Below are 144179 nucleotides of genomic sequence, written 5' to 3'. Positions count from 1 at the left end.
CGTAAATCTGAGGCTCTCTGAGACGTGGCTGAGGAATTACCAGGTGATGTGCGGTTTCTAATAATGTATCGATCAATGTCGCTGTCACACAGGAAGGAATGGGAGCCAGCTGAGCAATGTTCGTAGAATGTAATTGTGTGTAATCACAGCAGCCTATACTTCTCCCAGCCCAGCACTTAGTGATGGAGATTGCAGGCTGACATGAATGACTAGAATGGGATATGGTCTATTCTGCTGAATTATCTGCAAGCACAGTATAGATATTCAGAGCACATTATGCGATTGTCAATGGTGAGTCTGGATAGAATTCAGGCATGCTATGTGTCATCTTCAGACTATGACGGCAGCATTTCCAAGGCAACTATCGTAAAGGCCGTAACTTGGATGGGTGCTGCCAGGAAGATAAGTCAGCCAAAAATGGTTCTGGAAATTTGGGCACACCAGGCGCCGCCATAGGGTGTAATGGGAATTATAGTTAAAGCGGCACTCGGGCAATAATTTGGGTGCCGTCAAAGAGACTGAGCCCAATTTATGATTAAACGGCGTAAGTCGTCCACTGGCAATAGCTGGCAGCCCATTTACGACTTACACAAGAGTCCATGCCAGCCTGGGGAATAGTAAATAACATCGCTGGGTGTAGGGTGAGACATTTTATGGCTTCTCTCTGCCCCCAAATTTCCTGCTGCCTTAATTATCTGTACGCAAAAAAAGATACCTATCCTTGTTAAAGTAGCATGATGTCTTAATAAACACATTCTATCCTCCAGCAAGGTGGTAAAGTAACTGACCTTAAAGTGTACCTGAGATGGGGCCACAGCATAAAAACATACATACCTGGGGCTTCCTCCAGCCCGATCGCTCCCCTGCTGTCCGCTTCTAGCTCCCCATTTGCACGCAACTGGCTCTGTAAAATCCGCCAGTCGGTGAAGGCGCAGTCCTGCTCGGTGCGCCTCCCGTCTTGCTCTTGTCTCTAGGAGCGTTCTGCACCTGCGCAGTAGCACGTGAGCACGTGGCCTGGCCACGCATGTGCAGTTGGCCCTGGATTGGAGGACTTTCCGTGGCCAATTGTGGTCAGACAGGGAGCCAGAAGAGCACGGCGTGGGAGTGATTGGGCTGGAGCAAGCTTGTGGTATGAATGTTTTTATGTTGTGGCCCCATCTCAGGTTCCCTTTAACCTCCCTGGCGTTATGATTATTTCCAGATTTAAGGTCTAAAAGCCGTAACATTTTTTCACAAGCTTTTAGAACCTAAAAACAAGAAGAAAACCTACTACAGAGTAGTCTGCATGAAACTCACTCAGGCACGGGATTACCACCCTGTTCTGTTGCTTTCCGCACTGAGCCTGACTCGGGACTACCGCTAAGGAGGTTAAGCATGCAAGTGACTTTTGTAGGCAGCTATTTGGGTGCCAGGTGTCATCAATTCAAATCACCAAATGGGAGGGCTTCAAAGTGGGCAGCATAGGGGATAGCGCTCTCCCCTTGCAATGCTAGGCCTTGGATTCAAATCTGCGCCAGCCCAGGATACTATCTTCATGGAGTTTGTTAGGTCCCCCTGCGTTGGTTTCCTTTGCACATCCCAAAAACATCCAGTATATTTAAGGGGGAACTTTAACCCATAATTGAACTTCATCCCGGTCAGTATCAAGACCCCCTTTCCCAGGAGAAAACTTTACCTTTTCTCAAATAAAGAATAAGTATGGCTGATATTGTGGTGAAACCCGTCCCACGGTGTGATGTCAGGACCATGGCTCTGACAGTTTGCTGTCTGTGAACTTCGCTGCATTGTGGGAAATAACAGCAGTTTCCAACTGCCAAGCAAGCATAGCACTCTCAGTAAATGAACATTCCGCAGAGATCACCTGGCAGAAGTAAAGATGTCGCCACCTGTGATAAATTTCCAAATGTAAATCAGGCAGAGGAATTGGGCAAAAGCTGACTAAATAATTTACTAATGAATATTGTGGGGGGGAATAAAAATTCATTATATTATTTTCACTACAGTTCCTCTTTAATTGATACCTACCCCCCAAATTGGCTTTAGACTTTGACAGGGATACTAGACTATGGCAGGAATTAGATGGTGAGCTCCTCTGAAGGACAATTGGTGACATTTCTACAGTCCAGTGAAGTCCTGTGGAAGATGTCAGCACCATATTGTTTAAATACACAGAAATAATACTAAAAGCTTTGCTTTGTGTAGGAGTTAGGACTGCAGAGCCACTCAAAGGTGTTCTTTTTTTAATTCAAAGGTTGCTATGTAGAAGGAAAAAAGTTAGGAATTCAAAAACGCACACATTTTTTACATTAACACGTTACTATTGTTCTTGTTTTGGGTATAACTGACACGCACATCTAAATGATGTCCATTTGACCTGTATAGTAACACATCGTAATCTGATGTGAAGTTTTGTTTTTTCTTGGTTTTTGTGTGTGTGTTTTTTCATTGTATTTTTGTTGTTTTTTGTTTTTACATGAACTCTCAAACTGTCCTAAGGTTGACATGTATGTCTCCTTACAGGTCTTGCCTAACAGAAGCCACCCCAAGCTGGTGATGAGCGGAGGCGGAGGATACTTACTCCATGGCATTACCGTACTTCGAGAAACTGCAAAACCCAACAGCAATGCTCCAGAAAGCACCGAGGAACCAGCACCAAAAAAACTGAAAGTCGCAGAACTGGAAAGCTGAATCTTTTCCTTGTTTAGATATATTTTTATTATTCATTTTTTTTATGTCATCACTCTCCATAACAGAGCTTCAGCTTGCGTATCTTGCTCAGCGGCTAAGAACCAGCATTGTGTTTCCATTTCTAGAGACCTTGTTTTGTACAGCAATGTTTGTATCTCTCACCCTTCCTGGTAAAATACCTACGGTACTTATGTTTCTGAGTTATTTTATTGGATTTTTGTCATCATAATATTTATTTTTGCATTATTATGTTTGACTCAATGTGACAAAATTAAACAAATTCTCCTAAACTTTTCATTCACTCTTCAGACTTTATTTGGCTCCCAATTAAATTGCTGAGGCAAGGAACACACTCGTCTTTCAGTTTTCTGCGTACATTTCTGCACACAAAGTGCTTGATTAACTAAACCGTGATAACTCAAATATCACACCTTGTCAGATATCACACCTTATCAAAGTTAACATGCCTTATCAGAGTAGCATAGCGAGTGCTACGAACTTATGCCTTTTAATTGGCAATGGCACTCGTCCTACCCTGAGCCCCTGCGGGTTCGTAACACTCGCTATGCTACTCTGTTAAGGCGTGTTAACTTTGATAAGGTGTGATATCTTTGATAAGGTGTGATATTTGAGTTATCACGGTTTAGTGAATCAAGCCCTACGTGTGTTTCTATGCAGGAAAATGCGTGTGTTTTTTCACAGCAGCTAATGTTATTGATACAGAAAACTGACAAAATGTACAGAATCATCATGCAGAATGTCCTTTTTTTTTCTGTGCGCTAAAAAGACATTAAGTGTGAACTAGCCCGTTCTCTGTGCAGGAAACGTGCACGAAAAAGTGTTCCCAGCCTCAAGGTTTGCAGAGATTTCCCGGGAAGAGGGTCACAAAATGATATTCTTATCGGTTCTGTCTGTGGGTTTTGGCTTTACTGTGGATGGGATCACATCTTCTACTACTTCAACAAAGCCTACCTGTTTAGTCATTCTAGTTTTTTCGTGCTTAATAAATAGCTAACTTGAGCCATGGTCGCTTATTTTTGAAATGTAAGCCAACTCTAACCTTTCTTTTAAAGCAATACTGAAGTATCCTGTGTTAAAAAAAAAAGTAAAATACCTATGGAAGAAGGGAAGATCTCATAGAGCTTTTCTGGTCCTCGTTCCAGCACTGTCTTCCGTTCAAAAAAGGGCTGTAGAGTCGGAGTTGGAGCAATTTTGGGTACCTGAAGTCAGATTTGGTGGTTTCATAAAACTGAGGAGTCAGGATTTGGATGATTTTTGTACCAGCTCCACAGCCCTGGTGAGTATTAGACCATGGAGTCGGAGCAATTTTGAGTACCTGGAGTTGTTGATTTCATAAACTGAGGAGATGGAGTCTGAGTTGGATGGTTTTTCTCTCAACTCCACAGCCTTGGTTCAAATTTGCCACCTCCGGTAGCCCCAAGTGCTCCTGAAGACTGGTGGCTCTGCACTGTGAGTGTGTCACTGAGTGCTTCCAAAGCCTTCCGAGGGTCCTCGAAGACGGTTTCTTCCAGTTGAATAACTTGGGGGGGGGGCGACAGTGCTAGAAGGAGGACACCAAGAGAGGACTGGGGAAGGCTCTATGAGAATCAGAGCCTTCCCTCTCCATAGATTAGTATCTGACTTAAAAAGTCTCTGGTCATTGTAAACTTCCATGGGAGCGTGTCCATCCTTCTCCAGATCCCTGGACTCTAGTAGGGGCGGGATTTGCCACATACTACACCATATCGTCTCCTGGTTCTCTTTCTGTTTTCTCTTGGAAGGCTCAAGGACTACTAGATTATATGATCTCAATGTCTTCTTAGAGCTTGTGTGCTTTCCATTTTACTCGTTTGGTTATAAGGAGTAATAACCTGCTGTTAAGGTGCATCACTGCAATTTGTTGTGAGTTCCGAAGTGTGCAGAAACCTCTTGTGTCTCCCAGAGTTGTCTGGAGCAGGAGGGTTTGTGACATCATAGCCTAGGCCAAGCATCACTGGGGGTTGGAGTTGCATACCAGTGTAAAACAATATATAGCTATATGCTGAACTGATGCTGAAACCAGGATAATTAAAGTGGTTTAAAATCCTGACAAAATATTCAATAAAAACATGTTTTCCTACTTTTTATATGCCATACGGTTATCATATTTGCATTTGTGCATAAGTATTATTATTCATTCAGAAATTACAAGTTCCCAAAAGTACAGTTTTTTGCTTTGAGAGCTGACTTTGCATTTTATTCATAACTGGTTTTATTCATTATGTATTGAAGGCAGAAACGCTTTGAGTGTCTCTCTGTGTCCAGGATCTTCTCCACAGTCAGAGAATGTGTCACATTCCTCACTTGATACATTTAAGTAAACACAAGATAACATAATCTACAAGTTCGGATGCGTCCAAGCTCTGTGTGTAACCCTTCCAATGCTGGTCTAGTAAAAAAAAATGCTGGTTGCATATAAAATGCTGTAAATAATGTTTTAGAGCAAAGAATAAATGCTGGGTTATATTCCGCTTTAACACAAGAGCTGGTATTCTGAATAATGTATGACATTCTTCTATATGTCGTTATAGTGCCTCTTTAACCACTCTGCGACCACCTAACGCCTTATAGCAGGGGCAGAGTGGTTCTGTTCCTCCGCGCCGCCAAATAGTCATCTCGCAAGGAGTGTGATTTGACAGGAGCTCACACGATTGCGAGCTCCCGTTAGTAAACACTGTGGGGAACAGTGGTCAGCCTGCCAGTGGCTGATGAGCGCTGGCAGGCTGGTTTTTCTACATGTACACCTAAATGTATTTATATAGCACTGACATCTTACGCAGCGCTGCACAGAGTATATGGAGGGGCTCACAATGTAATCCCTACCATAGTCCTATATCTACGTATGTATTGTGTAGTGTATGCAACGTAGTCTAGGGCCAATTTGGGGGGGGAGGAGGGATAAGAAAAAATATTTTTTTTAAATGTCTTTTTTTTTTATTAAAGAAATCACTGCAGCAATTAAATACCACCAAAGAAAGCTCTATTTGTGAGAAGAAAAGGGGGAAGAATAAATTTGGAAACTAAATTGTATGACCGAGCAATAGACCGGTGTAAAGTGCCAAATTGTAAAAAATGGCCACTGGTCCTCAAGTGGTTAAATACAAATCCACACCATCTATTTGCATTGCGCAGCTACATGTGCAGCAGCGGAGTCCATGCTATGAAAAGCATAAGCCACTGCCTACTTGCGTAGTGAAGAGGGGAGGGAGCATGCGCAGTGATCATGGGGGTGCGCGACTGTCATGCCCAAACCTGTGTGGTGGTCATGGGGGAGCATGGCGGATCTGCGTGGGGTGGGGGGGGGACTTGATTGATTCTTGAATAGAATCAAGGGATTTTTGGTTTATACATAAGACAATTTCCTGTATAACTGATAGTGGCCATGAATACAGTACATCGTTTTTCTGTCTCCTTCCTGGTGTCCTCTGCAAGAGGTTATAAGAAGCCACTGGTCTATCTCATAGCAGAGGTAACTTTTATTTACCCACTTCAAGACGGCTGGGTTTTTTTTTTGGGGGGGGGGGGGGGTTTGAAGATGTTGAGAAACGTTTAGCGGTTATGGTATGGTAATCAGTCAGGGCTCGTTTCCACTATAGCGAATCCGGATTCGCATAGGCAATACAAGTGGATGGGATTGTTTCCACTTGTGCGTCGTGCGGGTGCGTTTTGGTGTGCGGGGAAAATCTGCACAGCAGAGCCGGCAGATTTCGCGTGCTGCAGGAATGCGGGCGAATCGCTCGCAATGCTTTTAATAGGGAAATCGCATGCGGCTTTGTCATGCGGTTTTCCCTGCGATTTCGCGTACGATTTCGCATGTAAGGCTATGGAACTTTACACAGGCAGTGACATGGTTAAACTAGCCTGCTTCCTAGCCATGCGAAATCGCATGCGAAATTGCGGGGAAACCAGCATGCGGAAACGCATCCGCATGCGATTTCGTCTGCGGTGGAATCCAGGCGATTCCGCACCGCAACAGTGGAAACGAGCCCTCAGAGTTCCTGCTGTATTTCTTTTCTCCATCTAGTAAAAGAAGAAACCAGACTGATGACTTGATTGGCTGCTTTGGCAGCTTTCATCATTTAGTCTTGTTTTTTCTTTCTCTGCATCTTTATAAATAGATTACCATTGTTTGGTGCCAAAATCTATACAACCCCTGGATTTTCCTTCTCCACGACACTTTCCATTAAAAGAGGAGACATCAAATATTCCATCCTCTGCATCCGTTGAATGAAATAATGTAATTAAAAATTGTGATCATTTCAACATAATGTGTTTTTGTTGCAAGGCTAAAAGCAAACAATTGACTTTGAAGACCCAATGTACCTGGGATGTGGTTAGATCAATTCATCGTTTTCTCATAATTGCTCTCTGATCACGTTTTATAGAGTTTCTTCATTGCACTGTATTTCTGACACTCTGCTGAGCATTCAGCTACTTAGGAGCATCATTAGAGAGTTTTCCCTATAGTACGAAGCTGGTTTCTCCTCTGGATGGAGTTTACCCTCAGGCTCTGTGCATGGATTTATGGAGAGGAAGATGTAAGATTTAGGAGTGGGTGGATGGGTATTGTGGGTTTCCTTACTGCGGTGTAGAAAAGAGACATAAAGAAATTCTGTTGCATTCGGCAGTTATACTTAAAGTGCACCAGAGCTTGGGTTTAAAATCAGATACTTACCTAAAGAGAGGGAAGCCTCAGGATCCCATTGAGGCTTCCCTCGGTGGTTTGCTGTCCCTAGTCGCCGAGAGCCCCCCTCCCCCTGAAGATTAGTGCTAATCCTATCAGGCTGCGTAGGTTCTCTTCTGCATTCATGGCCGTGCAGTAGACACTTGAGTCCATCTGCACATGCACAGCACAGAGCCGCGTGCGCGGGAAGGCTTCAGCTTCGAATTCGCTTCCGTGAATACAAAAAAGGAGCTGCGTGGCCACGATGTGGAGGGCGGCCACGCTCAGCAACTGGGGCTTCCAACAACCGAGGGAAGCCTCAATAGGATCCTTAGACTTCCCTCTCTTCATGTTAAGTATCTAATTTTGAACCCGAACTTCGGCTCGGGTTCCCTTTGAAAGTAACTTTACCGTAGTAGTAAGTTTAAAAAATAAAAATCAAGGCATTGCAAAGTGAGAAGATAAAAAATAGAAGATCAATAAATTGTTAATACTCACTAGGTAATTTGTTCACGTTTATTTCACCATAATCCTCCAGGTCATTATCTTTAATGCTGGTAGACATTAAAAAAATAAGCAGCACAAACTGCCCTTATCTGAACTTAAGAAGATACTGCTTGCTTTGTAGTTGGCAACAGCCATTATGTCCCACAATGCAACAAGGTTCACAGGCAGGAAACTGCCCTGACATCACAGTGGGAGGAGTTTCACCACAGTATCAGCCACACAGAAGTCTTTGATGCACTATTAGAGAAAAGGTAAAGATTTCTTGTGGGAATGGGGGTATCCGCTACAGTTTGGGATGAAGTTTAATCCGGAGTTAAGAGAAACTCCGACCAAGAATTGAACTTTATCCCAATCAGTAGCTGATACCGGTGCTGGGAAAAAAGGGCGCAGGCAGCTAGTGGACAAAAAGGCCGCCGCCATTCACTCCCATAATAAATAGCGCTTAATGGGCGCGAACAGGAAAAAAGGGCGCCGGAGATAAATAACGTTTTACAAACGACGCCCGGAGATTTTTAATGTTTTATAACTGTGCTTGTGATGATTTACGTTTAGAAAATGCACCCATGACGAATAACGTTTATAAAAATACTAAACATATTTAACCTATTTAACTAAAACATTATTTAACATTTTATCCCTTACTGTTTGTAAAACATTATTATTCACAAAATAAAGCAATCAGTACGTAACTTTAAATTGCAATATATTTTTTACTGTTATTATTTGTAAAACATTATTAACCACATAATAAAGCGATCACTAAGGGGGGTGGTTAGGCTTAGGCACCACCAGGGGGGTCTTAGGTTTGGGCACCACCAGGGGGGGTCTTAGGTTTAGGCACCACCAGGGGGGTCTTAGGTTTAGGCACCACCAGGGGGTATAGGGGTTAGGGATAGGTACAGGGAGGGTTCTGTGTGAGAGTAGGGTTAGGTATAGTTTTAGTAAAATTTTAGTAATACTTATTAATGTTTTACAGCACTTATTACGAACGTAGTTATATTTATATCATCGTTCTAAACAATATTTTCAGATATTATAAGAAGAAATGATAAATGAAGGTTAATCACAGTAATATACAATTATAACGATTAAACATATATTATTGTTTTTTTTAACAAACGTAATTTTAAGTTTCACTTTTGAAACAGAAGATTAACTTTTTCACTATTGCCGATTTCATACACATTATTTAATGATTTATAGATTTTTAAAACATTATTTGTGCACTAAATACAAAACACTATTATCGTTTACACCCCGCGCCCTTATTTCCCGACGCCCTTTTTGTACGTACGCGCTGATACCCCCTTTTACATGAGAAATCTATTCCTTTTCACAAACAGACCATCAGGGGGTGCTGTATGGCTGATATTGTGGTGAAACCCTTCCCTCAAAGAAATTCTGGGTACATACTCTTGGCAGTTTCCTGTCTGTGAACCTTGTTGCATTGTGGTAAATGGCTGTTTACAGCTGTTTCCAACTGCCAAAACAGCAAGCAGCAGCTACATCACTTGCCAGCAGTAAAAATGTCACCATATGATAAATGTCAGAATATAAATCAGGGATTTAAAATATTTTACAATGGGCAAACACTGACTAAATCATTTATACATAATTATTGTAAAAATGAAGCACTTTTTTTATTACATTATTTTCACTGGAGTTCCTCTTATGCAGATGTGTGCAGATTCACTGCCACACTTCAAGCAGTTTGTTTGTGAATGTCAGATCCTTCCGGACTCACAGCAACATGTGCGACATCAAAAGCAGAAGCCAGGCAAAGCAACATAAGCATATAGACAGGCAGCATATATCATATTTGGAACACCTCACCAGTTCCCAAGATGAAAGTCCATGTGCAGCATGCACTTGTTAAACATACTCCACTGTTATACGGTTGGTATGCAGCTCAGTGTAGACCAAGCAGTGGCCGGGAGTGTGACCGAGGATCGGCACTGGCAGCCTGAAGCACTACAGGCAGTCATGCCAGCTGGGTGGTGTGGCCTAGGATCCTCGTTACCATCTACAGGGTGGCGTGGTGTCCCATGGAGCGAGCAAGTGAGCTATACAAAGCGCTTTTTCAAGCATTTTGCGATTTCCCTATACCTTCCATTGAGGCAAATCGCCCCAAAAATGGTACAGGCATCACTTTGGTGAGCGGATCGGAATCAAGCCACTCAGATGTGAACACTCTCATAGGTAATCATTGCACAAACGCTTTTAGGGCGATTTTGAAAATCGCTGGCGCTTACAAAAAGGCGAATACGCCCTTAGTGTGACAAGCCCTAAGTATATATTTGCTTTCTACACTAGTTTTCGTGGTCCATTTGTTCTTGCTTTGAGAAAAACCCAAATAGCTAGGCGCCATACAATCACTAATATAGTACATTGAGGCCCCATTCACATATGAAATCGCAAAACGCTAGCTTGCACTAGTGATTTTACCCCGATTAGCGCGGTAAAAATCACTGGACACTTCCGCGATTCAGAGCGATTGCGATCATCGCTTTACTAAGCACTGTTCCCACTGGCAAATATGCTGCAGGTAACATGTTTTATGATTGGCGCTAATTGCAATACGCCCGGGATCGGCGCAAATCGTGGCAGTGAGAACACTGCCATAGGTTAGAATAACACTAGCGCTTTACAAAGCGCTAGCACTTTGGTGATTAGCACTAGTAATCGCCCTAGTGTAAATGGGCCCTCATTATCATGCCTGGACGCGATCCTGCTAGAGTCAGTCTGGATTTGCGTCATGTATAATTCAGCACTAGAGCCGCTGGTAAGTTTACAGAGGTGGCGATCCATTTGTACAGATGTAAACGGTCACATTTATTTTCTACATTTTGTTTTTACCGGTTTAAGCGCTGCATATTTTGTTCGGGAATAAAAACCTCTCATTCATTTTTCATAACTTCAGCAGGAATAAGAACCATCAATAAAACAGAGCGCAGCAATTATTATTTTCCTGAAGGCAGCAAAGCAATAGCTAATGTGTTTCAACGTTCATTTATATATAGACATATATTCAGTGCTTGCTCTGTAAAATTACCACGTCCGGCAGAAAAATGGGAAAACCTTAAAGAGAATCTGTATTGTTAAAATCGCTCAAAAGTAAACATACCAGTGCGTTAGGGGACATCTCCTATTACCCTCTGTCACAATTTCGCCGCTCCTCGCCGCATTAAAAGTGGTTAAAAACAGTTTTAAAAAGTTTGTTTGTAAACAAACAAAATGGCCACCAAAACAGGAAGTAGGTTGATGTACAGTATGTCCACACATAGAAAATACATCCATACACAAGCAGGCTGTATACAGCATTCTTTTTGAATCTCAAGAGATCATTTGTGTGTTTCTTTCCCCCATGCACTGAAGTTTCAGGCTGCTCTTTTCTTCCTGCAAACAGCTTTGCCCTTGTTTGTAATTCCTCAGTATGTGAAAGCCCAGCCAGCTCAGAGGACGATTTATCCAGCTTGTAAAAGATAAGAGAGAAGAGAGAAGCTGCTCTAATCCTAAATAACACACAGGCAGTCTGCATAAAGGGGAGTTCATAGCAGAACCACAACACTGAAGAACTTGGCAGCCTTCCAGACACAGGCTGACAAGTCTGACAAGGGAAAGATACATTGATTTATTACAGAGACTGTGTTAGTAGAAAGTGCTGCAGTTAGCCAGAACACATTAGAATAGCTTTTGGAACTTGTAGGATGATAAAAAACAGGATGCAATTTTTGTTACGGAGTCTCTTTAAGAGATGCTAAAATTCAGTTTGGAAATAACATATGGTTTTTTACACTGGGCAAAGTTTTGCTTTAGAATTCAAAATACACTTCTACTTTATATAAAACAAAACATTTAAAATAAGACCACAGACCGCAAGTGCAGTAGGCCAGATGAACATTCTGTGCAGTTTTGTGCAGAAGCTAATTAGTACATCCTGCCACTCACTGTTTATCCAATTAGCAGCTTGAATAACGTTATCTTGTTTGAGATAATTTCACTGCTTTTGACCTCAGTCGACAGAACTCCTTGTGCTGTAAATTCTTGGAATGCTTTGATGTTTCTCTGTTAGCAGAGAATGTGGAAACTGAAAGCAGAGTCCTCTGTTATTGTCTCACACTGCCCTCTAGTGACAAGTGGCTATAAATACACATTACAGCAGTACTAATTAGAAGCAGGGAAATGTAAGAAGAAATTAAAACATGTGCTAAAATAATTTGGCCTGGAGCACTTGCAAGCCTCTAAATAAATTGGCTACTAAGGTGTTACAGTAAACCTGAGACAATGAAATTAAAAGGATTTTACTTACCTGGATCTTCCAATGTCCCATGTAGTCCATTAGCTCCCTCTGTGTTGGTCCGGGCCCCACCATTGTGCTGCTGTGAAATTTGTGATCCAGCTGCACGCAGCCGCAATCACGCTTTTGTGGCTGGGATCTTTCTGCACAAGTGCAGTTACAGTCTACATGAATTGCACATGTGCAGAACATTCCTGGCAATGGGCGTGCGATCAGGGTGCGTGCATGGCCAATGCCACGCTTGCACAGTCATTTTTACTGGTGCTAACAGCGGTGCAATGGAGGGGATAGGGAGGACAAGAAGGGAGCAGACTGACTACAGGGGGCTTGAGGAAGCCCCAGGTACTGCAAGTATAAATCTTTTTACTTTCTCTCAGGTACACTTTAAAGCTCTACTGAATTTAAAATAAAAAATTCCTGCACTGTGCAAGAGCCTAACTTTGCTGAACAGAGTTAATCAGTTGTTGCCAGTTCCAGCAGGTCCTCGCTCCCCAGACCAACATGCCACAACTGACAGCAGCTGATGCAGTCATTGTCCTATTTTGTGATGCTGTTCGTATAGCAGGTTAGGCCTCCTGTGCAGTGGCATAGCAATAGGATGCAGGGGTTGTGGCCGCATCTGGTTCTCTGGACCAAAGTGGGATACAGGGGGCCCTCCTTTAGTTGCTGTGTTAGCTGTTCAGTGTTGCTATGCTACAGTTCCTGTGTGCCTCCTTTTGTCCTCTTGTGCTACTATCTATCCCCGTCCGCCTGCCGAACTCCTCCAGCCCAGTGTGTAAATAAAGCAGCAGAAGATGTGCTCTCACCTCCCCGCCAGAGTCCAGTGATATGCCTAGGCCACCATCCTGTCTGTCTCCTGCTGCCTTTAGTACTGGCCCTTCACTCTTCTTATGTTGTGTATAATTGTGTGTTGCTGGGCACTAGGGCGAGTGGTATGTGGACAGGCGGAAGCACAGCACTGGACTCCAGCGGACAGGTGAGAGCACAGCTTCTGCTGCGCTATACTCTGCATTTACACACTAAGGGCCTGGCTGTTTCCACTACACGCAGATTGGATGCAGAAAAACTGACTCCAATGAATGCCTATCAAAATCTGCATCAGAAAAATCGTGTTAAGTGGAAACAGGCCCATAGGCTTTCATTGAAGTCAGTTTTTCTGCATCCATTCTGCATGCAATCTGTGTGTATTGGAAACAGGCCCTAAGCTGGGGGAGTGCAGGAAGGGTGTGTGTAACAAAATTTGACAGGATTTCCGGGCATGTTGTATCTCAGGGACTCATGATGTATTATGCACCCACATTACACGGCACATGGTTTATATTCTCATTGTGTGTGTGTGTGTGGGGGGGGGGTTGGCACAGGGTGAAAAAAAGGCTAGAAATGGCACTGTGGGTGTCCTTGGCAGGTTTTAGTGCCTCACAGCAGTTATACATAGGATACTGTACTTGTGGTGCCCAATGTATAACTTGCACTGGGGCCCATGGTGCCTTAGCTACACCACTGCTTCTATGCCACTATTATGATGGTCATGGAGATGCTAACATGCATGCAAACCATGTTCAGTTTGGGGTTAAGTCAGTTTTATGTACTTCCGGATACATCAAAGTTCCAGCACAATGTAAATGGGTAATCACCACTATAGTATGTCCACCATTACAAAAAGTGTACACATGACCTGTCTACCACTAGAGGAGGATGTTGGTTTCCATTAACAGCTTGCATGCAACCTATTAAGTACTCGTCCCTCCCACTGCGAAGAAGTCAATCCTCCATGGGAGGGGCCTAACACTAACTAAATCCTAACCTATGTATATGCATAGCCTGGGTGCGGCTAATCAAATAAAGTTTGTAGTTCCTGGGGGGGCTCAGCGCATCTCTGATGGAGGCCATTCGGAGGCGGCCTGGTGTTGCGCTGATCCACCTTTTGCGCAATTTTCAATTTTCGATTTTATTTGATTAGCCGCACCCAGGCTATGCATATACATAGGTTAGGATTTAGTTAGTGTTAGGCCCCTCCCATGGAGGATTGACTTCTTCACAGTGGGAGGGACGAGTACTTAATAGGTTGCATGCAAGCTGTTAATGGAAACCAACATCCTCCTCTAGTGGTAGACAGGTCATGTGTATGCTCGGTGTGTATTCGACCTCACGAGTGGGGCTTGCACTCTTTTGCAGGTAGGCACTAGTCTGTTTTTAAGTAGCGCTGCTCATTTCCTTGCTATGTACTAATGTAATTCGTTTTTGGTCAGCTGCTCCCACTTAACAGCCATGCTTTTGGTGTATATGCAGAGCTTCTGTTTGGGTTCAAGGTGCGTTTGTAGTTCCTGGGGGGGCTCAGCGCATCTCTGATGGAGGCCATTCGGAGGCGGCCTGGTGTTGCGCTGATCCACCTTTTGCGCAATTACAAAATGTGTGATTCCCCACATATAATCACTTCAAGGAAACCTGAAGTGAGAGCGATATGGAGGCTGCCAAAAGAAGAAAAGTTGTAATGCAAAATGTCCAGAATAGAAGAAAGCCAGAGGGCTGGATAATTTGTTATACAGCTTATAAATAGTGCTGGTCATGTCTAGGAGAACTCACGGAGAAGCATGTGATCAGTTTGGTCAGGTGATAGATATGTGAGTGTCTGATTTGCTGCCAGATTTATACTTCTTTTGCCCCTAGGCCAACTTTCTTGCAGCTCCCCTTCCATGTGCAGCACCCCCATCTATTCCTTGTGCAGCCCCCCTTTTCCATGTCTAACGTTCATGTACAGCAGCCTCCTTCAGTTCTATACAGATCCCTTGGGTAGTAGCTGCCTATATCCATGTGTTGCTCCTTATTTGCAGCCTCTGTATTCCATCTGCAGCCTCTTCTTCCATATGCAGCAATCCCTCTTCCATGTCCTGCCGCCCAAGGCCTGGGCCTTGATAGCTTTTCCAGAAATTCGTCCCTCATGATCATGTGCTAAAGCAAGAGATATGATCACAGCAAATCAGAGCTTTGCAAATCTATCAGCTGATCAAACAAATCACAAACTACAGAGGAAGAGAAGCCTACATCAGTTTATTGTGTGTTTCAGGCAAGAGGCCAAAGGAGGTTATGCACCTCTGTATGTTTTCACTTGCTTGCAGTAAACACAGTGGAACCTTGGTTTGCGAGCACAATTTGCTCCAGAAACGTGCTTGCAATCCAAAGCACTCTTATATCAAAGCGAATTTCCCCATAAGAATTAATGGCAACCCAGTTGATTCATCCCACAATCCAAACACAGTTATAGTATAAAATAAAAATGTGAACAAGACTTTCACTATAACTAACAGAATCCAGAAGTGTGTGTGTGTGTGTGTGTGTGTGTGTGTGTGTGTGTGTGTGTGTGTGTGTGTGTGTGTGTGTGTGTGTGTGTGTGTGTGTGTGTGTGTGTGTGTGTGTGTGTGTGTGTGTGTGTGTGTGTGTGTGTGTGTGTGTGTGTGTGTGTGTGTGTGTGTGTGTGTGTGTGTGTGTGTGTGTGTGTGTGTGTGTGTGTGTGTGTGTGTGTGTGTGTGTGTGTGTGTGTGTGTGTGTGTGTGTGTGTGTGTGTGTGTGTGTGTGTGTGTGTGTGTGTGTGTGTGTGTGTGTGTGTGTGTGTGTGTGTGTGTGTGTGTGTGTGTGTGTGTGTGTGTGTGTGTGTGTGTGTGTGTGTGTGTGTGTGTGTGTGTGTGTGTGTGTGTGTGTGTGTGTGTGTGTGTGTGTGTGTGTGTGTGTGTGTGTGTGTGTGTGTGTGTGTGTGTGTGTGTGTGTGTGTGTGTGTGTGTGTGTGTGTGTGTGTGTGTGTGTGTGTGTGTGTGTGTGTGTGTGTGTGTGTGTGTGTGTGTGTGTGTGTGTGTGTGTGTGTGTGTGTGTGTGTGTGTGTGTGTGTGTGTGTGTGTGTGTGTGTGTGTGTGTGTGTGTGTGTGTGTGTGTGTGTGTGTGTGTGTGTGTGTGTGTGTGTGTGTGTGTGTGTGTGTGTGTGTGTGTGTGTGTGTGTGTGTGTGTGTGTGTGTGTGTGTGTGTGTGTGTGTGTGTGTGTGTGTGTGTGTGTGTGTGTGTGTGTGTGTGTGTGTGTGTGTGTGTGTGTGTGTGTGTGTGTGTGTGTGTGTGTGTGTGTGTGTGTGTGTGTGTGTGTGTGTGTGTAACAAGGAACTTCTCCAAAGACAGTTACTGTTGAGGATTTCATGGAAATGTGACTTTGCACAGTCTCTACACTCAGATTGAGTACAATCCTGCACTGCCAAAGGGAGAAGAACTATTGGCTCCAGAGGCGTAGCTAGAGAAGTGCAGGCATGGCTCGCACCATGGGTGCCACGCATGCCCTCATGCCTCCCCATCACTCAGACCTCAGATCAGATCAATTCTGTTATCTGAGGAATATGGCTACTTAATGTACAGTGGTTTGCAATCGGACCCCTTGAAGTTTTCCACATTTTGTCACATTACTGCCACAAACATACATCAATTGTATTGGAATTCCACATGAAAGACCAATACAAAGTGGTGTACATGTGAGAAGTGGAACAAAAATCATACACGATACCAAAATTTTTTTTACAAATAAATAACTGCAAAGTGGGGTGTGCGTAATTATTCAGCCCCCTGAGTCAATACTTTGTAGAACCACCTTTTGCTGCAATTACAGCTGCCAGTCTTTTAGGGTATGTCTCTACCAGCTTTGCACATCTAGAGACTGAAATTCTTGCCCATTCTTCTTTGCAAAACAGCTCCAGCTCAGTCAGATTAGATGGACAGCGTTTGTGAACAGCAGTTTTCAGATCTTGTGGAAAACTTCAAGGGGGCCGAATACTTATGCAAACCACTGTATGTATGTAGGGCTCACTTGGCTTAGTTTAGTTTTCAAAAGAGGACAGAGAGCGAGTAATATTCCTAAAATTCCAAAAAAGAACCTTTAGTAATATCCTGGGCAATAAGAACACATATACGCGAGAAATGATGCTGTTTTTTGAGGGGAAGGGGCCTCTGATAGGGGGAGGGGGCACAAATTTCAGTGTTTGCCATAGGCTCTATATTACCCAGATACGTCAATATTTCACAAAAATGTTTGCTTGTATTGCAAAGCACTTTTAAACCAAGTTACTCTCAATCCAAGGTTTCATTGTACATGACAGCTCCTACAGTAGCTTCTTTGATCTGGACTTTCTCCAAGTTTGTGCCTGTACGGAGGTAACCCCGTTCCACTTCTGATTTGTGGAAGCTGAAGCCAAACAGAACACTACAGTGACATCATCTGTGCTAAGCAGTGTTCTGTCCTTTTTGGGCTCTCTTTGTTCTGTTCGCATTTTAGCACTACCTAGTTCAGCTGTTGTATCGCTGCTCGTTGTCAGCACAGTCCACTTGTCCTTGAGAAAGCCACTGTTTCTTTTTACTTTTCATTTATAGTTTGGCATCTTTCTGAAGGTTAAAGCATAACTGTCTTTTAGCTTTGTGAAGCATGCTTGAATAGCTGAGCTTTAGTGAAAGCCTTGACGTGACGTAGTTGCTTATTGTAGCATTACTTTCATTGTCCTCTCTTGTATTGCTTTATAGTCTCTTTTTAGGATGTGTTGTGGGGATAAAACATTATAAAAAAAAGTTTGTTTTTTGCTAGTTTACAGGATACCAGAGCTGAACTCAGTTGGAAAAACGGGGGGAGCAGGCATGTATGGGGAGCTGTGCTGATGCCCACCGCTTCCCCCGATCTCCTCCGTCCCCCTCCTTTGCCACCTAAATTCGCCCCGCTAGCCTCTTCCGGGTCGGCCACATTGGGCATTAGTGCACAGTCGTGACGTCATGTGCAATTGCGCTCCCGGCTGTTAGGATGTGCGCAGCTGGGCTAGCACCTGCGCACTAATGCCCAACCCGGATGGGAACGGGGGGAGCAGTGGGCATCATGACAGCTTCCCACACATGTCTGCTTCTCCTGATTATCTGACTGAGTTCATATCTGGTATCCTTTAAGTCCTAGCGCACAGTGTAGTATATGGGAGTGCCTATGGTAGATTACAGGATAAAAAACACTAAAAGAACTTAAAAACCCATCTTGGTAATAGAGGAGGCAGTGGTGGACTTCACAGAGGCGCTCATTGTTGATGATACTGGCAGATGCTGTTTACTCCTATCTGTTATTGCCTGATGAAGCGGGTTTGTATCCCTTGAAACGCGTTGCACTTTATTTGGAGTATCCAATAAAATTGTTTTGACTGAAAATCCACAGTCGTGTGTTCTGCTAGGAGGGGGTGAGTCCACCACTGCCTCCTCTATTACCAAGATGGGTTTTTTAAGTTCTTTTAGTGTTTTTTATCCTATTGGCGCCTCTGTTATCCTATTATCTACATCAAGTCCACCCTTGGTGGAGGGTTGTACCCTTCCTTCTTCAACTACAGAGAGCGACTTTTTAATCCTGAGTGGGGTCAGGACAATCTCCCCACCTGCTTTGACAGTGGTTGCCTAGTTGGTAACCCTGGTTTGTGAGTATTAAATTAACCACCTTAGCGGTATGGACGAGCTCAGCTCGTCCATTACCGCCAGAGGGTGCCGCTCAGGCCCTGCTGGGCCGATTTTAATGAAATAAAGTGCAGCACACGCAGCCGGCACTTTGCCAGCCGCGTGTGCTGCCTGATCGCCGCTGCTCTGCGGCGATCCGCCGCGAGCAGCGGCGAAAGAGGGTCCCCCCAGCCGCCTGAGCCCTGCGCAGCTGGAACAAATAGTCCCGGCCAGCGCTAAGGGCTGGATCGGAGGCGGCTGACGTCCATGACGTCACTCCGCTCGTCGCCATGGTGACGAAGTAAGCAAAACACGGAAGGCCGCACATTGCGGCCTTCCGTGTCACTTTTGGCCGCCGGAGGCGATCAGAAGAACGCCTCCGGAGCGCCCTCTGGTGGGCTTTCATGCAGCGACCTTTCAGTTGGCTGCATGAAATAGTTTTTTTTTTATGTAAAAAAAACCCTCCCGCAGCCACCCTGGCGATCTTAATAGAACGCCAGGGTGGGTTAATATTATTACTCTATCAATTATACCTTACCAGTACATACTACACTATATTGGGCTCTTGGTGTTCTCTCTTTTTCCTATGGTAGATTACATTACGGTACAGTATAAAGGTACACAAGATTTAGGGCTGTTATCTATATTCTTGGTTTGCTACATAATGGCTCTGATTTGCCAAAGTTGTGATGAGCAGAAATCTTTGGTGTAAAAATTAAACTCATACCGCTGTATTTAAAGTGGACCCAAACTAAACATTTTTTTTTATTCAAAATATTTAGTTGCACCACTCTGACACATACAAAGATAAATAAACACTCCTTCACGCCTATGTGCATTTCAGTGCATGCTTTTCACCCTTCTCTTTTCATAACTAGGGACTTGTACTGAAGCAACTGGCATGTGATGTTCTGCAGCCACCAGATATATCTAACATCTTTATGCCAGGTCGAGTCACTCATATTAATGTCTAATTCCATTTCCCACTTAATTTTGGTTCTGCAAGTTGTAACTGGCTCTCTGGCCAGCTGTAGTTTATAAAGTTTAGACAAAGCCGATGAGGGACTTTCTTTGTTCAAACACAGCTGTTCGAAATCAGTAAGACTTTGCCTGATTGTGCCAGATTATTTTTTCAAATGGAAAATGAAGCTAGACAGTTGGTGGAGGCACAAAGAAGATGAAGAAGAGCTTAGTTGGTGGGTCTGAGTAGCTGAGGTGAAATTGATCATTTTAATGCTGTCAAACAGTCTGCTGTCTCTACTCAACCCTGTATTGGTAAACCAGACCTCCGTACAGCCTGGGGGAAAATTAGGATTATTGGCAAGAGCTAGCAAAGGGGAAGGACTATGTAGTGCTCTACTGTAATCTATCAGTACCATAAAACTTGGTCTTATTAATGAATGGGTACAATACTTGACCAGGCCCTTCATCAAAGTCAAATTCCATGATAGTGGTTGGGCACATTCATCTTGTTGTAATTCAATTTCTACCCATAGCCCGCTTATTGTCTCCAGCAGCGGACCCTCTCCATGTGAACGGCCTGGAAGTATTTTCTTAGGTCCAGTACACCTAAACCTCCATCTTCCTTTTTCTGGATCAAGACTTTGTGTGAGATTCTAGCCCCTTTCCCTTGCCATATAAACTTACGGAGAACTGTCTGGCATGTTTTGAACCAGGAGGTAGGGATGTTAATTGGCAAGTTCTGAAAAAGAAAGAGCATTTTAGGCAGTATGGTATGTGTGTGTTATGACCTCACTTGCACCTGGTGCCACGGGGTACAGGAGTTTGCAGTGATGGCGGGGAAGTGAGACATTTAAACACATGGCTACAGCAGGGACACTAGCAACCATTAGCAACCACCGTTACAGCCGCACGTCCCAACTGGTTTCAACCCAAAATCAATCGAAATATAGATCGGGTGGATATGTTGTGGCACTGATTTTCCTCCGATTCAATAAAATTATAGAATCAGAAGGTTGATTGGCACGCAAAATTGCCTGATGAGTGGCCATCTTTAATGGAATGTAGTGGTGCTTATTTGAGTAAATCTAATATGGCTGATAACCACGGCCTGTTCTCTCAGGAAGCAGGTGAAACATTTGCATCATTCGCAGAGATTACAGGGGCAGCATTTTCTTCTGTTACAACATGCAGTCAGAGTAGGAGGAGAAGCGAGAGGAGAGTGAGCGAGGAGAAGAGATTGTCACTGGGGAAAAGCAGCTTGTTGTGCTGTGTGAGGGGTCTGACAGCAGTGTTACATTTGACTTGCACAGCAGAAAGGAGGAGGTGGCATTGCTGTCCTGACTAAGGGGGAATGGAGTGGCTCAGGGCGATTAGTTTGTCACAGACTCACAGCCAGCCAGTGTGCTATTGTGTTGAGCTGCAGCATGTCATGTGAGAACATTAAATGAAGCAGATTAAATCGTCGGGTGCAGTGCCTTCATTCCAAATCGGGGGAGGGGGGGTTGCATCCTCACAAGTTTGCCTCAGGCAGCAAAAAGTCTAGAACCGGCCCTGCTAATAACTTACAGCCTCCGGCTCCCCTTGAACAAACAGGCCAGCCGGTTATGTCGGCTGTATTATACCATACTATCTTACTATATTTAATATCATAATCATCTAATATCTGTTCTTGTGAAGATTACATTTTTAAAGACATTCTTACAAAGTGTTTGGGGTGTGTGTGTGGGGGGGGGGGGGGGGGGGGCAGGAACTTTTTCTCTTATAGGCATATACTGTGTATATAAAAATTTGATTGTAGAGGAAAGCTTTATAAAACTAGAATAATAGTCCACTGGAACTGTAATGTGTTGAATGGGCTGTTAGGCGCTCCGCTGTCTGATTAATGAGCTGTTTTTATTAGCTGGCAGAACCTTGTATTTTCCATAATGAAGTTGAATGAAAAGCTAACACAGATTATTAAACAGTCATACAGTTATGGCTTTATGTCTTTAATAGAATGGCAAGCTTCAGTGATTCTGTAACTTGTGCGCTAATGACCTTACTGCTGTTTCTACAGTATTTCAGCATCGTTATTCTTCTGCAGCCTTTGGCTTGGTGGCTACTAACCCCCTTAGCGTAATGATTATTTCTGGCTTTTAGGGTCTAAAAGCGGTGCAATTTTTTTGCATGCTTTTAGAACCTAAAACCTGGAAAAAATCCTGCTGCTAGGGAGATCTGCAGCAGCTTAGCATTCACTCACCTACCTGGGATCTAGCTCTGCTGTTTTCCCTCTGTCCTCCAAGTGGTGCTGTAACCTTATAGTAAGATTGCCGGCTGTCGTCATGGCGACAGACGGCGATCTCACCAGGGGGAAGCAGAGCCTCAGAGGAGAGGAAGAAGAATGACGGCCGACGACGGGATCCCCCTGGGAGTTGAGTTAAAACGCCCGCTGCATGCTATACTCTACAGTAACCTCCTGCCGGCTACCACGAGTTCAGCTCGGAGATACCACTCCTGGAATGTTTTTACCACCCCGAGCTGAACTCGTGATAACCGCTAAGGAGGTTAAACAATAACCCATAAATGAAAGTAAACCAGGAGGTTTAACCACTCGAGGACGCAGTGTCTCTGGCCCCTTAAGGACCAGAGATTTGTTAGATCAAGCTGTGATCACTGTGATTGGCTCACAATGATCACTGGATCAGGAGCCAATGAAAATGGCTTGGCGTAAGGCAGTGCGAGAAGGCTTCTGCGATGACAGAGCGGTGCGAGTGTTGGGAGCTACAAGACCATGAGGCGTGACTGTCTGAAATCTACACCCAGACACCAGCTCCCAAATGGTGTAAATTTCAGCTAGCAAGGTCCAGAACCGGTTCAAAAAAAGTTTCATACTTACATACAGTAAGTAGGGGAAACCTCTGGAATTTCCTCGATGTCCAAGACCCCTCCACTGCCGGCTGTGACCCTCTTCCTCTTCGCAAGGGATGATCCTTCAGATGCTGCGGAATTTAAATTTCCGTATTTCCAATCGGAATTTGGAAATCAGAATTCTGCAGAAATCTGATTTACTGCAACTCGGTAATTTTAGCCCAATCACAGAACTCAAAGCATTGGAGCAATCAGAAAATGCAGAATTTTTATGCAACATTTTATTTTAAGACCAATCACAAGTCTAATTTTCTGTTTCCGATTTCCTTTTTTGCATTTTTTGCATTCTCTGATGCAAAACAAATGACTAACGATATACTCCTCGGAAATTGGAAATCGGAAAATCAGAAACACTTAAAATCGGAAATTAGCATTTCCGTGGAATCGGAAATAGGCATTTTCGACCATCCCTACTCTTCATGTCCTCGCTTCCCTCCACGTGCGAACATGGTTGCACTGTGCTGGTTTATGGATGGCCGCACCTGCAGGTGCAGGTGCACAAGCGCTTCCATGCCACATTAATGTTGAATATTGCAAAAGGAGTCCCAGCGCAGGAACTGAGGGGCTTTGAAGACCGGGAAAGCTTCCGAGCCATCCAGAGGATTTCAGACCCTCTACTGAGCTTTTTACCTTCAGGTACCCTTCAAGGAAAATCATACAAAAAACTACTAATGTTGTCAAGGAACTATTACTGTGAACACCCCAAGTCACAATGTCCACCGACTTTACATTCAATGTTTTTAAAATTATCAGATGCAATGAGGATTCACAATACTTCTAGGCAGACTGCAGGCAGGGCCAGATTTCTAGAAAAGGCTACAAAGGCCTGGGTCTTGGTGGCCTTTTTGGACCAAGGGGGCACCTGGACATGAAATAGGGGTTGCTACATATGAAAGAGAAGGCTGCAAATGGGAAGCAACACATGACAACAGAAGCTGGTAACCAAGGGAGAGTACATGTGAGAAAGGGGCTGCAGTACATGGATGTTATGCTTGGAAGTGGTGGCTGCACATGGAATGGGATGGGGGCTGTTGCACACGTAAGGGGAGACCCAACAAACTTGGCCAAGGGGTGGAAAAATTTAAATCTGGCCTTGTCTACAGGTTCTTACCATCAGGAGGCTCCTTCACAGTGATTTTCCAGTTACAGTCCATTGGGGTTGATTCATTAAACTTAACTCGTAAATTATCTCACCACTTCAGCTATAAAGCCTTATAGACAATTTAGATGGTTCTCTGCTGAAGACAAATTTGGTGTTTGTATATCAGGCCCGACCTAACTTTGTACCTTAAACTGAAAAAGGCCACAGCACTAGGTGATCCACAGCATAGGCACAATATAGGTCTATTTCACCTCCAGAGATTGCTATTTGTCCCTTGGCCAGCGATTAGCCTGGTGGATCATCTCGACCAAGGGCTGGGCGATGGTATGGTTCTCCCGTGTCACATTTCCCACTCTGTACCACCCCATTGTGCACTGCTGTTTTATTCAGCTCTGTCTGCCCTCCCCCCTCTCCAAAGCAACAGAAAGCAGCACTAGCCTACAGGCTAGCAATGCATCTGTACAGCCTCAGCCCCAAGAGATAGACACCCAATCTCTGCTGATCAACAGTCCTAGTATTTGTGCATGAGGCTTTAAGAGCCATAATTCAGGGAATAAACCAAGAAGGAGAGATAAATCAGAAAGTGCAACAGATAAGGGACTTTATTTAATTAAGTTTTCTTACAAGAGATATTTTACAAAAAATACAATTTAAGACCCCAGCAAGCAAGAAAGTGCTCAAAATTAGTTTATTTTTGTAACCTATTTTTTAGTACTTTTTAAAATAGCATGCATTACATATGCAACACCTATGTTGCCTGTTACATTTTATGCAACATAGACTTTGCATGCATAACTTGAGTTACGCAAATTAAGTAACACGTTATGTAATTTGCATGAAACCTGGCACACCTTACATGCGTTGCCTGAGGCTGAACACGGAGAATTTACCAGCAGTTATTCCCCAATGAAATAACACAGATAAGGGCCTACATGGAAGGTGTCTTTTGAAGGAGTGACTAGAGGTGTGGTGGAGGCCCTATTCTGTTTGTGCTAAGGTGTCCATCTGTCTTGTCCCAGCGTATTGGTAGATGTTTACTGTGTCTCTGTGTCATAGTTATGGTCATGTTTAGGAGAACTCATGGAGAAGCATGTGGTCAGTTTGGTTATGTGATAGATATGTAAGTCTCTGATTTGCTAGTCAAGATCACGTGCTAATGCAGAATGAGATCATAGCAAATCAGGCATACATAAAAAAGGCACATGGAAAAAAAGGGTGCAGGGGATTGCCGCTATTAAAATATCAATTAGCGATAGTCTACTGCTGGATTCCGATAATAAAATATCAGTAATGTTTAATGATATTTTACTAGGGCTAAACCTAACCCTACTCTCACACCGAACCCTCCCTCTACCGATGCCTAAGCCTAGGACCCCCCTGATGGTGTCTAACCATAAGACCCCCCTCCTGGTGGTGCCTAAACCTAAGAACCCACTGGTGGTGCATAAATCTAAGGCCCGCCCTCCTGGTGCCTAACCTAACTTTCCCCCGTGGCACCTGGCACTTAACCCTATGTCCCCTTCTAAACCTTAAACCCCCCCCCCCCCCCCTTCCCGCTACTGCAAAGCCGCAATATGCAGCTAGGAAGGAGGTAATTCCGGCTCCGGAAGGTGCCTAATTAGTGGCAGATAAAGTAAATTTCCAGCGCCAAAAGTTACCTTACTTGCTGCATATTACGGCCATTATAAAAGCCAGATAGCAGGCGCCACCTGCCTTTGTTCTGTCCTTTGTCGCAAATCGCGGCTTTTATAAAAGGCGCCTATGGCCAGTTTGTCTGTAAGCGCTCCTGCGCCCTTATTTCCCATTTCAGCAAATCAGAGCTTTGCAAATCTATCAGCTGATCAAACAAATCACATGCTTCTCCATAAGTTCTCCTAGACATGATCATCACTATTATACTGTTTGGCTGAGAGTGACCCTTTCTCTCTCTCTCTCTTGGTTTCCAGGCACCCCATATCTACACTGGCCACAAAGTTTGACAGACTTTAAGAACAACCAATATGTAATAAACAGCAAGGTCTCCAATGCAAGATTCTGTTTGCTTTTATTATTTCAAATCTCAGAACATAGATGTATTAAAGTACAATTACACATAAAACATATCCACAAGCATAGTAAAATGTCTCTTCTATGTATATGAATATATGTAATTTATCTTTGTATCAACAGCAAAATTCGTATTAGACATTTTTAAACTCTAACCGTGAAAAATTCCTATTTGTGAACTAGGAGTTACATTTTTTTTTTTTTTTGTTTTGGCTAAACAACATTTTTTTTAAATTCAGTTTTGAAGAGGCAGTGGCAGGAGGAAATGTAGGAATGTTTGAGCTAAATATAGTATAGCTTTTATCTACAGGTATTGCAGTTCCTGTTGTCTCAGCCTTGTCTGTTATTGCTTAACTTCTCTGCAATCTTCTGTAGCTCCAGGTCCATAATTGCCAGGTTCTCCAACTCTTTCTCCTAGAAAATAAGAATACACATACATAGTTATTAACTCAGATGATAAAAACAGTGATTTACAAAGATTGCAATGGTTATTTAATAAAGCCAAACAGCTTAAAGCGTACCAGAGCTGAGATAAACTAAAAGTTGTATACATACCTGGGGCTTCCTCCAGCCCCATGCGCATAGATTGGTCTCGTAACTTTAGCCAGTTGCGGCCAGTCTACGCAAAAGAAGTGAGCCCTCTACGTATCTCTCCAACAGCTGCCAGAGAGATACGTAGAGGGCGCACTTCTTTTGTGCAGACTGGCTGCGATTGGCTGAAGTTACGGGAGCCGGCACAGAAGAGGGAGAAGACTGAGGAAAGCGGCATGGCAGCGATCCGTGAGCATGGGGCTGGAGGATGCTCCAGGTATGTATAAAACGTTTAGTTTATCTCAGCTCTGGTTTCCTTTAAGTAATGGGAAACATATTTCAGTTTTAGGTCATGTCGTAGTTGCCTCTGGCATGTCATCTGCACCTGGTAAGGTAATAAATATCAAGATTATAACGTGCAATGTGTTGCCTCCAATCACAAAAAAATTCAAACGTCAATTACTATTGAATGGATTTTTGTTATATCCTAAAATTCTGATGCATAAGTTGCTGTAGGTAAATGTTAGGCTGTGCTCAATTCATTTCAAGCACCCTACGTTTTACGATCTGTTAGCAATTGGAATCGGATTGCAAAATGCAGGTTAGTGGAAAAGAGTCCTCAACCTACATAACAAATCCCTCTTAGGGTACGTTTCCACTTGTGCAGCGCGATTTGCTCGTAGAAAACGCGTCAACGAATCCGCATATGGTTGCGGATTCGTTGACGTTTTCATGCGGATTTTCACGCGATTTTAACAACGTGATTTTAACCATGTCAATGCCGGCAAGAATTGACATGGGTTTTTTAACAAAATTGCGCGCGGAAACGCCGGGAAAACCGCAAGACTCAAGTGCTTGCGGTTTTCCTATTTAGTTACATGACCGACGATTCGCGTGCGGGTGTGCGGCGTGCGAATTCTGACGGCTCTGCTGTGCAGATTTTTTCTGCAGAGCGAGCCGCACAGAATTCCTGACAAGTGGAAACGGCACCATCCACTAGTATTGTTTGAGCGAATCTGCATGCAGGAAACGCATGCAGATTCGCTCTAGTGGAAACGAGCCCTTATAAATGTTAAGAGAGGTGTGTAGCCATTGTTTGTGCAAAGCTTGGATTATTATCCTGGAAAGAGTTGTGACAATTAAAATAGACCAAATCAAAACAATTACAGCTTAATTAGCTCGTAAAAAGTACTGGCCATTCATTGTTCTTCTATTTAGGCAACTTTTGTTATGTTAATAAGTAGTGCCCATTTAGGTGTTACAATTACCCTTCATACATGTCTTAATGGAAATAGCAGTTGTGTATAAGAATTGCATAAAGCACAGTTTGCTAAAAATAGCTTCTTAGTGCACCACCTAAGCAGCTGGCACTCCAGGCATCTGCCTGGTTTGTCTATGCCTAAAAACGACCCTGGTTGGAGGGGTTAGAATAGTAATTGAATTACAAAGACAAATCAGCTACAAGGAAGCACGTTGACAGCTCAGCGGTCAGACCCAGAATTACCTGTGGATAATGTATATGGATGCGCTTGTGTCAATAGTTAATGATGCTAATTTCATGCACCTTGAAAACAAACCAATCAAATGTTGCTGCAGTAGCGGCATTTGCTTGGTCTATATTCAAGCTCCATTAATCTGCATCAACTTTTTATTTGGTACATTTCTTGCTTTCTTGATTTAAAGGGAAACTGCAACAAAACAAACCAGCCTATGGAGGTACTTACCTCGGGAGGGAGAAGCCTCTGGATCCCAATGAGGCTTCACCTGTCCTCCTAAGCCTCCAGGATGCAGCACAGGCAGTCCCCAACAAGCATGTAGGCTGTAGCGCCTGCAATATTTCCATATCCTGGTTCCAGCCAAGGGGCAGTAGTGGCTTTCCAATGGCCTCCAGGCGGAGATAGTCAAGCCCTATCAGGTAACAGGTTCACTCTACTGCTCAGGCCGTAGCCTACATAGTAGAGCGGAACTGATCGGGTTTGGCTATTTTACCTTCCCGACTCCAACGACTGCACTTCAGTCAGGATGGTAATTATTTACATCGCTGCTGTTTGGGGGCTGCCAAGCACTGGATCCCAGAGGCTTAGGAGGACAGGGGAAGCCTCAATAGAATCCAGAGGCTTTCCCCAGACAGGGCTGGTTTAAGCAACAATGGGGCCCCAGGGCAAAATAAACCTGGGGGGCCCCCCAACAGATACCCCGGAACAAAAATCGGCATTAAGGGACCTTTTTTGCAGCTGGTATAGTCAGGGTGTGAAGCCCCAATCGATCGGAGCTCCACATTCTGGCTACCCCAGCCTGCATGGGGGACAAGGGGTTAAAAGGTTTCAGGAGGGGGTACCCCACATCATTTAAAAAAAAATTCCCACACTCTAAATTCCCACACTCTAAAATTGGGAAAATAGGAAAAAATGCCAGGGATCTTCATGCAGCCATATTGCGGCTGTATAGCGATCCCTGGCCAAAGCGCTGCGGCTGCGTATGGACCCCATGGAAACCCCGTCAGGAAATGTTTTGCCCTTTCTTTTGATACATGTAAAATTACACTACCGTTAGGTTTGCTACTAAAAGTTACATTTACCGCATTTAAAAGTATACTTTTTCCTTCAAAACTCTAAAATCGATTTTCTCAAAAACTATAAGGTCTTTTTGAAAATTTGTTTTTTCCTCTTATTCCCAATGATCTCCTTAATCTATCCTGAACATTTAGGGTTTCTAGAATTTAAGGTGGATTTGCTATTAACCATTAAAGTCGGCTGGTTTTTAAATGTTTTTTTTTTTCTTTGAAACTTTAAAATCAATTTTCTCAAAAACTATAAGGTCTTTTTGAAATTGTTTTTTTTCCTCTTGTAGCCACTGGGGGCCCCTACAGGCTCTGGGGCCCTCTGGCAAATGCCTCCTTTGCCTCTATGGTAGCACCGGCCCTGCCCCCAGAGGTTTTTTGTTTTTTTTACAGATTCACTTTAAAAGAAAAAAGTATTTTAAAATGTTTTATTTTTTGTAATCTTGTACTTAATGCTAAACCTAATAAATAAAACAAAAATGAAAAAAATAAGGTTAATGAAAGAGATATGAGAGCTGCCACTGAAGACTTTTTTTCCTTGGCTGTTATGTTTCTACTACGGTTTCACCAATTAGACAAGTCACTGTGCCAGGCATGGGCAAACTCGGCCCTCCAGCTGTTACGGAACTACAAGTCCCACAATGCATTTGCCTTTATGAGTCATGACTGCGGCTGTCAGACTCCTGCAAAGCATTGTGGCACTTGTAGTTCCTTAACAGCTGGAGGGCCAAGTTTGCCCATGCCTGCCATGCTTGTTTCCATTCTGAGAACCTCTTTTTATTTGTGATTCCCCTTATGTGCACGTGATAACATCAGAAAACATTATGCCACTACAATGACTGGGACCGCTGGGCTATTGGGTCTAGTGATGGCCGTGTCTAGGAGAACTCATGGAGAAGTATGTGATCAGTTTGGTCAGGTGGTAAATATGAAAGTCTCTGATTTGGTAGTCATGATCATGTGCTAAAGTAGGATGTGAGCACAGCCATCAGCCAATCAGAGCTTTGTAAATATATCAATTCATCAAACAAACCACATGGTTCTCCATGAGTTCTCCTAAACATTGCCAACACTAATTGGAAACCTCTTTTCTTACTGCATCTCTGCATCTATGTTGGAGGGAAGGAAGCAATAACATGGGAGTTGTGGGATTGGGCTGTTAGCAGGATACGTGGATGGCGATAAGTGGACCTAAAATGCAGACCTAAACAATGAACCTCCTCAATAGGTAAATGAGCATAAAAAATGCAAAATATATATGAGTTATCTCTGCCTCACTCCAACAATGTCAATAGTCAATGTCAATAGCTCATATATTTTAGCACTCTGAGACACAGACAGACTATTGAGTTGAAACAAGAACTCTGCTTTTTTAAGTTATTAAACATAACATAAGACTGTGGGATAATTAAAAGTCGTTTTTAGAAGTAGGAGGATAGATACAATTGTTTATCTCATCAGTTTATCTTCACTTAAAGAGAATCTGAGGTGGGCAACTTTATAAAAAAAAAGATGCTACCTGATCCTGATCCTGGGGATCACCTTCAGTGACCCCTGGGGTTACGACGCTGCAAGCTCTGCTCTGTGTGTCTCATCACAGAGCAGCTTGCAGGGAGGCGGGGGAGCAATGTGGAAGAGCTGAGGAAGGGGCATTAGGAACACCCCCAGTGGGCATTTTGCAGGAGTGCCAATCCTGCAAGGGACAAGCTGCATGCTGTAAAATTCTAAGGGGGGGGGGTCACATTGCGGCACGGGGGCAAAGAGCAGCACTTGGGGACAGAGAGGCATGTCATGTACCAGGTAATATACCTCAGTGTCCAGAGCCACCTCCACCTCGGGTACACTTTAAGTTACACTCAATTCCTCACATGGGGAGATTTCATTGAGAGACGTCATTGTGCAAAAGAGAACCTGTAGAAAGACTGCATTGCTGAAAGTAAAGGCTCTGGATCTCATGGAGCCTTCCCAGTACTCTCTCTAGGCCCTTAGTCTACTGCACCATCGGTCTATCCCTCCCCCTACATGCACAGTACAGAGCTTTCCATTTTCAGAAGCATGCTTCCGAAACCCTTCAGAGGATTCCTGAAGACACATCATTTCAAGGGGGACATTGGTGGACCCAGGGCACGGAGAGAACACCAGGGAGACTCAATGGGATCCAGAGCCTTCCCTGTACGTCGTAAGTGAGTATCTAAGTAGTTTTTTTTGCTATTCAGGTCGCTTCACATTTGCTTTAACAATGAAGGAGAAGGTTTGCACAAACATTACATGGTCATTACCAAGCCTGATTATTTATGGCTGGGACGGGCAATCATTGCACGTCTCTTGAGTCGCTTAGTGCTGATACTTGTGGTGGGTTTGTCAGGAGATGGATTTCCACTGCAGGATGTATTTTGCCCCTCCCTTCCCTCTCCTAAGCTTATACACAGCAGTCATTGGTCAGAGAGAGAAATTCTTCTTACAGCTGACAGCCATCTTACGCCTGTCCTGTTATGAATCTTTTATGAATGTTTTAGAAAGCACCAGCCTGATGCTGAAATCCATAAAAAGATGACACATTCAGTTATGCAGTGTAATTGCATTATTGATCAGCTCTGTGTTTGGAACCTTTTTAGCCAGTTACTACAAAGGTGCAGTTACCCTTAAAGTGTACAATTCTTACTGAAACTTCATATTGATTTTAACAAAAGTAATTTTCAAAATAATGAGTTCAGGACCTAACAAGAGTGGAAAACAACATTGCAAGATTCCAAGTAGATGACCTCTGTCTGACAGACCCCATTACTGTCAAAGGTGCCTCCTGGCTTATAAGAACTGTAATAGGTCCCTCCTGGGGACAGGTTGTTTTACTCCCCATCTAGGCAGAAATGGAGCAGATTATTGCATCATGTCCATGGCAAAACAAAGTATAGGAGTGAAACTAAATGAGAAAGGAAGGACTTAAAGTGTACCTGAGATGGGGCAGTAGGAAAAAATTATACATATCTAGGGCTTCCTCCAGTCCCCTCCAGGTAGATCACTCCCTCGCCGTCCTCTGCCACTTCCTGGATCTTCTGCAATCGGCCCCGGTAAGTCATCCAGTCGGGACCAGGTGCCTTCTGGCCCCACGTGCTCACCTGTTGCACTCCTGCGCCTGCGCATGTGCAGTACTGTGCAGGCACAGAACACTCCTGGGAAAGGTAGCGCGGAGCCGCGCATGAGCAGTTTGACACGAGCCAGAAGGCTTTCCGGGGCTAATTGCAGAAGAACCAGGATGCATAGGAGAATGAAGAGGAAGCAATAAGCCTGGAGGGGGCTGTAGGAAGCCCCAGGTATGTATCTCACCCCCCCCCCCTCCACTTCCCCTTGTCTCAGGTTTAATTTAAAGGTAATCTGAAATTAGAGAAATACAGAAGCTGCCATTATAATTCTCTTAGTTGCCTGGCTTTCATGCTGAGCTTTAGATGTGTTTGAATAACACACCTGCAACAAGCATGCAGCCGGTGGAGTCAGACCAAAAATCAAAATCTGATCTGCATTCTTATTCTAGGCCAGTGACAAAGTATTAGAGGCAGAGCATCAGCACAGGAGTCGGGAAACTTGAATTGTTAGGGTGCCCCTGAGAAGGATATAAGTTGGCAGAACTGTTGGGAGCTCACCACTCACATGTGATGCAACGCTGCTCTGCTCTCAAAACATGGTACAGGAAAGAAAGAAGGCAACTCCAACAGCCCAGCATGCCGTCCAATGGTCTCACCCAGGCCGCCACTGCATTTTCCCGTGTTCCCTGCTCAATGCCTCATGCAGGGCCACCGTCACTTTGAGTGAATGCCTTGCCTGGATTGCCCACACAGGACTCAGCATGATATCACCAAACATGATGCAGGACTAGTATGCCTCCTCTGGGATGCCACACTGACTGTCTAACCATGCCGGGGACTGGTGAGATTACCATTGCTGAACTGCTGCTCAGCTTTGCCTAGCTTTGCATGGCTGCCAAATTACTTTGCTGCAATTTGACATTGAAGTGCTAGTGAACGGTCACTGTTATGGTCTAGCAGCTCTAGCAGACCTGATGTCTATTTTTTCTAGTCTAGTTTGTCCAGATCACCTGCTTGGTTGCAATAACTTTCTACCTGATCCCCAAGTTCATCAAGTCCACACATCTGCTGGCGTATGATTCCATCGGCTTATATCAATTGACTAGGGGCCTTGTTTGTTGTGGGGCACCTGAGTATGTGTAGCTTGGCGGGGTGGCCATCTCATATATATTTATGTATTTTATGTAGTATTGACATAGAGTTGTTTGATATTTGTTCCAATAAATTATATTTTGTGTTTTGAACATTGAATATCGTAACAAGTCCAATTTGTGCACATTAGACACATATGCCAACCACATTAGCGCCACTTCTTGCTGTCGGTAGTATTGTTTATTAGAGAATGAAGATGGCAGTCTCCGTATTCCTCTCACTTCAGGTTCCCTTAAGGCTACTTTCCCACCAGGACGTTGCGTTTAGGGGACGTTATAGGGCGCATAACGTGCCCCTAACGCAACGCCTGGTGGTGTTGGAGCAGGACGCTACCAAGAGCGGCGTTAAAAGCAGCTCTTGGTGTGCCTGCTATGTCAGATGCGCTGTGGAGACCACGTGAGCGGAGCTCTCTGCATCACGTGGTCCCGCCAGCCAATCAGCGGCCGCTCCTGGAAGTAAACACTGCAAGTGCAGTGAATATAAAGTAGCCATGTGCCTGGCTACGTAGCGGCCTCTCCCTGCCTCCTCTCCGGCCACAAAATAAAAAAAAACACCCATACTGAGCATGTGCAAACAGTCTAACGCGGCTTAAGCCGCTAGAACGCACAGTGTGCTGCACTTCAAACGAACGTGCAGCGTTACTGTGTAACGCAACGTGGGCACTGTGAACAGCCCATTGATTTTTCTTTGCTGTGCGGTGGGGGTGCATTACAGGCTGCACTATCGTGCGCCTGTAACGTCTCACTGTGAAAGCAGCCTTAACCTAAACTGAATCCTGATATGTTACACAGTCAGGACATCAATGAATGTAACCCATTATGAAGCTATGCACTTGTGCTAACATGAAAGACGTGTCAAACAAGACAGCATTCATGTCTTCAGCTTCCTGAAAATTCAGGTAGGTATTATTATATATGGACCAGCCTGCACCATATACAGTAGAGTCTCGGTTTTCCGGCACCGACATGGATCGGCTGATATACCAGATAAGTGTGCTTTCGATTGCTTGAGGCTCAGTATTAAAAATAGGCCTAGCTCATTGTTAAACAATGCATCCTATACTACTTTTTAAAATAAAATATTTGCTAAGACCTCACTAACAGAGAAAGGTGAACAAATATGCTGTATTGTCAATGCTCTTCTGCACTAACTGGTTTATATCTACATAACCTGCTGTTTTACAGTAAAATATTATGCAACACTGGTATTGCGCTAAGAAGTAGTAAAGATATGGAAAAAAATCCTGTGGTATAGGATAAACATATTCCATATTAGCTCAAGATATATCCCCTTGCCTGTAAAGTGTGATTTAAAGTGCCTGGCTGTTTATTGTTGTTATACCAATGATGTCCTCGTAATTACATGGGTCTAGGATGGAGCTGTTGCACTGCATGTCACATGTATGTATATTTTGTTGTTAAAACAATGACAATATTTGTTAAAAAAAAAAAAAAAGTAGGTCTAGCTAATATAGTTCTATACCCCACTCTACAGACATACCATGAACTTTGCACTAAAGAGAGTCTAAAGCCATTATAAAATCTTCTTTTTACCTTCCATTTATCTTAAGCAGTATGAGTAGAGCTGAAACGCCGCATTCCTGCGACAGAGCGAGGGCTTTATACTCCCCAAATCCTGGGGCAAACATCCATGATGTTCAAAGTGGGGGGTTTTGCTGCCTGGGGAGGCAGAGCTTAGCGCGGTAGCTCTGCCTCTACTGAAGTCAATCTGCGCACGGATCTCCGCCTCTCCCCGCCCTTCTCAGTGAAGGAAGACTGAGAGGGGCAGGGAGAGGCGGCGAACGGCGGAGATTGACTCCAGTAGAGGCAGAGCTACAGCGCAAAGCTCTGCCTCTTACAGGAAACGTTCCCCGATTTTTGCCCTGGGGATTTAGAGGGTAAAAAAAATCTTGTTCTGCCATGAGAATGCAGCGTTTTAGCTCTACTCATATTGCCTAAGATAAATAGCCTGTAAAAAGAAGAATTTATTTTGGCTTCAGACTCTCTTTACATGTTAAAATACAGTAATTGAAATTATATTTCCTTGACGGAGCCATAAAATCCAGTCTTTAAGCACAACAGAACCCAGAAACAGGTAAGAAGTTGGCCTTCACCACTGTGAGTACTGACAGCGATTTGTGCTGGTTGGTTGAGTTCTGCATAACCGAAATTCTAGTGTACCGAAAATCTGCAGAGTGCCATTTCCTTAGTTATTTTGACTGGCAAATCTACTATTTGGTCATTGTTTCATTTACATTTGTCTTCTTAAAGGACTACTGTAGGAGGGTAGGGGGAAAAAAAGAGTTACTCGGGGCTGCTAGTGGTCCTCCGCAGACGTCCTGTGCCTGCGCAGTCACTCACCGATGCTCCGGTCCCTGCCTCTGGTTCACTTCTGGAATTTCCAACTTCGGAAAATCACTGCGCCTGCGTGGCCGAGTCCTCGCTCCCGCTCTCGTCCTGGAGTGTACTGCGCAGGCACAGACTGTACTGGGCCTGCGCTATACACTCCTGGTGACGTCAGCGAGAGCGAGGACATGGCTGCGTAGGCACGGTGGTTTTCCGACTTTAAAGTCGGAAATTCCAGAAGTGAATTGGAGGCGGGGACCGGAGCATCGGTGAGTGGCTGCGCAGGCAAAGGACATCTGCGGGAGACCATTAGAAGCCCCGGGTAAGTTCAACTCTTTTTCTCCCACCCCCCTACAGTATTCCTTTAAAACAGAAGGCATTTGCAATTATTACATTTTATTTGAACAAGAAAGATCTCCCATGATGCATCAATGCTGAATATGCATATCATCATCTGTTTATGTCAGCTGTATACATATTGTATTAGTATGCTTATGTAGAATTATTAGGCTGGATGCACACTTTGCACTCCAGTGGTCCTGGATTTGTGTCCTACATTCCGGGACATAAAGGGATGATTTGCATATTCAGCAGTGATGCATCATGGGAGATCCTTGATACTCAATAATTGCTGTCCCCGCTACAACAAGACAAGGCCCTTGGTGTAAGGTGAAGCAGGTGTGGGTGGTACAGCCGTGGATGTATCAAAGGATTCTGATCACATTACAAATGGAACCTATTGTGTTATTCATTTGAATTTCCTATGCTTGCATTGTCTTTTACTTTTTTTCTCATGAACAATCACAAAGTTTTAACGTGAACCTTAACTAAGTGTTTTCCAATTAGCTGCTCTCCTGTGGCAGAGGAGATCCCTGAGCTGACACAGCTGAAAGATCAAATTACAGTGGTCATTAGACACAGATGAGGGGGAATTAGACAGGCTAAACTCTCTAAATATATACAGGGTGCATTTATCTCTGTCCTGTGCAAGAGTTCGGGTCCACTTTAATACTTATCAGTGACTCAGAGCTTAGTTGTGCAAACATAAGTTTTGCTTACCTCGTCTTCAGTTAAAGGCCTCTGGTTGTACCTCCCCCTCTCATCATAGTGACGTTTTTTGATCTCTTCTGAATCATAGAAATCAGGGAACTCGACAGATTTTTTCTTGTAATTTAGCAGCTGAGCCAGTTCATCCATTCTATCATACTGTCTTTTTTCTTCCAATTTTTGATTTTTGGAGGGTCTTATCTTCTCCCCATATTCACGGTTCATGTCATCCAGAAACTGCCTTTTCCCCCATAAGTCATAGTCCCCATAGTCTGGGAAGATGTTTTTGACCTGCACGCTCCTCTTCCTGTCCTCCTCAATGTTGTCAACATTCTCGAAATATCTGCTCCTCCACCTCAATGGATCACTGGGATGTCTATGTTTATTGAAGTATGCTCTTTTTTCTTCAGAATGGATTGGTTGGTACAGCTCATATGGAAATTTTGCCTCCTCACTGTTTCTGTGGAATTTATCTTCGTCGTATTGCCTCAAGTCTTTCTCAGGAGGAAATTCTGGATAGTACCTTTTCATTTCATCCACCATTTCTTCGCCTATGTAATGTCGCTTTTCTTCTTGTTTCTTTTCTGGTTTAAATGGCTCATCTTCATCACTGCCCTGTAGATGATGTTTCAGTTTTCTGAAGAAATCTTCTTTTTCCAGATTTTCATGCTCATGACGCTTGTCAATATCTTCCTCATTCTCTTCACTATCTTCTTTGCTTTGTACATAATTTATTCTGGAATTTTTCGGACCGGGCCATTTCTTTATCAGCTCGTGTTGTCTTTTGTCTTCATAGTGAGCGTTCATCTCCTTCTCGTTGCTTTCTTCGCTGCTGTCATGGTGTTCTGTCCACTCCTCACTGCCTTGGTGGTGGTGTCTCTTTTCTCTTGATTCTTCTGAACTCTCTTTTTCATGATGGAATCTCTTATCAAAGTCATTCTTCTGTAGGTGGTTCTCTAAGGAATAGCGTGGTTTCTGTCCCCTAGAGTGTAAAGTATTTTCATCTGAGGCAATATGATTTCTTAATTCATCAAGGTGATTTCTCTTTTCATCATTTCCAAAGAGTCTTTGTCTAAGTTCTTCATGATTCGGCTTATAGCTTCTCTTCTCCTCTTGCTGTTCTTCTTCCTCTTCATTTTCTCCTGGCTTTTCATGGGAATGGTGTTTGTCTGGGCGGTAAAGCAGTTCTTTCCAGTCCTTGCTGAGTGGGTGTCTCTTTATGATTTCTTCTAAATTCCTGGTTTCCTCTTCGTCATCTTTACCATGGAAATCTTCGGCATTTTTCTCTGTGTGATAAGCCTTTTTGTCAATAATGTCATGTTTAGCCTCATGTGAGTCACTGTGGTGGTATTTATTTCTCTTTTCTATACCTTCTTTCTCAGTGTGGTCTTTGTGAGGGCCTCTTTCTTCATCGTCTTCATTTTTTTCATCCTCTGCAAAGCTTCGTTCTTTAGAATGCCCTGTGCTTTCTTCGTTGTCATCTGGATGCTCAGTTTCTTTTACCTTGTCCTCTTCTTCCTCTTCCTCTCTGCTTTCACTTTCTGCATGGTGCCGTTTTTCTTCATTTTCTTCATTGTCCAGACTCTGTTCAGTTTCCTCCTTGCTATTGTGCTGGTGCTTATCTAGATTTGGCAAGTCCTTTATGGTTCTCGTTTCATAATGTTTTACTTCATCGTCTCTGTCGTCCTGGGTATGTCTGCTGCCTAAAAGACAATTTGAAATCATGAAAGGCAGGTAATTGTACTCTTCCTTAATATATTAATATGCATAAAAAAAGTTTAAGACTCTGGTACAAGCTGATCAATAAACCAATATATAATTAACAACTGAGAGCAAATAATAAAGAAATGCATGCTGTGCCGTGGGATTTGTAATAGAAATTGCGCAATGAATAAATACTTACATAAAACCTTAAAGAGAAACTCCAACCAAGAATTGAACTTTATCCCAATCAGTAGCTGACACCCCTTTTTACATGAGAAATATAATGCTTTTCACAAACAGACCATCAGGGGGCACTGTATGATTGATTTTGTGCTGAAACCCCTCCCACAAGAAGCTCTGAGTACCGCAGTACTTTTGGCAGTTTGTTACAATGTAACAAGGTTCACAGACAGGAAAGCTGTCTCTAACAGCCAAAACAGCTAGCAGCAGCTACATACCTGCCCACAGTGAAAATGTCACCATGTAATAAAATGTCAGAATGTAAATTGGGGAGAAGAAAGATTTTACAATGAGCAAACACTGACTAAATCATTTATACATAATTATTGTAAAAATGAAGCACTTTTTTTATTACATTATTTTCACTTGAGTTCCTCCTTAAGTTTGTAAGGGGAAAGACTTCCCCCTATTGTTTCTTGTCTCTGCTTTTGAGGTAAAGATGCCCGTCCATATTACCACTAATGCTTTAGTGGGAAAGTCCCCTCCCCCCGTGCCCCATGCAGATATACTTTGCCTACGACCGTCCACCCTGCTGCTGTCCTCATACTTCCGCATTTGTGCCCCCACAAGCTTGCCATCGTTATATCACATGGGGTGCGTGTGTCATGTCACGCTCCCTACATGCTACGTGCCGGTGATCATATGGGGCCAGAATGTGTGTACGGTAGACACAGCGTCAGACACTAGCGGGCGCTGTGACAGGTAAAGTATAACTGCATGGGGCACATAAAACAGGGGGACAGCGGCTGGGGGTTTCTGTCACATTCGTTGTTAGTGATTAACGCACAACGTTACCACACTCCATTGAGCATGTTGGCTCAAGATTTTCCAGCATGTTCGATGGATTTATGTAACCAAATTGGGCCCGAAATTGGTTGTATTACTAGTGGGAGATGAGTTAAAAAAACACAATTGCTTTTCCCTTAACATTTTAGGGAGCCTACATGACCACCTCATGCATTTTTAGGGATTCGAATGTAATTTTTTTATTTCTGTTAAGTTCATTTTTTGGATCTATTGCATTAAAGGGAATCTGAAGTGAAAATAAACTTGTGAGATAATGATTTGTATGTGTGGAGCAGCTAAGAAATAGAACATTAGTAGCACAGATATGAGTCTCATATTGTTTAAAGTAAAGGAGGAGTTAAGAAACTTCAGTTGTTATCTATGCAAAAGAGCTTCTCTGAGCTCTCCGACCCAACTTAGGTGGGCTACAGTGCTGTTTTCTAAGCACTAATTTTAACCTGTCTCTCGCTGTTTCTTGTTTGTTTAAGGTTTTTCTGCCAGGAAATTCAACGAGTCATTAGCTCTGCTCTGTTTCATCATTTAAAATACAGCATCATTTGTAAACTGTAAATATGACAGAATTATGCAATATTATATAAAAAAAAAACTATATAACTGAAAATAAAAAATGTGACTCTTTTCTTTGCTACTAATGTTCTATTCATTATCCGTACTACACATACGATTCATTACGTCATACGTTGTTGTTTTTTTTGCTTCAGTGTCACTTCAAGTATTGAATTTTATTACAAATGCATGTATTATTTAATTTAACCCCATAGTGTGGCTGAGCCCTTAGAGTAAGCATGTTTTTTAACTAAAACACTTAAAGGTCAACTGAAGAGAGAAGTATATGGAGGCTGCCATGTTTATTTCCTTTTAAGCAATACCAGTTGCCTGGCAGCCCTGCTGATCCTCTGCCTCTAATATTATTAGCCATAGCCCCTGAACAAGCATGCAGCAGATCAGGTGTTTCAGACTTTAAAGTCAGATCTGACAAGACTAGCTGCATGCTTGTTTCTGGTGTTATTCAGATACTACTGCAGAGAAATAGACCAGCAGGGCTGCCAGGCAACTGGTATTGCTTAAAAGGAAATAAATATTGCAGCCTCCGTATACCTCTTACTTCAGTTCCCCTTTAATCAATATGGCTTTTTAATGAAACTATACTATAGTCTTCTTTTCAACAAGATTAAAACATGGCCCTTTGCAACTGATGAAACTTTTCAATCAACCAGCAGGTGGAGCTTAAAAAATGAGTTGCTTTGTACTATTTCTTACATTATTAACAAAAAATTAACATAACACTGAAAATATATATATAGCCCTGGCCCCCTAATATAATAAAATATAGCACAAAAACACAAAATATTCCTATAAAATATTATTTTTCTCTTTGCAGCCTGAAACTAGCCTTACAGTTCAGGATTTTGAAACCGTCAGTATTTTTTTCAACCATAGAACTGGGAAAAAAACTTGTAAGTCTGAACCATTCTTGGATGTGAACCACACGGGATTTTCTGCATTTTTTGTTCGTACCACATCACACAGCGATGGTGAGCTGCAAAGGATTATGGGAAGTTAATAAACCATTCTGTCAATAAAATTTAATAGAACAGTGACTCAGCCTTGTTCTGCACATCTGCGATCTTCACGCTTTCTGAAAAATATATATCTCTCTATCCATCTACTAGGCAAAAGCAGTGTTGACTGTAATGAAAAAAATATCAAATACATCTTTCACTTCTATTCATGCCTGAAAAAGTCTGTTAACCATATAGATTCTGAACACAAACAGGTTCTTTTGTGCTGTAATAGTTTTTTTTACAGTGAACACTCATTAAGAGTTGGAATCATGGACGTCTGCACGTCGGGCAAATTGGGGCAGCTGCCTCCCCCTGGCCGCCCGCTGCAGCCCCCCCGGCCACCCCCCGGCCGAATCAGTTGCGCCCACCTTACCCCCACCCGACTCAGCGCAGTGAAGGGGGAGCAGCAGGCACAGCAGCAGAGAAGGGCTCCACCTTACTCAATCCCCTCCCTCCATAATTTAGGGCGCAGCGGAGCAGAACACTTCCTCTATTCCCTGCACGCGAGGAAGGCTCTGTGCGCAGCTGGTCTGGTCTAGTCAGTGACGTCAGACCAGCGACGCAGATCTCCCTCTCGCGCAGGCAATAGAAGAAGTGTTCTGCTCCGCTGCCAGCCGCCTCATTATGGAGGGGAAGACAGAGGAAGGGTGAGCCCCAAGGTGAGGGAAGAGGTGGGGGATGTCCCCCCTTCCCCACCACTGTCACAACTGGGGGATCCCTGTCACTACCTAAACTGGATGGTTCCTGTCACTACCTGAACTGGGGGGCTCCTGTAACTACCTAAACTGGGGGATCCCTGTCACTACCTGAACTGGGGGGCTTCTGTCACTATCTAAACTGGGGGGTCCCTGTCACTACCTGAACTGGTGGGTCCTTGTCACTACCTTAACTGGGGGGGCTCCTGTCACTACCTAAACTGGGGGGTCCCTGTCACTACCTAAACTGGGGGGTCCCTGTCACTACCTGAAGTGGGGGGGTCCCCATCACTGCCTGAACAGGGGGGGGCTCCTGTCACTACCTGAACTTGGGGGCTCCTGTCACTAACTAAACTAGGAGGCACCTGTCACTACCTAAACCGGGGGGGCCCTGTCACTACCTAAACTGGGGGGCCCTGTCACTACCTAAACTGTGGAATCCCTGTCACTACCTGAACTCGGGTGCTCCTGTCACTAACTAAACTAGGAGGCATCTGTCACTACCTAAACTAGGAAGCACCTGTCACTACCTAAACTGGGGGGCCCTGTCACTACCTAAACTGGGGGGGCCCTGTCACTACCTAAACTGGAGGGCACCTGTCACTACCTAAACTATCCAGGCCAGCCAGCCTAGCATCACCACCAGCCAGGCCAGCCCAGCATTACCTCCAACCAGGCCACAGCATCACTGCCAGGCCTTTCGGCCCACACATCATCCCCAAGCCAGCCAAAAACAGTATTGCCAGGCCAGCCAAGCACAGCAGCCAGTAGAGGAGAATTCAGAAGCCAGGTGAGAGGTGTCTACCATATTAAGGGGGCATTCTGCCTATTTATGTGAAATGCTGTCTATTTATGTGCCTCATTACTGCTGAAATTGTCTTGTTGGGGGCCTCAAGATTGCTGAATATGTCTTGTTGGGGGCCTCATGGTTACTGAATTTGTCTTGTTGGGGGCCTCATGATTGCTGAATTTGTCTTGTTGGGGGCCTCACGAATTGTTGGGGGCCTCATGATGCTGGTTGAACTCGATGGACGTATGTCTTTTTTCAACCAAAAATAACTATGTAACTATGTAACTATGATTGCTGAATTTGTCTTATTTGGGGCCTCATGATTTGTTGGGGGCCTCATGATTGCTGAATTTGCAGAAATAGAACCCTCTATGGGTCAAATCCGAACATGGCAAGGGTTACTGAAGGGGTAGTGAACTAGAATTTGCACTATTAAAGTTGCATGTTGGAAGTGCACACACCCACCCACATCAAGAACTTCTATATCACAAATGCAAGGCAGACTGGATTTATTTCAGTGAAGGAGAATGTGTCTAACTGTGGCTCCATGATTGCTAATTTACTAACCTTTTAATAAGCCCCACTATGTTCTGAAATGACACAGGTGAGGGCTAAAAACATTACACACTGTACATTGTGGTCAAAGTTGTACAACTAGCGCTGCGTAATATGTTGGCGCTTTATAAATACAATAAATAAATAAATTAATTAAATAAATAATAAACTAGCCCACCTTTGTTTGACCAATAATGTTCCCTAGTGATCTATACTGTTTCCCATCCCTAGCTAATCTTCACCATTCATTGTTTTTGTTATTAGAGAACTGACACAATGGGGATGTGATAACCCTACCCGTGCCATGGCTGATCGCAAAACCACCAAATGAATTCCACTCTGGAATATGGCTCTCCAAGTGAACAGAAAAGGATCACTTCACAATGGGGAGATTTTAAGTATCAGCCAAGCGAAAAAAAATCCATCCCTTCCTAACCTACATATAAAAGTAGCAAAAAAGCAGAAGGTAAAAGGGGTTTACTGGTCCCCTTCTCCTAAGCAACAAGGGAAGGATCCGCAGACTTCAGATGAGTTTGTAACTTTATTGCAAAAATCTAAGGTCTACATACCGTAGGGCACATACTGAGCCTGATACGCGTCAGTTTGATCCTGTGGATGTCTATGTCTTTTTGTGGATTTTTGCAATCAAGTTATACGGCTTTTTACAAACTCATCTAAAGTCTGCGGATCCTTCTCTTGTCGTTTATGATGGTTTGACTTATCCAGATCCAGCACCAGTGAGTACACCTGAGGGGGTTACAGAGCGTATGGATTTCCTCCACTTGTCCGCTCTCCTAACCACTGTTAACCACTGTCACCCATGTAGGCTGGTATTTTGGAAATGGAATTGTTTTTTTTGGTATGTTCCCCCTCATTTGGCATTGGCATACATAGGAATTTTGATGAAGATGGCATACATGAGGCTCTGCAATTAAATATGAAAGTTGGAACCATAGACTTCAATGCAACATTTGCTTCTTGGCAAGATACTTACAGAACTATCACATTTTTGCAAATGACGCACTATGAGGACAGATTCACTCATCCCTATTAAGGGTCATACACACACCTGACTAAAATCAGCTGATGCGGTCATTATCAGCCACCTCAGCCAACTTTAACCACTTAAGCCCAATTGGACGACCATTCTCGTCCAGTTGGGCTGCGCGCATTCCTGCGGGCCACGTGCGCTCCTGCCGCCGGCCGTTAGCCCAGCGATCAATGAAAGGGATTATTGATCCTCCCACACCAAAAATTACCTACATACAATTTTTAATACAAAAAAATTAAAAAATAACAATTAAAAAAAACAAAAAACAAAACATAAATAGTTACCTAAGGCTCTGCATGTCAAAGGAGTAAATTAATATAATTTTTTTTTAATTATGGGCTTGTAAATAGTGATGGACGCAAATTGAAAAAATGCACCTTTATTTCCAAATAAAATATCGGCGCCATACATTGTGATAGGGACATAATTTAAATGGTGTAATAAGCGGGACAAATGGGCAAATAAAATACATGGGTTTTAATTACGGTAGCATGTATTAATTTCAAACTTAGTTATTAGAAAATGAATGGGAGGTGAAAGTTGCTCATATGCAAAAAATAAACAACCCTTCGGGCTTAAGTGGTTAATCAGGTATGTGTACAGCAGCCTCTGACCCCTCACCCGCAAGCAACCCGCCCGGTGGATCAACTCACACCCAGCGACGGATGATCGCATTGTTCACCCCTAAAACACCACAAAGCAGAGTACAAAAGAAATAACCGAACTTTTATCCATGTCTATGGACAAGGGCATATAATCAAACACAAGAGAAAGCGTCCATGACACTATGAATCAATACATAGCCAACTCCATAATAGTAATATGTAATATTTTATTAAGGATAACATAACAATAAAAACAAGTAAAATCAATCAGCAAGGGGTCACAACGGGTGGGGTACTCAAGCAGCACTCGTGGATACAAATAATAAACAATGTTCGTCCAAAGTGACACTAAATACGCGTGAGATTGCGCACAGCATTGTGGCTTCGGTGTTTGGGGTCTCTTCCTGGGGGTAAGTGCACAGCCTGATTACGTATATTTATATGCATGTGGACTTAGTGTGATTCTCATACAATTACTTACTTCCTATGCAGCTGTCATTGGGCATAGCATGTTTCATGCTTGGCTCTCCTAGTTAACAGCCCTTACTGTGTGCTTGCCCCTGGTTGGTGATTAGGCACTTTATATTTAGTGTCACTTTGGACGAACATTGTTTATTATTTGTATCCAGGAGTGCTGCTTGAGTACCCCACCCGTTGTGACCCCTTGCTGATTGATTTTACTTGTTTTTATTGTTCTGTTATCCTTAATAAAATATTACATATTACTATTATGGAGTTGGCTACGCATTGTTCACCCCTGTCTGCCATGTGACATCACACATGCGCCGCTCCATGGTCCCTCCACCCCGCTTAGCAACACAGCATTTCGTCAGCTATACAGCTGACAGGTGTCTGTGCAATGTCACCCAGGGGGATGGGGCCCCGACCCCTGACTGGCAACATCCATCAAAGATGTGTACGCACCGTTAGACAACCTACACACAATGATTCAACAGTGCAAAAGCAAATATTAGTATGCCTGGAAGTGTCCTATCAAATAACCAATAGGTGCTGTGTCATTTCTCTGTAGCTCCTCCCCTGCAGCCCTCAGCCATGCATAAACTACAGCAACTACTCGAGGCTTCTGGATTTATAAGACAGTAAACCCTATAGTAGTGGCTGGATAGTGTACTGGTTAAGGGCTCTGCCTCTGACACAGGCAACCAGGGTTCAAATCTCGGCTCTTCCTGTTCAGTAAGCCAGCAGCTGTTTAGTAGGAGACCTTGGGCAAAACTCAGTTACACTGCGACTGCCTACTGAGCGTGCCTCTAGTGTTTGCAACTCAAGTGCTTTGAGTCAGCCAGGCAGAGGTGTAGCTAGAGATTATGGGGCCCCATATTAGAATTTTGATGGGGCCATCAGACCTGGGCACTCAAGAGCAATGCAACCTACCCCTATGCTATGGGATATATGTTGACTGGTCAATGTAAATTCCTATGTAATGTACACTGCAAACACGCTATGGGCACTGAGATAAAGTCAGAGCGTGGTGAAAAACAGGAAAATAAATAGTGAACACAATACAGCTTGGGCCCTCTTTGCTCCAGAGCCCCATAACAGTTGCTATGGCTGCTATGGCTATTGCTACGCCACTGCCGTCAAGATAATAGAGTAATATAAAAGTTATTTGTCTTGTATTTAGACTGCAGAGTTTGAGTTCACTAGCCCAGTGTTCCCCAACCCTGTCCTCAAGGCCCACCAACAGTGCATGTTTTGTGGAAATCCAGAGAGGTAGTTAATCAGCTCTGCTGAGACACTAATTACCTCACCTGCAGGGATGCTCTCACAAGTAATCACGAGTGTGTAAACACTCAAATTCGTGATTCACATGAGCAATAATTAGCTCAGCTGGGCGGCGGGGAAATAAGGGGTTAGTTACCCATAATTCCGCATCCTCCCTGTGCTCCAAATAGCTTGCCCACGTCCTATTGGACGCGTTGCAAGCCTCATCACCACGCACTTCCTCCGTACGGCTTGAAGGAGGAAGTGCCCGGAGTGAGGCTTGCAACGTGTCCAATAGGACGCGTGCAAGCTATTTGAAGCGCAGGGAGGAGGTGGAATTATGGGTAACTAACCCCTTATGTCCCCGCCGCACAGCTGAGATAATTAAAGGGAACCTAAACTGAGAAGGATATGGATTTTTCCTTTTAAAATAATACCAGTTGCCTGACTCTACTACTGATCCTGTGTATCGAATACTTTTAGCCACAGCCCCTCAACAAGCATGCAGATCAGGTGCTCTGACTGAAGTCAGACTGGATTAGCTGCATGCTTGTTTCAGGTGTGTGATTTAGCCACTGCTGCAGCCATAGGTCAGCAGGGCTGCCAGGCAACCGGTATTGTTTAAAAGGAAACATCCATATCCCTCTCAGTTAAGGTTCCCTTTAAAGAGACTCTGAAGTCGTAGGAGGTCTTTATCACCTCCAAGATCCCCGTCGCAAATCCCTCCAGGATTTCCTAGAGGAGGCAGAGCTTTTCGCTGTAGCCCTGCCTCCAGTCCAGTCAATCACGGCAGATAGCCACCTCTCCCCGCCCCTCTCTTTGAAAGAAGACTGAGAGGGGCGGGGAGAGGCAGCGATCAGCGGTGACTGAATGAACTGGAGGCAGAGCTACAGCCCAAAGCTCTGCCTCCCCGGGCAGCAAAATCTGTGACTTTGACAGTCGTAGGATTTTGCCTTGGGATTTGCGGGGATAAAGACCTCCTACGGCCGTGGGGATGCGGCGATTTAGCTTTGCTGTTAGTGCTGAAGAGGAATCTGAATTAAAAAGAGGACATTTGGGATACTTCAGAGTCTCTTTAATGCTCATTTGAATCACAAATTCAAGTGTTTACACGCTCGTGTAACCTGTGCATGTTTGTGGTTTCCTGCAAATGTACCGTTGGTGGGCCTTCAGGACAGAGTTGGAGAACTTGTGCACTAAACCACAATTATAACATTACTGCTGCAATTTTAGATAGAAAATGTAGTTACACTTGTTAACATTTGTTAACATTTTATGTTACATAGCTCCGTAATTAGTCCAAAGTTTCTCTTGAACAAGTATTTTTTTTTTTTTTTAAACGTGGTTAAACTTTGGCAACGTTAAAACTAATTATTTCAGTATTTTTAAAGTAGATGATTATTCCATGCCAGCTAGAGCGTGCGTTTCATTATGGAGGAGGCACTGTAACCTGGATACCGAGTAAAATTCCTCTCATCATTAAACCAAGCTGCCTTTCAGTGGGATTCATGTTGAAATAAAAACATCTTATTATGTGTAAGGTGGAACAAAATGTAATGAAAGGTTGGCGATCCAGCAGCTATACTTGCCTCACGCTGTCACTAAAAACAAGAAAGGCTGCTGACGTGCCAGGGTGAAACGCTGCAATATCATCCGAGCCACTCCTGCAGACCATTCTATGTACGCATGTTGCCAGACCTTAATTGCTACAGAGAATGGATGTTTGCCTGATGAATCATACAGCGGTAATAATGAGCAGCTCAGTGCAGGGGTTTGCAGACACACAGGAGAATAGCCTACGCTTAGAGACACGCTTGCTTGAAACTTTTCTTCAAACCCCTGTTTGATGCCTTTGCCGTAATCACAGCATAACGTGGGATGCAAAGCAATTACAGAAATAAATTGGATCTTAATGCTGTTGATTTTTGACATAGATAAAAATACCACCAATACATGTTGTCATTAAAGTGGGATAAAACTCTGACATAACATTCAATAAAAATGTGTTTTCCTACTTTTTATTACCCAAACAGTTATCCTATTTGCTTTTGTGCACAAGGAATATTGTCTGTTTACACATTACGAGTTTCCAAAGTACAGTTCATCTGCTCTGAAATTTGCCATTGCATTTTTTTTTTCACGGCTGCTGTATTTATATATTAACATCTATCTAGTGATCACTTCTCTGCTCTTTCTGCTTCTCAGCTCAGTACAGCTCAGTTTTGGCGCTTTGCTAATGTTTACTAAATGTATCTGACAAAGGAATGTAAACAAAAGATAGTGGCTTTCCATTAAAAAAAAATCTTTTGCCTCTGACTCTCTTCAGGTTGTGAGTGTCTAGGAGAGTTTATATCGTTTCATCCACCCGGGTCATTATGAGCATCCCTGGGTTTCACAATTTTTAAATCTGCAGGCATCCTGCACCGCCCTCCCCAACCCTCCCTATGATCAGCGGCTTAATATAAGCACAGTATGTCCGATGCAGAGTGAAGCAGAGACAAGAAGAAAGGCAAGTGAAGGATGAACAACACCCCCCCCCCCCCCCCCCTTTTAGCGCTCCTAGACCATAATTGGGCTGTTACGGCTATTGCCATGCAACTAGGCAGTGATTACGAAAGATAGAGAATACATTAAATAAATAAATAACAGTCAGATGACAAGGTGAAAGACATATGGGGGCTGCTATATTTATTTCCTTTTAAACCATAAACCAGCCTGGCAGCCCTGATGATCGTTCCGGTCAGTAGTGTCTGAATCACACACCTGAAACAAGCATGGGGCTAATCTAGTCAGCTTTTTGTCAACAACACCAAATCTGCATGCTTGTTCAGTGTCTGTGGCTAAAAGTATTAGAGACAATGGATCAGCAGGACAGCCAGGCAATGTGCATTGTGTAAAAGGAACTAAACATATCTGCCTCTGTATGTCTCTCACCTCGGATTCCCTTTAACTTGTTTTTACCACAGTTACTATTTTTTTTTTTTGGGGGGGGGGGGGGGGGGGGGGGGATTGTCCAAGGGGTAAACTACAAATCATGGGGCCCCCAGCAAAACTTTGATGGGGTCCCCTTAATCAGGGTTGTATTTACCATAAGGCACTGTAGGCATGTGCCTACAGGCACCTGATGATGGAAAGGTGGCTCACTCCCCTCCCCTAGTATCTCCCTCCATTATTCCCTAGGCAGAGTCCCAAGCAGAGCGTAAGTGAGAGGTTGGTGACCCAGCTCTCGGCATTCCACTGATGAGATCTCCCTTCAGACAGGGGCACCTCTAACTACTGTACTTAATACTGAGGTTCCTCTAGCTACCTAAAACTTGGAGCACCTCTAGACACTTAATATTGATGGTACTTCTGGCTACCTAACACTGAGAGGCACCTGTACCTACCTATGATGGGCAAGGGTAGTAAGGGAGAAGTGACAGCTGGGCCAGCCAGTACACTCACGGTGCAGTTCAGTGAGTGTTTGTAGGTTCATGGAGGGTGAAGTCTAGGTTGCCAGGACACCTGTGCCTATAGGCTCCTGTGATGTAAATCTGGGCCTGCAGCTGCCCTTCATGTTTCCAAATCCGCCCTTGCCTCCCCTTAGATAAAATGTACCTATAGGGTGTTGAGGATGACTTTTGCTCTTTTGTTAGATGCTGGGGACTAAAGGGGCCCATACACTCAGCCGATTTTTTGGCCGACCGATCGATCAAAATCGATCGATCAATTGCAAATCGGTTGGCCAATCGACCGATCGACGGCCGATTTCGATGGATTTCGATGGATTTCCATCGAACTGACAGGGTGGAAAATCTAGGTCGATCTGATGAGATTGCTTATCATTTTGCATTGGCCCTAATGGAAATCTGATGGCAAAAAAATGCCATCAGATCGAATTTTAATAGATTTCAAACTGAAATCTATTGGAATTCTATCCTGGTAAAAAATGTTCTAAAAACACATCAGATAGATCATCAGATGCATTTCTTATCTATCTGCTGCTAATCTGACGAGTGTATGGGCACCTTAATCATGCAGTTGTAGCAGACAGGCCCTGCCTTTTACCATCCCTGCTCATTGTATAGATTTTACAACGTCTACCTTAGCTTTCCCAACCACATTTTCATTGTACTAATACCTCCAGTGGAGTGTCCTTCTGGGCTGTGCTAAAATGATTACAAGACCACCCCGCTGTTCACGTATTACCTTCAGAGGAGTTAATTAGGTTAAGAAGAGCTCAGAGGCCGCAGCACAAGAAAATTCCCAGTGCACTCGCTGCACCAGTACAGCACCAGAGCCTGGTCCTGCTGCACATCCCACAGAGAAGGAACAAATGGCAATAACACAAAAAGGCTGAGGGGGAAGGTTTGTGCTGCGCAGCAACAGGTGGAGAGGAAATGATTATAGGACTGCTCCAGGGATGCAAAAGAAAAATGCACAGTGTGATGAAAGCAGATAAATGAAACCGTGAAAATGAACCGATTCACACATAGGTCTATAGTTTTCCTTTTATGGACTAAACTAGAGCAGTTTTGATGTTTTAGGCTTGGTTCATAGGGGAGACTGCCGGTGTTTACTGCCAGGATTGAATGACGCACACATTGAGATGAATGCATTTATTGTCTTTTGCCAGGTTTCTGATGAAATAGCATGCCTGTCGAATCTTCCTACATTCAGTGACAAAGGTGTAGGCAGGAGGGTTAGGGAATGGGAGGGGATAGTAAAGTCTATGGGATGTAGGTTAGTTTGACGATGTAGCCTATTTCATTGGAGCACCGGCTATTGCACAAACAACGTGGTTGACCAACATTTTTGGGATGCTGCATGTAGCATCCTGTGGCGGTGGCATTCGGCAATTCTGTGTTCCCCATGAGGCTCTAAATGCAATACAATGACAGAACTGGTGCCAAGCGCTACTGCTCAGTTGCAGAAAAGCATTTAGCATTTGCTGAATCTGCCGCAGGTAGAACCCGTGTGAAGCGGCTGCTCCCTATTAACTTTAATAAGTAATAACTTTATTGCTAATTATGACACCTTAGGAATACATAGATTTTTTTTTTTTTTGGGGGGGGGGGGGGCAAACTATACTTCCTTTTGGTGTCAAGGACCTCCCCCCCCTTCCCACGGAATGATTTTATTTCCTTACATTTTAACCACTTGAGGACCCCAGTGCTGAACCCCCTAAAGACCAGGCTAATTTTTACTAAAATGGCCACTGCATCTTTAAGGCCAAGTGGCAGGGCCGAACAACACAGCACAGGAGTGATCCCCCCCCTTTTCTCCCCACCAACAGAGCTCTCTGTTGGTGGGGTCTGCCCCCCCCCCCCCCCCCCCGTGTTTATTTATTTTTTTATAAATATTTTTGTTGGTGTCACACGGCTGTCCCCAGTGCAGCGCTGCTGCTGATCGCAGTGCTGCTCTATGTAAATAGACGGTGATCACGCCGTCTAACAGTCTACCGAGCGGCAATAGACGCTCGGAGCCTGAGAGGGGGCGGAGCTCCACCCCCCCGAGAAGGAGATGCGCGCACACCCTTCGCGCGATCTCCTTCAGTAGCCGGCTCCAGGATGGTGTTAGGGCAGTCCTGGGGCTGCCGCCGCGTCCACCCCCATTGGCGTGGGGCGGACTTTAGGTAGTTAAAGGGGAAAAATAGGAATTCCCCCCCCCCCCCCCCCCCCCCCCATGCACACCTGCTCAAACGCCACCCACATGCTCCCGTCGAAGAACCTGTGCCATGCGCATAACTGCGTGCCCCCTCCCCTCTCCTTTACCCCACCTCGATGGGTGGCCACGTGCTTTGCATAGTATGGCCTTGCATTACAACCAGAGCCGGGACAAGGTCATCCAGCACCCAAGGCTGAGACACCAAAGTGCGCCCCTCCATCCCTGCCACCCCAGCCATCACACACTGATTGTTATTAGACTAAGAGGGCCACAGGGCCCACAACCTCCCCAACACGTTAATATCTAGTTATCTGGCTTGCAGTAACTGCTATGTATCTCCTTTTCTTATTCCTTTCTGCTTCAAACACAATTAGGAATGACAGCTGAATGAATTCTGCGCCCCCTCCTATTCTGCGCCCTGAGGCTGGAGCCTCTCCAGCCTATGCCTCGGCCCGGCCCTGATTACAACTGTCTTTTAGTAATACAGATAAACAGTGCAACTGCAGATACCAAAAAACACAAATTAAAATTTGGGTGTTTTTATTCAGAGGCTCCGCTCTACCCCCAGCCTCTCTACCTCTCCCCAAGTGCTGTGTACTGTAGTGATGCTGAGAGTCAGATACATCAGATTCAGAGCTAGTTCTGCTCCATCAGAGATGGACAGAGTAAGTGTAATAAGCTGAGGCTGGGAGCACACTCGTCTGTCGGTTTTCTGTATGCATTTCTGCACACCCTGTGTGTCTGTAAGTGTGAAAACATGCACGTTTTATCACATAAGCTAATGTAATTGATAGAGAAAATTCATGCAGTGCTTCACTGCTGTTTTCTTTTTATCTGCATGGGAAAAACACATTCAAGTGTACACTAGCCAATTGAGTAACATTGGTTTTCAGTTTGAGCTGTAAAAACACCTCTGTTCCCAACACATAAGAAATAAAGGAGTGCTGTTGTTGTTGTTTTTTTTCTTCGTTGTACACCTGAAGAGCTCAAAAAACGTTGGTGTACTTCTTGTGTACAATGCTCTGTTGTTGCTGACTCTGTGCAAGAGTACCTCCCTCGTATTATTGAAGTTGGCAGGGTTATAGCTAAATATTATTTTTATTGTAATAGCCTCCTCTTTCTCACAGCTGGCCCAAGTGATCTAATGGTTCCCCCACTTATTTATAGCTTTCCCCGGGGGTCTAGTAGAGCTTTCCCTTCTTATATTTTCCCCTGGTAGTCTAGTGGTCCCTGATCCCGCTTTGTAGCTTTTCATGGTAGACTAATAGCCCCCCTTCCCTTTATGGCTTACATTGTTAGTCTAGTGTTCGGTCCTCCCTTCTTAGAGCTGTCCTTGTTAGCCTAGTGGTCCTGCCTCCAACAGCCCTTATAGTGAACTAAGCAGCTCCTGGCTTCAAATAGCTGCAAGGGCTGCCATTGTTCAGAAGCTCAACCTCTGCTGTTTTACAACTAGCATTGTCCAGGCTAGGTGTGAAATTCTTCAACTGTAACTGATGTTTTCTGTTTGAAGTACAATGGGGGTTTGTTTGTGGTCAGTTAAGTCTAATGAAGTGATTTCTTATCTGTGTTCCACAATCACCTGCTCAGCGACCGCAGGTCCTTTACGGACGGACAAAGTGGCTATTTTAACCCTTAGGCTAATTTCACACCAGGACGTTGCGTTAGAGGGGGCGTTAAGGTCGCATAACGTCCCCCTAACGGAACGCCTGGTGGTGCTGGATCTGGACGTCAGAGTGAGCCGCATTGTGCAGCTCACTCTGGCGTCCGTGATGCCGTGATGCGTACTCTTGTGCGCATGCGGCATCACGTGATCCCGCCGGCCAATCGCCGCACAGAGCGTCCGCTCCAGGAAGTAAACACTGCACGTCACAACGTGCAGTGCATTTTAATTAGCCATGTGCCTGGCCGCTCTCCGCTCCTCCCCAACACAACTGAGCATGTGCAAACAGTCTAACGCGGCTCAGCCGCTTCTAAAGTACTGCATGCAGTACGTTGTCTTGTGACACAGCGTTACAATGTAACGCAACGTGGGCACTGTGAACAGCCCCATTGATTTTTCATTACTGTGCGGTGGGCTGCGTTACAGGCTGCTCTAACGTGCGCCTGTAACGTCCCACTGTGAAACCAGCCTTAGATGTAAAAAAATGAGGTAAATTGAAAGTTTTTTTTAATAATAAACCACATTTTTAGAATGCATTTTTAATTTGCTATAGAGTTGCCCTGGGTGTTAAAAATGATGCTCGGTTCACTTTATAGCTTTCCCTTTTAGTCTAGTAAATATGACTACAAATTACCTTTTCATTTCAATGTGAAGCTATCTCTAAATTTCCAAATAGATTGCTCTTTTCAATCCTGCAGTATCACTGTCAAGAGCAATTGGCTGCACAAAGCAGGAAAAATTGTTACTTAGTTTCCGCATCTGCACTAATTGATTGAATGTTCAGATTAAAACTGCCAGTCTGACATTCTCTCCGTTAGGACCACAGTGGATCGGCAGTGTGTTTATACTTGAAAAAAGAATGTAAGCAAGTTTAAATAATGTTTGCAATTAATCTTAGCATGTATGGAGCTGACCCGAGGGAATGATTTCATTTTCCAGAAGAGTGGAGTTTCATTTTAAGAACCATGAGTTATGCTTACAGCAGTCCACAATGTCAGCTTTGTTACTCAGACAACATGTGGAAAAGTCAACCGGGATATATTTTATTGACTGTCTGAAATGTAATAAAGCAAGATTCAATTGTTCTTTTGGAGAAACCAGATCTGGCAGGTGAAAATCTAATGTACTCAATCAGTGTCAATTCCATTACTTACTCTTCTTAAGGATTTCCCTGCATTCTAGGTCGATGGGTGGAGCGTTGGGCTTAGCTAAGGCATTGGAGAGGACCTCCACTATGCATCGCGTTACCTGGAGTAGAAAGAAACAGATCTAGGATCAGAGATCAGAAAATAAAGAAAACACATGCTGGTTTATAAGTACAACAAAACAAGAATACACACTGAAATAAATGTTTGCATGTATGTTTGTAGCAAATCAAAGAGATGAAGAGAAAGTACCTCTTTATTCCTTTAGTCTGGTGGCTCTTATGAGCAAAGACATCCCTCGGTGAGCCTGATTTATGCCCGCTAAGGAGTCCCATTGGGCAGTGCATACATCTTTAAGAAACCTTTGGTGGCAAGTTCAAAGACGCTTAGGTTCCCTTAACCCCCCTCGCGCTCCTCCCCCCCCCCCACCCCCACCATCTTATATGATTGATAAAAATGACCACCTTTCCTGATCCACTTAACCACTTGCCGACCAGGGGATTTTTCACTGATCGGTGCTGCGTGGGCTCTACAGCCCGCAGCACCGATCAGGAGTGCAGCAGGGCGATCAGACTACCCCCCTTTTTTCCCCACTAGGGGGATGTCCTGCTGGGTGGGTCTGATCACCGCCGGCTGCAGTTGCTTAGCGGGGGGCTCTTCAAAGCCCCCCTCCGCAGCGTTCTCCCGCCGTCTCTCCCGCTCCCTCCCTCTCCCTCCCCCTGTGAGCTGCGCAGGACGGATTTCCGTCCTGCGCATTGAAGGATAGGCTTCAGCCTATCATATGCCGGCGATCCCCGGCCAATCAGAGGCCGGGGATCGCCGATCTGCCTTACGGCGCTGCTGCGCAGCAGCGCCGTATGATGTAAACAGCAGGGATTTCTTCCGGAGACACCCTCCGTGAACTGACATGGAAAGGCCACTCGATCGAGCGGCCGTTTCCATGGTAACACGGAGACGACCAGTTTACGCCAATCGGCGTTAGCTGGTCGTCAAGAGGTTAATAATTCAATCAAAATCATTTTTTATCAGTTTTTGTTAAATTGAATCCGTGTACGAAATCAAACATCTGACAAAAAGAAAAATAATGTCTCACAGGGTCTGGCCTGCTAAATACCTTTACGAATTTCCTAAATGAAACGAGATTAGATTGCCAGGATGACAGACAGGGCCAGATTTAGGCCAAGGCCGCCTAGGCCATGGCCTAGGGCACCACAGGATTAAGGGCACCAAAGCAGCAGGCTAAACAGGTGTAGCATTTGCAAGCTTGCAAATGCTGCAATGCAGGGAGATCAGGCGAGCGCCTGAACGAAGTACTCTGCTGCTAGCCGCCTGTGCAGTGGCCACCTTGCTCTCTGTGCACGTTTGCATTGTGGCCGGCAGCTATGGACTTGGACAGCATTGAAGACAGAAAGGAAGAGGAAGCTTCTGCACTGAAGATGAGCGGAAAAATGAGTGACACAAATGGCTGCTGCGGTGTGAAGGTGAGCTGGCTACCCATACTGAAAGGGGAGGGGAGAGGGATTAAGGGAGTCATCTGGCTACCTACACTAGAGGGAAAGGGGGGACGGTTCATCTGGCTACATATACTAAATACTAAAATACTAAATAATAATAATAATAATATACTAGAGGGAAGGGGGGAGGGGTCATCTCGCTACCTATATTGGGGGGTCATCAGGCTACCTATACTAGAGGGAAGGGGGGAGGGGTCATCTGGCTACCTATATTGGGGGGTCATTAGGCTACCTATACTAGAGGGAAGGGGGGAGGGGTCATCTGGCTACCTATATTGGGGGGTCATCAGGCTACCTATACTAGAGGGAAGGGGGGAGGGGTCATCTCGCTACCTATACTGAAGGGGAGCGGCTGGTGACAGTGGCCTAGGACGGTAAAGAGTACAAACCCGGCCCTGATGACAGATCAGTCACAGATCCGTCACTTCAAGGCAATTTTGCTTTAACTCAAATATATGAGTCCCAATTCAGGAATCCATTCATCTAGCACTAGACTGAATACCTCTCCGATCATTATATGGAGGAATATGTCATGAATTAAATATAATGAAACAATAGCTGAGAGCATCTTCTAGTGCGAGCCTCTACATCCCGCATGGGCATGAAAGCATCCTCGCTTCTTGATAATCAATACAGAGGCGGGTACTGACGATTGCCAATGAAGGATCTGTGGACAATAACGAGATAAATACCGGCCTTGAGATCTTCGCTTCAAGGCCTCTTATTCCCATTTTAATTATGTGTTTACCTGAAGTGGGAAATGTACGTTATGAAAACTGTGTTTCTTCTCTCTATGTATTGGCTTCCTCTCATTTATCTGTTTCCAATAACAGCTGAATTTCAATCGCGTTACACCTCGCAATGATAGCACTGGCTTATGACAAAACTTCGAAAAATACTGAGCTCCAAGCGTAAGCTCCAAAACTGAGCTCCAAGGATAGGACCTCAATGCTAGCCACATAAATACCAATCGGATTGCACTATAGATGCTCAACTACTGGAGGAGAAGCCCTGTAGATGCGGGGGGGGGGGGGGGGGGGGAAGGGATGCTGGCAACTCTTCACCCTCCATAGTCAGGGGCGTAGCAATAGGGGTTGCAGAGGTAGCGACCGCATCGGGGCCCTTGGGCCAGAGGGGCCCCGAAGGGCCCTCCCTCAACTACAGTATTAGCTCTCTATTGGTCCTGTGCTCATAATAATCACTTCTATAGATACTTTGAATAGTGGTAATCATTAACAAACTGTTCCCCCTCGCCTTCTTGCACCTCAGACACCGTAGTTACCATTGGCAGGTTTTGGTGCACCATATCAATTGTTATGTATAGAGTGCTTGGGGGGCCCCATTGTAAAACTTGCATCGGGGCCCATAGCTCCTTAGCTACGCCACTGTCCATAGTGGATGATGATGTTGCATTAATCGTTATGGGTGCAGTGAGTTGTGGTGGCCATGCTGATATGGGAGGGGTTGTGGTGGCTATACTTGTTATTTGACCCCAGCAGATGGGCTGCCAAGCCATGGAGGTCCCCATGGGATAAGGTGTATTTTAGGTAAGTTCTGCCGCTCCTTACATGCAAGTCTGTGGTAACGTTTGTTGCATTGTACAGCGAGGAATAATGTATTCTCCAAACAGCTGATCTACAGGCAAACTGCTAAATAATAGGGGAAATCAATATAAGAGAAATGCCTCTCCAGCCAAACAATCTGCAGTTATGTCCAGCTACGATTCATACAGGCCACCGACACAGCTCAGCCAGAAAAGTTGCCCCCATTATAATGCCCCCATGATAGCATCAACACTAGCACTTTCTTCTATACTGTATCAAACCCATTGTTAGTGCCCTCCATTTACTTCCCTCCTTATTCCACTGCTTCTTTTTTAACCCCCCTGGCGATGCCTAACCTTAACCCCCCTCCCCCCTGGCAACGCCTAAGGGCCTGTTTCCACTAATCATGAATTCATATAGAGATTTACGCAATGGCTCTGCAACTAATGCATGCCAATGGAATACTTTCCATTGAATGCAGTTGTGCCATTGTGCAGTGATACGATGTGCTGCGGGGGAAAATATGGATTGCATGCTACAGATTTCTGCAGCACGCATCCAATTCCCCCCAGCAGTCGGTGACAGCCATATCCGGACTTCCGGAAGACACCTGCGGCTGTCAGTGATATGATTAGCTGGATGCAGAAAGCAGCCAGCTAGTTAAAACTGGCCCTAACAATAAGGAAACCCCACTGGCACCTAACTCTAAAGACCCCAGCCTAACCCTATCTGCCAATATTTTGGGCCCCACCATAGACACCTAGCCATGATAAGCTGCAGTATTTTGGGCACTGGAGGCATTCAATAAAATAGCGGAGCCCCTCTGTGTCCAAATTTTGTTCCAGATTTCTGTATTAAAGTTTCATTAGTGCCCCCTTTATTCCAGTTACCCCGTTTACCAGACCTCTTTATTTCGCTTCTTTTATTCCACTACCTCCCACTGGTGCCCTTTTATTACAGTGCCAACAATAGATGTCCTCTATATTCCATAACACCTATTAGTTCACTCTTGTGCCCACCATAAGTGCCTTTTGTGATACCAGTGCCCCCTTTGATGTCGTCTCTCTTCCATAAATCTTATTAGTTTCTCCTTTATTCCATTACCTCTTATTAGTGCCCTTTTACCCCAGTGCCTGCAATAGGCATTCCTTTTATTCCATAGCGTCAATAGGTTACCCATTTATTCCAGTGCCCACTGTTTGTGCGATTTTAATACCAATGCCTCCAATTAGTGCCCCCTTATTTATGTTTCTCCCATTAGTGCCTATCAGCGCCTGACCTGCCCACCTTAGATAGTCTCCCTCTTTCCCCCAACATACACACTCCTTTTTCTTTTCATGATCGCCAACTAGGTTTTATATTATGCTGTCCTTACATGACATGATATGGTAAGCAGAATAATAACAGTTTTATCTGATATGATATTTTATCTGAAATGATCATCTCTATTACTAATCCACAGATCTGGAAGCTGAGAGATCACCATGACAACATGGCAAATGTCATCTTTTATATTACAAGGTTTTTGACCATAATTATTTAAAACTCATCCTATATAATAACCGAATGTTGTAAATATGCACCGACTTGGAAGCACCTGAGGGCAAAGGCTTAGTGTGAGCTGCACAGTTGCGGGTGGTGGCTTAGTATGGGCTGCACAGTTGTGGGTGGTGGCTTAGTATGGGCTGCACAGTTGTGGGTGGTGGCTTAGTATGGGCTGCACAGTTGTGGGTGGTGGCTTAGTATGGGCTGCACAGTTGTGGGTGGTGGCTTAGTATGGGCTGCACAGTTGTGGGTGGTGGCTTAGTATGGGCTGCACAGTTGTGGGTGGTGGCTTAGTTTGGGCGGCACAGTTGTGGGTGGTGGCTTAGTGTGGGCTGCAAAATTGTTGGTGGTGGCTTGGTGTGGGCTGCACAGTTGTGGGTGGTGGCTTAGTGTGAGCTGCACAGTTAAGGGGTGGTGGCTTGGTGTGGGCTGCACAGTTGTGGGTGGTGGCTTAGTGTGGGCGGCAGAGTTGTGGGTGGTGGCTTAGTGTGAGCTGCACAGTTGTGGATGGTGGCTTAGTGTGGGCGCTAGAGTTGTGGGTGGTGGCTTAGTGTGAGCTGCACAGTTGAGGGGTGGTGGCATAGTGTGGTTGGCGGCTTAGCTCAGCGGTTGTGGTGTGCATCTGTGTATACTTAAGTATGCATGGATGCACCTGAGGGCGGCTGCTTACAGTGGGCAACTCAGTTTTGAGTGGCAACTTACTGCAGCAGTTGTGAAGTGCGCACTGAGAGCGCAATTCTTTTGAGAATCGGGGGTTTCCTGGTATCTACAGATAAGAAACAATGGATATATCTGTAAATCAATCCTTTCAAGATTAGGATCTAATAAAAGATCATAACTTGGAAGAATCTCTTACACTTTAAGTTTCAAATTAACAATATTTCAACAATTGCAGTCAAATCTGATTATCTTTTTTTAGATCCTTCTAACATTTTCCCATGGGAGACTAGGACTGGAGCACCTTGGATTCACTATGACGTTTAAGGGCTTTTTCTTCTCATTTGGACTATCTGCAACCATGTGTACCGGTACTTATTAGTGTTGGTGATCAAATTCGGCATATCAAATTCAGAACACCAGAACACTGCCGTACACCACAGATCAGCACCATTTGAGTATCCAAGAAGCAGACAGAGGTAGCAGCAGGGCCCGCTCTAGCGTGGGGCGAGAGGGGGCAGGGCCCCCTCAAATAAATATCCTGCCCCCTCAATCGGGCAGAGCGGCAGGGAGGGGCTGTGGGGGACAGCGGAACAGTGGGCAGGGGACATGCCCACCTTCCCCCGCCAGACTGTGGGACCCCCGTGGTGATCTGGCCGTGGCATCTAATAGACGTCGTGGCCAGTTTATGCCCGCAGCTCACCGCTCCAGCCTGTATAGTCTTCCGCCAAGCAGAGCAGGGCTATGGGAAGATGGCACCCCAAGCCCTGTACTGGAGACTATTTGTGTCTCCAGTACAGGGCTTTGGGCGCCATCCTCCCTTAGCCCTGCTCTCTGCCTGTCAGCGCGGGACTTTCGCAGGCTGGCTGCGCTGCTGCAGATTGTCGGGGGAAGCTGCGCCCAGGGAAAGGAGTCTTCTGCAGGTGAGTAAATGCTTTTTTTTTTTTTTTTACAGGTGGGCATTAGTTTTTGGTGAAACGCTGGCCACATTACGATTATTTTATGGTGAAACGCTGCCCACATTACAATTGTTTTCTAGTGAAACATTGCCGCATTACGATTATTTTCTGGTGAAACGCTGCTGCATTACGATTATTTTAAGGTGAAAGATTGCCGCACTACGATTATTTCTATAGTGAAGCACTGCTTGCATTTCATGTGTCAGAGGTAATGGGTCTTGCATTTCATGTGTCGGAAGTCATAGTTTTGGCATTTCATGTGTTGGAAGTAATAATTCTTGCATTTCATGGGTCGGAGGTAATGGTTCTTGCATTGCCGCCTCACTGTTACGCTTTATATTACAGTTAGCCCGGCGCACATGATGTCATGACCACACCCATTTTTTCAACGTGGCGCGTGAACTAGCATTACTGTAAAAAAATGTGCTCGAACATGATGTCCCCTTCACATTTCTGACTGCCCCCTCATAGAACCGGCCCTGGCTAACAGGGGTGCTACTTTGCCCAGGCAAACCAAGTAGCTGCTTTGGGCCTCATCAACAGTAGGGACCTTCCATGCTGCTAGGCCCACCCTGTCAGTTACTTGTATGGCTACCACTGGCTCCCCGTCACTCACATACAGACCTCATATCAACGGCAACATGAACAGAGGAGGGAGCTATGCAGTGACCACAAAGTACACTTCAGATACGGAAGTGAGGTCATAGTGGAGGGCTACCTATTATGTGGGAGGACCTTTGGCTATCTATTATTATGAGAAAAGGGGCCTCTGACTTAGGAATGGGGGGAAGGGCCACGAATAATGTGCTACTTACTGACACAAAAGCCTTAGCAGCACACCTGAGAGTCAGGGGCAGTCCACTTATATGCGCTTCACAGTGGATTCCACATGAGTCAAGAGTAAGAAGCATCGTAGTTCATGTGGAACGCGCCATGAAGTGCAAACTGCTCCTGACCCTGTCTGCTTGGTGGTGTACAACAGTATTATTTGGGTTTTCCAAATATAATATGCCGGATTTGAACACCAACACTAGTACTTCTATTGTATGGCTAAAGGGCTCCTAAGAAAATTGAGTCATTATAATTTATAGAAGGGTACATTAAAGGGATCCAAGCAGCTTTCTTTTTCTGCAGTTTGTCGTGGTTTCTAATAGTTGTAGGAGCTGCCATTCCACCTCTCCCCCTTCCCTCTGCCCTTATTTATCCAGGGGAAGGAGTGAAGGTAATCAATTGTGACCCTCCAAACTGTTTGACACACAGTGTTTTAACCCCCCCCCTTCCCAGCTGATAAAAGCAGGCCGCAGAGCTAGTGAAATAAAAGTCTCTAACACACATTTAAATGTAAAAATAAGAGGTTGAATTGATTTTTTTGTGTAGTGAGCCACATTGTTAACATGCATTATTAATATGCTATTGAGATGTCCTGGGTGCTAAAAATGGTGCTCGGATCACTTATATATGCTATATATGATGCAGAGCAAAGCGTGATGCAGCATTTGATAATTGCCATGGAGCAGATTGTGGTATAGCAGCTAAGCTTTAGCAAGACAGATTTTGAGATGAAACCATCCTGTTTTTTTGGGAAGGGGACAGCAGAACATTTGGCTCCCTGTGACAGCTCCATTCTCTTTTCTCCTGGGCCCGTTGTGCTGCTTTAGCTGGAGTGTGGCGCTGCTTGCAGGAAGATGGAGCAGATGTTGTGATAAATCTCTGGTGTAACGTTAGTGAAGTGAGTTTGTGTGCGCCACTTAGCTTCATTTTTCAACTCCCAGCCTCCGCTGCATAATAGATTTCACGCTTCTCCCTCTCTCATTTCAGGCTCTTGATTAAAACAGCATTTTTCATGCTGATTTTTCAGATATGAACATCTGCCATCTGGATTGGAAACTACATTTATATTAAGCAGAGACTTGTCAGTTCTGTTAACCCCATCCCAAAACCACAATATTGGGACACTTTACAGGTCTATGGACAGAGGTCTATGGATAGGTAAGACCCTTAGCTGTCATACCCTTAGCTGTCAGTGACCATAGAAGCTGTAATGGGAGCTTGGGGATAGAGGGGACCTCATTTGTTTCTGATGTGTTCACAGTGTGTTGGGTACAGTTTCTCATAAACACTGATGACACAGAATGGAGTTGCTGCATGTTGACTGCAGGAAGTAATGTCACATCACCTGTTACTGGTGCTGGTACTCTCGTCGTAGCCCCCCCCCCCTTCCCCCAATAGGTAAGGGGGGAAATTTGGTCGGGGGAGCCACCTCTCCTACATAAGGCCACTGTATGCATGAGCCTACAGTGCCTTATGGTAAATCTGGCCCTGCATCTATGTATATAAATAACACAGATACTCACTCAGACATATACACACGCACGCACACACGCACACACGCACGCACGCACGCACGCACACACACACACACACACACACACATTGATCCTATCACTATGAACTCCAAGCACGCACTCACACACATAATCACCGTGATTGCCTAAATATAATGATAAAAGAGAATGTTTGATCACTTGATTATTTTCAAACATTATTATTATTATTTAGTATTTATATAGCGCTAACATCTTCTGCAGCGCTGTACAGAGTATATTGTCTTGTCACTAACTGTCCCTCAGAGGAGCTCACAATCTAGTCCCTACCATAGTCATATGTCTGTATCAAGTTGTATGTATGTCTAGGGCCAGTTTTTAGGGGGAAGCCAATGAACTTATCTGTATGTTTTTTGGGATGTGGGAGGAAACCAGAGTGCCAGGAGGAAACCCACACTGACACAGGGAGAACATACAAACTCCATGCAGATGTTGACCTGGCTAGGATTCAAACCAGAAACCCAGCACTGCAAGGTAAGAGCAATAACCACTACGCCACCGTAGCTGGCCATACCCCATTCAATTATCACTCGATATTACTATCTAAATTAAATTCAATATTATGATCAGTTATTTTATGACCAACTAAAAACCAACATTATGCATTTATCTTTCAGTTTTAGCCCTTAACCACTTTCCTACCCCAGGTTATTTACTCTTGAAAACCAGAGCAATTTTCACATTTCTCTCCTCCCACCCAATAACTTTATTACTACTAATCACACCTACATGATCTATCTATAGTTGTTTTTTTCTTTTTTTGCGGGACAAACTAAGCTTTCTTTAGGTAATACTTTTTGCTAAGAATTATTTTAATTATAAGTCATTATTTCTCAGTTTTCAGCAATTATAGTTTGAAAATAAAAAAAAGCTACTGTAGATAAAACCCATATATTTTACTCGCCCATTTGTCCTGGTTATTACAACATTAGAATTATGGCTCTAGTACAAAGTATGGTGACAATATTTTATTTGGAATTAAAGGTGTATTTTTTCCATTTTGTGTTTATACTATTTCAATACTTACAAGTCTTATTTTCAAAAATAACAGTAATATACCCTTATAACATACATATTAGAAAAAGCCCCTAAGGTAACTATTTATGTATGTTTTTTTTAAACGCTGTTAATTTAGTTTGTTTGTTTTTAAAGTGTTTATTTAGGTAACTATGGGGGAGGGGGAGGGTGTAAAAGGGGTGAATAATTATAGTAGATACGTTTTTATGGATTTTAATGTACATTTAATGTCATTTTACATTTTGTCCACTAGATGTCTGCACACTTTCTTCTGTGTATAACTTTACTGTACGCAGGAAGTGAGTGCATGTGTGTGGTTACTTTCACTTTATGAATGATCACCAGTGTCTTGCTGATGCCAGTGATCATTCATTTACAGGCACTCTGATCAGCTTTGGGAAGCAGAGCCAAAGGATAAACAGGAAAAAATGTCTTTCTATCATTGGCAATCAAATAAAATTCCTGGATCATTTTCATAGCCTCCATATTACAGAACATCTCCACAATAGCAGATTAAATCCCCCATTGCTTCAAACTCAAGGGCCCCCTCAGGTCTATTCCGATGATCTTAACATGAAAACTTTTTCACTAGATATCCTGCATGGACCATGTCTATATTTAAACATGGTGATCATGTCTTCTGCTCTCAAGGATAAATACATTTAGCTTGCATAGCATTTCCTTCTAACAGGTTCTCTTTACCTCCTTATTTTCTTTCAGACCATTCTCTAGGCTATTCCCTGCTACACAATATTATTCTACTCGTCCAAACTTCATATTTAAGGTATGGTTGTAGTGAAGGATTAAAGGCTCCATTAGGCATGAGAGAGAAGCTATTTATAAGGAAGGCTTAGGGAATATGGTTACTAGTAAGGTAGGCTGTATAGATGGGTTAAGGGAAGGGGATAGGGAAAATGTCTCACCTTTCAATGTACTCCCAACACAGTATCTATAATAATCACATTATAGGCTGGGTTTACACTGAATCAGTTTCAGTCAGGGCCGGAACTACCATAGGAAAAAATGGGCAATTGCCCCAGGGCCCCAGAGCCTGTAGGGGTCCCAAGGTGTCCCTCCCCCATTTTAACTGTTGCTCCCCAGGGACTCTGTCAGAGTCTGTTAAGTTGGGAGAAGGTGATTGGGGGAGGGTCAGTAGCCAGCTCAGGGGCCCAGGAGGGAAATTTGGCTGCAACAAAGGGCCTCTAATGACGCTTTTTGGTCGGGGTGGGGGGGTCTGTTGGGGGGCCCCCAGGCTAATTTTGTCCTAGGGCCCAATTGTTACTTGAACCGGCCCTGGTTGCAGTCAGCTATAATGCAACAGGCAGCTGAGGAGAAGGAATTGTCTATGTTCCCCCTATGGGTTAGATTACATCCATGCATTATAACATAGATGTAAACTGACCCATAAGGAAAAATGGAAAATACCTCCTCATCAGTTATGCCTTGTACTTAAAGATATTCACGTAGCTTTTCTGCAGCTTGTCCTGGTCTCTAATAGCTGTAGGAACTGCCATTCCCCCTCCCCTTCCCTCTGCCCTTATGTATTCAGGGAAAGTGTAAATGTAATCAAGTGTGATTTCCCCAAACTGTTTGAAGCACAATATCCTATCTCCCCCCCCCCCCCCCTCCTGCTGATAAAAGCTCTTGTTTGTTCATTGCTACTGCTAATTACAGCAGTCCCTATCTGCCTGCTCTTTCTGTGGAAGGCAGGCAGCAGAAGCAGGGCAATAAAAGTCTCTAACAAACATTTAAATGTAAAAAGAGGAGGAAGAAAAGTAAAAAGAAGAGGTGGAATTTTGGAATGAGCCACATTGCTAACATGAATTTTTAATGTGCTATTGAGATGCCCTAGGGGCAAAAAATGCTGCTTGGTTCATGCATCCCCTATTGCTACCCGATGGAATCACGGATTTTGAACTAACCCTCACATTGGCTAGGTGAACAATCCTGCATATCCTTTATTACAGCCGCTAAACACTTGTACAGAAAATCTATGCTCACATCTGTGAAATCTATACGTGGCCAGTGACTTCCTCCAGGCTGATTAGTGGTTAAACTGACGATGGTCTGTTGCTGACATTTAAAAAGAAGAATGTCGCTTATTTAATTAGAGGTCTGAACTGGTAACCTAATGATGTCTGAGATATGAAAAAAATCACTTACATGTCGCTTTGTGATTTTCTACATAGAAAATGTGCAGAATTACTCTCAAAAATGACATTTTTATATTTTTTTCGCCCATCCCTTCTTAATTTCCAGTCCACCCACTCGAAAAATCAATCACAGAATAAGGTGAGGGTTAAATTGATTTTATTGTGGTGTTGCTATTGCCACGGGCTGTTAATTCTTATGTGACAAGGTTTCCCTGCTAATAGAACTCTGATGCCTTTTTCTCTTGTACAAGGAACTTCTGGTTTCATACAGATCCAATTATGTTCCTGTCAAGAGCAATTGATTTATAATTGGGTGTGTAGATTGGCCAATTTGCATAGATGTCAGCTAACAGATGGAAGAACATATAACACTCAAGGTGGGGGAGAGGGGGCTGATTGGTTATCACCTGTTTATAGGAACATTTTCAGGCTATCATTCAAGCTTGTCTCCTGTAATAATGCAAAAATAACAACATGGTAATCAGAGAGCTCGAATGCTACCTTTTTGTTTGAAAAGAGGGTTCTACAGCTAAAAATCCTGCCTCAAAATTTTGATCACATGACCAGTAGACATGGTCAATGAGATGTACGCAGCTTGGAATGGGGCTAATTAAATGGATTCCCGCCAATTTTGGTTAACTTAATATCAAGCTGCATACCGATGTGATATGGAGGCTGGTATATTTATTTCCTTTTAAACACTGCACATTGCCTGGCTGTCCTTCTAATCCTCTGCCTCTTAAACACCCTGGCGTTCTATTAAATGCGCCAGGGTGGCTGCTGCGCAATATTTTTTGAATTTTTTTTTTAAATCATGTAGCTAGCCTAGCGCTAGCTACATGATGCCCCCCTCCCTGCGGCGTCCCTCCCACTCCTCCGATCGCCGCCGGTGCGTATGCTCATAAGGAAATCCCATTCTGAACGGGATTTCCTTTAGGGCTTCCCCCGTCGCCATGGCAATGAACGGAATGACATCATCGACGTCGTGACGTCACAGGGAGTCCCGATCCACCGCTCAGCGCTGCCTGGCACTGATTGGCCAGGCTGCGCACGGGGTCTCGGGGAGGGGCCTGTAACGCGGCAGGTAGCGCGCATCAGCGGCGATCGCCCCCAACACGCAGCTAGCAAAGTGCTAGCTGCGTGTTTTAAAAAAAAATTAAGAAAATCGGCCCAGTAGGGCCTGAGCGGTGCCCTCCGGCGGTTATGGACGAGCTGAGCTCGTCCATACTGCCAAGGAGGTTGTTTTTTGATCCGATTTTCCGTTCAATCGATTTTCAATTTGTTTTTCCGGTCGATTTCGATTCTCTTATCTTTTCTTATCAATTTCCATTCACTTCTATGAGAAATTGACCAGAAAAACGATTGAAAATAATATTGGACATGTCGGAAATTATCTATCGAACAAAATTGTATGGTGTGTACCTAGCATAATACGTTAAGCAATAGACCCTGAACAAGCATGCAGATCTGATGTTTGATTGAAGACTGGATTCATTGAATGCTTGTTTCAGGTGTGCGATTTACACCCTACTGACCATAAACATAAGTAGGATAGCCGGGCAACTGGTAATGTTTAAAAGGAAATTAATATGACAGCTTCCATATTTCTCTCACCTCGTGTTCCTTTTAAACTTGTAATCCGTTGCCTCTGAAGAAGCAGGTTCTCTGCGAAACGGCTGTAAGGCCAGGATTTATTGCTTGTATGTTTTGACGGTGTTGGGGTGCAAATAAATAGATGGCTTGCAAAGCAACTGGTGCCCGGAGTTTCTACTCTTTGGTTCTCCTTTTAAAATTACATGCAAGCCAGAATTCTGAACATCTCATTAGCCATTTCTAATGACCAGAAGCAGCACTAAATTCACTAATGACATGTTGTAGGAAATGATCTATCGAACCATCTATCTAACACACAATTGTATGGTGTGTACCTAGCCTAAGACAGGTTTTGGATTCTGTGGATGCGCTGGCTCCAGCTGCCTGAATTACATCATCCTTTCCTCTGTTCAGACTGCAAGATGGAAGACACAGACTGACCCTTATGTATAAAATTGCAAATTACAGCACGGTCAGGCGGTCATGAAGGAAATGTCTGAACTCCTGACCAGGTGTCCTCAAGCAAATTTGGTAAAATGGGAGTGACTAGGTCTGTGGATATGGGTGGTAAGTATAGTAAATGTTAGTTTTAGATGTAGGTGAGGTGGGGGTGTTAGTGTTAGGCATAGGTAGAGGGGGATAGTATAAGGCGGTAATGTTACCGATATCAGCTTCTTCTGGCCCAAATTAACCACGCATCTTTATTAGATTAATATATTTTCAAGTACCTTAAAGTGTAGCTGAGATGTAATGAGATGTAAGGATATAAAAGTTTTATACATACCCGGGGCTTCCTCCAGCCCCCTCCGCACCGATCGCTCCCACACCGTCTTCTTCCACCTTCTCGTTTTCCCGGTAGAAGCCCGTTTAGCTTGGCCAGTCGGGGCCAGTCAGTGCAGGCACAGTTCGCCCATGTGTGCACCCCCATCTCGCTTACGCGGCTGGGAGTGTTCAGGTCAACGTTGATCTGTAGGTCTGTGAGCATTGGGGATGGGGAGACAGCAGGAAGCTATATACCACCACTGACACCAAAGCTCTACACCAGGTACACATTTGGCTACCAATATTGGGGGGGGGGGGGGGGGGGGCTACCTATCATTACAGGAGAACAGGCCTCGGATTAGGGGGGGGGGAGGCACAATTTATGTGCTGTTTGGAGCCACAAAATCATTTCTGACACTATTGGGTAAAATTACTAACATTCTACTATCCGCAATATCTTGCACCCACATTAACGTGCAATACTTTCAAATGTACATAATACAACTAACTGCTGTTGCTAACAATTGCCATATTAGGCAGCACCGAGGTGTGTAAGTGGCACTGTAACATACTGGATAGCACTCTTTCTTGCAGTCCAAGGTTCAAATTGGGGCTAGGACACAGTGCATATGGATTTTTAAATATTATCCACCACTATGCCACCACTTGCCATTTATCAGATAATGCAATTGGCTTTACTGATCTTTCCTTACAGAGTATCAGCAGGTCACAGTTCCCAAACTGCTTTCCTGAATGCTAGATGACAGTGGCAGTCACTGGCCTCCAGCTACCAGACTTGGAGAAGGATTTAGGAATATTGGTTGATAACAAGTTAAGTAATCATATACAATGCCAAGCAGCGGTATCTAAAGCACATAAAATTCTGGGATGCATAAAGCGGGAAATAATATCTTGAGATGCTACTATACTACTCCCTCTGTATAAATCATTTGTGAGTCCACATCTGGAGTATGGGATACAGAGGCATGGAAGATCTTACTTACCAAGAAAGGCTGGACAAACTGGGCTTATTTAACTTGGAAAAAAGGCGACTGAGAGGTGACCTGATTAACATGTACAAATACATCAGAGGGCAATACAAAAGCTTGGCAGATGCGCTTTTTGTCCCTAGGGTTGTACAACGGACAAGGGGACATGATCGGAATATGAAGGAAAGAGTTTTTGACATCTATTTTGAAAGGGGTCCTTTACAGTGAGAGTGGATAAAATCTGCAATATCTTACCTCAGGAAGCTACAGTTGTGGCAAACTATATATCTGCATTTAAAGAGGGCTTGGATGCTTTCCTTGCATTGAAGGGCATCCATGGCTATAATTACTAGGATATTCCTGGGAGAGTTGATCCAGAGATTTATCTGACTGCCATCTGGAGTCGGGAAGGAATTTTCCCTTTTAAGGCTAATTGCCCCAGGCCTTGTAAGGTGGTTTGCCTTCCCCCGGAGCAACTGGGATATGTGCGGGTTCAGGATGGTATTGTGTTTTTTTCTCCTTCTGGTTGAACTTGATGGATGGATGTCTTTTTTCAACCAAACTATGTACCTATAGCAGGAAAATTAAGTTTCAACAGGGTTGTTGCTACTAGCCCTAACGATCAGTGGCACGTGTCCCCGATCTATTCTGGGGTGCCCCGGATGTCCCCCAGGCAGGGTCAGCTGTGGTGCCTCAACGGCTGTCATGCTGGGAGCTGTTGTGCATGAATGGGGGTATGCTCAGTGCTGTGGTGCCTCTATGTGGGCATACTGGGTGCTGTGGTGCCATGCTGAGTGCTGTGGTGCATGAATGGGGGTATGGTGGGTGCTGCTGTGGTGCCTCTATGTGGGCATACTGGGTGCTGTGGTGCCATGCTGGGTGCTGTGGTGCATGAATGGGGGTATGCTGGGTGCTGCTGTGGTGCCTCTATGTGGGCATACTGGGTGCTGTGGTGCCATGCTGGGTGCTGTGATGCCTTTATGGGGGCATGCAGGGAGCTGTGGGTCTTCTATGAGGGCATGTTGAGAGTTTTTTTGCCTTAATGGGAGCATGGGAGGGGTCTACTAGAAGGTCAGGGAATGGTATGGGGGAGCTGCCAGATAACCTGGCGGCAGGCCAGCCCACCGAGTAGAAAGCCAGATCAGCCAGCACAGAAGTCAGGTGACTCTGCCTAGTTATGTTTCAGTGACACTGCCTATGTGATATGCTGCATTTTTTTTTTTTTGTATTAATGGAGACGGGGCTTCATTCAACATTTTGCTGGGCAAGACTACTAAGACTGCTGTCAAGTTCATGTAAATTTGGCTCCACCCATGACAACACCCACATTCTGGTGCATGGCCACACCCATTTTCTGGCTGGAGTGGCCAAAAGAGCCCCGGATCTCTTAGGATCCTAGCAACGCCCCTGAGTTTCAGTGACCTGAAATAGGTCCCTCTGCTCACCAGGCAGTGCCTATGCAGAAAACCAAGAAACCTGCAGAGATAGGTAAGGTGCTGTCTGATCTCTGTCCACAGAACTGGTCTCACATGCACTTCATTCCTCCTCTCTCGCATGTATTGACATGTGGCTACAGGAGTATAGAAGCAGGAGAGCTGGTAGGGAGCCAGCCCTCTGCCCTGTGTGTGGTTTTTCTATACAGAGCACTTGGGGGTCAGACAGAACGGATTTACAAGTCATCTGTGTGTTTATATGTAAATTGCTTGGATAGGAAATTATCAGGTACATTGGTTCGCTCTCTCTCCTGTGACTCATCCAGCCTCAGCGACTTCTGACCCTCAGGAAGCTGGAATACAATGATCTGACAGTAATTGGATCCATTTGTCATCAACATTTTAATTAACTTCAGCCTCGGATGTGTAAAGGAAAGCAGCACGCAGCGCGTACCGTGATCAGGCTGCCATGTATAATTCTCTTCTGTCTCAAAACTTTATCTTTCTTCCCAGTCATACATTCGGCAAAATTCATTAAAAACAAAAGGAATATAAAAAATCGTCAGGACATTAAAGTCATGTGCGCTCTACGCTGAATTCTAACAGTAGCTTAGGACAGTGATCTGCAAACTTGGCTCTCCAGCTGTTAAGGAACTACAAGTCCCACAATGCATTTGCCTTCATGAATCATGACTGTGGCTGTCAGACTTATGCAATGCATTGTGGGACTTGTAGTTCGTTAACAGCTAGAGAGCTCAGCTTGCAGATCTCTGGCTTAGGATCAGGGCAAGATTTCTGGAAAGACCACAAAGACCCGGCCTTGAGCGTCTGCAGCCTAAGGGAGTGCCTGAACGTGAAAGAGGGGTCGCTACATATGAAAGGGGGCTGAAAATGGGGAGCAACAAAAGAGAAAAGCTCAAGGTGTTCATGAAAGAGAGGGGCTACAGTACAGGGATGATACACATGGAAGAGGGGGCTGCACATGGAATGGAAGGGGCACATGAAAGGGGAGCCGCCCACAACATGCTTGGCCTAGGGGCACAAAAAGTATAAATTCCATCCCTGCATAGGATCAGGGTTCACAGAGGTAGACTGCTTCTGGGCCCCCGCTTCAAAATGCTTGGTGGGGGGCCCTGTATCAGATACTTTGCATACTCCTCACTGGAGATATAATTGCCACTGTGTGTGCTTTCCACAGAGATAATGATTAGTAGTAAATTGTCCCCCACTCTGTCCTTGAGAACCAGGTTCTGAGGGAGCAGGAAACACAGCACTGGAAGACCGCAGGGAAAAGTTCTGCGGTGTGGGCCCAGGGGCGTAGCAATAGGGGGTGCAGAGGTAGCGACCGCATCGGGGCCCTGAAGGGCCCTCCCTCAACTACAGTATTAGCTTTCTATTGGTCCTGTGCTCATAATAATCACTTCTATAGATGCTTTGAATAGTGGTAATCATTAACAAACTGGTCCCCATCCCCTTCTTGCACCTCTGACACTGTAGTTGCCATTGTCAGGTTTTGGTGCGCTGTATCAATTGTTATGTATAGAGTGCTTAGGGGGCCCCATTGTAAAACTTGCATCGGGGCCCACAGCTCCTTAGCTACGCCACTGTGTGGGCCCCAATATAAAAGTTGCTCTAGGGCCCTATAATGAGTAGAATATGGTGGCTGCCAAGTGTTCTTTTAAACACTACCAATTGTTGGGCTGTTTTACTGATTCTCTGCATTTAATACTTTAAAGTGGGATTATACTCCCAAAACTAAAATGTCATGTTTACTGCAGAAAACAGGAGAAGCATTTTTATCTCTGGTCATCAGCAACTGTAGTCATTGCCGGCTGTGTCTCTCTGAGGTATATGTCTTCACTCTGCCCCCTCCCTCTGCTGAGGTGACTCAGCTGTTGCCAGGGTGATATGTCTGTTCAGCAGAGCAGAGTGAAGACACATTGCTCAATTGACGATGATTACATTTGCCTTTGCTAATGACCAGAGATAAACAAGCTTTTTCTGCTTTCTACAGTCAAAATAACACATAGGCAGTGGCGTTCCTATCATTGGGCGCAGGGGGGCATGGCGCATCTGGTGATTGACAGGCAAGGGGAGTGTTGCCAAGCCCCCCCCCCCCCCCCAGCCCCTACAGAGGCAGAGCAGGAAGGAGGGGCAGTGGGGGCAGCGGTGGGGAATTCCGCTAATCAGGAAGCACAGTGGGCGGCATTGAAGGCAGAGACCTGTGACGAGGGGACACTGCGCTCCAGCGCTTGAAACGCGGAAGTTAGAAGGTGAGTAATCCTCTGCCCGCCCGTTGTGCCTCCTTGCCACCGCTATTCTGGAGGGGGAGAGAGCAGAAGGAGGGGACCCAGTTAAGGTAGCAGGGGTTCTGGCCCCCTCCCCGCCACTGTCCTTACTGCCCCTCCTTCTAGCACTTCTTCTTCACCTCCTGGAGTCCTGGGGCAATTATGCTAGCTACACTGGGGGCAACTATGCTAATGGGGCAACTATGCTGGCTACAAAGGGGGCCAACAATACTAGCTAAACTGGGGGCAACTATGCTAATGGGGGCAACTATGCTGGCTACAAAGGGGGCAACTATGCTGGCTACACTGGGGGCAACTATGCTAGCTACACTGGGGGCAACTATGCTGGCTACACTATGCAATGGGGGCAACTATGCTGGCTACAAAGGGGGCCAACAATACTAGCTAAACTGGGGGCAACTATGCTAATGGGGGCAACTATGCTGGCTACAAAGGGGGCAACTATGCTGGTTACACTGGGGGCAACTATGCTAGCTACACTGGGGGCAACTTTGCTGGCTACACTATGCAATGGGGGCAACTATGCTGTCTACACTGGGGGCAACTATGCTCGCTACACTAGGGGCAACTATGCAAATGGGGGCAACTATGCTGGCTACAAAGGGGGCAACTATGTTGACTACACTGGGGGCAACTATGCTAGCTACACTGGGGGCAACTGTGCCAGCTACCCTGGGGGCTGGCTACACTGGGGGCTACAATTCTCTATTCTAGCTACACTGGAGGACAACTATGCTAATGGTGGCATCTACGCTGTCTACACTGGGGCAACTATGCTGTCTACACTGGAGGCAACTATGCTAGCTAGTAGCTACACTGGGAGCAACTATGCTGGCTACACTGAGGGGGCAACTAGGCTAGATACACTGGGGGCTTGCTACACTGGGGGCTACAACACTATGCTAATGGGGGAAACTATGCTGTCTACACTGGGGGCAACTATGCTGTCTACACTGGGAAAAACTATGCTGTCTACACGGGGGGGCAACTTTGCTGGTTACACTGGGGGCAACTATGCTAGCTACACTGGGGGCAACTATGCTAGCTACACTGGGCGCAACTATGCTAGCTACACTGGGGGCAACTATGCTAGCTACACTGGGGGCAACTATGCTAGCTACACTGGAGGCAACTATGCTGACTACACTGGGGGCAACTATGCTGACTACACTGGGGGCAACTATGCTGACTACACTGGGGGCAACTATGCTGGCTACACTGGGGGCAACTACGCTTTCTACACTGGGGGCAGCTATACTGTGGGCAACTATACCAACTATCTATACTTGGGAAAACTTTATTACATATACTGGGACAACTATATTAGCTATACTGGGGGCACCTATACCTTGCATTACCTGCTGTGGCATGTGTAGTTTGCCGCACTTGCTCCTATTTTTTGTTGGGGGGGGGGGGGGGTGTCTTATAATACCCAGCATCGGTTGTCAAATGCCCTAGGTACGCCACTGCACATAGGGAATGTGTGGGAATGCTTTCAAATGTTCTTTTATGTAACTAAGAGTAGTTTCTGAAATGTTAGTTTTGCAAATATAATCAGGGCCAGTTCTAGACTTTTTTGCTGCTCGAGGCAAATTTGTGACGATTGAAAATTATGGCTCTGCATACTTATCACTACTTTACAGTTCAAAATTAGATACCTCACTCGTCTGAAGCCCCCCATTGCAGAGTGCGGGCCCCCTCCATGTTGGGGCCGTACAGGTCCTCTTCCTCAATCATGGCCATACTGAAGCCTGCGAGCCTTCCCACGCATGTGCAGTAGCCTGCGGCTCCGGCTTACTGCACATGCACGGGCGGACTCGATAGGCTATTACGTGGACGGTGGACATGATAAAGGAAGAGGAGCTGCGTGGTCCCGATGTGATTAGCGACAATCCCTTGTCGATAAACTCTCGGGGGGGGGCGCTCTCTGACGGGGGACAAGGGAATAGCGAGGGAAGCTTCAATGGGATCTTAAGGTAAGTATGTGATTTTGTATCCGAGCTTCGGCTCAGGTACTCTTTAAAGGGTGTGCAAGATGTCATGTATCATGATGAGATAAGCACGTGTATGATATAAATCCCAAGTAAAACTATCCTGTGTTCCTTTTGTTTCACTGTAAGGACTTAAAGAGAATCTGAAGCCAGATTAAAAATGGCTTTTTACCTTATATACATGTGAGGCATGGTTGCCCCTGCTAAAACGCTGCCATCCCGCGGCATAACGAGGGGTCTTTACCCCTACATTCCCCCTGCAAAATCCACGACTTTCTTGGTCATGGATTTTGCTGCCCCTGTGCGCTTCCGTGTGAGGCTGGGCTATGAGCTGCAGCCCCGCCTCACACGCGTCTAACAGCGGCAGATCTCCGCCTCTCCCCCGCTCCTCTCAGCAAAGGCAGACTGAGAGGGGCGGGGAGAGGCGGAGATACACACTGATAGATGTGTGTGAGGCAGGGCTGCAGCTCATAGCCCTGCCTCACACGGAAGCACTCCCCGGAGGGGATTTGGGGGGTAAAGACCCCTCGTTATGCCGCGGGATAGCGGCGTCTTAGCAGGGGCAACCATGCCTCACATGTATATAAGGTAAAAAGCCATTTTTAATCTGGCTTCAGATTCTCTTTAAAATACATGATAGTTTCTCTTCAGTCGTACAGCAAGCAGAGTGTATCGTAATTCTCACTGATAACTAATTAGAGATCATAAGACTCCTGCCTGCATGGCTAAAAAACGTGAGTGCAGGGAGCAAGAAAAAAGTTCAAACATTCAATCAGACATTTGCATCAGAACTATACAGTAGATACAATTGTTTACCTCATCAATTTGGTTTATTTTCAGTTCTGATTTACTTTACCCTCTCCTGGCCCTTTAACACTAGAGCCATCCTTTCCCTTTTAAGTCATGTGATTGCTATGATTGGCTCACAGCAATCACAGGATCAGACTTAGGAGCCAATGAAACAGGCTCCTGATTGAGATACGGAAGCTCTGCTGTCAGTGTAACAACAGGACACGCGGGATGGAAAGACCAAGCGTACCACACAGTGGGGATGATTGAAATCTATGCCCTGGCAGGAATAAGTAGCCATAAAACAGGACATAGATTTATATTACCATGGTCTGGAAGTGGTTAAAAAATGGTAATTTGTACCATTTTCCAGGTATCTCTCAAATGAAAAATAGTTTTGACAGGCAGTTTTTCTGGACCATAATCCCTAACCAGGTATTCTATCATCACACTCTCAATGCGTATTACTGTATATAGAAAATAGGATCTGTTGCAAACAGTAGATAACATAAGTTGCCACATCCATCACAACAGATGAGATACTACATTATATACAAGCCATGCAAATAAAGCCTGGTACACACTTTCAATCATGGTTGGCCAATCACTTACCAATTTTACCACCTCAATGCAGTAAAAGGGTCAACAGATATTGAATACAATGAGCAGATTGTGGAGGTATCGGTAAGCTCTCATACTACATGGAGGGGGTAACATTGGTCAGTGATTGGCCTAGGACAATTGAAGGTGTGTACCAGGCTTAACAAATCCACAATCTACAAACGCCGTCACCCAGGAGTGCTTACATATATACAATTTTGATTGGCCAATGACTGGCCAGTTTTACCATTTCCATGTAGTATGAGGATTACCTACACAAACAGTTAATACGATTCAAAATCTGTTGGCCTTCATACTACATGAAAATTGTCAAATTGGCCAATCAAGATTGTATATGTGTACCCCACTAAAGCCCGGTACATTACTTCCATTTTGATTGAGCAATCACTGACCAATTTTCATGTAGTATGAGAGTTTACCTACACAATCTGCTCATAGTATTCAATATCCGCTGACCCTCATACTACATTGAGGTGGAAAATTGGTCAGGGATTGGCCAATCATAATTGAAAGTGTGTACCAGGCTTAACCTTCTGGGAAGTTCCCCCCTCTGCATCTTTGTGTAGTTCCCAGTGGGATTCATATCACAACATCAATAGTAATACAGTACATAAAAGGTGAGGAAGACATACCAATTCTTCTTGTCGGCCTCCTTTGTCAAATGGAACAGCATTCACTATATGGGGAGAGAAAGAGAATCTTTTAGAATAGTGCATTATATTATACAGAAATATTATTTTATTTTATAATTTACAAATTGCGCTAACACATTGGTCAGAGTCAAGTTGAGTATTTCACAGGCTGGATTCTGCAAGGGATGTGTTAAGTAGATAGAAAAACATTAGCTGCCTTCTAGGTAATGTGTAAAGCTTAGGAGAGTCTTTGTACCGTACAGTATAACGAGATTGATTGTAACATTAAAAAAAAATCTGACCAATGAATCGCAAAAGTGTTCAGTTTTTTTCCCAATTAGGAAGAAGATTATTGAAAACTCTGAAAAAAACAGCTTGGATCTATAAATCAAAACCATACACCATTACATTTTCATAAAAATTGATCAGAAAAGTCAACCACTCCCTACCAGGTTTTTCGAACAAATAAAACATTTTTTAAGATTTTTTCTATATAACAGATCATTTTTATTGAATTGCCATAAAGCACCACTGTCGCGAATATTGTAAATTTTAAAACACATGTAAACAGTAACACATACAAGTAAGAAGTATGTTTCTTTCAGAGTAAAATGAGCCATGAATTACTTTTTTTTCTATGTTACTGCAACTTACAGTGGATAGCAGAACTCTAACAGAACCAACAGATTTTAGAATAACCCATCGCCTCATGGGGATTCTCAGGGTTTTCTTTATTTTCAAAAGCACTTAGTGAATGTCAGTTGCACCGTCCAACTGCCAGAAGAAGTGTGCAATGAACAGGTAGGCTGGCCAGCATCTTTGTATAAATTCTTATCTGGAAGTGTCTTTAAAAATAATAAAGGCCATGATGAGAATCCCCCATGAAGAGATACAGTGGGTTGCAAAAGTATTCGGCCCCATTGAAGTTTTCCACATTTTGTCATATTACTGCCACAAACATGAATCAATTTTATTGGAATTCCTTGTGAAAGACCAACACAAAGTGGTGTACACGTGAGAAGTGGAACGAAAATCATACATGATTCTAAACATTTTTTTACAAATAAATAACTGCAAAGTGGTGTGTGCATAATTATTCGGCCCCCTTTGATCTGAGTGCAGTCAGTTGCCTATAGACATTGCCTGATGAGTGCTAATGACTAAATAGAGTGCACCTGTGTGTAATCTAATGTCAGTACAAATACAGCTGCTCTGTGAGGGCCTCAGAGGTTGTCTAAGAGAATATTGGGAGCAACAACAACCTGAAGTCCAAAGAACACACAAGACAGGTCCAAGACAGGTCAGGGATCAAGTTATTGAGAAATTTAAAGCAGGCTTAGGCTACAAAAAGATTTCCAAAGCCTTGAACATCCCAAGGAGCACTGTTCAAGCGATCATTCCAAAATGGAAGGAGTATGGCACAACTGTAAACCTACCAAGACAAGGCCATCCACCTAAACTCACAGGCCGAACAAGGAGAGCGCTAATCAGAACTACAGTCAAGAGGACCATGGTGACTCTGGACGAGCTGCAGAGATCTACAGCTCAGGTGGGAGACTCTGTCCATAGGACAACTATTAGTCATGTACTGTACAAAGTTGGCCTTTATGGAAGAGTGGTAAGAAGAAAGGCATTGTTAACAGAAAGCATAAGAAGTCCCGTTTGCAGTTTGCCACAAGCCATGTGGGGGACACAGCAACCATGTGGAAGAAGGTGCTCTGGTCAGATGAGACCAAAATGGAACTTTTTGGCCAAAATGCAAAACGCTATGTGTGGCAGAAAACTAACACTGCACATCACTCTGAACACACCATCCCCACTGTCAAATATGGTGGTGGCAGAATCATGCTCGGGGGGTGCATCTCTTCAGCAGGGACAGGGAAGCTGGTCAGAGTTGATGGGAAGATGGATGGAGCCAAATACAGGGCAAACTTGGAAGAAAACCTGTTGGAGACTGCAAAAGACTTGAGACTGGGGCGGAGGTTCACCTTCCAGCAGAAAATGACCCTAAAGATAAAGCCAGGGCAACAATGGAATGGTTTAAAACAAAACATATCTATGTGTTAGAATGGCCCAGTCAAGGTCCAGATCTTAATCCAATCGAGAATCTGTGGCAAGATCTGAAAACTGCTGTTAACAAACGCCGTCCATCTAATCTGACTGAGCTGGAGCTGTTTTGCAAAGAAGAATGGGCATGGATTTCAGTCTCTAGATGTGCAAAGCTGGTAGAGACATACCCTAAAAGACTGGCAGCTGTAATTGCAGCAAAAGGTGGTTCTACAAAGTATTGTCTCAGGGGGCTGAATAATTACGCACACCCCACTTTGCAGTTATTTATGTGTAAAAAATGTTTGGAATGATGTATGATTTCCGTTCCACGTCTCACGTGTACACCACTTTGTATTGGTCTTTCACGTGGAATTCCAATAAAATTGATTCATGTTTGTGGCAGTAATGTGACAAAATGTGGAAAACTTCAAGGGGGCCGAATACTTTTGCAACCCACTGTAGATTAGTCCAAAACCTGTTGGTTCTGTCAGATGTCTAATAATTACTGTAAGTGACAGCAACATAGGAGAAAAGTAATTTATGGCTCATTTTACTCTGGAAGAAACATACTTCTTATTTATATGTATTTACATGTATTTTAAATTGATAGCGGTCCTTTAAAATTGGATTATTGTATTGTATTGTGTGTGGCCACCTTTAGTATGGTCTATTTCATATAACCAATCAGGCACCATCCATATTAAATTAAGAGTAGAACAATTATCACATCTGACATCCCATAATAATGTTTTCAAGCAAAAGGGTCTGTGTGAAACCTTTAAAGGGAATCAGAGATGAACTATATATGAAAAAATGAAAAAGAAGTTATACATACCTGGGGCTTCCTCCAGCCCCATATGCACGGATCGATCCCACCCCGCCGTCCACCGCTGCCCGCATCTAGAAGAACGGGCTCTCGTCGCTGACGTCATCGGAGCCGGCTACGCAGGAGAAGTGCGCCCTCTACGTATTTCTCCATACACTCCTGCAGAGATACGCAAAGAGCGCACCTCTGCTACGCTTAGACTTGCTCCGACTGACGGATCAGCGCGGAGCTGGTTCTCGTAGCTGCGGGCAGAGGAGGACGGCAGTGTGGGATCGATCAGTGCGTATGGGGCTGGAGGAAGCCCCAGGTATGTATAACTTCTTTATTGTTTTCAGCTATGGTTCCCTTTAAGGGGCTAACATAAAAAAGTAGTATTCTATATAAAGTAGTGGATTAACGATCAATGAAACAGGCCATTCCATTAAAAAATATATACATTAAAGAGACACTGAAGCGGAAAAAAAAATATGATATAGTGAATTGGTTGTGTACTATGAATAATTACTAGAAGATTAGCAGCAAAGAAAATATTCTCATACTTTTATTTTCAGGTATATAGTGTTTTTTCTAACATTGCATCATTCTATAATATGTGCAGATTACACAACACTCAGCATTCAAAATGAGTCTTTCAGAGCAGTCTGTGAAGTAATGACCTCTCCTCTAGCAGAGGAAAAGTAAATAGTCCAGGAACAGTTGAGATAATAAAAGTCAGATAACAGCCCTCTCCATGACTAACTTAGTCGGAGAGCTTAATGGCTTGTTTGCAAAGAGATAACAACTGGAGTTTCTCAACTCTTCCCGTACTGGAAACAATTACACTGATGTATCTGATCTTAATGTTTTATTTCTTAGCTGTGCTACACATACAAATCATAATATCATTATTTTTTTTTCGCTTCAGTGTCTCTTTAACAACTTTCATTACAAAACTACAAGACAGTAGCCACAGCCAAGCCTCAAAAAACAATTCGAGTTTTCACATGAGTTGAGTATATCCACATTGACATATGAGTTACAATATCCCAAGCATCAGGAATGTAATTAAAGCGGACCTGAACTCAGAATGTCCTCTCTGCTCTAAAAGATTCGCAACAGCATAATAACCTTTAAACAAATTACATTTCTTTTCTACACCTGATACAAATCCTAAAATAAATCTGCAGGGTGTCTACTTCCTGATTCATGGAAGCAGACATATTGTTAACCTCCTGTGCTTTCAAATGTGACTTGTGACACGGGAAAGATCAGATTACAACTTGTGATTAGACACAAATGAGGGGGAATTAAACAGTCTAAACTCTCTAAATACATACAGAGTGCATTTCTCAGTGTATCTCTTCAGTCCTGTACAAGAGTTCAGGTCCACTTTAATACAATTTCAGGTCTCTTGTCACAAACAGTAGGCAGGACTTCACATAATTGATAAGCAAAATAGTCAGTCGGAATTAAGACTGCAATCCTAAATCACATAACATAGTCTCAACACATTCCTTAAAGTGGATCCGAGATTAACTTTTACTGATTGCATAATTGTGTTCCTTTCCTATAATTTATAGGGCATTCCTCAAGCCAAATACTTTTTTGTTTTTGTTTTAATACTCTAATTCCCTATAAACTAAACAAGCCTCACCCACAGGTTTTCAGAGAGCCTTGGCATTTTCAGACAGTAGCAAGGGCTCATGGGAGCTCAGTCTGGGCAGGAGGAGAGGGAGGTATTACTAGCCAGAGATTTCAGGTGCACAGGGGAGGAGGGAGGATTAGGTTTTTTTTTGCTCAAGATGCAGATAAGCCTGCCTCTGTGTAATATTTACAAACAACATGGCTGCTGTCATTGTATCACAGGAAGAAATAATCATATTCTTTTAAAGCTGTTTCCAGCTAGATTTGCTGTGTAAACTATCTAAACTTTAGATAAAATGTATAGACAATTTACTTGTTATAGTTAGTTTTTCATCTCGGATCCGCTTTAAATCAAAATGTTCACTTCATCAGGTGACTAAAAAACAAATGACCTGGAACAAGCCAAAGTATCAATCTCTCAGATGGCCAATTCCAATTCCACAGATATTCAATAAGTAAGAACATGTATATTAGAATAAGCTAATGCAGCACCCAATCACAATGTTCACACATGTTCCCTTTATGGAATCGACCATTAATATGCTAGTTTTGTCTAAGGGAATAGGAGGAACGGTGATTGGCAAACTTCTCACTGTGTGGTATATTAGGTAAACCTTTAAAAAGTGTTTGTGGGTGTGTTCCCACTTGACTGTGCCATCACTATTGGTTATCCCAACCCAGCTAACCTTTGTTTAAAGGTCATGCTGAGCATTATGGGTCAAAAGTTAATCGCTGACCATCAGGTGAACCTCTTACAGTGCAAACTTTTTGAAAATAATTTGCAAATGTTTTCACGCTTGCAAACTCAATCTCTACCGGCTATTCTAACCAACCCGGCTGACTTTAATTTAAAGAAGAACTTTACCCAGGATTGACCTTCATCCTAATCAGTAGCCAATACCCCATTTCCCACTTCAAATATTAACCCTTTCTGAAATAGAGCATCAAGGGGGTCTATATGGCTGATATTGTGAAACCCCTCCCACAGTGTAATGTTATAGCCATGGTCATGACAGTTTCTTGTCTGTGAACCCTGTTGCATTGTGGGAAATAACAGCTGTTTCCAACTGCCAAGCAAGCAAGTACCGTATATACTCGCAAGCAAGCCGACCCGCATGTAAGCCGACCCCCCCACTTTTACCCCAAAAAACAGGAAAAAATTATTGACCCTCATATAAGCCGGGGGTAGGAAATGCTGGCCGCGTGATCCCTCCAGTGTGTCCCAGTATAGCTAGTATAGTGCCCAGTATGGGTAGGTAGTGCCCCAGTATAGCTAGTATAGTGCCCAGTACAGCTAGTATAGTGCTCAGTATAGCTAGTATAGTGCTCAGTATAGCTAGTATAGTGCTCAGTATAGCTAGTATAGTGCTCAGTATAGCTAGTATAGTGCCCAGTATAGCTAGTATAGTGCTCAGTATAGCTAGTATAGTGCTCAGTATAGCTAGCATAGTACCCCAGTATAGCCAGTATAGTGCTCAATATAGCCAGTATAGTGCTCAGTATAGCCAGTATAGTGCTCAGTATAGCCAGTATAGTGCTCAGTATAGCCAGTATAGTGCTCAGTATAGCCAGTATAGTGCTCAGTATAGTTAGCATAGTGCCCCAGTATAGTTAGCATAGTGCCCCAGTATAGTTAGCATAGTGCTCAGTATAGGTAGTATAGTGCCCAGTATAGCTAGCATAGTGCTCAGTATAGCTAGTATAGTGCTCAGTATAGCTAGTATAGTGCTCAGTATAGCTAGTATAGTGCTCAGTATAGCTAGCATAGTGCCCCAGTATAGCCAGTATAGTGCTCAATATAGCCAGTATAGTGCTCAGTATAGCCAGTATAGTGCTCAGTATAGCCAGTATACCAGTATATTCATTATGTTATTTTCACCACAGCTCCTCTTTGAGGACTCAGAACAAGCACTTGTTGCACACATGCTTTGATGTCTCCGAAATGTAAATGTCAAGCAGTGTAGATGACGCAGTCTCAGGATTTCAGACTATCCCTGCGGTTTACCTAATCTGCTCATGTGTATACACAGCACCTGGCCAGCCAATAATTTTTCACTGCACATCAAACAACATCTGTGGGCTGCTCAGAGACCAGTCATGTAATTCTAGCCTTTACAATGGCTGTGTCAATAGCACTCCTCAATCTGGCTGACACGATGCTACATAACCCAGACGATCAGAACAGCGGTGCCTTTCCACAAGGCAAATTTTACTGCCCTTTCACTTCAAAGGAAATCTACTGCATTTCAAAAACAAATGCGTCACATGCCCGGACAGCGCAACCTGAGACCACGATGACGAATAAACAGTCAGTTTACATTTAATGAAATAGTGCAGCTTCATGCTAAATACAAAGCAAAAGTGAAAGAAAAAGCAGTTGAGCTAGTTTCCATTTTATCCAGTAAAGCCCTGTCATACCAGTGGACCAATTAGGCATAAGGGTGGCAAAAACATTTGACTTTTTACAGACAAAAAAAGTCAATATTTCCATATTTCTTCTCTTTGTCTCTGCAATCACAGAGTATGCTAAAAAAAAAAAAAAAAAGATTCAGAGTTGAGAGACCTGGGCACCAGACCAATTTTATCCTCAGTATGACAGACTTGCAAAACGGTGTGGACGGCCTGACAGCCGTTTTGCAGGTCTCTTCCACTTCATCTGAGGCCACATATAAAGTCTTCATTTGTGGCCTGCCTTTGACAAAGCAGGTGAGACCCGCGAAACGGCTGTCAGGCCTTCCACACTGACTTGCAGTGGTCAGCCAATCAGCTAGCACACCTTCCTGCCCTCCACCGCAGTTGCGGTGGCCATATTGGATTAATTCTCTGCTGGCTGCTGACTGCTGTTAGTGAGAACAGGGTCAGACTTGCTGCAGTTAGGTAGGGAAAGTATTAGCTAGGCCTGTGTTCTTGTTCCTCACTTGCTGTGAAAGCATCCCAAACAGCCCTTTTGAGGGCCAGCACATCGGTCTCCTGTGTTTTTTGTGTGACATTCCACAGCCCACTGACACCCAGAGCTGTGTGCACTACTGCTGTTGCCTCATTAAGTTGCACGCACAGAACCACTTCAGTGCATTTTTATTTCACTGTATTCTGATAGTACTATTGTATCTCTCTGTGTATGACACTCCACAGCCCACTGACACCAAGAGCTGTGCATAATGTGATTCCTGCCCTTTAGGGATTAAAACTCAACTTTGCGTCAACTCCATAATCTTTGGTGAGACTTTTTGGCATGGATCCCCGTCTGCCATGCCCCTGTCCAGGTGACTGTTGGACCCCTTGAAACAACTTTTCCATCACTTTTGTGGCCAGAAACAGTCTTTTTAAAATTTGCCTGCCCATCGAAGTCTATGGCGGTTCGCCAGATACACCTGTTCGCAAACATTTGCAGAAGTTCACATTCACCATTTGCGAACCCAAATTTGATGTTCACAACATCTCTAAGGAAAAGGTGTGAACATTCAGGAGCCCAGTCAAAAGTTTTGCTTGGGGGGGCATGATTTGTAGTTACGCCCGGGTAGCATGTTCCATAAGGCTCTATGGAGCTCATCAATATAGTCTTCATTAAATGCAATGCTCTCACCCAGCCCCTTAAATGTATGGGCGAGAATGTGATGCTGGCAGTCATGTGACAGCATTTTGTTTTCTTCACCAGCCTGCTCCCTCACATATCCCTGTTGATCCAGAGGAAGGCGAAAAACCCTTACAAGGCATGGTCCAATTAGCCCCAAAAGGGAAAAATTCCTTCCCGACTCCAGATGGCAATCAGATAAAATCCCTGGATCAACATTATTAGCCATTACCTAGTAATTGTAGCTAAGAAAAAAAAATGAAACAGGGAAATTGCAAGAAAGATGCTTATTTCTGCATTAGGGTACGTTATTTTCTTATGTTCTTATCCTGAACACACCTGTACATGGTCAAACAATACAGCAGACTAGACGTTTAGGCTTTGGCCTAATAATTGATTACACTAATGGAAATGTGGAATCGCAAATGATTTACAAAACGCAGTAAAGGGCGTACAAAGGTAAACAAGCCTTAAAGGGAACCAGAGAGGAACGTTAAGAAAAAATAGAACAAGCTTTTATACATACCTGGGGCTTCTTCCAGCCCCATAAGCCTGGATCGCTCCCACGCCGCCATCCTCCGCTTCCTGTATCGGCGGTACCGGGCCCCGTCACTTCCGGCAGACACGGCCAATTGTCCGCATCACAGGGGCTCCCTCCATACCCGTATGCGCAGTAGGCAGCCTCATGCGTATGTATATGGAGGGAGCCCCGTGTGATGCGGACATTTGGCCGCGTCTGCCGGCCGACTGGCTGACTCGCGGCAATGACGGGACCCGGTACAGGCGGATCCAGGCAGGAGAGGACGGCGGCGTGGGAGCAATCCATGCGTATGGGGCTGGAGGAAGCCCCAGGTATGTATAAAAGCTTCCCCCCAACATCTCTGGTTCCCTTTAAAGTGATACTGTAGCGAAAAAAACCCTCATGATATAAATAATTGGTTGTGTAATACGGATAATAATAGAACAATAGTAGAAAATAAAATAGTGTCATATTTTCATTTTTAGATATATAGCTTTTTTGTTTGCATCATTCTCTAATAATTGCAGTTTCCACAATATACTCAGCATTTTAAATGATTTTTCAGAGCAGGCTAATGACTCTAAAGAACTTTTCTCTGCAGAAAAAAACATAAACAAAGAAGAAACAATGAGCAACAATTGAGATAAGCACTTCAAAAGACAGTGCTGTCCACAACTTCATAAAGTCGCAGGGCTGATTGGAGGGAAGTGACGCCGGCGGGTAGCGCCGATACGGCGAAGGCGGGGGAGCTTCGCTAACAGACAGGCGTGAGGTAAACATTGTGCTGGCGACACGCTGTGTGTCGCGCCAGCCCTGGGGGCGGTATAGTGGCGCGCAGGGGGTCTTGGAGGCACACCATGGGGCAACAGAGGCTGGTGTTAGTGTGCAGAACCAGCCTCTGTGCCCCACTAGCATAAGTAAATCCCACCTCGGGTTCTCTTTAACTCTTCCTGTACTAGAAACAAAAAGAGACTCATATCTGTGCTAATAATGTTTGATTTCGTAGCTGTATTGCACATACAAATCATTATATCATACGTTTATTTTCACTTCAGATTCCCTTTAATGTAAAGAGTCCCTTTCTGCACAGGTGGGACAATCTCCTTTCCTCCATACATAGATCATGGCCTCTAGTCCTTTGTAAAGACCTAGGATAAAAAGCTCATCGGCCAAGCTTTTATATTGCCTTTGGATGTATTTATACATGTTGATTAGGTCACCTCTAAGTTGTCTCTTTTCCAAGCTAAATATGCCCTTTCTTCGTAAGGGAGACCTCCATCCCTTTCATTAATTTACTTGCATATATTTCATATCTTTCTATCTATTCTAAAACGCCAATGCTTTTTCTATATTTTTGTATCACCTTTCCATGCAAAGTGTGTGAGTTCCCCTATTTTCTTAATATGGATTTTCTCTGCAAACCATTATTTGAGGCTTGAGAGTCGGCCCCTGCATTCACTTCCAGCACCAGCCTTCCAGTTTCACTTTAAAGGACAACTGAAGTGGAGTAATATGGAAACACTCTCTTTTGCAGGCTGGTTAACAAGGTCAGATATAGCGGTAAGATATAGCAACAACAAATTACATAAAACATGGGGAAAAAATGAATTTAAAAAAAGGACAACTGAAGTGAGAGTTATATGGAGGCTGCCATATGTATTCCTTTTTTAAGCAATACCAGTTGCCTGGCTGTCCTGCTGATCCTCTGCCTCTAATACTTTTATCCATAGACCCTGACCAAGCATGCAGCAGATCAGGTGTTTCTGACATTGTCAGATCTGACAAGAATAGCTGCATGCTTGTTACTGGTGTGATTCAGAGACACTACTGGGGCCAAATAGATCATCAGCAGCCAGGCAACTGGTATTGTTTCGAAGGAAATAAATATGGTAGCCTCCATAGTCTTCTCACTTCAGTTGTCCTATAACTTAGAGGATGGGGGCTGGGGATACTCAATTGAGCCTTGCAAAGTGCTCAGGTTTATGCTTTCAAGGTTTGAATAACAATGACAACATAAAACTTTGACATATATACATTCTATCCCTGGGGGCATTTTCCTCAACGTAAAATATTTCTATAGATTCTGGCAAATATAAACATAAAATATGTTTGGCACAAAATCTATTGGCAGGGCTGGGTTATTTTGTAGGAACATCTGTGAGTGGATGTGAGAATGACAGAAGATGATATATGAACCTTCTCTATCTGTTTTCCCATTGCCTGACAAGTAGCTAGGGTGATGTTATGAGTGTAGAGTCACTGGCGGATATTAGTTGGGTCTGTTAAACACAAAATTGCTCAGATTATTCATTGTGCACTATTTGCCAGCATGCCAGTGCTAAATTAAAGCATAATTAGAATAGCCCATTGATATTGACTTATATGATCTATGAGTTTCTTAAACAATGGCCTATTGTAGCTAATTGTTCAATAAGGGCATTGATTTCCATACAAAAATAGAAATTTGATCCTTGATGGTTACCCATAACTTCCAAATATATGAGATGAGAGAGACCAGGAGCCCAATAGTGCAGTATCGTTGGATAAGCGACGTGAATAAGATTGTAAGTAATATACTTACAAAGATGGGTTGCAATAACTTGCAACCACCGCCAGAGCCTGCAGGAAAATAACCTTCCTTGCTCGGTGTCCCTGGTCTGTTGGTTCAGATTCTGGTCGGTCGCTCTGCTGGATAAGTTCTGAGGACTCCAAGGTTCTCGTCACATGGACCCTTTAGGGCACAGTTCCCCAACCCTGTCCTAAAGGCCCCCCAACAGTGCATGTTTTGCAGAAAACCACTAACATTCACAGGTGAGGTAATTAGTGTCTCAGTGAGCTCATTAACCACCTCTGTGGATTTCCACAAAACATGCACTGTTGGTGGGCCTAGAGAACAAGTGCCTGCAGCAATTCGGTCATCTGTAAGGGTGCCTAATTTTTAAAAATGAGGCACCCTAGCATATGACCAAAATCTCTGCAGGTACATGTTAATGACCTGAGGAAGCTGGTTAATACCCGTGAAACGCGTTGTCTAACGTGCATGTATAAACATTTCTTTTTCCATTACTTATGGTTTGTTCTTCTGAGAAGGTAAAGCGTTACACGTCTCATTTACATTACCAGTTATATGCAACTCAAGGCGCCTCTACCACGGTTTAACATAAAAATAGAATGTAGCCCAATGGCTAGAGAATGGGCCATGAAAGTAAGGGATAAAAGAGGACAGCAGAAATGTAAATGTGATATAAAATGAAGGCGTAATATACGGTACTAAAGCCCTGCTGTGGTCATCAAGAGAAAAGAGAAGCATTGCATCCTTGAAAACCAGGGGCGTAACAATAGACCCTGCAAGGGATGCAGCTGCAGGGGGCCCCCGTGGGGGGAGGAGTTTCTTTTCCCTGTCCTTGGAGACTGACAACTAAGGGTATGGAGAAAAAAAAATTCTGCTCTCTACACATTTTTTCTAATGACTGCATCTGCTCAGCCACTGATAAGGAATCGTACAAGGTTTTGCAGACACAGATTTGCAGACAGTCCCTATTCAGTGTTCAGTAGGGTCAAGGGGGTCCCCCATCCAAAGTTTCGCAGGGGGCCCAATGAGTTCTAGTTACGCCACTGTTAAAAACCCTTTCATTTGGCTTGGGTATATACAGTAGAGATCAATTGGGGGTGATGAGGCCTGACAGCTGTTTAGCAAGTGACTCTAACTTCATCAGAGGCAAATGGTAACCGATAGCCATGATGTTGCATACATGCTTGGTCAGGTTCTATGGCTTAAAGTGTTAGAGACAGAAGATAAGCAGGACAGCCAGGCAATGTGAATTATTTAAAAGGAAACAAACATGTCAGCCTCCATATCCCACACACCTCGGGTTCCCTTTAAATGGTTTTATGTAAAGGGAAGGACGGATGAGAGGTAATTTATCAGTTAAGCTTTGTGAGAAAATGTATGGCTGTCTTTATTTACCCCTCCCTCCTTTCAGTTGTAAAATAATTCTATAGTGCATTATGTAAAAGTATCTGCCAAGCTACACCAGTTATTGCAATTGATTGTTCAATAACCTTTTTTACTGCTTTTAATTTGCCATGAAAGATTGCTACAGATTGTATATTTTGCCCATGCAGAGAGTGTGTGCCGTAGACAGGGCTGTTTCTAGCCTTTTTGTCACCCTAGACAAGAAGTCCTGTATCATCCCCCCTCCCACCCCTCCCCCCCCCCCAAAAAAAAAAAAACAAATCTCACACACACACTAGAGAATATAGACCATGTGCCGTTTAAAGTGGATGCATAATACAGGGAGTCACCTAGATACAAACAGCCGGACAATCCTTTTGCATTTTGTTACACAGACCCGTCCTGTACTCCCCCTGCCCAGTGTGCAAATGCAAAGTATAGCACAACAGAAGCTGTGCTCTCACCTCTCTGCCAGAGTCCAGTGCTGTGCTTCCTCTCATGGCTCAGCCTAGTGCCCGGCATCTCCTACCAACCATCAGCCAGCTTTAATCTAGCTTGCGTACAGGCCTTTAGAAGCACTGTGAAGCGCGTGGAAACTTGAACTCATAAGTGTAAAAGTTCTAATGGATTTCTAGGAAAGCCTCGGAGTGCACTACTAACAAATGCGTGTGTAAAAAAAAAAGGGATGCTTAAGGCATTAACTATTAGAAAGTGCCACAGAGGATGATGGTGCTATATAAATCTAAGATAATAATAATAATCTTATTTATACTGGAGGTACTTGGCATTGGCAACCAGAACTAATCCACTGACTGGATGCATATTTGGACACAGCCATATCCAATATTGCATACACCTGTGCAACTCCACACTGAATGAAATAATCTGTCGAGACTGGGTTTACCAAAACTTCCTGCTAGTCACTCAGTTTGTTCAGGCAAGGAAAACAAGCAACAAGCTTTCCCAATCTGTGCAGCTATGTTGGAAGTACAACGTAACTAGGCTGTCTGTACTGAAAGCTAGTCCAATACAAAGTGCACTTTCCAGTCTAGAAAATTAATACAACCCGGGCTTAATGTTCGTTTTGTAAAATGGTAGCCAACAGCAAACTGAAAAAAGGTAATTTTTAATCACATTAAATAGCAAAAATAACTAAACACTGTTGATACATGTTTACAATCAAGTATATAGCACATTCTAGCAAGAGTGACATGTGATTTTAAATATTAGAAACAGAGATCACCTCCCTTCATATAACTGACACTAATGTATTCCAGTGAATACCGCTGAGAGCATTACATCTGCCTACCCCTCCTCCAGCTGTAGTCTTGGATTAGCTGACCCTTTACATGGATAGAATTCTCATTACAGTATATATCCCTTTAGTGTTTCAGATGTGGTTATTTTATCTGGATTAAAAATAAATGAGAGCACCCTTCTGGCAGAGAACACTCTGATAATAATAAAGTCTGTTCCCATCGTGTACAATTAATGTGCGGTCCAGAGTGTGGCGGCAGCAATGCATTAAATTATCCGATGCTGTTAAGCCGTGATGGAAAGGAATGCTGTAGATTGTCATTACCAATTCAGAAACTTGTTATATAACATTTTTTTGCAAAAAAAACAGTACTGTATTTCACAGTGTAAGCAAAAGAAGAAAATCATAACTCTTAAGCTGGCGGCATGCTAAACACTATTTAATATGTCATAAGAAAAGCAAATGTAATGTGCAGGGGGGTGGGGGTGGGTTGACCCATAACTGATAACAACCAAGGAGATTTAACCCTTCAATAGTTCAGAGAAGTCACAATGTTGAAAGTTGATTGCTTATTGGTTGCTAACAATGATGTAGTGGGTAGTATATTTAGCAACTAGGCTGCGCTGTCCGCAATAAATCATATATATACTGTCCTTCAAGGTTGAAACCACAATTGTCCACAAAATGTCCACACGCTTCAATGGGATCGCTGTCACACTTTTCCAGATAATAGTTATAATGCGATTGCTGGACTGCGCTCTCCACTTCCTACAACAATACAAGATTGCACATGCCGTAACTCTGTATACATTAATTCACACACCACCCGTGTTTCAGTGATCAAAAGTGCGACACACGTGACAACACACTCCTTCTCTGATTCTGCTCACCGGATTTTCACCACCTCAGAAAACAGGTGGATCTAACGTTTAAATATATTCCACACGGCACTTTCTCAAATCTTCATCTTTTCTTTAATGTAAATTTTCCTCAATAAAATACATAAAAACACAATAGTGTAATCCTGTTTAAAACTCAGCGGCAATGCCCGCGCACTAATGCGCACTCACATGATAATTTCTTGGAAACATGCACATCAGAATGACAACAGCAAGGTCTGCCAGGCACCTGGATGAATGGATGAGCGGCGTTCCGACTCACCGTTATGCTCCGCCGCAATCCGGCTGCTGTTGCGGCGCTTGAATCTCCCTCTTCGTACTCCCGATCGGTTTCAATGTAGTAACGTCAGACGCGCTGGACGTGGATCAGAGCCCACCAACAGAAAGCTCTGTTGGTGGTCAGAAAAAGGTGTGGGTGTGTGTGTGTGTGTGGGGGGGGGTAGTGGCTGGATAGTGTACTGGTTAAGGGGTCTGCCTTTGACATGGGAGACCAGGGTTTGAATCCTGGCTAGGTCAAGTACCTATTCAGTAAGGAGTTCAAGGCAAGACTCCCTAACACTGCAGGGTGGCCTCTTGAGCGCGTCCCTGTGGCTGCAGCTCTTGAGCGCTTTGAGTCTGACAGGAGAAAAGCGCTATACAAATGTTTGGATTATTATTATTATTATTATTAATTACTTGTGTGGTGAGTTGTACAGCCCTGCAGCAAGGCCTTAAAGCTGCAGTGGCCTAATTTGTAAAAAATAGCCTGGTCACTAGGGGGGTTAAAGCCTGTGGTCGGTTAAGACAGTCAGATTAACTCACAATTTATCTTTCCTTGGGATTAATTCACTTAAGGTGCCCATACACCACTTAACTTGGTGGCCGATCGAGCATCCTATTCGATAGTTATTATCGAATCAGATGAGAATCGGTGCCCTGAAGAGCATGGCTGATCGACGATGCAACCAATTTTGGGGAGAAATTGGTTGCATGTATTAGTTGGACATGATGCAAGATGTAGGGCCAAGTTTCTCGAACGGGTGAGCAGCAGTAACTGTGTTCGATATTGGGATGAGCGACGAACCCAACGGAACCCCTGGTGCTGTCCACCAAATGTTAAATGTTCCCCCTGGTGTCTGGGGCAGTATACTTTACCTGTCTGTGTCTGCCGCTGGCTCCGTCTTCATACACACATCCCGTGTGGTTTCCGGCATAATGTGGACTCGTGTGTGATGCCACATACGGACCCATGTATACACTGGCAACCACGTGGGGTAGGTGTATTAAGATGGAGCCAGTGGCGGACATGGACAGGTGGGGGGGGACATTTTACATTAGGGGGGACGGAGTGGGAGGCGGGGAGGTGGCAGAAGCGGGGTCACAAGGCCACTTCCCAATCAGGAATAGGCCTGTGGTGTATGGGTCAGATTTGATCAGAGAGACATCTGTCTCTTGTCTCTCTGTCTCTTGGTTCATCTGCCCATACATTATCTGATATATGGGACCTTAAAGTGAAGCTTAACTCTTACACAGGACATAAGGAAAACATAGAGAAATGCACCCTGTATGTATTTAGAGAGTTTAGCCTGTCTAATTCCCCTTCATTTGTGTCTAATCACAAGTTATGTAATTGGATCTCTCCCTGTGTCACACGACTGCCACGGCAGAGATGGCAGATAAGCCCATTTGAAAGCACAGGCTGTTAAAAGTATGTCTGCTTCCAAGGAAGCAGGAAGTAGAAACAGTGCAGATTTTAGGCTTTGTATCAGCTGTAACAAATAAATATTTTTGTTTAAAGTTTATTATGCTGTTGCGTATCTTTTAGAGCAGAAAGGAAGTTCTGAGTTCAGGTCCACTTTAACACATATTTGATCTTTCCTTGGGTTTGATTCACTTACAGCTGCTAATACTGCTGATTGCAGACAGCACAAGGCAATATTTCAGATACTTACATCAACAGAGTGCCACATGTTGCACAATTAGTGCGGCCCACGGTACATAGGTAATTCCAGTGTTGCTATGCATGCGCTACCTATGAACCGCAAGTTGCACTAATAGCTCTGCTGGCGTACTGTAATATTATCATGCGCTGTCTGCACACGGCAATATTATTGGCTGTTAATGAATCGACCCCCTGTAGAGATACATTGTGAATTAAGTAAAGTAAGGCACTTCATAAAATAAGTTTTGTGAACCAATACCACTGGTTTCAATAAAATGTCTCATCTAATGACATTCCACAGAGTTCTCAACACGCGTCCTCCCAAGTAAATAAGGAAAATCACGCGGCTCTGATACGGTATTTTTAGACGCGCTCATGACGTTCTTGGATTGTGTACGTCTAATTCATGTCATTTCTGTCTGTTTACGGGGGAGGGGGATTAGTAACAACAAACATGTTGCATCTCTATACAAATGAGTGGAATGCTTTGGACAGCAGCATAGCTGAGCGCAGAGACATATGCACACAGAAATGTAGGCTGTTCATTAGGTCTGCCAGGGGTGATGTGTCATTCCCAACCACCTGTTACATGAAAGATGGAATACGAAATCCCCCCTTCTGTATGGGCCCCCTCCTGAGCTCTTTATTCAGCGTGGGAGATCTATCTGGCTACCTAAAATGGAGGATCCTATTCAAGATCGGCCTACTGACAATTAAATCACTACATAATCTGGGCCCTGGATACATGAAAGAAATGCTGCAGCTGCGTAGCAATCCCTGCAATCTCAGATCCACAGGTTCTAATAACTTAGTCATACCCAGAGTCCACCTGAAAACTTTTGGTCGCAGAGCCTTCTGTCATGCTGCTCCTCGTTATGAACTCCTTACCTCAGCAGGTCAGGACTCAGGACAGCTCCATCTCTGGATGTGTTTAAATCCAGACTGAAAACTCACCTGTTCCGATTGGCATTTGCAGAAACACAATTTTTGTTGTGTTGATATTTCATCCTACTACTTTAAAGCACTTTGAGTCCTATGGGAGAAAAGCGCTATACAAATGTTGTTGTTGTTGTTATCAGGGCCGTTTCTTGGGCATTGTGGGAGACTGGCAAGTAGAAGAAGGGGGGCACAGGCAGAAGCACATAGCCTCTAGGGAGCTGGTGACGCGCGGTTCAGCCAAATGAACATTACTAGCTCGATCACATTCCTTGACTCCTCCTACGATGCCCGCATCAAGACGTCAAGTCATCATCACGTCCCCACCGCGTGATGACACCTTATGTCCTGTAGCGGTACTGCAGGCTGTCAGTACGCAGCGCCCATGGAGGAGTCGGCTTTCCGGGCTCTCTTCACCTGTGTGTTTTCACTTTTTTTTTTATTCAATTATTTTCACTGGAGTTCCGCTTTAAGCAACCCCCATGGCTAAATTTAACCATGTCTTCCCCCCTCCATCACCATAGGTGACCATTGAAATATGCCTGAGGGTGCTATGGGGTAAATTTCCCCCCATAGCTATTATTTCAACGGGTGCCTATTGCTGCACCCATACTTCCGCCAAACCCTGATACACATATTTACTGCATTCGGCATGAGTGTGTGAAATAATCCAAGAGAAAACCTTTGTGAATTAGCCCAAAACAGTGAAAATAATAGTACAGACAAAGGATAGGTGACTATAATGATTTTACATTTTAAAATAGACAGCTTATGCAGCAGTGTATGGGTTTCTCAGGCCAAGCCACCGCCAATTACACAGTGCAATTGTCCAGCAGACTATCCGGCTATTTGAAAATATCTAGTGCAAGTTTTTAATGTGATCATTTCATCTGGATTAAAAATAAATGAAAGAAGCTCTCTGCCTCTGATAATAATGACTTTCCTTTCCGACCAGCACACACAATTAATGTCTGGTCTGGGATGCTGCACAAACGCATTAAATTATCTGCTAGTTTTCAGCTTTGATATAAGAAAGCCTTATTGAGTGCAATTACACAATCAGGAGCCACTCATTTCCTATTTCCATCACATCAAAAAGATTTATATGTATAGATTCCTAGAATGAAAAAGAATAGCATAGAAGCAGCATAATAGCACATGACAGTACGCAGAAAATGGAACCCCCAGCAGTACTAATGTATGCGAGAGAGCCCAGTCACACCTAGATGCTTGCATTTAGCTTACAATGCTTTGACAGGGTGATATGGAAAATGCACATGTAAATGCAAGTACAGGTGAATGAGTCCCTTAGAAATGAATGAGATCAAATGAAAGTACAGTTTCTGTTTAGGCAGAATGGGTGCTTAACAGGAAAACATACAGTAGGTCAGACTCACAATACTTTCAGACATAACACAAGTTGCTTAGGTAATACCTTTAATGACTAACTGTACAAGATTTCTTTGCAAGCTTTCAAAACTTTAGGTTTCTTCTTCAGCCATGATACAGGACTGGATCTGAACCACACTTAATGTTTCGAAAACTTGAAAGGAAATCTCGTACAGTTAGTCAGTAATAGTATTACCTGTCAAGTGACAGGCAGCCTATTGGGCCAATCAAAGTGCAAGGATCACGTCCTAGAAAGCCACTGGACCCCACAGGGCTCAGGGCGGGATTAACCCACTTGGCGGTAAACAGTTTCTCAGGCTGCGTCTGCCGGGAGGTTTTTTTGTCCCAAAAGTTTTTTCAAATGCTTTAGCTGGCATTTCGCTGGCTAAGCGTATATACAAAGTTGCCCCGGTCCCCCCCATGCCCGCCGATCGCCGCCGGCTATACGTACCTCGCCACGATCCCACGAAAAGCACAGTTTTCCGATCGGCTTCCGGCGTTGCTATGGCGACGATCGGAGATGACGTCATCCGCAATCCCAATCGCCGTCATCGCGAAGCCTGGAGCCGATTGGGCAGCTGCGCCGGCGAGGGAACGCTGGGGGGTATGTATACCGGAAGCTATTGCGAGCGATCGCGGGGGACCGGAGCAGCTTTGTGCATACGCTTAGCTAGCGTACCGCTAGCCAGGGCCGGGCCGAAGCATAGGCTGGAGAGGCTCCAGCCTCAGGGCGCAGTGTAGGAGGGGGCGCACAATTCATTCAGCTGTCATTCCTAATTGTGTTTGGAAGTCACTACAAGCCAGATAACTAGAGATTAAGGTGTTGGGGCCCTGGGGTGCCTCTTAGTCTAAGAGCAATCAGTGTGACGGCTGGGGTGGGAGGGATGGAGGGGCGCACTTTAGTGTAACAGCCTTGGGTGCTGGAGGACCTTGTCCCGGCTCTGCCGCTAGCTAAAGCGTAATGCACCATTAAAAAAAAAAAGTCCTGGGGCTATGTGATCCTCCGCGGCGGCTACCCCGTGTGTAGTATGGGGTTACCGCTAAGGACGTTAAAGGAGCGGCTGTTCTTTAAAAGGAGCGCGTGTAAGTTACCAGCGCATGCTACGCAGCACTACTGCTCGTAGCGTGCGCGCCGACCTTTTATCTCACGCTGCTTAATTTAAAGTGTACCTGAGGCGGGGGGATATAAAAAATGTACACATACCTGGGGTTTCTCCAGCCTCATCTGGCCAGATCACTCCCAAGCCACTGTCCTCTGCTGCCTGCAGCCTCTGCAACTGGCCCTGGCAAGTTGTCCAGCTGGGGCCAGTCGGTGAAGGCCCAGTCCCCCATCTCGCTCCCATAGCTGGGAGAGTTCTGCGTCGGTGCAGTACGCAGAATGAGACGGGGGGCATGCACAGCCAGCCTGTGCAGTATGTCTCAGGCCAGAGGACTTTCCAGGGCAATTTCCAGTGGCGTGGGAGCAATCTGGTCAGAGGGGGCTAGAGGAAGCCCCAGGTATGTATACATTTTTTATATCCCTCCGTCTCAGGTTTACTTTAAAGAGACACTGAAGCGAAAAAAAATATGATATAGTGAATTGGTTGTGTACTATGAATAATTACTAGAAGATTAGCAGCAAAGAAAATATTCTCATATTTTTATTTTCAGGTATATAGTGTTTTTTCTAACATTGCATCATTCTATAATATGTGCAGATTACACAACGCTCAGCATTCAAAATGAGTCTTTCAGAGCAGTCTGTGCACTAATGACCTCTCCTCTAGCAGAGGAAAAGAAAACAGTTGTGATAATAAAAGTCAGATAACAACCCTCTCCAGGACTAAACTTGGTCAGAGAGTTAATGGCTTGTTTGCATAGAGATAACAACTGGAGTTTCTTAACTCTTCCTGTACTGGAAACAATTAGACTGATGTATCTGATCTTAATGTTTTATTTCTTAGCTGTACTACACATACAAATCATAATATCATAATTTTTTTTTCGCTTCAGTGTCTCTTTAAGTTGCGCTGCTTCATGAATCAAACCCAATGACTCTCAGGGATCTGAGCTGAATTGCCACAGGAAAGATGCAGTGAAGAGCGTGTTCCTGGGGATCTCAAAAATGAGAATTCCTTCTCACATGAGTGGAGACTGATAGTGAAACAGAGTAACCAAGCAGCTCAGGGTGACCCAAACCACTAGGAATGTATAGGGAATAAAAGAGACCAAAAATACCTTCTACTAATAAGCAATGCTTAGTGGAATTTGCCTTTTTAAAACAGAAGGAAATTTGCAATAATTTAGCTATAAGTGAACATTTGTGGATACCCACAATGCACCACTACTGAATATGCAAATTATCCCTTTTTGCCCTTGTAAGCAAGGCAAGCATCCAGAATCGCTGGTGTATAGCAAGCCTATAGCTTCAAATATTACACAGCCACACCAACCCCACATGTAGACAGCCTGTTTTGGTCTTTTGGCCCTCATCAGTACATGGTTACTCTGTTGTACTGGTCCAAACCCTGTCCCATACAGCCATATCAATCCCTACCATGTACTGATGAGGGGCAAAAGCCAGAAACAGGCTGTCTACATGTGGGGTTGGTGTGGCTGTGTAATATTTAAAGCTATAGGCTTGCTATACACCAGCGATTCTGGATGCTTGCCTTGCTTACAAGGGTGAAAAGGGATCATTTGCATATTCAGTAGTTGTGCATTGTGGATATCCACAAATGTTCACTTATAATTGAATTATTGCAAATTTCCTTCTGTTTTAAGAAGGCAAATTCCACCACTGATAGTGAAGTCATGGTTAGGCTCAGTCTGACTCAGTTCACTGCTATTACCTATACATCACCTTTAGTAAATACCTCATGCAAGTCACTCTCACCTCAGGTTCACTTTAAGACTTGCAGGTGTGGATTTAGGGTGTGCACAGAGCTCTCCTTCCTCCGATACAGGGGGCTATACTTCATCTGAGGTTTGATTCACTATACTGCGCTGCTCCAGCACCGTGAGTTAAAATAATGTGTGCCCGCTATGCACAGCAGTGATGCATAGCGTGCCTTACTTAGTTACACACGTTGCTTACATGGCAACGCATGCTCCTTTAAATGCTGGGTGCTCCTGTGAAGTAGCGCCACTGCGATACTTCAGTAACGGCCGCTACTCTGTTAATTAACATAGTTACTATACATAGAAACTATTTTAATGATCATAGTAGTAGCTGCAAGTGAAGTATTGCAGTTGCGATACTTCATAGGACAGTCCACATTTAACGTGCAATGCTATGTAAGCATTGCTTGTACCTTACATAGCAACGCGTGCTGCTGTGTAAAGCGTGCTGCTGTGAATCAAGCCCATAGTTTTTTAACTCGTACTGCTGGAGCAGCGCAGTATAGCGAATCAACCCCCTGGTGTTTTGTTGCTACGCTTGTTATGGGTGTGAAGATCATGATGGCCACACTTGATTTATGCCCTTGTGAGATGGGCCCCAAGGCCATGAAGGGCACCAAGGGAAGGGGGGTGACCATTGGAGGGGCCCCATCAAAGTTTTGCAGGGGGGGACCAGTGAATTGTAGTTACACCACTGCTTTCTCCCCCCCACCCCCACCCCTCTCTTTCTCTCTCCTTCTCTCTCCTCTCTCTATCTCACACCTCTCCCTCTCTCTGACTCTCTCTACCCCCTCTCTGTCTCGCCCCTCTCCTTCTCTCTCTCCTCCTCTCTCTATGTCATGTCATACCTCTTCTCCTCTCTATTTCTCACTTCTCCCTCTCTCTGACTCTCTCTACCCCCTCTCTGTCTCGCCCCTCTCCTTCTCTCTCTCCTCCTCTCTCTATGTCATCTCATACCTCTTCTCCTCTCTATTTCTCACTTCTCCCTCTCTCTGACTCTCTCTACCCCATCTCTGTCTCACCCCTCTCCTCTCTCTCCTCCTCTCTCTATGTCATACTTCTTCTCCTCTCTATCTCACACCTCTCCCTCTCTCTGACTCTCTCTTCCCCCTCTCTGTCTCGCCCCTCTCCTTCTCTCTCTCCACCTCTCTCTATGTCACACCTCTCCTCTCTATCTCACACTTCTCCCTCTCTCTACCCCCTCCCTCTCACACACCCCTCTCCTTCTCTCTCTCCACCTCTCTCTATGTCACACCTCTTCTCCTCTCTATCTCTCACTTCTCCCTCTGTCTGACTTTCTCTTCCCCCTCTCTGTCTCGCCCCATTGATAAGTCACTCCTCCTCTTTCACCCTCTCACTATGTGCCAGACCTCCTCTCTGTCTTACATCTCTCCCTCAAACCCCTCACAAATCTTATGCCTGTGAGATGAGAGGACCAGTGCTCTACAGTGAGCTTCAATCATGCACATTTCTAAATATTGCCTGACCATTACTGTCCTCCCCTAGGATAAGCAGTACTAGCAGTACTTGCTTCCTTCTCACCAGATACTCTCCCTCTTCTATGATAAGCTGAACAAATATTCAGGTGGCATTCTGCCCTGAGGCTGGTCACATCCTCCATGCCTGACCTCCATCTTATTTTTGTGGGAGGCAGAAGCAGCTGTACAGTCAGCGTGGGGGTTGTTGTTTAATAAAGATAAAGTCAAAGCGAAGAGGTGAGCGGGGATCAGTGTAAGATTTCATGTTGTGCTGGAGAGTCATTTACAAGATGGAATGAAGAATACTTGAACTTCTCTAAATCCATCTTATATCCCTGTAGGTGCTGCACATAAACTGCCTCCGTCTAATGTGTTAGTGTTACCTGTTAGTCTTAAAGTAAAATTCATGATCTGATTCTGGACACCTAAATTTAATCATTCATTATGAACACTCCAAACATATATATGTATGCAGCTAGGGGGGTAACTACAGGGAAGCAGACCCTGCGACCGCAAGGGGCCCAGAGCTGTAAGGGGGCCCCGACTGCTACATCACTCCCTCCGATACAGGGGTCCATCCTGCAGATCAGGTGTTTGTGGCTACACTTGTTATGGGTGTGAAGATTACTATGTCCACACTTGTTTTATGACCCTTGCAAGCGAGGCAGTTTCTAGGCTAAATTGCAAGGGTGTAAAAATTACTCCTACTACTCTATTCCAATTCTTCTCTGCCTCTGGCCATTCCTCTACACAAATCCTAAGTGGTGCATGCGCTACAAGACTTTTAATGTCAATTTCTCTAAAGCTCCTCCACTGTTAACTGCTCTGTCTCTCTCTTTCTTATCTTAATCAGTCACTCCTGCTAATTCTTAAGGCCCATACACACGTCGGATTTTTGCGAACAACCCGTCATTTGAACGTTCCGTCGTTCGCACGTCAAATCCGGCGTGTGTACAGACTATCGTTCGGGTGATAAGACTGGTTTTCAGCGATCCGCCCGGCGGATCACTGAAAACCAGTCTTATCACCCGAACGATAGTCTGTACACACGCCGGATTTGACGTGCGAACGACGGAACGACAGAACGTTCAAACGACGGGTCGTTCGCAAAAATCCGACGTGTGTATGGGCCTTAACCCTCTCTCCCTTTCATGTTAATTTGTCCTTCTTTTCTCTCTCTCATTGTTTCCCCCATCTCTCTCTCTCTGTGACACACACACACTGTACCCCCTCTCCCCCTCTCTCTCACATGTACACACACACACACACACACACACACACACACACACACACACACACACACACACACACACAGTACCCCCTCTCCCCCTCTCTCTCACATGTACACACACACACACACACACACACACACACACACACACACACACACACACACACACACACACACACACAGTACCCCCTCTCCCCCTCTCTCTCACATGTACACACACACACACACACACACACTGTATCCCCTCTCTCTCACATGTACACACACACACACGCTCTAGCACCTCTCCCCCCTCAAGTCTCTCTCTCGCCTACTCCTACTACTCTATTCCAATTCTTCTCTGCCTCTGGCCATTCCTCTACACAAATCCTAAGGGGTGCATGCGCTACAAGACTTTTAAATAGGTTAAATGCTAGATTTAATAATAACCAAGTTCTAAAAACTAGGGAACATCCACTCGACATTTTGTAGCAAAGGTGGGTGATTGGCATTCAAATAGCTTTGTACAGTGGACTAGAAGAACATTTTATTTTTATATTGAATCAAGTTTTTAGTAAAATCTGATAGAAATCAGGTGGTGCAAAATGGTCAAACAATGGAAATTTCCTAATTTGGGAAATATTGGTTGTACGTAACGATGGACATACATGTCATAGTGTATCTTTACTCTCTCTTTCTATTTATGTACCCCTACCACCCACATCTTCTTCTCTTTTCCAATCAATTTCTTCCTATGCACATTTATCTCTACAACTGCTACTGTATCTTTATTATGTTTTCATGTTCCTTTTATAACTCACCTTCCCCCAACATTCCCCTTCTAGTCTCTTACCAGTGCATATGTACAATAACAGATGTGTGTTTTGTGATAGCATATATAGCTACAACATTTAGTATTTATTTTTCACTCCCATTAGTCAGGAAACTTAATTTAAAGCAGACCATAGAACACAATGCTAGGCTCTTTTTTACTGAAGTAGTACAAATGACAACAAGTACAACTTGAGGGGTAACCATAGCAACATGGCAGATTTCACTTTACACTCTGCAAGCCAATTAACAGATGATATGAAGTTATTACTTACTGGTTGATATAAGCTACTAACCATTATGCATATTAATGAAATTAGCTAATATATAGTTATGCTTGAAAATAGCCCTAATGGGCTTATTTTCCACAACTCAGGAAGCAAATGTTGAGCTTAAAAAGATATAAATCTCAAAATTGCATTTCTGCTCTAAAACATTAAACGCAGCATAACACTAATAGAAAAGAAAAGATCGGCATAAAGTCACTGTAATGCAAAGTAAGACTTCACTAAAGCTAACTGACAGCATTGCCAGTTGCTGGGCACATTATCTGTCTATCATTGTTTACTCTGCAAATACAGTGCAACACAATCTGATAATTTTGTACACAGCAAGGGCAATCTCGCTGATTAGCTTCTGAGTGATGGCACGTAAATAGAGCCTCACTATGCTAGATGATATTTTCTATTTGGCACTTTTATTGGCCTGATGAAGCGGGCCGAGTCCCGCGAAACGCGTTGCCTGTGCTAATAAAAATCCCTTGTATTAACTACAGAGGTTTCGTCATTGAGGTAGGCTACCTCATATCACTTTTCGATTTTAAGCTGATTTTAGATGCTTTTATTACACCAGGGCGCCTCTTTCCCTTTTACGTGCTAAGTATACCCCCGAACACATCCTGTCCGAGGGGAGGTGGCAGACCACCAGTGGAGTCCCCACAATGGACTCTGTCCCCCTTTTTCCACTAAGAGAGCGACCATCCTTCCGGTTCTAGCTAGGACCACCCCGAGTGGAGTCGGGTTTATTGTCTCCACCTGCTTCCTGTGGTTGGTTGCCCCCAGCAACCTCCCTTTGTGAGTAGTGCTTCTAATTTATTTTCTTTTATTGTGGTCATTGACATATTGCACTACTGGGCTCCCGTTTTTTGTCTCCTGTGACTTTTTCTACAGGGTGTTCATCCACCCATACCACAATCGTTCTGAGTGATGGGAAAGTTTGAGTATTAACCCTTCCATTAACTTCCCAAAAATTGTAAGTTTACTCATTGTAGAATTTTTTTTCTCAAAACTCTGCACAAAAAATGGTGGTGCAGGTTTTCAGGTGACATTATTATACAATACAACAACACCTCCTTAGATAGAGTCTATTACAAAACAATTGAGAAAAAAAACTGTGTAAAATGCTTCAAAAACACGTTAATAGTGAGTTTCTCATGATGAAATACAGTTTGAGAAAAGTATATTTTCAGATTTATTACACTCTACCTAAATTCCCAACCTAAGAATTAGCTTGATTGAGACTTGAGTTGAGTCAACTAACAGCCCCCACACACTGATTTTATTTTTGGTATTGTTAATTTAGACATCAGTTCTGGCAGTTCTGGCACTAAGAAGCCTGGTGGACTGGATGCCACTCAGCTAATGTAGCTGGAATTTCAGCAATGATTATATTAGGTGATCAGTGGTACAATGGACACTGGAGTGCAGACAACAGATAGCAACCATGGGTGTAATTTAGGAGGGTTATGAGACGACGTTTAATAATAATGCTGTTTAAAGCCTCCTACACATGCTCAATTTCTGTCACCTTCAATTATGTTTAATTGAACTTTAGGGTGATAGTTCTGAGAAGTTCTGTACAGAAAGGCTGCTCAGCCATAGCCTAGCAGTGTGTGTTGCTCCATGGACAAGGGAAAAGATAAAAGGGGGGGGGGGGGTTGTAAATGAGCAAGCAGGATCCTATGGTGTGGGGTAGGCAATGCACTCATACTTCATTATCTGAATGAAGGATCACAAACAATGTCGTGGGAAAGGTGTACCTGCAGCAGATTTTTGTTTGGGTGCCGGGATTGGCAGGCATCTAATAGACACCTGTGCTAAATATTGGTAAGCAGGTAGTGAGCCAGATGCCTTATGTGGGCAGTTGGCTGCTACATAGGAATTAATGGTTGTAGTTGATCATATATGATCAGCAACAGCTAGATGTCTTTTGGGCACTGAGTTTAGAAGGTTAGTTTTAGGCACTTAGAGGTGGAGTTAGGGTCAGACATTAGGTGTGGGGGGATCTAGTTAGGCACTTTGAGGGGGGTTAGACATTAGTTGCAGGGTTCTTAGGCACTTAGAGGGAGGGTTAGGGCTAGGCATTAGGTGGGGAGGTTATTGTTTGCTTAGAAGGGGGTTAGAGTTAGGCATTCGGTGGGGGAGTTCTTGTTAGACACTTAGAGAGGGGTTAGGGTTAGCCATTACGTAGGAAGAGTTCTTGTTAGGCAAATACTGGGGGTGGGGGTATGTGTTAGAGTTAGGAATTAGGTGGGAGTTCTTGTTAGGCACGTACAAGTTCATGTGAGAATGTGAGCCGAGTAGTGCATAGGAAGATATCATTAAACTAAATTACAAATGTTTTGTAGTTAACGATCCTGCCCGATGACCAACTCTTGCAACAGCGTCGTAATAGGTGCTCAGAGGTTTGCCTGAGTAAAATTATCTCAGCTGAGGGTTATCTTGTGTGTATATGAGGCTTTACAGAGGTTTTGGTTAAGCATCAGTAAAGGGATAATTGGATCAGCCACACCGCTAGGATTAAGTGTGAGGTTAAAGTTAGGCACCATGAAGCAGTTAACCTGAAGGAGGGAGGTTAAGCTTAGTCACCTGGAAGGAGAATTTCATTTGGGGGATCAGTTACAGGAAGCTACATGACAGGAAAATAAATTAAACCTTCTTTAAAAATAACATTGCATGGCTGAGATGAAAGCCACAAAGGTAAACCACCACATTGACACTAATACCAGATATGTAAAATGGAAATGTTTGATAACTTCCACCCATAAAAATAACAACAATAAATGATACCTCCAGACCGGCAGAAGTTCTGCTTACAATAACTATTTTCTGCAGTCTGTTTTGCAAAACCAGAGATCTTGACAAAACACATTAGTGTTCGGATGCAAATGACATCTATATTCGAAATGTAAAATAGAATTTTTTGTTCAGAGTTCTGCTTTAAAAATAAAAGGCAACCTGCATTGAGCAAACATTCTCCTAACATGACAATTATTATTTTTTTTAACCCAGGGACAGGGTTACATTTAGCCTATCAAAGGTAACTGATTGACAGCTTCCAGTTTTGATAGGTTTAAAACCTTCCTGGGTCAGTTCAGTTGAAATATGCACGATAGGAGATGTTTTAAGAATAATTACTAAAGGCGGTGATCTGTGCAGTACTCACAGTGGCCACTAGATGTCACTCATGATAACATTTCCATATCACCATTCAACCCATAACATTCTGTTGTCTATAATGCAATAGCTACCACAGAGAAATACAAAACAGTAGATCACTATAAAAACAACAGAAACAAAAAACTTATCAAACACTATTCCTCTTAATTATAAGGCATACACTATAAAAGGTAACACAAACACTAAAATGACTTATACTGAATAGATAGGGCTCATCCTATAAAGACTTACAATGTATGGCTCTGTTCTGAACAAATGTATTCATGTCTAAAATATAGTGAGCTATTTCTATTAGATATATTGCCTCCCTCAAACCCTACCACTAGGACAGCCAGTAATAGCTGAATCTCACAACAAGCAACAGTTCTCTCTTTCCAAGTTATGCAGCGCACAGTCCGAAGGAGAGCCAGCAATTCTCCTCCTGTTGAATATTTGATGACAATTTGCTGCAACAGCAGCTGTGGAAAGCCTCAGCCTATAACTTATGTGCTAGCAGAGCTGTCAGAGCCTTATAACACAGTCCAGGAGGATAGAAGGGCTGTGCTACTACATCTATCACAATTAATGCTGGGCTGATCTGCAGAAAAAAGACCATGGCTACTCACAGCAAGCAAGGAGGGATCATTTTTACAACAGATCGTGTTGTTTTAGACCCTAGGTTCTCAACGTGTGGTATGCGTACCCCAGGCAGTACTTCTGATGGTTCCAGGGGGTACCTGGGCTTGATATACTTAACCAATAACAACAAATTTAGAGTTTTAGAAAATGATAAATCTTATTTAGACAACACCAAATTAGTGTTTTAGCTAATTAAAAGCAATATTAAATGCTTGGAAATAGTTTAGAACCAATTATCGTGTATTATGATTAAATATATATTTGTCAGGGGGTTATTGTGATAATGTTTACTATGCTAGGGGGTACTTGGTGAGTACAGGGTTTTAAAAGGGGTGCATAGCAATAAAATGTTGAGAAACACTGGTCTAGACTATAGATGAAAAATGACTCAAGTGCTTATCTTTGTTTCATTATGAGCCAGCTTTAACACAGAATGATATCTAAATGATCGAACAGTAGAAGCTGTTGCTGCCTGGGAGTCATACAAAGGGTGCTGTCCAAGGTGCTGAACTTCTGCCTAAACTGTTAATGCTGTCCAAGGTGCTGAACTTCTAACTACAACATTTTAGCTGTCCAAAGTGCTGAACTTCTTGGCTTGTAAACAGTTAATAGTATCACTGTCCAAAGTGCTGAATCCCTGCCCGCTGAACTGTTAATGGTAGCGCTGTCCGAGGTGCTGAATTTCTGCCTACATGACCTTTAATGGGTGCGCTATCCATAGTGCTGAATTTCTGTCTCCTGAATGAACTGTCAGTGGCTTGGCTGTCCAACATGCTGAGTCTACGGCTGTTGCCAACTGTGCTTATTAAAGGAGAACTGTCGTGAGAGGTATATGGAGGCTGCCATATTTATTTCCTTTTAAGCAATACCAGTTGCCTGGCAGCTCTGCTGATCTATGTGGCTGAAGTAGTGGCTGAATCACACCAGAAACAAGCATGCAGCTAATCTAGTCATATCTGTCAAAATTGTCAGAAAATCCTGATCTGCTGCATGCTTGTTCAGGGTCTATGGCTGAAAGTATTAGAGACAGAGGATCAGCAGGATAGCCAGTTAACTGGTATTGCTTAAAAGGAAATAAATACGGCAGCCTCCATACACTTCTCTATACAGTTCTCCTTTAATTGTAGCACTGTCCAAGGTACTGAATCTCCAACTCCCCTACCCCTCCTTTGATGCTGTGATCCCTTCCCTGCCCCATCATCAGCTGTCACTTACCTTCTAGAATGCCTACCAAGAGAGTCAGTAGGAGCAAGCCCGGCAGCATTCTCCTTCTCACAGTCCCAGACCCTTTCCTGTCCGTCTTGAGTAGCAGATAATGTATTTCTTTCTTTGTACAAACTACTTGGTATCTGTCTTCGGCTAGTTGTGCTTCCTATATCCTTCTCCTGCACAGAGCTGGCCGCTTGAGATCTTCCAGGCTGGATCCAGAGCTCTGAATAACAGCTGCGGCTGAGCTTGGCTCTATTTAAATAGAAGGTGCAGGCGTGGGAGGCTGGGCTATTCGCCTGCCTTTAAAACAAGCAAGCAGAGCTATCCCCTATCTCCTTCCAGGAACCTGCGTCACCACGATCCCCCCAAAGATTCTATTTATGTTGAAAACCTTCATGAATTATTGAACCTGGGGATGTCTTGAGCAGAAAAATACAGAGACAGAGAGGTGCAATGAAAACACATGTTATTGTGTATGTATTAAACAGAAATAATAATAATACAAACATTTGCCTTCAATCCTCAGTGGCTATAGCAGGTAACTGTTCCTCAGCATAGATAGTGTGTATTTATCCTGTCTGCTCAGTTATTGATAAAACCAGCTGTGTTTATTGTTGCACTGTATGCTGGTGCTACATACATACATTGTATATCTAAAGGTGGCCACACACGATACAATAAAATGATCAGATTTTACAGCAATTCGATAAAAACGATCGGATCTCCCGAAAAAATCAAAAGCTTTTTTTTCAATCGACTGAAAAATCCAATCGGATTTCCCGTTTTCTTCGATTTTTATCGATCCGGAATGCCAGATTTTTTTCTTCAATCTTTCTAAAGATAGTATGGGGTGTGTTAGATTGTCAATTTATTAATACACACACCCTAGCAATTTTGTCAGAGTTTCCAATCATTTTTATCATAATTGGGGAAAAATTGAACATTCGTGTGTGTGGTACATTGGTCAGATTTTTGAAATGTTACAATCAGTCAGAAAAATGTATTGCAATTCTTAAATTGAACAGATATTTACAAAATTGTATAGTGTGTGGCCACCTTTACGCTAAATAGTCTGTAACAGTCCAAAATACTCTCTGCCCAGTCAAAGCAAAGTTGTTTTCCCACTGGTTACTCTGAATGCTGCAAAACCATTGCTGTTTGCACAGGATAATAAAGCCAATCATCTATTACATGATGAATCTATTTAACTGTCTGTTATGCTGGGAATACATGGGTCGATTCTGGCGCTCGATTCTACCCCCAATCGTTTTGCCCGCTCAATTCTCTTATCTTCCGCTCGTTTTTATTATCTTTTTTCAATTCACTTCAATAATGAATCGAGCGGCAAAACGATCGAACGGTGATTGGACATGTCAGAAATTATCTATCGAGCCATCTTAACGGCTCAAATTCGAGCCGTGTTTTCCCAGCATTAGACATTTGTAATGATCAGATTTCCACTCTTAAATGTTTCATCCAATAAAGGTATTTTGCCTTTGCAGAATTGCTGTTCTTCTTGTTCTATCATTGTATTGAAGGGTTCTGTTTAGTGTCATACAGCAAGCTCCTGCAGAGATTTCACTAATATGGCTGGATAGTGTACTGGTTAAAGGTGACCACTAATGATCCAATCTTTTTCATCCAATCTTACCATTTCTATGCAATATAAGGTAACTGCCTGAAGTATCCATTCAGTATATTTCTCTCAATTTACCCTTATACTACATAGATTTGGTAAGATTGGATGAAAAAGATTGGATCATTAGTGGCCACCATAAGGGTCAGGGGACAGGAGACCTGGGTTTGAATTTTAATCCTTCCTATTCAGTGAGCGAGATCCTATTCAGTAAAGAGACCTTGGTCAAGATTCTCTAACACTGCTACCGCCTATAGCGTACATGCTAGTGGCTGCAGCTCTTGTGCTTTGAGTCGGCCAGGATAAAAACGTGTTCTGTGTCTTGTCTAATGTGGTGCCCTGTGCTGTTTTTTCTCTGCTCTTTGCTGCTTTGCCTTCTCTCTATGATCTCTTTGAGGAGGATTAACCACTTAAGCCCTCGGTCGTTTTCACTTTATGCATCCGAGCAATGTTCACCTAACATTCATTAGCCTATAACTTTATCACTACTTATCACAATGAACTGATCTATACCTTGTTTTTTCCGCCACCAATTAGGCTTTCTTTGGGTGGTACATTTTGCTAAGAGCTACCTTACTGTAAATGCATTTTAACAGTAAGAATAAGAAAAAAACTGAAAAAATTCATTATTTCGCCCATTATAGTTTTAAGATAATACATGCCTCCATAATTAAAACCCACGTATTGTATTTGCCCATTTGTCCCGTTTTTTTCAACGTTTAAATTATATCCCTATCACAATGTATGGCGACAATATTTTATTTGGAAATAAAAGAGCATTTTTTCCGTTTTGCATCCATCACTATTTACAAGCGTATAAAAAAAAATTGAAATATTTCATCTTTAAATAGACATTTAAAAAGTTTAGACCCTTCGGTAAATATTTATGTGTTTTTTTTATTGTAATGTTTTTTTTATTATTAAACATTTTATGTGGGTATTTTTGGGAGGGTGGGATGTAAATAGTATTTGGTTTGGGTAAATATATGTGTATATTTTTTTTTTACATTTAGATGTAGTTTTACTTTTTGGCCACAAGATGGCAACCTTGAGTTTGTTTGCATGACGTCACTCTAAGCGTATAATGTACGCTTATAGGGACATAGGAGAAGAGGGGAGAGGAATCAGTGATCGGGCACAATGGCCAGATTCATTGATTCCTGGGCTAACGATCCGCGCCTGGGAGCGTGCGGGAGCGCACATGGCCTCCTTGACGTAGTTCTATGTCAAGGAGGACAAAGTGGTTAAAGTGTACCCGAGCTGAAACCTTCATGAAGAACCACCTACATACCTAGGTAGAGGGAAGCCTATGGATCATGCAGAGAATTACATGTTTCCACGTCTTCCTGCTGCCCACTTTTGCTGCAAGCAGACCCCCAAAAAAGCTTTTCAGATTTCTGATCACGTCCGCACTTCTCTAAAGGTGGCCACACACCATACAATTTTTTAAAATATCTGTTCAATTTAAGAATTGCAATCAATTTTTCTCACTGATTGTAACATTTCAAAAATATGACCAATGTACCACACACCTATGTTAAATTTTTCCCCAAATATGATAAAAATGATTGGAAACTCTGAGAATATTGCTAGGGTGTGTATATTAATAAATTGACAATCTAACACACACCATACAATCTTTAGAAAAATTGAAGAAAAATGTCCAGCATTCCGGATAGATAAAAATCGAAAAAAATAGGAAATACGATCTGATTTTTCAGTCGAATGAAAAAAAAAAGCTTTCGACTTTCTTCGGGAGATCCGATCATATTTATCAAATTGCTGTAAAATTGGATCATCTTACTTTATCATGTGTGGCCACCTATAAAGAGACTCAGAGATGAGCAAAGATAAAGATTTTTTACTTACCCAGGGATTCCTCCAGCCCCATAAGCACAGATGTGTCCCTCCCCCTCCTCAAACCCTCCTCCATTTAGCGGGAATTCAGCCCTGGTAACTGGCTCAGTGACGTCAGTCAGGGTTTTCTGCACATGCGCAGGAGGTCCGCACATGTGCAGAAGACCCAGACTGAAGCTCACTGAGACACTTCCCGGAGCTGATTGCGGACAGACGGAGGACAACGGGAGGATGGGGAGGGACGCATCTGTGTTTAAAGGGCCTGGAGGAATCCCCGATTAAGTAAAAAATCTTTATGTTGGCTCATCTCTGAGTCTTTTTAATGCACAAGTGCAGCCATACTGCACCTGCATGAGTACGGCTGCGGCTGTGCAGCAAGCCAGAGCCACTCATGCTACTGCACACAGGCAGAGCTGGGGTCATGCATGAAGAGGAGCTTGGCTTAGATCTTCTAGAGGGTCCTGGCAAGTGGCGGTAGGAGCGAAGAGGACACAGGAAGCTTCTGACGGATCCAAAAGCTTTCCTCTACCGAGGTAAGTAGCTGGTTTTCCATGAAGATTTCAGCTCGGGTTTACTTTAAAGTGAACCCGAGGTGAAAATAAACTGATGAGATAAACAATTGTGTTTATCCCCCTAATCCTAAAAATTTACTTTTTTAGATATCCCATGGTTTTATTTTATATTTAAATATTTACAAAGTAGATTAAATGTTTTGTTGCCTCTGCTCAGTAGCAGCCTAATAAGTGTCCCAGAGTTAGAAAAAGGTTGATAAGTTCATATATTTTATTTCCCTCTGCTCTCAGAAGTTTTATTCTGCCAGGAAAACTTGTATGACTGTAAATTGATTATCAGTGATTATTTCTATATTCCCAACAAGGTACTGACAAGACAGAAGCTGTCACTTACATGCCTGGAAATTAAATATTCCAGGCACAAAATAAAACAAGTAAATCAGCCTGGTTATTGACATGCTTTATACTGTACATACACGTTTATCTTATCATGCCACATGTCGCCTCGGGTACAATTTAAGCTCTCTTTCATGCATTCAACTGAAGTGAGAAGAATATTGAGGCTGCCATGTTTATTTCCTTTTAAACTATACCAGTTACCTGGCAGCCCTGCTGATCTATTTGGCTGTAGTAGTGTCAGAATCACACCAGCAACTAACATGCAGCTAATCTTTTCAGATCAGACAATAATGTCAGAAACACCTGATCTGTTGCATGCCTGGATGGGGTCCATGGCTAAAAGTAAAAGAGGCAGAGGATCACCAGGATAGCCAGGCAACTGGTATTGCTTAGAAGGAAATAAATATGGCAGCCTCCATATCCCTCTCGCTTCAGTTGTCCTTTAAAGCAACCATGAATATGTAAAGTAATGAGACAAACAATGGTATATATAGTCCTACTCCTAAACAGGACTCTTCCGGAACCCCCTTATTTTCCATCTAAATGTTAAAATCTACCTGTAACTTTTGACATTCTCAGGTAAGTCGAGGTAGTTTTTTTTTTATGTCATTGGTCTCCCATACAGACAAATCTTGAACTATTGCATTTGTGATCTGTTCCCTGCTCCCAGAGGGTTTTTTTTCTCAGCCACACAGAGATTTACAACCCTAGTTATCAGTAAAAGAGTCTGACTGCAGAAAAACTGCTATGTAGTATAAATTCTTGAAGAGAGTCTGAAGCCTAAAAAATACCTCTTTTTACTAGGCAGTCCTGTTCAGCAATAAGGCCATTGCTGAAATGCTGCATCCCTGCAGCAGAACTTCAATTAATACCCCCTAAATCTGGGGCAAAATTCCACGATTTTCCAGGTTGTGTATTTTCCTGCCCAGGGGAGGCAAAGCTTTGTGCATTAGCTCTGCCTCCAGTCGCATCAATCTCTACCTCTTCCCACCCCTCTCAGTGAAAGAAGACTGAGAGGGGCAGGAGGAGGCGGAGATCCATGCGACAGTGGCAGAGCTACTGCACAAAGCCCTGCCTCTACCCGGAAGGAGCCCTGAATTTTGCCCTGTTGATTTCGGGGGTATTAATTGATCGTTCTGCCATGGGAATGAACAGGACTGCCTAGTAAAAAGAGGTATTTTTTTAGGCTTTAGACTCTCTTTCTCTCTCTCCATTTACAGAAAAAAAGGACACACAGACAGACACAAAGACGCACACTTCTGCTGAAGTGCTTCCTCTCCTCTGTGCAGGCTTGTCTGGCTGCCTCTGGGCTGTGCTGGGCTGTGAAGGAATACAGGATGCAGGCACATGCTGCAGCAGCCCAATACAATCCTCATGAAAGTGCAGCAGGGTGAAGCTACAAAACACACCCCTTGCCCTTCAACTTGTAAAGCCACACCCCCCGGAGGTAAAGCAGGGGGACAAATTTGAATTCTGTGGCCAGCCTTTCCTGCGCCATGCACCACCCACCAACATGGAAGTGCTGTGGAGCCATGACAATGGAGGATGCCAGAAGTTCGGGCACAAAGGGAGGTGGGACATATTCAGGGCACGATAGCTATAGATTTGCCCCTGGTGATGTGCCCCTGGATTGTAAACCATTGGAGACCTCCTATCTGGATCACAGATGACCATTTCCCATTCTTCCAACCATAATCTTCCCTCCCAAGAATATCTCTGATAGCTGCAAGCCTCACATTACATTAAAGCTTTCCCATGAGGGCCACTATCATATGAATTACGTGGTTGCAACTGAAATTTCAAGATGAACCAAATAGGAAAGTTATTATCTCCTTTCTTGAGTATATTTTAAGAAGATCTTCAGTGAATACCCACCTTGGCCGAGAGTCGGAATAAGCATCTCATAAATTGATGTATAGAAGATGGTTCCGAAAGGTCCATATTTGGGGGCAACACACAACAGCTAAAGAGGTCTGGACACAGATCTAAAAAAAATCATCCTACAAATTTTTCAGACATCACTTACTTTAATACTGAAAAGCAGTACTACACAGTCCAATAAAGAAACCGAAGAATTACCAAAAGAGATTAAGCCACATTCATGTCATGAAATTCTAACTATAAACTGGTTCTCACCTTCCATTATTTCAAGCAAGCTAAAAATACATTAAAAATGTATGACCAGTGGCATGAATACAGTTCATAAGGCCTTCTAATGAAACCTTGATTGGGTCACCCCAAGGTTCACAATCCTTCTCTTGCCTCCATTCGGTGCCCTTAGCGGCCTAGTAGCCCATCTTACAAGGGTCAAAAAACAAGTGTGGCCATCATAATCTTCACACCCATAACAAGTGTAGTCACACAGACACACCTGATCTGAGGGATAGTCCCCTGTATCGGAGGAAGGGAAGGTTAGTAGTTGGGGCCCCAAAAAAGCTCTTGGTATGACTATTTGATAAACTAGCAGCTTGGACTGAAGGTAGACTTAAGAATGTAAAAGGCTTGTGGAATCCATGGATTTTAATATACATCAGGGCAAGATAGTTGGAGGCATTCATTTTTTGACAGGCTAGGCCAGGGGTCCCCAAACGTTTTGGGTCGAGGGCCGGGTCAACATACTTCACACTGTTGGGGGGCCGGAATATACATAAAATGATGTCTTTGCAGGCCAGACAGTGAAGCATACCCAGGTGACGACCTGCAGCCCAATTGGACAGCAGTGTCACCTGGTGTGGAGTTAATTGGAAACCAGCAAATTACTGCTTTCTGGCTTCCATGTGGATTGGTGGTGCCAGCACTGCTAGTCTATACGTGGACCACCAATATTTAAAGATGTAGCTGACCGCATCTATAAGTAATACATTTTGTGTGTGTGTGTGTGTGTGTGTGGGGGGGGTAGAAAAGCCTCAAGGGGCCACATTCGGCCCATGGGCCTTAGTTTGAGGACCTCTGGGCTAGGCTATGATACTTCCGTAGCGTGTAACGAGAAGAAGGTCTCAGAGATGCAGTTATTTCTGTATTGCATAGATTTAATTTTAGGTAAACAAATTTTAGGTAAACACTGGGTGCTAAAATGCAAAATATATATTAAGATGAAAACAATGCCTCTTGCTCCAAGCCAAGTGTGTACTGAAGATGACTATTCAACTGTGAATATTCTTTGTACATAGGAAATCTGTGTGTTACAATAAAAAAACTTTGAAAAAGAAACTGTTTTAACCATTTGACCACTACAGGTTGTGTTTCCCTTATGGACCAGAGCAATTTTCACCTTTCAGCGCTCCTCCCATTTATTCGCCAATAATGTTATCATTACTCATCACACCAAAATGATCTACATCTTGCTTTTTCACCACCAATTAGGCTTTCTTTAGGTGGTACTTTTTACTGAGGATTATTTTATTCTAAATGCATTTAAAGGGGAATTTAAAAAAATGGAAAAAAAAACAGTATTTCTCAGTTTTTTAAGCCATTATAGTTTTGAAATAAAATGTGCTACTGTGGATAAAACCCACACATTTTATTTACTCATTTGTCCCAGTTATTACGCTGTTTAAATTATGCCCCTACTGCAATTTAAAAAAAAACTGTATTTTTTCAGTTTTGTGTCCTTTTATACTATACCAGTAAAACAAGCCCTTATTTGCAAAAATAACAGTAATATACCCTCATGACATACGTATTAAAAAAGTTGAGTCCCAAAGGTAACTATTTATGTTTTTTTTTAAAGGGGGGGGGAGTAAGGGATTATTTAATTGAGGATTTATTTATTTTTATTTAAAGTAAAGGTATGTAGTGTGCATTTCCACTATTTGGCCACTAGAGATAATAGTTGCCAATGAAAGATGACGGGTTGTTTGTGTGTGTTTGCTTATGGAAGAAGGAAGATGCTGGATATGGTGTGGCTGCTCGAGGTGTCCCTGCACATGGAAGAGGGAGGTGCTGTAAATGAAAAGTGTGGGAGGGTGCTGCACATGGAAACAAGGAGCACATAGAACAGTTGCATAAAAATAGAGGGGGATGATGTAGGGCTTCACATGAAAGAGCAAGGATGCTGCACATGGTGTGGCTCCATATAGAAGAGAGATGCTGTAGTCTGTAGATACAGTACTAGCCCATAAACAACTCACAATTTCTCAAAGTTTTCTCCTAGTAAATTTTTCATTTTCTCTTTAAAATAAATTTTCAGCATCCTCGTTGCCAAATTTATTCTCACTGATTGACAAATTCTGTGTTGTTTCAGGGTTTAAAATGAACCGCTCTTAATCTGAGGCACTAGCTTTTGGCCTAACGGAAGAGCAACAGGTTTCTCTAGCTTCCATCTTCAAGTTTACGTTTCAGAAGAAAGGATTGAAGTATTTGGAAGTAAACTTGACTCCCTCTCTCTGACAGCTCTATACCACTAATTATACTCCCATGTTGGCCAAGTTACATGCCCTCCTTTGAGAATGGAAATCTTACCATATATCACTATCTGGAAGAGTGAATGCTCTAAAAATGACAGCTTTACCCAAGATTTTGTACCTCTTTCGTGCACTTCCCATCAGTGTAGTCACATCTGATATTAAAAAGCTCCGGTTGCACTTCACTAGATTTCTCTGGTCTGGGAAAACCCCCACAATTAGCTATAATTATCTTTCCAGAGATAAAACTGAGGGTTTGATCTTACCTCGGCCCCACCTTAAAGATTTCTATAACCTCACTAATTGTGACTCCTTTGGATACCTACAGATGCAACACTTTGTTCAGAGCTGTGTGAGAGAGAGACTTACAAAAGATACCCCCTCTGTTGAAAAAGAATTTCACTCTTATCACCACGCACCTGGTCTGTCTCTTTTATTGCGAATTATGGTATCAGAATTTAGCCAAAGTTACCCCTCCATAGGCAAACGCAGGGGGGATTACAGCTGCCCAGAATCCCCCCTCAGACCAGGGCCGGTGCAATGTCTGGGAACAGGCACAAGTTGAGACACCAGAATGTCTGCAGGTATCCTGCAGCTCACAGCCCTGTCCCCTTTCTTTCCCTGCTACAGTTGACTTTGGATGGAGCAGCAACATGTGTACAGAGCATGGAGCAGCTCTAGTGTGTGAATGCTTCACTTTCCCCTTCATTACCAATATCGGCTGTCCTCATTATTATCTGTATCCAAACTGCTTCTGACCCCGTTGTTGGTCAGTTGGGAAATTGCATTATGTGTACCCAGCATGATGTCCTACCATATTATATACTATATTGTGCATGGCTGAGGGAGACCTTTCAGGAATCCCCCCCTTGAAAATCCTGGGTTTTCCCCTGCCCTCCTATGCTTAAATGGCAGGAACGCCTTGGCTCTGAATGAATAGATGAGGAATGGGAATCATTGCTTACAGACCTTGCAAAATCTTCTAAAAATAGCTTAACAAAAGACAGGGGATATAAAATATTATATGACTGCTGGTACAGAACTCCATCTCTCCTTTGTAGTAGAGGGCTCCTACCCTCCAATCTGTGTTTCAGAGGATGTGGGCTGGTGGCAGATCAAGCTCACTGTTGGTGGGGATGTCCTGTTGTTGAAAAGTTTTGGTCAGAGTGCTTCCATTTGGCCTCTTCAGTTATAGGGAAGGAGATTGCCCCGAACCCATGGATTGCTTTATTTAATCAAAGGTCTTCTTTGTTGTCCAAACATGCTAATAGACTGTTGGTTCATTTTTGCAACACGGCCAAGGCTATTGTGAGCAGAGAATGGAAATCCTCATCTATAGCTCCTAGGTTACTGAACAATAAAATGACGGAAATTTACTGGATGGAAAAAATTACTTCGTCCTTGTCCAACCAAGATGAACATTTTGATGCTGTTTGGTCGCCCTGGTCAGACACATTTCCCCCACTCTCTCTACAGCACTCTGGACATACCCTGGGGTCGGGTTAGATTTACTTTTAGTAAGGTGTTACCTTATGTTGTACATTATTATTATGGCTTATTTGTGTGGTCTTCTGTAAGTTTTCCTAGGCATAGGCAAACGCAGGGGGGGATTACAGCTGCCTGGAATCCGCCCTCAGACCAGGGCCAGTGCAGTGTCTGGGGACAGGCACAAGTTGAGACACTAGAATATCTGCAGACATCCTGCAGCTCACAGCACCGCCCCCTTTCTTTCCCTGCTACAGTTGACTTTAGATGTAGCAGCAGCGTGTGCACAGAGCATGGAGCAGCAGCGTGTGTACAGAGCACGGAGCAGCTCTGCGGAACTTAACAGAGTCAGGTATGAGCACAGCCCTGTGCCCTGCTGTGTGAATGCTTCACTTTCCTCTTCATTACCACTGTTGGCTGTCCTCATTATTATCTGTATCCAAACTGCTCCTGATCGATCCCATTGTTGGTCGTTCGAGAAATTACATTATGTGCACCCAGCATGATGTCCTACCATTTTGTATTATGCGTGGCTAAGGGAGACCTTTCAGGAATCCCCCCCTTGACAAACCTGGGTTTGTCCCTGCTAGCTTCATCCACGGCAATAGGTATATGTATATGATTATCTCATTATATGATGTTGCAACCACTTTTTGCTCTTAGCATTGTAAACTATTACTGTTCTATAAACAATTTTGTTGAAAAAAAAAAAATCTTTTCAGCATTTTGCAATTGAAACAGTACTAAAAGTATTTTTCTTTCCTGCTGGTGCTTAAAGAGACTCTGAAGCGAGAATAAATCTCGCTTCAGAGCTCATAGTTAGCAGGGGCATGTGTGCCCCTGCTAAAACGGCGCTATCACGCGGCTAAACGGGGGTCCCTTCACCCCCAAACCCACCCCCGCAAACCTTGGTCGTAGACTTGGTCGTTCGTGGAGGCAGGGCTAACGGCTGCAGCCCTGCCTCCAGTTGCGTCTATCAGCGGCGCATTGCCGCCTCTCCCCTGCCCCTCTCAGTGAAGGAAGACTGAGAGGGGCGGGGAAGAGGCGGAGATACGTGCTGACAGATGCGCGTGGGGCAGGGCTGCGGCGGTTATCCCTGCCCCAACCAGGAAGAGGGGATGCGCTGCACGGAGGGGGATTTGGGGGTGAAGAGACCCCCGTTTAGCGGCGCGATAGCGGCGGTTTAGCAGGGGCACACATGCCCCTGCTATCTATGAGTAGTGTTGGGCGAACAGTGTTCGCCACTGTTCGGGTTCTGCAGAACATCACCCTGTTCGGGTGATGTTCGAGTTCGGCCGAACACCTGATGGTGTTCGGCCAAACCGTTCGGCCATATGGCCGAACTAAGAGCGCATGGCCAAACATTCCACGAACGTTTGGCTAGCGCTGTGATTGGCCGAACGGGTCACGTGGTTCGGACCCGAACGCGCTCTGATTGGCCGAACGGTCACGTGGTTCGGGTAAATAAATACCCGAACCACGTCATATCTCCGCCATTTCTCTGTGGGTTTAGCTTTGGGTAGGCAGGCAGGGTAGTTCGCTCTCCAGCCACGCTAGCCAGGGTCCCCCCCCTAGTCATTGTGTGTCGCTGCTGGGAACAGTAGTACACCGCTCGCTCAGCCACACTATGTATAGCATTGGTTACTGCCACTGTGTACCTCGCTCAGCCACACTATATATAGCATTGTGTTTACTGCCACTCTGTGTACACGGCTCAGCCAGACTATATAGCATTGTGTGTACTGCCACTGTGTACCTCGCTCAGCCACGCTATATATAGCATTGTGTTTACTGCCACTCTGTGTACACCGCTCAGCCAGACTATATAGCATTGTGTGTACTGCCACTGTGTACCTCGCTCAGCCACGCTATATATAGCATTGTGTTTACTGCCACTCTGTGTACACCTCTCAGCCAGACTATATAGCATTGTGTGTACTGCCACTGTGTACCTTGCTCAGCCACGCTATATATAGCATTGTGTTTACTGCCACTCTGTGTACACCGCTCAGCCAGACTATATAGCATTGTGTGTACTGCCACTCTGTGTACACGGCTCAGCCAGACTATATAGCATTGTGTGTACTGCCACTCTGTGTACACCGCTCAGCCAGACTATATAGCATTGTTTACTGCCACTCTGTGTACACGCTCAGCCAGACTATATAGCATTGTTTACTGCCACTCTGTGTACACCGCTCAGCCAGACTATATAGCATTGTGTGTACTGCCACTCTGTGTACATCGCTCAGCCAGACTATATAGCATTGTTTACTGCCACTCTGTGTACAACGCTCAGCCACACTATATGGCATTGTTTACTGCCACTCTGTGTACAACGCTCAGCCAGACTATATAGCATTGTTTACTGCCACTCTGTGTACACCGCTCAGCTAGACTATATAGCATTGTTTACTGCCACTCTGTGTACACCGCTCAGCCAGACTATATAGCATTGTGTGTACTGCCACTCTGTGTACACCGCTCAGCCAGACTATATAGCATTGCGTAATCTGCCAGTCAGTGTGTATATTGCTGGGATCAGTAATACTCCACTCACCGCCAACCACTATATGAGCTCACCATCAGTTCCTCAGAGACCTCCGCTGTGAGCAGCACTCCCAACAACAGCAACAGCCAACGCCCCACGCAAGCTATAACATCCACCCCAGCAGCCAGTGGTCAGCAGCAGCCCTCCCCGGAGGAGAACGTTGTGTCCATCGGTCCGTCGCCAGAGCGATTAATGAGGGCTGCCATTGAGGAGATGATGGGGCCTGATGTGGAGGAGGAGGTCTGGCTCAGGCCAGCATCCCAAGTTAATGTTGAGGACGATGAGGGGTCTGTGTCTGGGGATGTTGGGGTGGCAGAGGTGGTGGGTGGGTCAGACTCAGGAGAAGAGTTGTATGATGAGGATGATGATCGGGACCATCTGTATGTGCCTCAGAGTCCGACCCCGGAAAACATGTTGTATCGTGTGTTTAGGTACTAAAATCTGCGTTCCCACTTCCCAGTACTGCCCGCAGTGCCCGGGTCCACGGATTCATATAATTTTTTGGGCAGCACTATCAAACTGTGGTACTATGAGTGAGTTGCCATGGTCCTTCTGTGCTGCCTGTCACACTCACCGCCTGTCTGCAGATGGATTGTTCAACACAGCTACGCCATCTGACATGTAGTCCTGGACCTTGACCATCTTCTCCAGGCGATTGGTGTTGGAGGACGTGGAACTGCCCGATTGCTGTTCTGTGGGCTGCTGCATGGGTGTCAGAAAATGTTCCCACTCCAAGGACACTGCCAATACCATTCCCTTTTCGGCACTAGCAGCAGCTTGTGTTCTTTGCTGCCCTCCTGGTCCTCCTGGGTTTGCTGAAGTCAGTCTGTCGGCGTACAACTGGCTAGAGAAGGAGGAGGATGTCAATCTCCTCTCTAAAGTCTCCATCCTCAAGGGCCTGCTGGAATTGTTCCATCTTTGACCTGTCTGACACTTTCTTCAATCAGTTTTTTAACATTGTGTTTGTATAAACTGGGTATAAACCCAGTAATTGGTGTTGTCCAGATTCTAGAATAATGAATAATAATGAATAGTGAATAATGCGCGGGCCGCGTTCAATGCAGTCTAGCATGAATTGAGCCATGTGTGCCAGAGAGTCCTGGCAGACTCCTCTGTCTTCATGTTCTTGTGAGCGTTGTGATTGTTGTGATGCACCATATTCGTCACCAGCATCACTTTCTTCCTCTTCTGCTGTCCATTCCCGCTAAATTGTGGAAGTCCAACGTGCACCGCTCTGTCCCTCGGCAGTGGGGGCATCCAATTCCTGCTCCAACTCCAGCTGTTCCTCGTCCTGTTCTTTGTCATAGCTGGGACCAGCGTTTCCTGAGGCAGGTTGCCTGATGTTGGTATCATCACGCTGATCGTTTTCATCTTCAGAATCCCCCACTTGCATCATGCCAGCGGTTTTCCATCTTCAACATTGATTTCTTCAGTAAACACAGCAGTGGTATTGTAATGCTGACTGTAGAGTTGTCACTGCTCAGTCACGCAACGTGGATTGCTCAAAATTTTGGAGGACTTGGCAGAGATCCAACATGGTGGCCCAATCAGATCCACAGAAGCTTGGTAGCTAGCTGCTGGAATGCGCCTCGGCACTGCGCAAAAGCGTGCTAGCATGTGCAGCGTAGAATTCCAGCGCGTAGGGAGGGACATCACCCAGCGAGCGATGGTGCGCTAGATTGAAGCGCTCCTGCTAGTGTTGGGCGAACATCTAGATGTTCGGGTTCGGGCCGAACAGGCCGAACATGGCCGCGATGTTCGGGTGTTCGACCCGAACTCCGAACATAATGGAAGTCAATGGGGACCCGAACTTTTGTGGTTTGTAAAGCCTCCTTACATGCTACATACCCCAAATTTACAGGGTATGTGCACCTTGGGAGTGGGTACAAGAGGAAAAAAAAAATTTGCAAAAAGAGCTTATAGTTTTTGAGAAAATCGATTTTAAAGTTTCAAAGGGAAAACTGTCTTTTAAATGCGGGAAATGTCTGTTTTCTTTGCACAGGTAACATGTTTTTTGTCGGCATGCAGTCATAAATGTAATACATATAAGAGGTTCCAGGAAAAGGGACCGGTAACGCTAACCCAGCAGCAGCACACGTGATGGAACAGGAGGAGGCGCAGGAGGAGAAGGCCACGCTTTGTGAGACACAACAACCCCGGCCTTGCATGAGGGCAAGAAGCGTGCGGATAGCATGCTTTGTACCGCCATGCAGTCATAAATGTAATAAAGATAAGAGGTTCCATAAACAGGGACCGGCAACGCTAACCCAGCAGCAGCAGCAGCAGCAGCAGACGTGATGGAACAGGAGCAGGTGCAGGAGGAGAAGGCCACGCTTTGTGAGACACAACAACCCAGGCCTTGCATGAGGGCAAGAAGCGTGCGGATAGCATGCTTTGTACCGCCATGCAGTCATAAATGTAATAAAGATAAGAGGTTCCATAAACAGGGAGCGGCAACGCTAACCCAGCAGCAGCAGCAGACGTGATGGAACAGGAGCAGGCGCAGGAGGAGAAGGCCACGCTTTTTGAGACGCAACCCAGGCCTTGCATGAGGACAAAAAGCGTGCGGATATAGCAATGCTTTTTGCCGCCATGCAGTCATAAATGTAATACAGATGAGAGGTTCAATAAACAGGGACTGGAAATGCTAACCCAGCAGCAGCAGACGTGATGGAACAGGACTAGGAGCAGGCGCAGGAGGAGAAGGCCAAGCTTTTTGAGACACAACAACACAGGCCTTGCATGAGGACAAAAAGCGTGCGGATATAGCAATGCTTTTTGCCGCCATGCAGTCATAAGTGTAATACAGATGAGAGGTTCAATAAACAGGGACCGGAAACGCTAAACCATCCCAGATGTTCATTGGTCATGTTACTTGGTTGGGGTCCTGGAGTGTTGCGTAGTCGTTTCCAATCCAGGATTGATTCATTTTAATTTGAGTCAGACGGTCTGCATTTTCTGTGGAGAGGCGGATACGCCGATCTGTGACGATGCCTCCGGCAGCACTGAAACAGCGTTCCGACATAACGCTGGCTGCCGGGCAAGCCAGCACCTCTATTGCGTACATTGCCAGTTCGTGCCAGGTGTCTAGCTTCGATACCCAATAGTTGAAGGGTGCAGATGGATTGTTAGACACAGCTACGTCATCTGACATGTAGTCCTTGACCATCTTCTCCAGGCGATCGGTGTTGGAGGTGGATCTGCACGCTTGCTGTTCTGTGGGCTGCTGCTGCATGGGTGTCAGAAAATTTTCCCACTCCAAGGACACTGCCGATACCATTCCCTTTTGGGTACTAGCTGCGGCTTGCGTTGTTTGCTGCCCTCCTGGTCGTCCTGGGTTTGCGGAAGTCAGTCTGTCTGCGTACAACTGGCTAGAGGAGGGGGAGGATGTCAATCTCCTCTCTAAAGTCTCCACAAGGGCCTGCTGGTATTCTTCCATTTTGACCTGTCTGACTCTTTCTTCAAGCAGTTTTGGAACATTGTGTTTGTACCGTGGATCCAGAAGGGTATAAACCCAGTAATTGGTGTTGTCCAGAATGCGCACAATGCGTGGGTCACGTTCAATGCAGTCTAGCATGAATTGAGCCATGTGTGCCAGAGTCCTACCAGAATCCTCATCATCCTCTTGTGAGCGTTGTGATAGTTGTTGTGATGCATCATAGTCGTCACCTTCCTCCTGGTCTGCTTCTGCTGACCATTCGCGTTGAATTGTGGAAGTCCAACGTGCACCGCTCTGGCCCTCGTCAGTGGTGGCATGAAATTCCTGCTCCAACTCCAGCTGTTCCTCCTCCTCTTCTTCGTCATAGCTGCTGGGGCCAGCGTTCCCTGAGGCGGATGGCCTGATGTTGGTACCATCACGCTGATCGTTTTCTCCTTCAGATTCCCCCAGTTGCATCATGACAGCTGTTTCCTTGATTTTTAACATCGACCTCTTCAGTAAACACAGCAGTGGTATGGTAATGCTGACTGAAGAGTTGTCACTGCTCACAAGCAACGTGGATTGCTCAAAATTTTGGAGGACTTGGCAGAGGTCCAACATGTTGGCCCAATCGGATCCACAGAAGCTTGGCAGCTGGCCGGATGCGCCTCGGTACTGCGCCGTCATGTACTGGACCACTGCACTCTTCTGCTCGCAAAAGCGGGCTAGCATGTGCAGCGTAGAATTCCAGCGCGTAGGGACATCACACAGCAAGCGATGGTGGGGGAGATTGAAGCGCTCCTGCATCTTGGCGAGTGCCCCCGAAGCAGTACTGGAAGTTCTACAATGTTTGGCCACTCGACGCACCTTCAACAGAAGATCGGCCACGCCTGGTATGTCCTCAGGAACCGCTGAACTACTAGGTTCATCACGTGCGCCAGGCAAGGGATGTGTGTCAGCTTAGCCAACCTTAAAGCGCGAATGAGATTACTCCCATTATCACACACAACCATGCCCGGTTTCAGGTCCAGCGGTGCCAGCCACAAATCCGTCTGTTCCTTTATTCCCTTCCAAATTTCCTCCCCTGTGTGCTGCTTATCCCCAAGGCAGATTAGCTTCAGCAACGCTTGCTGACGCATGCCAACAGCTGTGCTGCACTGCTTCCACGATCCTACTGCTGCTGGGTTAGCGTTTCCGGATGAGGTACAGCTTTGAGATGCGTTGGAGGAGAAGGAGTCAGAGAGGTAGGTGCTGCTGTTATCCAGTGGGAGGGACGGCGGTGCAGCTGTTTGTGGCGTGGGCAACACCCGTGCCGTAGCAGGTGAGGAATCGCTGCCAGGCTCCACAAGGTTCACCCAGTGCGCGGTAAGGGAGATGTATCGACCCTGGCCGAACGCACTCGTCCAGGTGTCAGTGGTGAGGTGAACCTTGCAGGCAACGGCATTCTTCAAGCTTCGGGTTATTTTGCTGACCACGTGCTCATGCAACTCAGGCACTGCAGAGCGTGCAAAGTGGTAGCGGCTGGGAACCACGTAACGTGGGATGGCCACTGACATCATGCCCTTGAAGCTGTTTGTCTCCACCAATCGATATGGCAGCATTTCGCAGGCCAGAAGCTTGGCTATGCTGGCTGTTACTGCCACGGCCCGGGGGTCATTTGCTGGCAATTTCCTCTTGCGCTCAAACATCTCCGACACAGACAACTGAACCGTAGCGCTGCACACGGAAGGGCTGTTGGTTGTTGTGTTTGAAGAACACTGGGAGACCTCAAGAGCACTACTCCGGAAAGTGACAGTGTCAGCGTCGTCTGATGTTTGTGAATGTTGTGAACCACGCAATGGCTGGGCTACTGCTGCTGCTGAGGCGGGTCTGGTGAACCCAAGGGAGGCAGTGTTGTTTCTGGTACCCTGTCCTGACGCGTTTGCCCAAAGAGTGGGATGTTTGGATAGCATGTGACGGCTCATGCTGGTGGTGGAGAGGTTGTTAATACTTTTCCCCCTGCTCAGGCGGGTCTTGCACACCTTGCAAATCGCCATGGTAACATCCTCAGTGCAGTCTTCAAAGAAAGCCCAGACTTTGGAGCACCTGCCTCCTTGCTGGCGATTTCTGTTTGCTCCTCTTTTGCCTCTCACTTGAACTTCCACGCTTGTGGTGCCTGAAATTGCGCGCCGCCTACCTTGTGGCACAAGGCGAGCTCGTGCAGCAGTGGGTTCTTCAACAGACTCATCTGTGCTGCTGCTACGACGGCGATGTTCTCGTTCACAAACAAAATCTGGGTCTCTGTCCACATTGTCCATACCCTCCTCTTCCATCTCCTCAAACTCGTCATATGTCATTGTGGGCCGCCGCCGTGGAGTAGAGCTCCCCACAACAACCTCTGCGCAGCACACTCCAACGTCGTCTTCCAGATCTTGTCGGCCGACCTCCTGCAATTGCAACCCCTCCTGCCCAAATTGCTCTGGGATTTGGGTTTCCGAGTCCTCTTCGGACTCGCCTTGTATTTCAGTGCGCGGTGCATTTCCCACAGTTAACGGTTGTGAATCCAGGCACAACATTTCTGGCTGTTCCTCCATTGACCTTTGAAAGGTGGAAGTTTGTTGGGCTGGGAATAGCTCCTGCGAATACCCCATTGTGTCCTGAGGTAATTCATCGGACTGGTTATCTGGCAGTTGTGTGCGTGGTGTCGCTGCCGGTTGTGTCAGCTTTGTGCCCACTGGCTCCTTGTAACTGGCTGAGGACTCGGACCTCGTGCGTGATGTGCTGGTGCTGCTTAACCCACTGCTGGACGCTTGAGAGGTCATCCAAGTAATTATCTGGTCCTGTTCTTTTGGATTTGTGAGGGTTGTTGTCCTGGACAACATGGGCGGTATTGAGTGGGTTTTCTTGGGTGCTCCCCTGTGGCCTGTACGTGAACCGTCAGGGGAAACACCTCTTCCCTTGCCCCTCCCTCTTTCACCGGATTTCTTCCTCATTTCACTTATCCTTACAGTACACGCTGACTGGCAGCAGTACAGTGGCAGTACAGAAATGCTATACAGTACCACTATTCCCAGCAGCGACACAGAGCACAATGCTATACAGTGACGGGTGAGCGGTGTACCACTATTCCCAGCAGCGACACAGAGCACAATGCTATACAGTGGCGGGTGAGCGGTGTACCACTATTCCCAGCAGACACAGAACAGTACACAGAATGCTATATAGTGTGGCTGAACGAGCGGTGTACCACTATTCCCAGCAGACACAGAACAGTACACAGAATGCTATATAGTGTGGCTGAACGAGCGGTGTACTACTGTTCCCAGCAGACACAGAACAGTACACAGAATGCTATATAGTGTGGCTGAACGAGCGGTGTACTACTGTTCCCAGCAGACACAGAACAGTACACAGAATGCTATATAGTGTGGCTGAGCGAGCGGTGTACCACTATTCCCAGCAGACACAGAACAGTACACAGAATGCTATATAGTGTGGCTGAACGAGCGTTGTACCACTATTCCCAGCAGACACAGAACAGTACACAGAATGCTATATAGTGTGGCTGAACGAGCGGTGTACCACTATTCCCAGCAGACACAGAACAGTACACAGAATGCTATATAGTGTGGCTGAACGAGCGGTGTACTACTGTTCCCAGCAGACACAGAACAGTACACAGAATGCTATATAGTGTGGCTGAACGAGCGGTGTACTACTGTTCCCAGCAGACACAGAACAGTACACAGAATGCTATATAGTGTGGCTGAACGAGCGGTGTACTACTGTTCCCAGCAGACACAGAACAGTACACAGAATGCTATATAGTGTGGCTGAAAGAGCGGTGTACTACTGTTCCCAGCAGACACAGAACAGTACACAGAATGCTATATAGTGTGGCTGAACGAGCGGTGTACCACTATCCCCAGCAGACACAGAACAGTACACAGAATGCTATATAGTGTGGCTGAACGAGCGGTGTACTACTGTTCCCAGCAGACACAGAACAGTACACAGAATGCTATATAGTGTGGCTGAACGAGCGGTGTACTACTGTTCCCAGCAGACACAGAACAGTACACAGAATGCTATATAGTGTGGCTGAACGAGCGGTGTACTACTGTTCCCAGCAGACACAGAACAGTACACAGAATGCTATATAGTGTGGCTGAACGAGCGGTGTACCACTATTCCCAGCAGACACAGAACAGTACACAGAATGCTATATAGTGTGGCTGAACGAGCGGTGTACTACTGTTCCCAGCAGTGACACACAATGACTGGGGGGGACCCTGGCTAGCGTGGCTGGAGCGCGAACTACCCTGCCTGCCTACCCAAAGCTAAACCCACAGACAAATGGCGGAGATATGACGTGGTTCGGGTATTTATTTACCCGAACCACGTGACCGTTCGGCCAATCAGAGCGCGTTCGGGTCCGAACCACGTGACCCGTTCGGCCAATCACAGCGCTAGCCGAACGTTCGGGGAACGTTCGGCCATGCGCTCTTAGTTCGGCCATGTGGCCGAACGGTTTGGCCGAGCACCGTCAGGTGTTCGGCCGAACTCGAACATCACCCGAACAGGGTGATGTTCTGCAGAACCCGAACAGTGGCGAACACTGTTCGCCCAACACTAGCTCCTGCATCTCTTGGTGAGTCCTTCAGAAGCGGTACTAGACTTTTAACAATGTTTTTTTTTTTTTCCTTCAACAGAAGATCTGCCACGTTGGAGTGAGGAGGACGCCGCCGACCCCGACACCAAGCTGAACCCCGGCGAACTCCAAGCAGAGGATCTTCAGGAACCCTCAAGGCTTTGAGCAAGCTGAGGAGGATCAGCAGTCCCGACGAGACCTCTCCTCATATGCGACTGAGTGCAGTGGAGCTCCCCAGAACAACCTCTCAGTTGTCACTTTGTCACTGGTCACTTTGTCACTTTGTCACTTTGTCACTTTGTCATTTTGTCACTTTGTCATTTTGTCACTTTGTCACTGGTCACTTTGTCACTTGGTCACTTGTCCAGATGATCTCGGTACACCTCCTGCGATTCAAATTCCTGGACACATTGCTCTGGGATTTGGGTGTGATGAATGATGCATCTAACTGGCCACCGGAGGCAATTAAGGCCTTCAAAACATTGAAAGCAGCTTTCTGTTCCGCCCCCATTTTGCGTCATGTTGAGTTGTTGATGTCATGTTCATCCTCGGCCTCGCCTTGCATTTCAGTGCGAGGTGCATTTTCCACAGAAAAAGGTTGTGAATCCGGGCACAACATTTGTGGCTGTTCCATTGACCTTTCACAGGTAGAAGATTGTGGGGGTGGGAATAGCTCCTCCGAATAGCCCATTGTGTCCTGAAAACTACTCATTGCATTGCTTTGCGCACACATTTTTTTGTCCTCATGCAAGGCCTGAGTTGCACCTGAAAGCGTGGCCTTCTCCTCCTGCGCCTCCTCCTGTTCCATCACGTCTGCTGCTGCTGGGTTAGCGTTGACGCCCGGTCCCTGTTTATTGAACCTCTTATCTTTATTACATTTATGACTGCATGGCGGTAAAAAGCATGCTATCCGCACGCTTCTTGTCCTCATGCAAGGCCTGGGTTGTTGTGTCTCAAAAAGCATGGCCTTCTCCTCCTGCGCCTGCTCCTGTTCCATCACGTGTGCTGCTGCTGCTGGGTTAGCGTTACCGGTCCCTTTTCCTGGAACCTCTTATATGTATTACATTTATGACTGCATGGCGACAAAAAGCATGTTACCTGTGCAAAGAAACATGACATTTTCCACATTTAAAAGACAGTTTTTCCTTTGAAACTTTACAATCAATTTTCTCAAAAACTATAAGCTCTTTTTCAAATATTTTTTTTCCTCTTGTACCCACTCCCAAGGTGCACATACCCTGCTAATTTGGGGTATGTAGCATGTAAGGAGGCTTTACAAAGCACAAAAGTTCGGGTCCCCATTGACTTCCATTATGTTCGGAGTTCGGCGCGAACACCCGAACATCGCGGCGATGTTCGGCGAACGTTCGCGAACCCGAACATCTAGGTGTTCGCCCAACACTATCTATGAGGTCTGAAGCGAGATTTATACTCGCTTCAGACTCTCTTTAAAAGGGTGTTTATTTTACAAGGTGTGAGAATATAACCTAGGTGAAAACTCAGGAGAAAAAGTGAATTGCATGTGGCCCTCTGTGTCTCACCAAGGATGCTGTACAGAGTACAGGAGGTCACTGCACATTGGGTAAAGACTTTTTTTCACATGGAATAGGGGATTCTGGTGGACTTATAAGGAAACTGCTGCAAAATAAGGGTTACACATGGAAATTTAGATATCGGAATATGCTATTCATTGGAGGGGAATACTAGATACTTAGTCTAAACAAAGTATTAATCTGGCGGTGTGAGGACAATATTGTATTATATGGGGCTTGTGACTGTTACAGAACAGCTTGGCTCTGCTGGGGCTTTGAGCTTTCCTGCGCATAAAGTGGACCTGAACTCCTGCACAGGACAGAAGGAAAACCGAGAGAAGTGCACCCCACTATTTAGATAGTAAGCCTGAGTAATTCCCCCTCATTTATGACTAATCACAACTGTAATTTGATCTCTCAGCTGTGGCAGGGGGCTGCCTGGGCAGAGCAGCTACACACACAGGATGTGAACCCTATGTCTGCTTCCATGAAAGCAGGAAGTAAATACGCTGCAGATTTATAGCAGGATTTGTATCAGCCGTAACAAAAATGATTTTCATTAAAGGTTATTATGCTGTTGCTTATCTTTTAAAGCAGAGAGGAAGTTCTAAGTTCAGGCCCTATAAAGATTTTGCTATGAGGCTCCACCACAGATCGCATCTCCCCTGGTAAACCGAGCACAGCATTGCTTGGAAAGGTTAGCGCCTTTTAACTATATTGCCTTCATTTTCATGAAGAACTATCAGAGCAAGCTTTGCAGGACACATTGCGATTCCTATCAGAAGTTTTACATGACTATTTGGTGGAGGCTGAAAAGCAATTAAGCGTAACTATGTTATGGCTACCTGCTCCTGGCAGATTGTCGGGCTGCTGGTAACCACATTTTGTGCCCTCAAGGAAGCATGCTTATTTCTAACTAAGTTTCTTCTGCGTTTCACCAGAAAATTGAAGTACTCAGGATCAATTAGAGGCAGCAGAACTCACTGCAGGGAGAATGTACGTGTCTCTATTGCAACATAAATCCAACAATTTCCTTTTTTTTCCCTAGACTGCTACAAAATGAGCCAATGTGATTGAGACCAGCAGAAGACATCCAGCTCTAGGCTAGTTCACTATCTGTCTGTACAAACTGCAGAAGCGCTGATGAGATGAGATTATAGGTGGGGCCGTATGGAAAACAAAATGTTCCAGATGTAGAGGGATAATTACTGCCCTCACCTGGATGACAATCAGCGCATTTTAAAAAACACAAAATTAGAAAAAGAGATTATGACAAAATCTTTTGAGGCCTCCTTTCCACGGACCGCTGATAGGCAGTGAAATGCCTCTCAAACTCTCTCAACTGCTCAATGCTGCCTAGTAACTGCTTGTTGCTGCATGATAACTGCTTACTGCTGCCTGGTAACTGCTTGCTGAGCACACAGCTCAACAGTTCATGGAAAGGAGGCCTGAGGCCTGTTTTCCATGGACTGTTGAACTGTGGGCTCAGCAAGCAGTTGCCAGGCAACAATGAGCAGTTGCCAGGCAGTAGTGAGCAGTTACTAGGCAGCAGTGAGCAGTTGTGAGAGTTTGAGAGGCATTTTACTGCCTATCATTCAACAGTCTGTGGAAAAGAAGCCTTAAAGAGAGAAACCTACATTTCAAGTGCAGGTTTGTGATGATCAATCAGGTGCAAATAATTTGCAGTTGATGCAGGATTATGCAAATTGTATTTGCAAACTTATGCAGCTTGAAAATGGACCAATCACATTTTAACTTAGCAGGATTTGATTGGTTCATTTTAAAACTGCAAACATTTGCATACAAAATCTGCATAATGCTGCATCAACTCAAAATTGTTTGCATCTCATTGACCACCCCTAGTGCAGGTTACTTTGTACCTGCAAGTCATGAGGCTCATAACCTAATCTTTGTTGTCCCAACAGCCACTTCCTTCCCTACCTGTGGTGACTCCCATAGCCTGTGGGACCATCAGTCATATAACAAGTGTGGCTACTACAATCACCTCCCATAGCAACAACACCTGCTAGAGATGTAAAGTAGCTGGAACCAGTGGCGTAGCTAAGGAGCTGTGGGCCCCGATGCAAGTTTTACAATGGCCCCCCCCCCCCCCCCCCAAGCACTCCATACATAACAATTGATACGACGCACCAAAACCTGCCAATGGCAACTACAGTGTCAGAGGTGCAAGAAGGGGATGGGGGGCTGTTTGTTAGTGATTACCACTATTCAAAGAATCTATAGAAGTGATTATTATGAGCACAGGACCAATAGAGAGATAAAACTGTAGTTGAGGGAGGGCCCTTTGGGGTCCCTCTGGCCCAAGGGCCCCGATGCGGTCGCAACCTCTGCAACCCCTATTGCTACGCCCCTGGCTGGAGCCCTCTACAGCCTGAGCACTGTTACAACTGCAGGACTTCACCCCAATATATACGTCTCTGGACATAGCAGAGGTATATGAAGGTTGTCATCTACTTGCCTGTGTGTTATTTTGATCCTCTAACTTTGATTTATAATAATTCAGCTTTAAGTGAGCAACACACTGTGGTTTCCTATGATGCATCACTCCTGAATATGCAAACCATCTCTTTATGCCCCTGAAGCCAGGCTGGCATCCAGAACTGCTGGCACAGTGCTTGGGGTAATGGAAGTCTATGGGCGGCGCACGTAGTGTAAACGATGGAGCGCAGACCAACGGGAATCCCAGTGACGTATTCCTGCCCAGCATGGCGTATGTCACTGAGTGGGGGCGGTGCTATGTATATAACCCAGTCGGCGAATTCTTGCACAGGGTCATAAGTTTGTCATTTTTCGCATGGTGGTGGAACGCAGCAGCAGCATCGCATCCCCACCGCAATGCAAAAATTAGGTGTAAAACCACGCAAACATTTTAACAAATGTTTAAAAAAAAAATGACTCGCATCTTCCTTTTGCTTTGTCTTTCTCAAGAATGATTAACTGATTGACCATGCACAAAATCTAACCTTGAAGCCTCTTTCACAGTAGGAAGTTGCGGTTTGATGCGACGTTAAAGTCGCAACGCAAATTACATCGCAACGCCCCAAAAGTCGCAACGCAACTTAATTCCCCGTTATCGTCGCATACAGTAGAGCATACAGGCAATGAAAATGATGATTCCAAGTCATTACTGAGCATGTGCAAACTGTCCAACGCAGCTAATAACGTGTATAACGCACTGCATGCAGTACTTTCTAATAACGCTACACGTTACACACAAACGCAACGTGTGCACTGTGAATGTCGCACAGAATTAGCATTGCTGTGCGTTAGTCTGCGTTGGAACATTTTGTAAAGTGCAACTTTAACGTCACACTGTGAAAGAGGCCTAAATTAATTAAATATATTAGCGTATGCCTATCTTGACACTAGTCATAATTACAATTGAATAAGTCCGGTTTTTAATTTTATTTTGTAATATACATGTATTATTATTTAGTATTTATATAGCGCTGACATTTTCCGCAGCGCTGTACAGAGGATATGGTCTTGTCACTAACTGTCCCTCAGAGGGGCTCACAGTCTAATCCCTACCATAGTCATATGTGAATGTATGTATCGTAGTCTAGGACCAATTTAGGAAGAAGCCAATTAACTTATGTGGGATGTGGAAGGAAACCAGTGTGCCCAGAGGAAACCCACACATACATACAAATTCCATGCAGATAGTGCCTTGGCTGGGATTTGAACTGGGAACCCAGCACTGCAAGGCGAGATCGCTAACCACTACGCCACCATGCTGCCTATTTTTTTTTATGAAATAATAAACTATACACTGCTCCAAAATATAAACTATACACTGTGCTAAAGGAATTATTGTTAACTGAAATGTATTTCAGTAATCACAAATAATAAACCACTTACTGGCTTTTAGGGCTCAGACACACTATAAGCGCTTTTCTGACTGCTTTTTAGCCATCAGCGCTTTCTGAGGGCTCACACCCATAGCATTACATTAGCAAAAGCTTTTCAAATCACAAAGCACTCAGAAAAACGCTCCTAGTGGGTTCCAGGCCTGAGAGCTTTTTAGAAAACGTTTCCAATGACTTACATTAAGATCAAAATCACTACAACATTGCGGTAAAATCGTGATTGCAGTAAAATTGCACGATTTTACTGCAATTGCAATTTTAGTCAATGGGAGCATTTTGTAAAAAGCGACTGATGGCTCAGACATACCCTACTATAAGCACTTTTTTTAGCCACCAGAGATTTGAGAGCTTTTTTAAAAATGCTCCTATTGACTTACATTTAGGCCTCTTGCACACTACATGCGATTCCGATTTTTTTATATGATACGATTTTTTATTCTGAGCAGCAACAACGTAGCAGCATGCAGTACTTTTTAAAAAAAAAAAATCAGAACCAAAAATCGGATCATATAAAATAAACAGAATCACATGTAGTGTGGAAGAGGCCTAAAATTGTTGTAATATCATGCAATTTTATCACAATCACGATTTTACTGCGATTTTAACTACTTCACCTCCAAGGGTTTTTCCCCTTAAAAAACCAGAGCAATTTTCACCTGTCAGTGCTCCTTCCATTCATTCGCCTATAACTATTGCTACTTATCACAATGAAACAATCTATATCTTGATTTAAAGATTTTAAACGTTGCAACAACCGGGACAAATGGGCAAACAAAATGTGTGGATTTTAATTACGGTAGCATGTATTATTTTTCCGCCACCAATTAGGCTTTCTTTGGGGGTACTTTTTGCTAAGAATTACTTTATTCTAACTGCGTTTTAACAGGTAAAATAAGAAAAAAAAATCATTATTTATCAGTTTTTGGCCATTATAGTTTTAAAATAATACATGCTACCGTAATTAAAATCCACACATTTTGTTTGCCCATTTGTCCCGGTTGTTGCAACGTTTAAAATATTTCTCTTGTACAATGTATGGCGCCAATATTTTATTTGGAAATAAAGGTGCATTTTTTTTTTGTTTTGCTTCTGTGACTTATTACCGTATTATAAGCCCATAATTTAAAAAGTAACAGTAATATACCTTCTTGACATACATATTAAAAAAGTTCAATCCCTAAGGTAATTATGTATTTTTTTTAATTGCATATTTTTATTTATTTTTTTTACAAACATTTTTTGGGGGTAACTATTGGGGAGTGTGGGAGGTAAGGGGTTAATTTTAAATGTAAAAAAATGAATTTTAATAAAAAATGTTTGTAGATATAATTTTACTGTTTAGCCCCAACATGTCCCCGCACATAACTTTCCTATGCGTAGTGATACTACGCAAACAGGAAGTAGTGCGTGGATGTGTATTGGCTTTTGTGAATGACGGTGCCATCTCATTGATGGTGGCAGTAATTCACACAGGGACTTAAATCAATGAATGGGAACTGTGTTCCCATTCATTGATCTTCCGTCTAGTGATCAGCGGTGGTAACGAACGCGGGAGCGCACGGAAGCAAGGGATATAGTAGCTACGTCTTTGCGAGAAGATATGGGAAACTTCAGGGACTTAAGTTACTTGACCCGGGGAGGGGAAGTGGTTAATGCAAGTCAATGGGAGTATTTTTTAAAAAGCTCTCAGAAAGCTGTAATGGCCAAAAAGCACTTAGAAAAGTGCTTATAGTGTATCTAAAGCCTTAGACTTAAGGGCCCATTCACACTTGCGTTTGCAAAACGCCGACCATTACAGCCGGCGTTTTGCAGGAGTGATTTTTCAGCGGAAAAAATCACTGAACACTGCAGCGATTTTTCCGCGATCGCGTTTAGAGCTTCTATAGCACTGAAATGCGATTGTCAGGAAATCGCCTGAAAATGGTGCAGGCTACACGTTTGCGCTTCACGTTTTTGGGCGATTTGTGCCGATTAGCACAAACCGTCCAATTAAGAACGGGCCCATAGACTTATTTCACTAGCGCTTTGAAAAGCGATAGCGTATGAGCGTTTTGCCAAAATCGCCAGCAAAACGCTCAAGTGTGAATGGGCCTTAATAGTTTGTTTAGGGAGGAGAATTGCCCTTACCGAATATGGATTGATGAAAACAGAATTGATAATTTTTTTTCTATATTTTACAGGTTACACTTTGTACTAAAAAAAATCATGCCAGGTAGTAGTACTCTGCTAGTCCTAATACAAACAATCATGAAGCAACCCCAACCAGAACAGGATGCTGATTAAAAATATCATTTTTTTCCCTTACAGCAACTCTTAAGATAGGCAATGTGCTATTTATAAGTTCTTAAGGATTTCAATATCAAAGCAAAACTAGCAGTAATGAATTCAAGACTGCTGGTTTCATCCTGCCTGTGAAAGCAGTCCGAGACTGTATTTCCACTCCTTTTAATAGTTAAACCGTTTACATTTTTCTAAACTGGGATTTAAACGGGACCTAAAACCCAGACTGAAAGCCTGCAGGTTTAGCAATGTAACATGGAAAGACACAAAAAGATCTCTTTTCTTATTTTTTAAATTTAAAAAAATGCTGACTGGAAAGTTGCAGTTTCTTCATTTATGCCACGCTAAAGCGCAGAAGTGCCTTAATTTTATCTTTAAAAATCCATATAATAAGTAGTGGTGGTGGTTAATGAGTTGCAAATATTTTAGGGGTGCACGCTCACCCTGATTCTTAGTCAACTGCTCCTGCTTTATTGCCTGAAGAAGTGGGCCTGGTCCTGCGAAACGCATTACATTTTTGGAGCATAACATTTAAGATGTTTGCTGATAAATCTCGTATTGATGGAAGGCAAGTGTTACGTCCCCTATTTTTATTAGTTTTAACCTTGTTTTAATCTGATTGGCGCCTCTGTTTTACATTTACAGTTGCTACTATACATCGGGTCAACCTTGCATGGAGGGGCACCTGATCACCCGCCCACACCCTCAGATCGCCCGCAGACCCGACCTCAGATCACCTCCCAAGTGCATTGTTTACATCTGTTCTCCCCTCTAATCACCCACTGATCACCCATCAATAACCCCCTGTCACTGCTACCCATCAGATCAGACCCTAATCTGCCCCTTGCGGGCACCCAAACACCTGCCCACACCCTCAGATCACCCTCAGACCCCCCCCCCCCCTCCCGATCACCTCCCCAGTGCATTGATTGCATCTATTCCCCCCTCTAATCACACCCTGAGACACCCATCAATCACCTCCTGTCACCCCCTAGCACACCTACCAATCAGATCAGGCCCTAATTTGCCCCGTGTGGGCTCCTGATCACTCGGCCAAACCCTCAGATCCCCTTCCGATCACCTCCCCAGTGCATTGATTACATCTATTCTCCCCTCTAATCACCCCCTGAGACACCCATCAATCACCTCCTGTCACCCCCTAGCACTCCTACCCATCAGATCAGGCCCTAATCTGCCCCCTGCGGGCTTCTGATCACCCGGCCAAAAGCTCACCCGCCCCACCGCAGTGACAGAATTTTTTTTTCTGATCACTGCAAAAAACACTGTACAATAACTGTCGTGCTGTAAAGATCAGTTTTTTGTTTTTTTTTAATCAAAACTCAGTGACCACAGCTTTCTACTTCACAAGTACTCCCTTTTGTTAGGTAGGTGCTCTTTTTTTCCTGGGTAGTCTCAGAGGAATACCCCCTAAATTTAGCAGTCCACCATGGCAAAAAAGGGGTATTCCGCTGAAGAGGCCGCCGAGATTCTGGCCCAGTGGGGTGAGTGCGACTGGGAAGCCTCAGCCGACGAATCATCCGGGTCATAATATGAACTGATGAACAGCAGTGGCTCTCTGACCGATAGCAATGACAAGGTTGAGGTCCCGGCTAGAGCCAGGCGTACCACACCCCATGTCACTGGACCGCAGGTGGCGCATGATCAGACCCCAGGGCAGCAGAGTGGGGCTAGCGCTGATCTGAGTTTTCTTGGTGAGGCATGCACCAGCAGCGTAGCATCTCCTGGACCTAGCACCAGTACTATTGTAGACCCTGGTGAAGTGGCGAGCCCCAGCATGGTAGTAGAAACTGGTTCGGAGGCATGTGCATTAAGACCCGAGTCGCAGCCACCAGCAAAACGGGCCCATACTACCCATAGTCTCCCAGAGGTGGTGGCAAATCCTAATTGGCAATCTCCTGGTTCCGCCGCACCTGTACTGCCCCCTTTCACCGCCCAGTCTTGAGTCTGGGTGGAGGCAGATAATCTAGGATCGGCCCTAGACTTTTTCCTCTGTTTTGCACCGTGGATCTCTACGACTTAATTGTGGCGGAGACCAACCGTTATGCCACACAATATGCAACCGCCAATCCGAGAAGCTACCATGCCCAGCCTTTTCGGTGGAAACCACTCCAAGTTTCCAAACATAACATTTTTTGGGGTCTTCTCCTTAACATGGGTCTAGTCAAAAAGAATGTATTGCGGTCTTATTGGTCTACGCACCCAATACATCACATGCCTATGTTCTCTGCTGCCATGTCCAGGTCACGATTTGAGAACCTGCGCTTCCTGCACTTCAGTGCCAATACAACCTGTCATCTAAGAGTCCACCCTGCTTATGAACAGTTCCACAAAATTCGGCCCCTCATAGACCACCTGTCATCAAAATTTGCAGATGCTTATACTCCTGAACAGTCATTTTGAGGCATTTGGTTTCCAGACTACTCACGGTTTTGGGCCCCTAAAATACCAGGGCAATATAGGAACCCCACAAGTGACCCCATTTTAGAAAGAAGACACCCCAAGGTATTCTGTTAGGTATATAATGAGTTCATAGAAGATTTTATTTTTTGTCACAAGTTAGTGGAAAATGGCACTTTGTAGAAAAAAAACAATAAAAAATCAATTTCCGCTAACTTGTGACAAAAAATAAAATCTTCTATGAACTCACCATACTAACAGAATACCTTGGGGTGTTGTCTTTCTAAAATGGGGTCACTTGTGGGGTTCCTATACTGCCCTCGCATTTTAGGGGCTCTAAACCGTGAGGAGTAGCCTAGAAATCAAATGCTTTAAAATGACCTGTGAAATCCTAGATACTCATAGGACTTTGGGCCCCTTAGTGCACCTAGGCTGCAAAAAAGTGTCACACGTGGTATCGCCGTACTCAGGAGAAGTAGTATAATGTGTTTTGGGGTGTATTTTTACACATACCCATGCTGGGTGGGAGAAATAGCTCTGTAAATGGACAATTGTGTGTAAAAAAAAAATAATTCTCATTTACAGAGATATTTCTCCCACCCAGCATGGGCATGTGTAAAAATACACCCCAAAACACATGTGTGACACTTTTTTTGCAGCCTAGATGCGCTAAGGGGTCCAAAGTCCTATGAGCACCTTTAGGCCTTACAGAGGTGCTTACAATTTAGCACCCCCCAAAATGCCAGGACAGTAAAAACACCCCACAAATGACCTCATTTTGGAAAGTAGACACCCCAAAGTATTCAGAGAGGGGCATGGTGAGTCCGTGGCAGATTATTATTATTTATTTATTTTTTGTCACAAGTTAGCAGAAATGGAAAAAAATATTTTTTTGTCACAAAGTGTCATTTTCCGCTAACTTGTGACAAAAAATAAAATCTTCTATGAACTCACCATGCCTCTTAGTGAATACTTTGGTATGTCTTCTTTCCAAAATGGGGTCATTTGGGGATATTTATGCTATCCTGAAATTCTAGCACCTCATGAAACATGACAGGTGCTCAGAAAAGTCCGAGATGCTTCAAACTGGGGAAATTCACTTTTTGCACCATAGTTTGTAAATGCTATAACTTTTACCCAAACAAAAAAAAAAATCCAATAAGTGTCTATTTATTGATCAAAGACATGTAGCACAATAAATTTAGACAAAACTGTATATAGAAATTTTACTTTATTTGAAAAATGTCAGTACAGAACGTTAAAAAAAAAATCATTTTTTTTGACAAAATTCATGTCTTTGTTGATGAATATAATAAAAACTAAAAATCACAGCAGCAATCAAATAGCACCAAAAGAAAGCTGTATTAGTGACAAGAAAAGGAGGTAAAAATTTATTTAGATAGTAGGTTGTATGACCAAGCAATAAACCTTTAAAGCTGCAGTGGTCTGAATGGAAAAAAAGTGTCTGGTCCATAAAGGGAACCAGAGATGAACGTTTCACACAAAATAAACATATCAGTCCATAGCTTGTAAAGAATAAATGCTCTACCTGATAATTTCACCACTCTGGTGTGCCTTTTTTAGTGTTTTTTATCCATTATTGCTCCAGGAAAAATCAAATATGTCCACCGGCTCATATCCCTTCTGCTTCCGGGTTATGAGTGGTTCTGGATGTGCTGTCTAGGCTATATGAGACTAGGCTGCTATCTAGGCTATATGAGACTAGGCTGCTGCAGCCTTTCATCTGTGTGATTTTGGTATGATGTGCAGCTGTCTGTAGGAAGTGTCTCTCATAGGAATAGGAATGAAACTGCAGTCATCATTATCTAGAGCACACAGGGATCATATTGCAGCCACACGTGTCTGTTTCAGAGATTCTCTCAGCAGCAGCAGCCCCTCCCATGTCATTACAGCTCTCAGTATGCAAAGCAGGAAATCTGAGCCAGGAGGTGGCAGGCTTGGGCTTGAAAAGACTCCACAGAAGACTCCACTCAGCTATAATGATTCCAGGTCAAACCTAGACTGAGCCAGTCGGGGATTCTCATCACAGCTGATAATAGACTAATTAAGCAGATACGAATGAAATTAAAAGCAGGGTAGGTGTTTACTGTCATGTTCCCACTGATAAATGTAATAAAATACATGAGTGTGCTTCGTCTCTGGTTCTCTTTAAAGCGGACCCAAACCAAACATTTTCTTAATTCAAAATATTTAGTTGCACCACTCTGACACATGTAAAGATAAATAAACACTCCTTCAAGCATATGAGCATTTCAGTGCATGCTATTCACCCTTCTCTTTTCATAACTAGGGTTATACAGGTGGCAGCCATTAGCAAGTCCTCCATTGCCAGACACCACCTACTCCAGCATTTTGCCGGATTCTGTCCCGGCAATATGAAAGGAAGGGAGGGGTTCCTCCAATAAATGTAAAATATTTTATATTTCTCATCATGTAGCTGAAAAAAGGCTTCTATTTATTATAATAATTTAGAAAATAGATTTTATTACTGAAATCTTGTATTTTTAGTTTAGGTCCAGTTTAAAGAGAACCCGAGGTGGGGATCGTAGAAAGAAATCTATACACAGAGGCTGGGTCTGGCTATAGTGCCCAGCCTCTGTTGTTAGTTGAATCCCCCCTAAGTGCCCCCTGCGCTCCGCTCTCCTCCATAAATTACGGCCGCGCTCTCGGGCATTGTTTACCTTACAAATGTCACTCACGCCGCTCCCCCGCCTCCTGCAGAGCACCGGTCCCCGCCCACGTCCCTTCCCTCCAATCAGCGGAGAGGGAAGGGACGTGGGCGGGGACCGGCGCTCTGCAGGAGGCGTGGGAGCGCCGTGAGTGACACTAGTGAGGTAGATACAGCCCGCTGCGACACGCTGCGTGTCGCCAGCGCGGCTGTAATTTATGGGGAAGAGCGGAGCGCAGGGGGGACTTAGCGGGGATTCAACTAGCAACAGAGGCTGGGCACTATAGCCAGATCCAGCCTCTGTGTATAGATTTCTTTCTATGATCCCTACCTCGGGTTCTCTTTAAGGGGTTTTAAGACTGCAGTCCTTAAAGGATTACTGTAGGGGGGCCAGGGGAAAAGGAGTTGAACTTACCCAGGGCTTCTAATGGTCCCCCGCAGACATCCTGTGCCCACGCAGCCACTCACCGATGTTCCGGCCCCGCCTCCGGTTCACTTCTGGAATTTCAGACTTTAAAGTCTGAAAACCACTGCACACAGTAGTGTACTGCGTAGGCTCAGTATGGTCTGTGCCTGTGCAGTACACTCCTGGTGACATCAGCGGGAGCGAGGACACGGCAACGCAGGTGCAGTGGTTTTCAGACTTTAGAGTCTGAAATGCCAGAAGTGAACCGGAGGCGGGGCCGGAGCATCGATGAGTAGCTGCGCGGGCAAAGGATGTCTGCGGGTGAACATTAGAAGCCCTGGGTAAGTTCAACTCATTTCCCCCTGACCCCCCTACAGTATTGCTTTAAGTGGTTAAAGCGGATCCGAGATGAAAAACTAACTATAACCAGTAACTTGTCTATGTATCTTATCTAAAGTTTAGATGGTTTACACAGCAAACCTAGCTGCAAACAGCTTTAATAGAATATGATTATTTTTTCCTGTGATACAATGACAGCAGCCATGTTGTTTGTAAACATTACACAGAGGCAGGCTTATCTGCATCTTGAGCAAAAAAAAAAAAAAAAAAAAAAAAACCAATCCCCCTCCTACTCCCCTCTGCCTCTGAAATCTCTATCTAATAATACCTACCCCTCCTCCTGCCCAGACTGAGCTCCCATGAGCCCTTGCTACTGTCTGAAAGTGCCTTGGCTCTCTGAAAACCTGTGGGCGTGGCTTGTTTAGTTTATAGGGAATTAGAATATTAAAACAAAAATGTATTTGGCTTGAGGAATGCTCTATAAATAATAGGAAAGGATCACAATTATGCAATGTGTAAAAGTTCATCTCGGATCCACTTTAAAGGACTTTCCCAGAAGATACCTGGCAGGTCATTTAAACTGAACTCCAGCAGGCTGACTGCCAACGTATTAGATGTGCCAATCTTTAACAAATGCATTAAACTACCTCCGCTCTGGTGCTGCATTAAAGCAATTCCTTTGAGTGTTTTTACTGTCACTATTTTTATGTCTACTTGTCACATCACAGTCAGGTTTAAACCACTATTTTCCCCAGGTGTCAGAGGGATTGTGTAAAAGAGGTTTTATTCACACATCTAAAAATGGCCGATAAAAAAAAAAGCAGAAATGGTGAACACAGTAACAGGAACCGGTCCATTAATCATTCAGGGAGACCTGAGTTGTCCCATCTGTTGTCACTCAGCTGAGTCATGTTATAGCCAAGCAGGAGAACTATTCCTCCACCTTAATAATGCTGCCATAGACCGGCCTTTGTTGTAGGCCTGCATGGAATGTCACCAAGATCTCACTGTAATTGTATCGGAAATAAAGAGTGGGCAAAACTCAAAGGAAATTACACTGTGTGACACAGGATAAAAGGAACAAGTAAATCACAAGCAGCTAACCAGTGGCTCTGACTTCTAATTGGCAACCAGAGTACGGCTCTGGCTAAACGCAGGATATTACACTCGCTAGGTTTGTCTTTAGCGGCTTTTGAGGTTTCTGCACTAACAAATTATTTTACAGGCCGGCTTATTTGCTGTGCATGCTTCTTTCTAGCCATATTAAGAGACTTTTCAGTCTCACCTTTCCTTAAACCAGACCTGAATTATGTAATGCAAGTTTTCCACTGTCTCTGGTAGCATTCTCTATTAGCAATAATAATAATAAAAAGCATCTTTTTGACAGGGTTGTATTTTCTCAAGTGTGCAAAAGGTCCCCCTGTATTGATTTCTCCAAATTTTTGGAATGCTGGCTGATCATCCAAAGGGATTCTTCATCTATGACTGCCTTCCCCCATAGGCGCATGGCATTGGGCGCATGGTAATTTGGCCGCTGCATAACCCACCCCCCATGCCGTAGTCGAACCCCAGTTGTAAGTTACTTTTAGTAGGGGGGGGGGGTGCCGAAATAGCAGTGCTGG

The 144179-nt window shown here is 44.3% G+C and overlaps 2 protein-coding genes across 2 annotated transcripts in view; one reads left to right on the top strand and one right to left on the bottom strand.

Annotated features, from left to right (window-relative positions):
• Positions 1–2985, top strand: part of TRMT6 (tRNA methyltransferase 6 non-catalytic subunit) — a 76497-nt gene extending 73512 nt beyond the window's left edge. Inside the window, exons 10-11 of the mRNA XM_068232503.1 lie at positions 1–43; positions 2521–2985. The exon at positions 1–43 is cut by the window's left edge and continues 44 nt beyond it. Of these exons, the coding sequence (XP_068088604.1) occupies positions 1–43; positions 2521–2688 (211 nt within the window). The 3' untranslated portion in view covers positions 2689–2985. The remainder of the gene's footprint in view (positions 44–2520) is intronic.
• A 22683-nt stretch (positions 2986–25668) lies between these two features.
• CHGB (chromogranin B) lies at positions 25669–108380 on the bottom strand. Its single transcript, XM_068232499.1, has 5 exons — positions 108119–108380; positions 77482–77525; positions 54599–54692; positions 36417–38107; positions 25669–26103 (listed from the first exon to the last, which is right to left on the bottom strand). The coding sequence occupies exons 1-5, from the start codon at positions 108165–108167 to the stop codon at positions 26020–26022; spliced, it is 1962 nt and encodes a 653-aa protein (XP_068088600.1). The 5' UTR covers positions 108168–108380; the 3' UTR covers positions 25669–26019.
• Between the last annotated feature and the right edge of the window lie 35799 nt (positions 108381–144179).

This window comes from Hyperolius riggenbachi, chromosome 4, assembly GCF_040937935.1.
Source record: "Hyperolius riggenbachi isolate aHypRig1 chromosome 4, aHypRig1.pri, whole genome shotgun sequence".
Lineage (NCBI taxonomy): Eukaryota > Metazoa > Chordata > Amphibia > Anura > Hyperoliidae > Hyperolius > Hyperolius riggenbachi.
This window is presented reverse-complemented; position numbering and strand designations above follow the sequence as displayed.

Coding starts and splice junctions, on each gene's coding strand:
- CHGB (XM_068232499.1), bottom strand. CDS start 108,167: ATGCTGCCGGGCTTGCTCCTACTGACTCTCTTGGTAGGCATTCTAGAA. Junction 77,526..108,118: donor CTTGGTAGGCATTCTAGAAG/GTAAGTGACAGC, acceptor CTCCCCATATAG/TGAATGCTGTTCCATTTGAC. Junction 54,693..77,481: donor GAGGCCGACAAGAAGAATTG/GTATGTCTTCCT, acceptor TTTCTACTCCAG/GTAACGCGATGCATAGTGGA.